Source organism: Juglans microcarpa x Juglans regia, chromosome 4D (genome assembly GCF_004785595.1).
Source record: "Juglans microcarpa x Juglans regia isolate MS1-56 chromosome 4D, Jm3101_v1.0, whole genome shotgun sequence".
NCBI lineage: Eukaryota > Viridiplantae > Streptophyta > Magnoliopsida > Fagales > Juglandaceae > Juglans > Juglans microcarpa x Juglans regia.
Window position 1 is genome coordinate 4,923,863 of NC_054600.1, and position 144,179 is coordinate 5,068,041.

The window sequence follows — 144,179 nt, forward strand, 5'->3', positions numbered from 1 at the left end:
TATATTGAGAAAGTTCTTGAGAGATTTGGAAGGTCTAATGCCAAACCCAAAAGTACACCACTTGCTACACATTTTAAATTTTCAGTATCTCTATCTCCTCAGATAGATGAGGAGGAACAATTTATGGCTAGTGTTCCATATTCAAATGCAGTAGGTAGTATTATGTATGTAATGGTTTGTACTAGTCCAGACATTTCACAGGCAGTGAGCGTTGTTAGCAGGTACATGGCTAATCCGGATAAGATTCATTGGCAAGTTGTGAAATGGATACTCAGGAATTTAAGAGGAACTTCGAATTTTGGCTTAGTCTTTGATAGAAAAACATATTTCAATTCCAGGTTTGTTGCTTTTGTTGATTTTGATTATGCTGGAACTTAGACAAGAGAAGATCATTGAGAGGATATGTTTTCACTTTGTGTGGTTCTGCTATTAGTTGGAAAGCAACCCTACAATCCACTACATGAGAGAACAAGCACGTTGAGGTCAGGTATCATTTCCTTAGGTTGTTATAGAGGGTGTGATAAAAATTCAGAAGATTGCTACTACTGAGAATCTAGTAGATATGATGACAAAGCTAGTTTTAGTATACAAGTTCAAACTCTCTTTGGACTTGATTAATGTTCGGGGTCAGTGATTCCCTTAGGGGATTTGGTGGAGGGGGTTGGCTATTTGGTTAATGGATTTTGTTTAGGCTCGACGGAATTAAAGCCATGCTGGAGATTTGTTGAGAGGTGGCTTAATTCCTATTGAAAAAGCGCCTCCATAGGTTGTTCACTTGAGTGGTGTCTCTACCGTTAGAGCAAACCTTCAGAAAGGGAGTTCGCTCATCAGTTGCTTGATAGTCAGCTCAAGTTGGACGCAACCTGTGAGTTTGCTCAACACTCACTTGATAGTCAGCTAAAGCAGGATGCCAACCTGAGAGATCGCTCAACACCTGCTTGATAGTCAGCTCAAGCAGGATGCCAACTCGAGAATTCGCTCGACACTAGCTTGACAGTCAGCTCAAGCGAGAGCCAGCCCAAATGTTCGCTCGAGCGAATGTTTGTATTCCAGGGTTCCGCGCCGTTTCAATATAAATACAAAATGTTTTCATCATATTTCACACTTTTGCACTCTTGAGCAGCCGAATAGATAGATAGATAGAGAGAGAGAGTGCGTGTGTGGTCCTCTTGTTACTATTCCAAGATTCTATTTGGTGTATTGCGGTCTTGGAATTGAAGATTTTGTAATTGATCTCTTGTACTCCACCTTTGTTGATAGTGAATTCATTGAGACTGACCCCGCTAGTGGACGTAGGAAATTATGGATGCAGTTGAAGGCAAGTATGAATTGAGGTCTCATACTTATATATAATTATTGTTAGATAAGTATAATAGAATTTGCACGAAAGAGAATGAAAGCGTGAATGATCATGTACTTCAAATAAAATTAATTGCGAAAAAATTATTTGATGCTGGTCATCTTCTTATTGGTAAAATGCAAGTTACAAACATATTCAATAGTCTTGCTTCATCATGGGATCACATAATTACTTAACACATAGTGAAAATGAAATAACAATGATTTCACTTCCAATACTTTTGGTACTTGAAGAAGAAAAGATGAAGAAGAGGAACAGAGAGAACGGATCATCTAATTTAATGATGGCTCAAGACTCGTTTTCCATACAACAAGATGAATTGAAAAAGAGTCGAAGTAAACCATTAAATGAAAACTATTTCAAATGTGGGAAGAGCGAGTTTTAGTTAAGATGTTTTATGGGGTTTTGGGAAAGAAAAGAAAAAAAAAGTTGAATAAAATATTATATAGTTAAAATATTGCTATAATATAATTTTTTAATATAATTTTTATTTGAGATTTGAAAAAATTGAATTGTTTTTTTTATTTGGTAGTTTGAGAAAGTTGTAATGATTAGATCAAAAAGTTAAAAATTTGAAAGGTATTTTAATATTGAGATGAAATGATTGAAACTATCTGTCAAACCAAATCGGCCTTAGAGCACTCCTAATGATTTATGCATCTTATCCTTTAAAATACATCATTAAAATCTACTTTTTCTATTTTACATACTGATTTTTACAATATATCATACATCAGTTTATCTATTTTTCTTTATATTATATTATTTAATAGTTTGTTGGAAAAAAAGTACAAGGAGAGAGAAATTATTATGAGAGTAAAGTACATGAAAAGAGAATAAATAAATAAAATATTTTTACATTTGTGTACAGTTCACGCTATATTTAACTAAACATTATAGTAAAATAGAAAATAGATTTGAAAATATCTGATCCATTGGAGGCAGTTTTGAGCTACTTTTCATCAAATTTTACATAAAAATAAGTTTTACAAAATTAATTGGGAGTACTTTTAGATGGCAATAACCGGCATTGCATATGTATGGTTAAGTCAGAAAACAAGTTGAGCAGAATTTCAGAATTCAAATGGCAAACGGCACATCTTCTAGGGCTAGCACTACTGGTCACCAGCAGTAACCAAGTAACCATATATCAGTGCCTTTATGTACTCACTTCGCATCATATTCCCCCACGTACTGCTCCATTCTTCTATATATGTTCAGAAAGGCCTCCATTGGTGTGAATAAAAGAACTCGAGACAACATTTACAAAACAGCATCTGTTGCAGTCTAGCGAGAAAAAATGCAAGCTTTTAAGGTGACAGCTACTGGGTATTTGTCAATATCAAAATTCAAATTCATGCATTGCATTCACATGATTTACACAGTTTTCTGCCTTCAATTTGGTTTTCCATCTTCTCACTTGTTTAATTAGTTGTTTATTCCCTCCACCCAAACAAAAAACAAATGCTTTTTAGCAGCACCAAAGAACGTAGGCCCCATATCTTTCCGTACCATGGCCCGGACGTACCTTCAGCGCAAACCCACCACCCCCCTCTTCCCCTTTCTTTTTGTTTATAAATTCCTACTCTCCTCACCCTTCTGCAAACCCCTCTCTATAGCATTCTCTTCCCCGTCCTCTCCCTCCTCCAAACGCATGAGAGAAGGAACAAGTCCAAGTTCTTCAAGTGATGGACAGCCAGGATCTTTCTTCGCCACCCCACATGGACGCATCTCGTCCATCCCTTGGTTTCCCTCTCGGTACTGCCCTCCTCCTCATCATCATCTTCAGCTTGAGTGGAATCTTCTCCTGCTGCTATCACTGGGACAGGTTCAGATCTCTGCACTACTCTTTCTCCCAGGACGACCCAGATCACGATACAGATATCGAAGCTTCACCCTCCAAATCTAAACCCGTATGCACGGTAAATATATAAACCAATAGTTTAATCTAAGTCGGTGAAAATTTATTCTCTGTTTCATTGTTTGTTTCAGAATTTTTACAGTGACTGACGTATATTTTCTGGGTTGTTCTTTTTTTATAGAATCTAAAGCAAAATCAAAGCCAAAGCTTGCCTGTGTTGATGCCTGGGGATCGGATTCCAAAGTTCATAGCATTGCCATGCCCATGTGAACCTCCACGTCCAGAAAAAGTAGTGGTAAAAGTGCAGAAGCCACTGAAGCCACCACCTCGCCTGCCAGTGCCTTTGTATTAGCCCCCCCCCCAAAAAAAAAAAAAAAAAAAAGGACTCATCAATTGATGTATGTATATGTGACAACGATGGAAGTATATTTTAATTTTTAATAATTGCAATATTTCCCCTTGTGATTGTTCGATTTTTACTAATATTGTTAGGCCCATGAGAAAGGTCGATTTGTAATTTTTTTTTTTTACCATTCCTTCATGATTTCCCCAAGTTTTGTATAAATCTTGTACATATCCAAATAGAGGGAAGATTATTCAGTGGCAGCTTGATTAAATTCCATTTTTTGGTTGCTCAAGTTTCAATGCTTGATTTTATTAATTTGGTCATGTAATTGACAGAGACTATGCTTCTTTATTATTGTTTTATTGGCCTATAACTTGCTCGATCTATTAGAAGCCTCCTCATGAGTTTGATCTGAAGAACTTAAACCTTTTGTTTAATTAGCTACCAAGCTTTACCCAAATTTAGCCAAACTGTAATGAGAAGATGGCTAATAAAATAGGGAAATCTGAGTATGATTGAGGATTTTTTTTAATTTTTATTTTATAAAATATTTTTTAAAGTATGATGAAGTTTGGTTTGTGTATTTTCTTCTTTTCTAGAGAATATAATGGAGTTGTTCGTATCGTACTCTGTTGTTTAAAGTATGATGAAGTTTGGTTTGTGTATTTTCTTCTTTTCTAGAGAATATAATGGAGTTGTTCATATCGTACTCTGTTGTCGATTTGTTGGTTTATTATATATTACAGTGTGTAGAATTGGTCATGGGTCCGTCCTGCAGGTGAATGGATATTTAAAAAAGAGTAATTTTAGGTATAATCGTGAAGTGTATAAATGTCGCATAATTATTTTAAAAAAAAGTGAGATTTATTACTAAAAAATTAATTTTTTTTATGTGGGTCTCGTGTTGTATTCACTTTTTTCAAAACGATTATGTGACGGTTGCACAATTTACAGTTATAAATATCTTTTTTCTTAAAAAATAATTAGAACAAAAGGCGATGATACTACTTTATATATATATATATATACACACACACTAGTAAGGGCAACCACGGGCAATGCACGTGTGCCTAGTTGCAAAAACATGAAAAATATTTTTAAAAATAGAATTTTCTTCTAAAAACATGTAATAAGAAATTGAGAGAAAATAACCTAATAATAAACTAATATACATGCCAAAATAAAGTAACATATACATCAATCATAGTAATATACATGCCAAAATAAAATTAGCTAATCATATATCTTAACCGTACATCTCAAAATAAAGTAATATATGCATTAACTATAGTAATATATATATATATATACATCCAAAAAAAAGTTTGATACAAATTTACAAAATGAAGCAAATTTTAGCAAATATCTTTAGACAATGATTGGTTAGTAAATCTCTCTAGTCATTCCATCTGGAATCTGAATGATTTTGCGCATAATTATTTCAAGTTTATCAATATACACCCAATACGAAATACTTGTGTTCACCATATAGTAAACACACTATGATTCTCTACGTGTGATACATAATTCTATTTGAGGAGGAAAATCAATCTCAAAGAGTAACCAATAAGAAAGTCTAACCAGCAATTTAAATTCAATAAAAAAATTATGTACTTCAAATTAAAACAATCATCTTATGACAGGAAGGTCATTATGATCCAGCAATACATGCAGTACCTCTTCAACTAATTTTATACTCATAATTCAAAACATATCTATTCAATCAAATTGGGATCACAAAATTATAATGCTCCTCCAGGCCAAACACATCCATTTGGTATGATAGCATGATACTTGAATCTGATGAATCATTTGATATGTACTCGTTCCCATCTCTACATGAAAGAATTAACTGAGTATATCATGATGTGTTTTATAAGATGTGAACATGCACATATGTATGTAAATTGCATATTGTTAGGTATTCAGTTAGTAGGATGGAACGTAGCAGTCAAATACCTCACAGGCACTAACTTCAAAACACAAAGACACACCACACTTTCATTACTGATATTACCTTTTTTCCATTTCCTTCTATTTTTCTTAGCGACCAAACATTGGAGCAAACAAAGTAGAAAGCTAAAAAAGTAAAATAAAACTCTGAATTATGAACTATGAATAAACCTCAATGCAGCATAAAACTCAAATCAAAAAGTCCAAATTCCTTGCAAGAAACAAACCAACAAATCAGATTAAGTAAAGGAAAAAAAAATGACCAGAACATAACATGCAAAAAAAACTGAAAGTCATCTATTTTTTTTTTTAGAGACCAAACCTAAAAAAGAGGATCACAGTCCAAATTCCCTAAAAAAACAAACAAACAAATCAAACAACGGATAGTTTAGAATACAGAAAAAACAGATGTATAAGTACACATTGGAAGTTGCCTATTTTAAAAAATAAAGGTTAAAAAAATAAAACCCTATTTAGTTGACCATGCCCCCACCAAATAGCAAAGGACAGGCATCACCAACACAACAGGTCCATTTTATTAGAGAGGATTGAAAAGGGAAAAATTAGACATGAAAATATAATATTTTACGTGACAGTACAACTCAAACACAAAAAAATAAAATAAAATTGAAGATTCATGTCCACAAGCACAAATCACATAACAACAGAAGGACAACAGAGCGAGATAGTTCTAAAACCCAGAATGACATGGAAATGATCTTCACAATAAAGAACAGATGTAGAAGTACCATTTTCTTGTGCTCCAGCTGCCGTGAAACAATATGCAGCCTAACATTTCCAATTTCATGAATTAGAAAATACATTCAAGCTATAAAGAGTGCACAAGAAACTTTTTTTTTTCTTTTTGTTAAGTCATCAGAGTGCCCAAAAAATCAGGTACAAGAAAGTATATTACTTGTATGGCTTGAACATGCGCTTTGTAAGTCCTTATACTTTGCTTCCTCTCTGCTTCCCTTTTCAAGTCCAAGGTGTAACGAAATCAATGAGAGACATTTAACACATTTTGTTCTTAAACATCACTTGGATAGTTGAAAGAAATAGAAACACAGAACAAAAAGATCAAGAACTCACCAAAGCAGAAAATATAGTCAAAACATCTTGACGAATAGACAATTCAGGGAGAACTAAATGAAAAGTAAAAATAGAGAGAAAGAGAGGATTGAAAAGGGAAAACGTACCCTCTAGCGGCGGAGTCGCTCTATTGAGGCATTCTTGGTGCTGGTAATATCGAAAGGATCCAAAGACGATTCATCGCCATCGTTCATGCTGACATCGGAGCGGCTTGCTTCGGCCTCCATATCGTTGTCGTGCCGATGGCGCGGCGAATTCTAGAAGAAACTCATTTCTGTCGCAGGAGAGATGACACCGTCACACTCTAATTCCCTTTCTTCTCAACACGCATAGAAAAAAAAAATCAACAAACGATCCCTCTCACAGAATCTCAAATTGTCGTTTAATACAATCCAATTAAAATTCTTATTTTCAAACATTCGCTTTGAAAAAACTCTTCTCTCAGATTTATTTTTTCTGTCTTACTACACTCAGTCGAACAGAGGCAAAAATTGGCAACCCTGAAAACCAAAATATTAGTAAATCCTAGATTTAGATGTTGGAAAAATAAAGTAAATAAAGCTTTAAATGATTAAAAAAAATCAAAGAAATTAAACCCAAAAACCCTAAAATGCAAAACCATCTAGATGAACCCAAATGCACGAAACACAGGTCCAACAGAAGCTGCGAAAATCCAAACCCAAAAGACAATCAAATTCGAAACACGAGATGCCAAAAAAGGCCAACACGAAATCCAGCAAGCAGAGTTTCTATTGAGCTAGCTGCGGTCGACCGTGGAGAGGTAGTTTTCATCAAACCCAAGGAATACAGCTGGAAGCCTTGCACTCTCTCTCTCTCTCTCTCTCTCTCTCTCTCTCTCTCTATGGGCTTTGGTTTTTGTTGGAGAAAGGAGTATTGAGATGCAGTAGGTCCAAATCCGCAGCATCTAAGGCTCGGTGGAGGAGATTGGGAGACGATGGCCTTCGTTCGGTGACATCTACCATGACATGCAAAGTACAAAAAAACCAACGCCGTAGAAAACAAATTTGAAGTCGCAAACACGAAGACGAAGAGAATAGAGAAGACGAAGAGACAGAGAAGGAAATGAGTTTGATTTTGGAGAGAGAAACGAATGAGAATATGCAGATAAATAGAGAAGACAGAAAGGTGAAAAAAACTAAAGAGAAGCCCTACATCTTTTCCTTTTAGCCGACCTCACATATGATCCATTTACAATACAAACAGACTTAACGGAGAAAGTAAGAAAAGTTAACAGAAAACAACAAAAGCCGTTAAAACAAGATTTGCCGTTTGATAGGCGCTTTATATATATAAAGAGATATATATATATATATATATCTATATATATGTTGAAAGAATGCGTACTGAGTTAGACGGGCTTAATTTGCAAAATCAAGGTTGGTCTTTAATTGGCATAAATTTAGGCAATCCAAAAATATTTTTACTTTTTATTTTTATTTTGAAAAGAAATAAGAATTTCATTAAAATAATTAGGTAATACATGACTTATCAAACTGAATCACAGACATAACATCCAAGGGACAATCCTCAATCCATACAGACTGATTTTTTAAATTTATACCAATTTTTGCAGCATTGTGAGCAGCCTGATTGCTGCATCTTCTGGTAAAGCATAATTTCCATCCAACTTGAGTAGAAAATAAAACCTGTATATCCTCCATCAGTTGGCCCTCCGAAGATAAATCATCAGTGTTCCCATTAACCCCATCAACCACATGTTTAACATCACCCTCATATAGCAACTGGTTAAGATTCATCTCCTGACAAAGTTTAATACCTCTTAGAAGAAACTAACACTATGCTGAGAAGGCAGAACCAACATGCATCTTTGAAGCAGCAACCACGATCTCAACCTCCCCCCTGCTGTTTCTCACCACAATACCAATGCCCATAAGTCTCTTCTCAGAGTCATAAGCAACATCAAAATTTAGTTTGCACAAGGGATCAACTGGTGGTCTCCACCTCATATCTGATACCTGTCGAGGGATACAGTCAACATTAGGCATTGAGCGCTGATGGATGTCTTGATAAACCTCCATATCAGTTAAAGCAAATCTAAGTAGTTCCTCCTAGTCCATAACTTGTAAAATATGGCAGCCATTTGCACTAAAGTCACATCATGCAATCTTCTAAATAAACCATCCCAAAGCTGTCTAAAGTTATGGAAATTGGAGTTCCATTTCCTTAGAGGATTGTCCTTATCACCCCAAACATTCATTGATGCAGGGCAATTCCAAAAAACATGAATGATAGACTCCTCATCCCTCAAATATACTGGACACAGCTCATCCTCCACTACCAATTTTTTTCTCAGCACCTGCTTTGTTGGTAAAATTTCATTAAGAGCCTTCCAGAGAAATTATTTAATTTTCCTTGGGATCTTCAATTGCCACAACTGCCTCCAAATTTTCTCACTAGCCTCTCCAGTTGATGACTCTCCCTGAGATTGCTTTGACAATACACAATCCAAGACATAAGCACTTTTCACTTAAAAAATCCCCTTTGTATGTCTTGCCCATATTAGCCTAAGTATGTATTGAAAGCATTAAGTATATATGGCTTAGAAGTCAAGCATATAGGCGGTTCTCACTTCTCATAATTATGTTGATAAGTATGTCAAATCTTTAATCTTTCAAACGAGTTTGGTTGTGGTTGGTATATATGGCTCCTTTTGCTCTAATTTTTGTCGTAGATAGAGGAAAGTAATTAACCATTACTTAGTAATTCTAACACTTGTCTGCCACGTCCTAATAACGACATTAATTTATCAAAATAATAATAATAATAACGTTAATTGAGCATCCAAGATACTTGATTGGGCCAAGATGTGCATCCTTTACAAATGTTTTAATCATAATACATTTAGGTCTTGCTTGGGAACCATCTAATCTCATATTCTTCTTAAATATTACAAATAGAAACACTTTTTAGTATCAAATTTTTTATTTTTTCATCTAATCAAAATAATTCAACATTTTTAAATTTCAAAACAAAATTAATATTAAAAAAAAATTATATTATAACAATATTTTAACTTTATAATATTTTTATTCAATTTTATTTTTTTCTCGTTTCCCAAAACTCAATAAAATATCTTAACTCAAATTATTTCATTACTATTAATAGATTTCTCATCTCATCTTATTCTTCAAATAAGCTCTTAGTCAAAGATCACAATTTATAAAAGAGTAAAGTATAGGGCTTTCAAGCTCTTTAAAAAAAAAAAAAAAAATAGAACTCTTAATAAAAATATAGGTTCTTTTTTAAAGACGTCTTATTTTTTCCAAAAGGGTTGCAGGAGGTTCACACACTCTAAGCATGCACAAATAATTCTCCTTGGTGAAATAGAAAGTAGAGATTTAGGACTAGTTTGGGTAGTATCATTCATTATTTTATTATTACGCAGTACTATTTAATATTTTATTATTACTTTTCATTACTATTTATAGAATATTTAAGATCACCTCACTATCTAAACGCATTCTTAAATACATAATTTTGAAGGGTAGACTTCCACATTCTTAGAAAATTATGTGGGTGTATGCTTTTATCTTATTATTATCTCTATCTCTCTGACTCTCCCCTATAAAAGAGTTATTTCAAGTTGGATCTATGATTTTATTTCATTGTCTTCAAATTAAATGTGAAATAACACTCTTGTGCTGTAAAATTCATGATGAGCAGTAAAGAGAGACAAAACATGGAGTCCAATTACTCCACATGAATATCATGACATTTCTTATATCCTAATTTAAAAGTTGGTTAAATTAGACCACTTTCTATTCGATCTTTTGCCAATACTCGAAGATTGTACTGATCCTTGGACCTTCCGTGCTTGTTGAGGTACCTTTCCCTTTCTTTCTGGTTTACATTCCTTTCCACCCGTACTGTACTTTGACATTGACCCTCCTTTTTCTCTCCTTGCTTTCTTTAATTTAGACTCAAATAAATAAATAAATAAATAAAGAACGAACCGTCCCCACTGCCCACCCACACTTTTTCTTACGCCACTCAAATTAACGTCATCAATCTTACTCAACATGTCAAGAAAATCACACTCTTTCTCTTTAGCTTTCGTGGCTTCTTTGATTTGGTCATTTTAAACATCACAAACATAGAATATCTACCCGTCTTCATAGAAAAGATGGAAACGTAATTTGTCCCAAATGGTTTGTTTGTTTTTCCTTTTTTCTTTATGATAATGATATTTGTTTACCACCAACCCTTTTCGTGGATGTCTTTTTGCAAGTTGATTTGAATGCTTGATTGGTAAGGCCAATCAATTTGAGAAACCATTTAATCAAAATGGGACTCAATAATCTTATCAATTTTTAAATTTGTTAGAATTTAATCACTCATGTGTATTCGTTCGGATTCAGAGATGAATTGAGATGATTTTAAATGAATTGAATAAAATATTGTTAGAATATTATTTTTTAATATTATTATTATTTCGATATTTGAAAAAAATTGAATTGTTTATTATATTTTGTATGAGAATTTAAGAAAGCTGTAATAATGATATGAGATGAAATAAGTTGAGGTGAGTTTTCAATCCAAACCAATCTTGCTCAATACCCTATTCTACAAAGGTTGTTTCGACTTATATTACAAATAAATTTTGTTTTTGACTGTCTAGTCGTTGCAATCAATTCTCAAGATAAAGAGAATTCAATTAACTTGACTCCTTCTATTTATAATTTTTTGTTTTATTGAGGAGGTCATTCTAATTATAAAAAATCTATTTGTTTAATGATATTTTATCTAGTTAGATAAAAAATTTTCTAAATAAATTTTTATTTTAATTTCAATTTGCTCTATTTAGTATTTATGCTAATGCAACCACCTACTTCATACTTGAAAACATAGAAAGGGCCTCAAAGAAAACTGAGCTTGCCCATTTTGTTTGCTTTTGAATTCAAAGAAAGTTCAGTGAAAAAACAGGGATTGTTTAAACGTACGGATGACAAGCACGTTATCCAATGGGACCCTTGCACACCAAATTCACATGGAAACAGGAGCCCTTCGATAGACAATTCCTAGTGGTTTCTGAGTGGCCTTATCCCAACAGAGCCTGATGTAACATTGCATTTTTCTTTAATTTACATGTTTTTTTTAATAGTGACAAAGATGATTGTCTTAATCCAATGGGAGGAGGACCAACGTATATAATTTTTAGCAAAAAAGTAGGGAAAAAGAAAAGAAAAGTTGATGATAAAGCTGGATTCTCATTTCTAATTGTTTAAAAATAAGAGGAATTCTATATATCAGTCACTATTTATTTTTATATACTATATTTATAGTTTTTTTTAATAGAATGTAAGATATTTTTTATAAGATGTAAAGTGTGGAATAGTAAATAGTAACTGATAAGAAGATTTTTTTTTTTAAAAAATAATCAAGAATCTTTTAAAAAAGGGCAGATTCTCATGTCTAGTTGTATAAAAACAATAATCAAGAATCTTTCGATTCTTCTAGGGTTTAAATTAATTGGGTTTGATGCAATGACCGTTAAATGTGGAATTAAGTTATATATATATAAATGAGATTGTGAAATATACTTATAATAAACAACTCAATCCTCAATACGATCACATCAAACTAAAGTGATACAAATTCTACTAGGAAAAAAAGGAAAAATTTCGAATAATTCTTTAGATTTTCTCTCTCTCCTTCCAAACATCAATATAAAAAAAAAACATGAATCTTTAATTGTCAAAACATCTTTATCTTAATTTCCATAATAAACAAAAAGAGAAAGCAACTTTTACAAAACTTAAAAGAAAATCTTGTAAAAAGCTTATTATTCCGTTCATATTTTCAATGGATCTTGCCGATTTTCAAATTTCAATTAAAACACCACCAAGAAACTTTCTCAATTTAATTAAACACATATTTAAAGGGTCCAATCACTTTTATAAAAGCTTATATATATATATAATCTTATCTCTAAAAGTTGTCAAAAATTTCAAGAAAATCTTAAGCATAAACATCCCAACACGAGACTAAAGATCATGTTGATTGGAGTGGGGTACTACTAAACACAAGAAAGCATTCAAGTACTTGTATAATGAGTTATAGTGGAAATCCTCGTAATAAAGTTAGGTATAAATCATAGAAAGCATGCATTATTTACAATGATTCATTTTCCTTTCCTTTCCTTTCCTCTAGCGAGTATACTCGTACCTCTCGGATTAGTTGAAGAGTTGTTCATGTAAATCATGTAATCGACCAGCTGCTTGGAACCATCCAATATGGTGATCGATCTAGCACTACAAGATCATAGATCATAGATATCTTAATTATTTATTAGATTTTTTGTGAAGGATCGATATTAATTGCTTTATATGATTAGTGGTGGAGAATTAATTAAACCAAACACAAAATTAGGTAGATAAGTGTCTTCTTTTCAAAGAATACTATAATGTGATTTGGGTCATGCAGCTAAAAAGAACATTACTCATCAAGTAGCGTGAGTAGTGGCCGAGGTGCTAGCTTATTCTCCAACATATATGCATGCTTAATTTTCTGTTTCCATGCAATCTGGTTTTTGTTTTCTTTTCCTCTTTCATCACCTTATGAAAAGAAGATTCTGTTTAGATCATTATGGTCTAGCATGCCTATTTTTAGCTCTGATTTTGTTTTAATTGTCATGTATATCTAATTCTCTCTGATCTCTTGCATTTCATTATTTCTTTATAATCATGAAGAACCAATACCCATGAGATGGAATGGTTTAGAAAGTGAAAGAAAATACATATCATGCTATATATACCTATTTCTCACAAACGTTACAAAGCTAAGCTGACGAATCTGTTGATCTTGAAACCATTTTCTTATTTATGTTTTGAGAGTGCTTGATGATCTCCTCAACCAAAATCTTGCACACACAAGCCTCATGAAAGTGTGAATATTAAGACCTAATTTTTGTGTTGAGCCGTGATATATTATATATAGAGACATGGATTACTCAAAGTTAAAAATATAATCACATGAAATTCTTAAACAAATTAAAGTGCGAAAACAAGAGGTTCGAAAATTGAAAATCATTATTCGAGAACAAGTATATATTTAGCATAAAGATGCCATTGATCTATATCTTGATCTCTCACCTTGAGAAGTAAATTAGATATTTGGTAGAGTACTATGTATGTTCTTCGTGTTCAAGATAACTTCTACTTATAATATATAACTCGTGTTTTAGGAATGAAAATAGTAGAATTTTTAGGGTATTCTATCATATAAATGATTGAGATCTTCTTATACGATTAATATTTATTAGAAAATTCAATATTTGTCATCGGAGTATTTACCATATTAAATAAATTTTGAAGATAATAAATGATCGATGGAAAATTTCCAGCCAATTAATTTGAAATCATAACTAAGAGTTAAATAAACACATGAAATAACATTAGTGAAATGTGTTCCTCATTCTTATTATTAATAGGAAATAAAGGAATAAAAGGAACAGAGGTTTTATTGAAACCATAAAGGAGCCCACTGCAGTTGGGTTCCGGCCCAAGGGAAGCTCTTGTTTTCGTAGCCTTGTGTCACGAGAAAGCTCGCTTCTGTCCAGTTTGAATAGCGGATCTTCCGAATCTTTCCCTCCCAAACCTCTCTCTATACGGGTCTTGACTCTTGAGTCTTGACCACCAAGTGTTCGTGAAAATGCCTTCTCGAAATCTCATCGGTAGCAGTAGCACCGAGCAACGCAAGAAACTCCGCAGATCTCCGAGATTTCTCTACCAAAACAACACCCCAGAATCAAAGCAACCCACGAATCTTCGAAGATCCCCGAGACTCCACCAGAAGGGTGCAACTTCAGAACTCGAAGATCCGAAAACCCCCAAGTCCAAATCCAGAAACAACAGGGCACGTCCTTTGGAACCTTCTCTCAGCTCAGCGAAAGAGAACAAGGATAACCCGGAAAAGGACTCACAGAGAACAAGAAAATCTGATCGTGGGGCGAGAAATTGCTGGAATTTAAGGTCTGGGTCGAGGAGATCTCCAAGGTTGAACAATGGGGTCGAGTCGTTTCGGGGTCTCAGACGCTCTCCGAGGTTTTCTAGTCATGAAAATGTCGTTGATGAAAGGATAGATTATGTGGAGAAAACTTTTGAGAAAAGGAGGAAATCTGATATTGGGTTCAATAGTTGTCAGAGTTCTGCGTCGTGCAAGTCTCTCAGATTGGATAGTGGTATTGATGTTGGAGGTCTAAGAAAATCACAGAGGATTTATAATCAGCAAAATGTTGTTCATGAACATGTCGAGAAGAGTGGCAGCGCGAACTCCTTGGATAAAGAGGAAACGGATTATGGAAAAGCTGGAAAGGGGGCGATTCCTTGCGAACAGGTTTCAGGGAAACGTGATGGGCTGACTTGGGTGACAAGGGGGAGTTCTATTGGCCCTGAAGTTATCGTGGAAGGCGACGAGAGGAAGGCTGATATTGTGATTAACAGGAAGAGAAAACCAGATGACGAATATGATGATATTACTGAACGGTGGACAAAGGAGCAAGAATTAGCATTGCAGAGAGCATATTTTGCTGCCAAGCCGACCCCCCATTTCTGGAAGAAGGTTTCCAGACTGGTATTTTCCTGTCCTAATTTGGAATTTCTTGTTCATTGTTCTGTTTGGAATGCATTTTGGGGAAATATAAATAGCAAGAGCAACGATCATGTTCTTTTCAAGGAGTTACATAGACGCTTGGCTATTGGGTAATGCTTGTTTGTAAGATATTGATAAAGTTGTAATTCTTGCAGTTTAGATTGTGTAAATTAGCTGAACTTTCATGAACTGCTGTTTTCCAGAGAAATCATTGTAGCATGCATCCTAAACTACCAAAATATTAAACTAACACATTAAACTGCAAAACTTGGCTAATTTGCACCTTAGATAAACATCAGACTATTAAGATCGTTCCACATGTCCTACTAATATCAATCTTAGCAGTCAGATCTTAACCTACTTTAGGGTACAAACTGAAAAAAGGTGGTAGTTTGGAGTGCAAGGAGTAATTTCCCCATAAACAATATTTATAGCTAGATCTCATTTTGAGTATTTTTCTAAAACTTGTTTCAACATATACTTGCTCTTTAATATTTGAATTAGTATTTAGTAATCTCTTTCAACTATCTGATACAAAATCTCTCTTCCCTGGAGTTAGCTTCCTTGTACATTGCTTTATTGGAATTGTATCAATGGTTGACTTATGGGATACCAAAATTTCTCACAGGTGCCTGGAAAGTCTGCACAGGAGTGCTTTGATAAAGTGCACTCTGACAATTTAACCCCACTCCAACCTCGTCCTCGATCAAGGACTAAGAAAGCACAATCTTCACCCCTTCAACATTTTTCGCTTTCCGCAAGTAGATTACTTAAACCGAGGGCTAAAAGGTTGAATTGCAATAAACAGAAGACTCATCTACTCTCACAAAAAACTGTAAGACACTTGTTACAAAAGCATTATCATGTGGACCAGGATTATGAAGCTGATCTATTTTCAGTGCTTGAATCCAATATGGATACATCTAATCAAGCTGTTCAGCCGGGTGTTATACTTTCCACCCCAAAGCAATTAGTGGAAAAACATGATCTTTTTCAGAAGTTCCGTGAGAGATCTTCATCTGTCTGTATAAAGCCCATTCCAAGATTTAGTAGCTCATCTTTGAAGACTCTTGTCAGTCCTCCAGTACTGAAGCAAGTAAAAAACAAGGTCTTACATGAGAAGTACATTGACCAATTACATTGTAGGGAAGCCAAAAGAAAAGCAGCATCAGCACGGGCAGAAAAATCCTCTGTAGTTAAAGAGGACACAAAAGATATCCATAATCAGAATATTGATGTGGTTAGAGCTGCAAAGAATGCCTTGGTTTATGATGCTAGAAATGTTATTGATCAGTATCAACATTCCCAAGCCATTGCCATGAGCAACTCAGATTTCAACGATGGTGATGATGTTGACAGCAATGATGATGAAGGTGAAGATGAAATTTAGCCACATAATTCATTAAAAGCTTCAAGATCATCAATTGAGATGTAGATTTCCTTGCATTGCTAATTGAAGCTTCCAGGTGTAGCTGCTGACTTTGAATCCTGTATAATATTATAACCCATTTCGAAAATCCTATATTGGGCAAATTTTGTTGAACATAATGGTGAAATTAACATGATGGTTCCCTTTCTAGTAAATATTTATTATCTTTTATCTTATATTGAGGAATGATAGCTGTCAGGTGCAATACATGTGGCTTGGTTTTTTCTATATGGATCATTGTATCTTCCCATCTCTAAGTTACCTAAATGCAGCATACGAAAGATTTTATGGGTGGGATATTTCGTCTTGTTTTTGACAAACTCACCTCTAGGAGCGTGAATTGTGGGCTTGAAGACAAGAAAAACAATAATAATATATTATTATATAAGCTTTCTTAAGCCGATATGTTTGTAGTTTGAAAAGAAAAATAGCTTGTCCTTCATAGCTGTGTTCCTGTTCTTCCTTAAATTAATCTATCTTATTCCAAGTTCAAGAATGGAGTCCTTATCTTATGCTAGAATTTAAAATGGTGAAGCTCCAATCTCATATAACTCTTGATCAGTTGCAAGATAGCAGCTGCAACAGTTCTGAAAAAAATTACTGACATCGTACGTGTTTACTTGTACAACATCATATAGAATCTTCCTTTGATTATCCTAAGGATAAAATAGAAGCGTGTTACTGAACCTTAACATCGACCTAGTGCTTTGAGGTTGCCAGTTTGTGGTTAGTAATCATTGAAAATACAGTACTGCTTTTTGTGGGATCAGAACATTGGCGAAAAAAATTCTAAATGCATTTATTATGCTAACTAATATATATGAATAGGCTTTGACATCAGTGACGTATTTGATGTGTCAATATTATAGCCTCTAACTATATTAGGGTTGGGATTCATACGTTATAGGCTGTAGAGCGAGGAAATTATGAGAGCTTTAATTGTGAATTAAGTTGCTTACTTATCTCAAGGAACTAATTCTAGTTATAATCTGCTACGTGGCCGAATATCAACCGTGTCCAGCTTGCTACCAGGATCATGGTGATCCACTTTATTTTCCACATACATAAACATTTATGGAAGTACGTGCGGCCTGATCTCAGAAATGAAGTTGCGAACATGTGACTTCTGTTTTTTGTTTTTTGGAACATGTTAATCTTACCTGGCCTGCCTCCCGGCGCAACCATTTATAAAATCCGATAAATTATCATCATCATGTTTTACATCTTGAAATTCTAAACTCATCAAGTAATACGTTCATATCATATCATATGAATCAAATAAATTATCGACATTTTACTAATGATCAGGCGTGACCCAAATCTTCTAGTGTGCATTACACTTGAGCTCCTCTCTCTCTCTCTCTCTCTCTCATGCACACATATATGTATATAAACAGGCACTCTTATATAATCAGGTTCTGAGATTAAATATATGGTCTATATAGTACTACTAGGGTTTTCTTCTCTTAGTTGTTATCCCCTTCTAGCTGTGGCATCTTATGATTGAATGATAAGTAATGAATTATGAGAAATAGTTTTTAAATCATTTAATGTTACATTAATTAGAGGATGATGGCAAAAATATTAATGATCCATGTAAAAATATTAGAGGACGAGGATCGTCATGTATACGGCCAGTACTTCTCGTAAGGCTAGTTATGTATGGCTTTCTCCTTTTAACAGATCTATGAAATTTCTGATGACATACAATTGATCAGAAGAAACTGATCTGCAAATGAAGTTAATCGATTGACTAGAGTTGGAGATCGCTTTGAACTCAAGAATTGCATGGATAGAATGGAAGGGTGTGATGACAATATTCCACTAGCCATCTGATGTGCCAAATTACTGATCAGTATTTTGGCCTTTACAATGGAGGATCAGTTGTTCTATTAATGCCACTATAATTATATATATGTATAGCTGATCATATTCTTTCTTATAATATAATTTCAGAAACAGGCCGAGTCACCATCGATCGCACTTTAATTATATCCTAAATGCCCATTATTGGTGAATATTCTTATCTACTTAGCAACAAGCTGCTTGCTGATATCAATAAGCTAGTAATTGTTCTTGATGATGATGATCAGCTTCTAGCTAGAAAGAAGTACTACTTTGATCGAACACCGAATTGATATCATGTGCATTTATTTCATATACATTCTCATGATTCCAATACAAACATGCAATTTCAAACTTAGAACAAAATCTACTTTTATTATTTAGAGTGCATGGGAAACAAAGGATCCTTGAAAATAAAATAAAATAAATAAAAAAACAAAGAGAAGAAAAACAATTGCTGTAGACAATAATATATAATTCACAATAGGCCAGGCTAGTGCGAGATCGATGAACCTGATGTGAAATTCACAATATCATTACAACTATTCTCTCTAGTCTCATGTGAAATTCCAGGAAGAAGAACATGAACTTTATAATTAGTCTAATCTTCCACCAGCTTTGTCAAGTACCCAACATTGTTTTGTTTTTCCCCATCTGTTTCTTCTACAAACATCTTCCTCCATAACCCGCATTTCTAAATAATGCTTGCTTTATTTCTTCTGAACTTATTAATTCTCCCTGCTGAGTTCCCTATCATCATTATATATAAGAGATCAATACACACATATGAATTGATCTGGTCATCTGAGGCATGGGCATATATAGTAATTAATTTCAAGCAATATTTAAGGCAACATATATATATATGTATGTACATGATACCTCTGAACAAGAAGCATGCATTGAAAAATCATTGAAGCAGCTTATAACACACTGTTGAATCTCAAGGCCCAGTGCTTCTAGCGTATTCACTGTTGATAGCAACAATCCTGGCTTAGCTGCGCACAAAATATCGATCTGAGTATCTATGTCCCTCCTCTCCACATTAAACTGCAAAGCCAGACCGGGACATAAAAATCAATCCAAGCATTCACTATAATATTATAACAAATAATTAATTTGGAGATCTTGATAAGTTAAGAAATGGTGAAAATTAAAAAAAGCTTTTACCTTTGGGGAATTTCTCACCACTACTTCGTTCGGCTTTAGCTCCATGGAGTTGGAGCCCATTAAGCTAGCCTGATTTTCATCTTCTTCCACGTTTTCTTCTTTCAACTTATTGATTCTTTCCAGAAGCTCTTTCATATAATCTATGGTGTCTCCAAGTATAGATGTTCTATCCATCTGCTAGCAATATATTCATATTCTTCTGTTAATCTTTTAGAAGTCATAAGAAGCAACTTATGTTTAAGATATGTTTTTTCTATGCAAAACGAATAAGCACACTTAAAGAAAGCGAATCAGAGATTTTTTTTTTTTTATTAGTGAAACGACCACTGTAGATTTAGTATAAAACAAGCTTCGGCATATGAAAATCTGAGATCACCTTGCTTATCTTAGGGACGATTGATCTGAGCATGGATAGGCGGTCATTTAAGCGCTTCCTTCGTCTTCTTTCTGCCATTAGATTCTTCGAGGGCTGCCCTTCCAATCTCTTGGCCTTACCCTTTCTCTCTCCAAATAAACCCATGTTGAAAGCTTGAATATCAGCAGCCTGTTCCATCTCAACTTTGCAGCCATTATTGTGCTCTTCCATACAGTGATTTTCACTGCCCAGAAAACCAAGTTCCTCATCCTCAACCATCGATGGGTAATCAGCTTCCTGGGATGGAAATGGTGGTTTCTCATTCTTGGGGTATGATGTTTCAATCTCTGTAAATCCATCAAGAAAAGGGTAGGCTTGGTCACTGAAAGGGCAATCAAAGCTGGGTCCTGTCGGTGCGGAGAATCCTAAAAAGGGAGGATTTAGAGTAGCCAAGACAGGGTTCTCTTCCAAAGGATCAAAATTCCACCCACTAGGGAAGAACTCGTTCACTCCATTAGGATAAGCGTTCCAAGAAGTATCTCTTCTTGTTGCCAGCAACTCCTCCAAGAAACCATGTTGAGTCAGCTCCATCTCCCTCCCTCCTTTCCTCTCTCTCTCGCTCTCTCTCTACCGAAGGAAAGGATGGGGGATGTTTAGATGAAATGAAGTTGCACCAAGTTGAAGAATATATACAAAAAGGGCCCAATTTTTCACTAAAAACGCATTATAGTATATGTTACTGTGATTTTGTACGAAGTAGCGCCTAGAGCTACCCTAAGACGGAAATGGAATCTGCTTTTGCCATTCTCTCTCTCTCTCTCTCAAGGCTGATTAATGTCTCTTTCACCGAAATTATCAAAACAATAATTTCAATATTTAATTCCCATACCCTGAAAGCATTGACCGTACATCTGCCTAAAGAGAAAACGGATGGATTTAATTTTTTAATAAATTGAGTTAAAAATAAAATGGGATTTTTTTTTTTTTTGGTTGTTGTTGAATAAAATGAAATTGGAGTTACCAAGGAGCAAGGTGGAAGGGATGCCTTGTTTGAAATGATAAAAAAAAAAAAAAGAAAATCAAACGTTCGTACGTATCTTTAAAATTATAAGTGTACGTAGTATGTTATATTTACTTTATAATAAAAATAACTTTAAATTTGACGTACAATATCAAATTACGTTAATTTATAAATTTATTATTATGTAATTTTTTTGTGATTAAAATATTTTATTGTATATGTCTATATATGGCAGCTACATAACCCTAGAGAATTGTCGGCCTCTTTACTGAACAATATTGGCAGTAGTAGTACTACATTAACATCTGTGCATACCTAGCTAATTAGTATTACTGGTTTTTGTTAGTTTTCTATTATTTTAGGAGTCAATTCCTTTTAATAATTTAGCACATAGAATTGCATTGAGTTGTCTCCGATTTTCCCGAGAAAAAAGAGAGAGAGAGAGAGAGAGATTAGAGAAGGAAACAGAAACTCAGTTTGCTGCTTCTCGGCTATTCACAATTCACATACTTCACTAATTGTACTCATGTGTAGTACTAGTACTTGTGTCGGATGAAATAGTGATTCCATTGGAGAAAGCTGTGCGCTAGCTACATGAAGTACTGTTGGTTTCGTAATATCATGAGATGATTTCAAAGTCTTTGATCGAATAATATATAGTATAGTACAAATGATAAAGTGAGGAATATTTCGAGTTGCGAAATTGCTGCACGCAAATGACGTTTAAGTCCAACTTCATTCTCCACATTAATTTTTTGTTTAAAAAAATACTCAAATGAATATTATTGTAGTTATTACTTCTTAGTACTATTAATCAAATGGTATTAAAATGTTTCCGGTTTTCTTTTTTTTTTTGTTTCAAGCATACAAAATTCTTAGCTTGACCATGTCATGCATACAATATTCCAGATTGAGATCCTGCATTTTTATTTCTAAACAAGTGGTTCATTAATAGAGCGAGACTAGTAAGGGCTAGTTTGGGTAGTAGAGTATTTTATAATACTTGCTTGAGAATATTCTATAACTATTTATTATTTTATTATTATTTTTCATTACTATTCAATATTCTATCATTATTTTTTCATTATTATTCATAGAATATTTGAGATCATCTCACTATCCAAACGCAACCTAAGATACATAAGTGGTGAGGTTTCTTGACAAACACTCCAACATTATAATTAGTGCAGTTTATTGTTCTAATTTGTTTGAATGAGGGATCACTTGCAGCTTCCAAGTTCTCAAGAATCCAAGATCTTGAATTAGGGAAAGCAATAATATAATTGGATATTATACGTACGATATCGACTATTAACCCAAGTCGGCAATGGCCGGAGATTGTCCCGTAACTATATATATATATATATGTTGGTGTTTGGATATTGGAGTCGGTTAGATCTAACAGATATGGGGACTCTAGAGTCACTAGTACACCACGTGTAATCTTCAGCGAAAAAATTGAACGGAAGATGAGTCTTTTTTCTAGATTTAGAGAGTGGACTCTCTCTCTAGAAAAATGGAACCGTGACTCCCCATTTAGGATTTAGATTAATTATGTATTATTTGAGAGAAAAAAAAAAATCTTGCCATTTATAATTATTTAAATAAAAAGGCATCAATATGTATTATTATATGCACACAATACTAACTCAAGATGCAATTGCACGCATTAGTTTCATAATTACTTACATTCGTTCCCCTTTGTTTTACCTTTAATGGCTTGAATTTCTTCAAGCTACATTAAGGAGTAGCATAATTAATTTGCTGCTTGTAGATCAGAACAATTAGCTCTCTCATCTGGTGAAAGTTACTGATTAAGTAATTACTAGCTAGGTACATAAAATATGACAGGTTTAGAAGGAATGCTATGCATCAGCTACTATTCATTTTTACACCCTATACCTATAACTTTTTTATAAGATGTAGGGGTGTTTTTTATAGAGCGTGCATGTGTTTTTCAAAGGGTGTGAGGTGTGCAATGGTAAATAGTAGCTGATGAGAATAATTTTTTAATTAGTAATTGTCGTACTTTATCTCAGTTTATTAGTATATAAGCCCTAATGTGTGTGTGTATATATATATATTTGGAATTTGGGAAAATTGTTTTATTTGGAATTTTAGAGGTTAAGAAATCAATGTGTATCCTTTTTTGTTTATCTATAATTTATATTTTAATGTCGAGTATTGATCTTGTTAAAGCCTGTTAATTTCAGTACTTTTTGTATTATTTAGTTTGGATTATGATCAATCACTTTAGTTATTTCTTGATTTAAAAAGAAATATGATCAGAACATTACTGTGGATGATTAAACTATTCAACCACAGGTTATCTAAAATGAGTGATAATTGCAAAATGATTTGCCCCACACTACATCAAAATGTGAACTTGAATTAGCTTTTGGTCTTTTCCTTTAGATTTGTAAAACATAAAGAAGAAAAATTATTACTCTGATCTATCTGTTCTTTCTTTTTTCCTTTTTACTTCTTTTAGTTAGCACCAAATTAAATAATCAGGACTTCACGCACAGTACCAAATCAAGCCAAACACACATCTCAAGGAGAGTGTGAGGACAAAGGCTTTGACCCACAACCACGTGAACATAATCACCTGGTGATTGGTGTCAGACAAGTCATCTGCCAATGTGTTTGAGCAAACCAATATATACCTTTAAAATGAAATATATATATCTCTCTTCATTCTTTTTCTGACCAAAGATAATTTTTCATTCAGTCTCTAGATCTCTATGATATATAGATCATGCTGTTCATGCATATAATATGGATGTCTTCATCATCATGCATTATCGAAAACTACTTTGGTGATAAGTTTAATTATACCTTTTTTTTCCCTAAAACTAATGATCATATATACATGGTACGTATTTAATGATAGTTTATATATTTTGTTACCAGAATAAAAAAAAAGGAGCAATAATGTTTTTATTTACGCGAATTTAATATCCAAATTAGAGAACAATATCTTTCCTGCCATCATAAATATATTTGAATTTAATCCGGTCCTTGACTCTAGAGAAATAACTAAAGTTGCATGGGAATGATCATGATCATGATCATCATGTGATACCCATAAAAAGTTCAAAAATGTAAAACGTTTTGTTGAAATTAAACATGTGCATGTATATGTGATCGAAAATAGTGGTATATATAAGCTTATTATAAGAAAAATGATTATTTGTGATAAGTTATAATTTGTCATGTGATCGATGAACTCATTTTGATAGGAAATGATCATTTTCGTATCAAATAACTCACTATATATAATAAACGTTTTTCTTGTGGTAAAAGAACTTAGCTCCAAAATAAAATGACCAGAAAGTAAGTTCAGATTATTCATGCAATTTGATCATCAGACTAAATTATATATATGGAAAATAGAAAGTTTTCATTTATATATATTGACAAAATTCCAAAACATCAGTACTTAAACAAGAAGTTGTGATATATTTCAAAAGCTTAACATCATATATGAAGGTCTAAGGTCTATAAAGTTTGGTTAGATTTGTTTGAGTGTGCTAGCTGCTGCATGCGCCTCAAATTACTTTGTCGTCTAAGCAAATTAGCATCTAATTCATACAAAAAGTTGGTGTACCAAAATTAATTAAACCATTACTATCCATTAATAACTCATAATGGGAAAAATTAAAAACCATATATAGTTTATAGCTAGCCACTGATTCTAGACATACATATCCAAAAAAGTTGAATTAATGAAGATAATAGGAGTCCTAGCACATTGTCTTAATTACTACAAGAGAAATGCTTTAGAGATAAAAAGATCTCATAAAAGTAAAACCACAAATTAATGTAGTTTGATGTAGTATGTTAGATTGTAAGACTATTTTTATTGTAAAGTAGATCAAATGTATTATATGAAGTCATGCTATTACAATTGCATTGTGTAATTTTTTCCCCTACCAAGAATATTCTTTGGATCGATGGAGATTTTCTTGGAAATTCCTAGTCAAAATAAGTTGTGTATTTGCGTGCATGGTGTGTGACATATTAATTAGTAGCCTGAAAATATATTAGACTAATAATTTTGTTAGGGCTGTGCATTCGAATCCGGCTTTTTAAAAGCAGGCGGATATTCGCCTTGGTAAAATCGGATTGAAACCCGGGAGGATATCCCGATCTGGGCCCGGATATCTGGTTTCAAACTGGATATCTGGATTTTATACCCTTTTTTTTTTTGTTAAACCAAACTAAAAAGGAAAGGAAAAAAACAAGCAAATCCAGATCTGCTTTTCCTTGCACGATAATCTCATATACCTTTTGAGGACTTTATTTTTCATCGATGTTCCTTCCTCAATGTTTCTTCAAATCTCATCAACTTCAATATCAGCCGTACAAAGCATTGATTTCCACTCCTTCTCGATGTGGACGAAAACTAGGATGTATCCGTCGTCTTCTTTCTTTGAATCGGGGCTTCTAGAAAGGAACAGAGGCTCACCTCCGAACTTCTTGTCTCCATACATGTACTTCTTTAGTTCTCCTGAATAGATAAACTTTGGCAAAACCAGACACTTTCGGCCATGGCTCTGCAAGGGCTAAATACGTGAACTGGGTTTTCCTCTCGAGCATGTTCCGGTTCACCATTTCAGCCTCTAAGTTTACTTGTTCAGAATTGGATAAAATGGGACGGCGCTTGGACTTTCCAGTCTTCAAGTCAAGGTGAATTTCAAAGATATGAAAGAGAGTTGTCTGTCGAACACCTTCAGAGTCTTCCTCTTCAGCCCCAACGGCAGTTTCCCACCTACATGTGCCCGAGTCCGTAGTACTCATGGTGCTGGTGGCCAGTCTCGTAAGATAGGTTTTTTGGAGGAGAGTTGAGGGAAGAGGGCTCTATAAGAGTAAAGTTTAGGTTTTAAAAGAAACCGGTTACGGATATCCAGTTTAAAAATCGGATCGGGCGGGTATAAGATTTTTCTATCTGTCCGGATTGACCCGAATTTCTGAATTTCGGACCGGATCGGAAAAAAATCTGGCCTAGTTCTACACCCCCAAATTGTGTGAGAGAGTGGAGTGCATATTGTAAATATTGCAGGCATCGTTTTCGAAAAAAAAAGGGTTAATTTTTTACATGATTTCCTCAATTGATTTTTTATTTTTTATAGAGATTTGATTTTCTCAAACTATTTTACAGATATTAAAAGGACCTTTAATTTCTCCATATTTTCTTCTTTCTTCCTTTCCTAATCAATTCAGAGAACATTGTCCCGAATTAGAAAGTAGGCCCGAATGATATTATAATTGTATCGAGAAACCCTACAATTGTTGGTGTGCGTAGCTAGAAAGGAGGGGAATTATTTTTATGGTTTATTTCCTTAACGATATATAAAGGCTCAAATATATGAAAATATTGGGTGACAGCTTTAATTTTTTTCTCCAGGAAATATAATTTTTACTTACATAACAATACGTGTTGACGTGCCAGTTATTAATATATATGCGGAAAATTAGAAAATTTGAAATTCAAAATTTGAATTTAAAAAGAAAAATAATAAAATGGGTCTTTGAATTTTAAAAAATAAAAAATAAAAAATAAAATAGATCTTTGTACATAAAATTATAAATATATATAACACTACTCTTCTTGATCTCTATTACCATCCAACGACATGTATACAGTAATTAGAAAATAATTGATGTTTCATCGAGCGACACGTGGATGCTCACACAAGTTTGCTAATTAATTACGTACCCTCTCATGGTAACAAAAATATAGATTTTTCTTACTGGTTATGATCATTACTTTTATTATGGAATGAGAAACAATCTTAGAAATTAATTGGTTCTTTCTTTTGTGTTTATAGGTTTTTATATTATATGGATAACCTTAAAAACTTAAAATCGAAGTACCTATGGTCGAAGAAAATCAAATATACATAATTGTACGTTAGAATACGAAATTCGTATAAGCAATATTAATATATATTTGATCAGGAGGAGTACTCTCATGGTGTGCACGCATGGATACGGTAGCCTAGCATTGCTCACCTAAGGAAACCTAGTTTGCAGCAAGCTATAGATCACCACGTAAGTACGAGACGAATTAAGAAAAAGCTAGATAATAGACGTACAATTAAGATGATGTCTGAAAAATCATGGCGTGTAATAATAAGATGAGATGAGATGAAATATTTTTACTATTCAAACGAGATCAAGATGATGTCTGAAAAACCGCGGCGATCGATATATATGTGTGTCATGTGTGTGAGAAGTAGATCATCTTACATAAATAAAACCAAACAAGCTAATTAGGAATGTGTGGTATTCGTACACTCTTGCATGTGTTGTTTATTTGTCTGTTTCTCGCAATAATTAAGTACTATTCTATATATCTAGATACATTTGCATTGCATATATATATGAATCCAATAGGCAGTAAGCGCCCACAATATTATGATCATCGATCCTAGCTAGCTGATCATCTTCTAATTCTCTCCAGAAAACCAAAGCCAAAACCGCTTTTGTTTAATTGCTTTTTGTATGCTTTTTTTTTTTTTTTTTAAATTTACTAGGACCTACTTGGATTATTGTTTTTGTTCAGTACTGTTGAGAGTTGCCTTTTGCATGAGGGGAGTTGAGTCGATCGTCATCGTGGGACACCACTCCTCATAAGTACTACTGTTTATTTACGTGCATTCATCAGTACTACGTACATGATTCCTCAGATATTCAATTTGATCTGCTGATCTGCATCATTTTGCTCAGCTTCTTGTATATATATCTACTGTTAAGGATGAACAAATATCTACTGTTAAGGATTAAGGTCCCCTGGCTTAATATAAGGTTTTTCCATTTATAGATTTCATTGATCTATGATTAGTGTAGTCTAATTCTTTCCATTTATTTACTTGATTCATTTCATTCATTTGTAATCAATCTCTATATGTAATTTCCATACATAGATGTGTAAATACAATTATATAATGCAATAGACTCACCAATACAAAGTGTGGTGGTTTTTCAAATATTCTCATAGTATCAGAAGACCTTACGGATTAACCTCCATCGATCCTCCTTTTCAATGGCTGCCGAGTCCACTCTTTTCCCCTTCAACACCCTCATTCACATGGTCACAATAAAACTTTCCTGTTCCAACTATCATCTGTGGAAGAGCCAGTTGCTTCCTCTCTTAGAAAGCCAAGAATTAATCGGTTATGTGGACGGCACACTTGAGCCTCCATCTCATTTTGCCCCTGTAGATTCTTAGATGCCAAATGTCAAACATGTGGTGTGGAAGAACACAAACCAACGACTTCTAAGCCTTCTCCTGTCCTTTCTCACCGATGAGGCTATGGCTGAAGTGGTAGGCCTCTCCACCTCTCTTGACGTCTGGGTTGCCTTGGAGAACACTTTCAACCACCGTTCCAAAGCCCGTGAACTCAGACTCAATGATGATTTACAGTTGATGAAATGCGGCACTAGGTCTGTCTTTGAGTATGCCCGCGCCTTCAAAGCCCTTTGTGATCAACTTCACGCAATCGGTCGACTCATCGACAAGGTGCACTAGTTCCTTCGAGGACTTGGCTCAGAATTTTCGAGCTTCTCTACGGCACAAATGGCACTTACTCCCTTCCCCTGTTTTGCCGACTTAGTGCCCATGGCAGAGAGTTTTGAACTCTTCCAAAACTCACTAGAACTTGTTGCCCACTCCAGCGACATTTATTGCCACTAATCACACCTCTGCGAAACCGAATCGCAAGCACTCTTCTTCTCGCAATCAACACAGCTGCGGTGATGGCCATGACAAAGGCCACGGGTGTTCCTTCTCTAGCAGGAGACCACCATGTTGCCAAATCTGTCGCAAGGAAGGGCATTTTGCAGACTGCTGTCGGCAACATTACGACTGCCATGGTCAAAACTCGGAAGCTTAGTTAACCAAAGCCTTCACTTCATCATGCTCGATCTCAGGGAATGATGCCTCGGACTGGTACTTAGACATAAAGGCTTTGGCCCACATGACTCCAGCCCATTCCACATTGGACCAGTTCACTTCATATATGGGTAAGGATTGTGTTTTGTTTCTGTCCTAAAAAATAAATCTCTTTCTACTTCGTATGATCTATGGCATGCCCGCCTAGGACATGTGAATCATTCTGCTATTTCTTTTTTGAATAAAAAAGGATAGCTCTATCTTACCTCTTTATTGCCCTTACCTGAGTTATGTGGAGCATGTCAACTTGCAAAAAATTATCATTTGCCTTATTCTCGCAATGAACATCGTACATCCAAAATATTAGACCTAATTCATTGCGATATATGGGGCCCTACACCTGTCAAGTCAAATTTGGGTTTTACCTATTATGTTTTATTCATTGATGATTTATCTCGCTTCACTTGGCTCTATCTATTGAAATTGAAATCTGACTTCTATAATACTTTCATTCAATTTTAAAAATTTGTGGAAAATCAACACTCTGCACGTATCAAAATTTTTCAAAGTGATGGTGGTGCAGAATTCACTAGCAATTGCTTTCAAGTGCACCTTCGTAACTCTGGCATTCATCATTAACTCTCATGCCCATACACACCTGCACAAAATGGTCACGCTGAAAGGAAACACCGCCACATGACTGAAACGGGCCTTGCTATTCTTTTCTATTCTCACATGCCTACTTATTTCTGGGTTGACGCTTTTAGCACTGCGGCTTACATCATTAGCCGTTTGCCCACACCGCTTCTCGGAGGTATGTCCCCATTTGAGCTCTTTTATGGTTCCTGTCCTAATTATGAAAATTTTCATCCATTTGGTTGTCGTGTTTATCCATGTTTGCGTGATTATATGTCTAACAAATTTTCTCCGTGCAGTATTCTTTGCATCTTCATGGGTTACAGTTCCTCTTACAAAGGATTTCGTTGTCTTGACCCCACCACCTCTAGACTTTATATTACCTGCCATGCCCAATTTGATAAAAACCACTTTCCCACTCATCATACCTCTTAGGCTCAACCCATCTCATCCTTTCAAATCTCCAATTTCCTGGAACCTATTCTTCCCCATACAGAGCTGTGTCTTCCCCTGCACCACTTTCATGGCAAAATTTTCAATCCGGATGCACCTCGTGTATTATTTGTATTGATCCTATGGATGAATCTTTGCAGGTTGCTCATTCGCATGCAGGTCCATCTTTGCCGCTTTCTGCAGAGGACCCTTCACCGGCTCCTCATGAGCCCACTACTGAGTCACCTATCATTGCTAGGACTCCATTGCCGTTACTCCATTGGGCTCTCATCCTATGCTTACACGAGCCAAAGCTGGTATTTTCAAGACTCGCCACCCAGCACATCTTCATTTTGTGGGTTCATCTGGACTTTTTACCGCTCTCCTTACATCCACTGAACCCAAAGGATTTAAATTCGCTGCTAAGAATCCTGCTTGGGTTGCTGCTATGGATGAATAACTTCATGCCTTGCAAAAAAATGGCACTTGGATTTTGGTTCCTCGACCTTCAAATACCAACATTGTGGGCTCTAAATGGGTGTTTCAGGCCAAATATCTACTTGATGGTTCCATCGAGTGTCTCAAAACCTGTCTTGTTGTCAATGGCTACACACAAGTACCTGGTTTTGACTACATTGACACTTTTAGCCTTGTCATCAAGGCTACTACTGTTCGTGTTGTACTTTCTGTTGTTGTGACCAACAAATGGTCTATCCGTCAACTTGATGTCAAAAACGCATTTCTCAATGGCCATCTCACTAAAGGTGTTTATATGGAGCAGCCCCCAGGGTACATTGATCATCTCTTTCCTAAACATGTTTGTCAGCTGAAGAAAGCTCTCTATGGTCTCAAGCAAGCTCCTCACGCCTAGTTTAAACTCTTCAGTTCCTTTCTCATTCAACTTGATTTTTATTGAAGTTGCACAGACACATCACTTTTTGTCTTCCACAAGCAGAACGACATGAGCTATTTGCTTCTCTATGTTGGTGACATCATTTTCACAGGCAACAACTCCTCTATTCTTGATAGCTTTACTCTCAAGCTCAATTCTGAGTTCCCTACTAAGGATTTGGGCTCTTCTCATTTACTTCCTTGGTCTTGAAGCTACATCCACTACTGATGGTCTCTTTATCAGTCAGCTCAAATATGCACCGGATATTCTCACATGAGTTTAGTTACTTGACAGCAAACTGGTCCACACTCCCATGATTTTTTCTCAACACCTGTCTACTGATGGTCCTCTATTCTCGGACCCTACACTTTACAGATCTCCTGTGGGTGTTCTCCAATCTCCAATATCTGACAATTACACGTCCTGATATTGCTCATGCTGTAAATTCAGTCAGTCAATTTTTATACTCTTCGACTGAAGATTACTTTCAAGCTGTCAAATGCATTCTTCGCTATGTTAAGGGCACACTACCTTTGGACTTACTTTTCATCCATCTGCTACTCCTGGTGCTTTAGTTGCCTACTCATATGTAGATTGGGCCAGATGCCTTGATACTCGTCACTCTACGTCGGGTTATTCCATTTATTTTGGTAACAATTTGGTCTCTTGGAGTGCCAAGAAACAACCCACTGTCTCTCGCTCCAGTTGTGAATCTGAGTACCGTGCCTTGGCCCTCATTGCCCCTGAAATTCTCTGGCTCACACACCTCATTCGTGATCTCAAAATATCCCTTCCACAGGCCTCTTTTACTATGCGACAATAAAAGTGCAATCTTCTTGAACTCCAATCCAGTTTCTCACAAGCGAGCAAAGCATGCTGAGTTAGACTATCACTTTCTTCGTGAACTTATTGTCGCCGGCAAACTTTGCACTCAGTACGTGCCCTCTCATCTGCAAGTTGCGGACATCTTCACCAAAAGTGTGTCCAGGCCTTTCTTTGAATTTTTTCGATCCAAGTTTCACGTTCGATCCAATCCGATACTCAGCTTGCGCAGGGGGGTGTTAAGGATGAAGATCCCCTACCTTAATATAAGGCTTTTCCATTTATAGATTTCATTGACCCCTGATTAGTGTAGTCTAATTCTTTCCATTTTTTTACTTGATTCCTTTCATTCATTTGTAATTAATCTCTATATGTAATTTCCATACATAGACTCACCAATGCAAAGTATGGTGGCTTTTCAAATATTCTCATCTATGCTAGCTCTTTCACATGATTATTCTTGCCTCTTTCTCTAAACAAGAAAAAGACACTTGCATGCAATTGGAAATTACCAATTTATTAGAATTAATTGGGGTGGCGATCGAGGGATCACTCAATTAGCAGATCAAACGCCTCCAATTAATATAGCGGATAGTTAAATTAAAAATAGTATTAAATAGTTCGTCTGATCCCATATATATAAGGCTCAATCGTTAGATTAATAATTCATTGATTTGAAACATGTGTTGCAAATTAAATTAATCCACACAACGAAAGTGTGCGTACTGAGCTAGCTAGGTATGTGATGAGGACGTTACTGACGTACGATGGCCGAAGATAGAGAAATGATTTTTGTACAAGTCTTAAATATACAAATCACATGTAAGCCTTTGTAAGAAAGTGGACTCCACTTAAAAACGTGTAAAAAACCTATTTTTTTAGTTGGACCTACTTTTTTACAAATAGCTTATTATATGAGATTTGTTTATTTGAGATTTGTACCTAGTATTACTCTATTATGAGATTGATAGATACAATATGGTTGGGTGGGAATGATATATATATATATATATATATAGAGCATAGACTTACATTTTTCTTATTAGAAAAAATATATGTGCAAGTTTGTTTTTTGACATACCAAATATATTATTGATGTGAAAATTTACTATGTCAACTAGAATAAAAGTATTGATCTTTAATTTTTTTTAATAATGGTAATAGATCATAAAGTAAGTTGTATTGGGAGAAATTAAGGAGTTAAATCATCACTTATTCTTAAAATTTAAACTTATGAAAAGATGTAAATTTAATCCTTTGATTTATATTCTAATATAAGGAGCTTAGAAAATAACAGCAAAGTTGATGAGTTAACATAGGTAAAAGAAGATGGCTTTTTCCCTCCACCATGAGAATGGCCACTAGTTGACTAGTGGTTCAAGTCACAGGCATTCGCCTTAGGATTATTGATTTAGGTGCAGTTTGGATAGTGAGATGAGATGAGATGGTTTTAGATAAAAGATGAAAGTTGAATAAAATTATATTGTTAGAATATTATTTTTTAATATTATTATTATTTTGCGATTTGAAAAATTAAGTTGAATTATTTATTATATTTTGTGTGAGAATTTAATAAAATTGTAATGATAAGATGAGATAAGTTGAAATACTTTCACTATCCAAACGGGGCCAGAACAAGCTTGCTAGGTTTTACATTTTCTTTTTTTGCTTAATAAAAATGGTAGGAGGGAGCAAATGAGGGACTTTCCTACCTAAACATGACTTCAATAGCATTCTACAAATTGAAAATCAAACAAAAGGAACATAAATAGCGGGAAGTTGCAAACGCTCCATTAAATCGAGTTTGAGTTATAACTTAGATTTCAACCCATTAGGAGATTCAATAAATTCTTAAATGACTAATACTAATAATATAAAGTAACTAATATCTAAATTGAAACCAAAAACTTGCTACATGTCGAAAACTCGAGTAATATTACAAAACTATTGAACAACCGCTTTGGTCCCTAATAGGTTTTGCACTTAGATCAATATTCCAATCCCCTCCCCCCCCCCCCCCCCCCCCCCCCCCCCCCCCCCTCCCCGAAGATGAAAGAAAAGAGAAGAGAGGAGAAAAGAGCAAGCTATCATTAAGTCGTGTAATTAGACTAACAATAACGTGTTCTCCATCACTGCATCATAACTACTTCTGGGCCAAACCACAAACGTTTCATCCCCTCAAACATTTCCTTGGAAATTAATTTTAGTTACAACTGCTCATGAATTCAATAACTCCACTGATATAGATACAATGTTTTCCAAGTACTCTTGACCTACAAATAAAGAGCGCAATATATATTCATGTGATATTGTGTAAGTGTCGCATACTCGTTTTAAAAGATAGAGATATATCATTAAAAAATTAATTTTTTCATGTAAATCTCATATAAATAAAAAGAGTGTGACGTTTGCACATTTTATAATTAAAAAAAAAATAAGAATGCTTAAGGGGAAGAACCGATCATAGAGATCAATCATGTACTCGTGCAATCAAAATTGTCTTGATTGTAGGGTTTTAAGTAGGATTCTGAAAAATTGATGTTAGTTGGCTCCGAGTAGATAAGTTGTTAGATAAAGACATTTTGGTGCAATCAAGTCATTGAATTCAATCAAAGGTTTCGTGGTCGATATGCAGTTCAGATGGGACAAGAAGACAATTATAATATATGTAGGGTTTTAAACTTTAGGAAATGTCAGGTTCATCATCATAACTAATGATCCTCAGAGAACATGATCATGATCTATATATTGTAATATGTAATATATAATGATACAACCGGCAGATGGGTCGTTACGCTGCAGGGTACCTAAATCAACGTACTGACAACGCATTTGATTTTGATCATTTGTACGTACGTACCTACATATAGTAGGTGGTAAGCCCATGTAACATCATGTGATCTGAAAGTCCATGACCTAATTAATTATTTACGTTGCTCTTTTTGTTTTGATTGGCACTTTCTGATCGAGGTAAAAAATCCGATGGTGTTTTTTTCTTTTAAAGATTTTATTGAAATCTGTCTGAATATAAATAAATTGAGATGTATATTTAAATGAATGAAGTAAGTTACGATGTATTTAATTTTTTCTTATGAAAAGTTAAAAAAATAGTGATTTGCGTTAATGAGCACTACTTGCTTGACAGACATTAAGGGTGTGTGTGGATGTTGAAGTGAGTTGAGTTGAGTTGAGTTGTGATGATAAAATATTGTTAGAATATTATTTTTTAATATTATTATTATTTTAAAATTTGAAAAAGTTGAATTATTTATTATATTTTGTATTGAGATTTAAAAAAATTGTAATGATGAGTTGAGATGAGTTGAGGTGAGTTTAGTAACCAACCGCACCCTAAAAAGTAGTTTGACAGACATTCAGTTTATACAACTTGCTCCAAAATACAACTGATCTACACACTTGCTTTATAACTTGCCACGTACATGTAGTTTGGACACAATATGATTTTCTATTCCAAGAATTTTATTTTATTTGTTTATTTTAGATTATAAACTTCGCCAATTTACACAATCGATCAAGATCTAATTCTTAAAATTAACAAATGGTCCAATCATAATGACTATTCATATTAATTACCATGTATACAAAAGTTGCCAAATTTAGGTGCATTTGAAAGAATGATAGTAGGTCAAAAATGCAAAATATAATTTTTCTTTAAATTGCAGTCCATTTTTTTTAATATAAATTGCAGTTCATTTGACTGCACTGGGAAGGGTGAGCCAAATTTCCCTAATTCTTCCTTTTCTAATTCTTGGGATATTGAAACGTATTTCATTCCGAGAAGGGCTCAGTTTACAAAAATATTTATAAAACAAGTTAGGGTTAATTACACTTTGTCCTATTTAATTTTTACTCAATTCACGATTACTCCTGAAACTAATAATTGCATCAAAGTGGACCCGCTTACTTTTAAAACTTATCAATCTCCCCTTCCGTTTACTAGCAACGTCAAATGTAACGGAAAGTGCATTCACGTGCTGCTCATATGCATAACATTTTATTGTAAAGATGTAATTTTTATCTAATTTATTATCATTAATCATATAAAATATAAAATAATATATGTTATCAATTAATTATAAATCATACATGAATAACCATATATAAAATTATTTGATACCTAAGTTGCAAGAAGTATGAATAATTTATGTACACATTGAAATTATTTCATATTCATTAACCATATATAAAATGTATGATATTATTAATAATTATGCATACTAAAGAGTAAAGTCTAAGTTAGTAAGTAGTAACTATCTATCATTTTCTCCGGACCGATGTTAGTCCAGTCTAGCCTAATTATTTTATTATTATTTTCATATTTTATTTTTCAAATAAATTAATAAATAAATTATTTAAATTACTACATTAAAATTAAGTGAATAATTAATGTGGATTATGTAACTAACTCATTAAAAAAATATTCTACTATAATTATATTTATGATGTTGATAGTTACTACTTACTAATTTAATGCTACACTTAGTTGCAAGACTTAGTTAAATTCAGTCTAATTTTAATCTGAGTCTAACATCTAAACACCCAACTTTTAAATTACTAAAGTCATCTCAGCTCAAAAGCTCATTCTACGTGAGACCCACAACCTTTTTCAACTTAATTCATCTTTATATGTGAGATCCACAACCTTTTTTAACTTCCCATAAAAAGTACTAAATTCATCTTAACATCCAAACACATTTTAAACTTAGTTTAGATGAGCCCCACATAACTTCCTCCACTACTCAGCTCACTATTATTCATAAAGAACTAAACTTCAGCTCAATATCGGAACGTTGCCTTAGACTTTACTCTTTAGTGTGCATAATGATTAATAATATCATACATTTTATATATGGTTAATGAATATCAAATAATTTCATTGTGTACATAGATTATTCATACTTGCTTACAACTTAGGTATCAAATAATTTTATATATTGTTATTCATGTATGATGTATTAACTATTTACATATAATGACATAAATTATCACATGATTTATGATTTATTATTAATTGATAGCATATATTATTTTATATTTTATATGATCAATGATAATAAATTAGATGAAAATTATATATTTGCAGTGAATGTTATGCATATGAGTAGCACGTGGAGGCACTTTCCGTTACATTTGACGCTGTTGGTAGATGGAAGGGGGATTGATAAGTTTTGAAAGTAAGCGAGTCCACTTTGATGCAATTATTAGTTTCGGAACACATTGTGAATTGAGTGAAAGTTTGAGAGGGTAAAGTGTAATATTAAATACAAATTATTAGCACAACTGATTGTGATTTGTCAAATCTGTTTTATAATAAAAAGAGCATCACAAATATTTAATGTATCATATCAAAATATATTAATTTTTAAGTCTTTTTTAATATGACTTGTTTGTAGAACAAGCAGTACTACGTACGTATCAACTCAAAACGGTTCATTTTATAACTAATTAATTACTAGATGCAGCAACATCAACATGACCAAATGCCTGATGAACGAGAATTATCTGAACTTCTATGAACTCTAGTTATTTTTACTCATGCATAGTCGATTACTTTTACATATATTAAAGGTGTATATATTAATTAATGGATGAATTAAGGTCTCCGCTAGCAAAGTAATACTTATTATCAAAAGCTATATATACATGAACCATAAAAACAGGTCTATATTCTTTTCCTAATTACCCAGCATTGGCTGCATGCATGCATGCAGCTGATGATGACCAAATTAAGCAAAAAATTAGCCAATCACACACAAACACACGTATACATGAAGTTGTATATATATCTGGCGTGGTACGTATATAGCTGCAGCAAGCTGCTAGCGTTTGATGAAATTTTTCTAGAAGCACCGGAGTCTGAAATGCATATGCTGAGTAATGATGAGAAGAATATTGAGTCTGAAACATCCATAGGATATAATCATTAAGGTGATTGATAAAGCAGTACGTAATAATTAAATGACTTTCAATCGAAGTCAAGATGCAGGATGCAGCATGGCAGCATGGGCTAGGTTTCGTTAGGAGATTGCTGCTGGGGCTCATGAGTACCACTATAGTACTAGTCATGACCATGGATATTTCTTTTTATAAAAAAAGTCAATTCCCCTCAACATTTTCATTCTTTCATGATATTAGTCACAAGACAAGCTCATTGCAATGCTAGTGATCATCCATTTCCTGATCATCATCTCTTTCCAAATGGAAGTACTGTCTTGAAGATGCTCCCAAACCTTTTGTAATCATCATGTCTGCATGCAGGCTGATGAATTTATTGTATTTATTTGGGAAACGAACACCCAACTTTTTACACTCTCAAAGTAGACACGTGAAGTGACTCGGCTCTCTTCTAAAATTCCAGCAAGAATTTTTGTATTTACTTCCGAAAGTACTGCATGCTTTTAATTAATTAACTTGCTTGGGGTAAGACTTTTCATCAATGCCATTAATAACAACGTATATAATATGGCACACCTAAACCGCATTTGGCGGTGGAAACTTTCCTAGGGTTCTAGCATACTTAAAACCCTAAGTTCATGGTTATCAAAAAAAAAAAAAAAAAAAAAAAAAACCCCAAGTTCATGATCATGCACCACCACAACTGGAGCTAATCCACGTATTGATAATTCATGCAACTTTATCCAAAAATCTTGTTGAAAGTTCAATGTCTTTTTGTGCCCAATATATATATGTATATATATAAATCATGTTCACGTGTGAATGTTACCACATATACCATAATTATCATTCAATTGAAATTCAAATTCCTGACTCTTAACTCGGTGGTAATGATTATGTTACAATCCTAACCTACATTTTGCATATAGAATACAAACATTATGACAATATTTAATTTACCAGATCCATTTACAGCTGGAAACATTAATAAAATACATTTGCGGATTTATATATTAGTATTATTATTATTTGTAAGTACTGGAGAATTTCAATTAATAATTGATCATTATGACGTAGGCTGTACGTGCATGAATTCAAATAATAATTTGGAGTAGTCAAGGAATTAGCACTAGTTGTGATCAATTAGCTCCTTAGTTTTATGATCATATCATGACGTCATTATATATCTGATCTAAAGCCATGATGAGGGGCCTAGCACTTTTGTGCCCGTGTATATAACGACTTCATTTTTTGTTTTTATTTATGTTTTCTTATTTGATAGTCATCTTGTTTTTATAAATATATTAGTTTAAGAGTAATGTTATACGTCACACTCTCATCTCATTTTTATCTGATCACTATGTAGGATATGACACACTTATCACCATTAAATGATAAAAAATATCAAGTAAAAGATTATCCAATGATGAGAAATGTGTCGTATCTTACATAGTGGGATGAAAGTAGAATGATAGTATGGTATATAGAATTTTCTTAAATTTAATTGATAACACTTAAATATGGCTTATCTTCTGACGACTAGAAAAATGGTTGGGGGGGGGGGGGGCGGAGAGGAAGGATCAAGCGTTGACACGTTTCGAATCGTGGCTCGAACAGTGATGCATGAATGAGAAGTCATGATCAACCAATTCCACAAATTCAAATGGGAGCAAAAGAATGTTCGAGACGTGTTCGAGACAAGAGGGTGGATGAGCATTTGCACATTAAGGGGTGACATAAACCCCTCAATGGTTCGGGAGTTTTATATGCAGATGTGCTCCATGCCTAAAGATGCATCCTCTCACACAGTAACAGTATGCGGCGTTTAGTTCGAAGTCTTGGCGGATGTCAACGTAGAGCTTCTGGGGACCTGTCGCGTAGCTAAGATATTGACTGTAGGAGATACTCAGCCTATGGATGGATCCCGAGTAGTTGCAGATATAGGCACTTCTGCATCATCTACTAGCCCAGTTGACCGGTCAGAGGCTAGGGATACTGATGAGGAGGATAACGACTGAGATGGGGGTTTCTACATTCTCACTGGGAGTGATCTAGATCGGATCAATAGGAAGAACTCATTCAGCCTGGTACAACTCCTCCATTGTTTTTCGCATATTGCATCTTATAGTTGCAACAAATGTGGATCATGTGGGACATAAGGCCACATTTAGACGGAAACACGCACAGTTCCTTATATGAGTGGCATGTGGAAACCCCATTGACTTGCCAGTTCGTATTTTTGAAAGGATCCGTTATGAGGTGACCATCGTCTCCATGGACAACCTCCCATATGGAGTCCTCATTATCAAGCTATTACTGACCCGAAGTGTGCAACCTAAGGTGAACGAGTGGAATACAGACCAGATGAGCCCCATCGACATTACTACACACTGTTGAAGCATTGTACAAGAAAATGGGCATGCTCAACGCCAGCCTGACCCTGTACCTGATCTTGTTCCTCCGACCCAATCTAAGCCCGGTGTTGCTTACCATATTGGGAGTACTAGTCAGCTGTCGACGAGTACATCTAAAGGGATGCACGACCTCTTTAAGTTGATACAGTGATCTCATCTTTTACTGCACATATCGACCGACAGATATTCATATGTCGCGCATCATGATTTGATGATCTAGCTAGCCAGCCATGATGATGAGGGGCCTAGCACTTTTTTGCCTGTGTATATAATGTCCTTCATTTTATGTTTTTGTTTTTGTTTTCCTATTTGATAGTCAGCTTGTTTTTGTGAATATATTAGTTTAAGATTAATGTTATACGCCACACTCCCATCTCACTTTCATCTGATCACTATGTAAGATATGACATATTTATCACCATTAAATGATAAAAAATGTCAAATAAAAGATCATCCAATAATGATAAATATACCCAATTTTACATAGTGAGATGAAAGTAAAATGATAGTATGTTATATAGAATTTTCCTTAATTTAATTGATAACACGTAAATATTCTATTGGTGCCCACGTGATGCACCATTAGATCAGTCATATAATAAATATATATATATATATACACACACATATATATAGTAACAGATTAATGAACGATACTTTTTCCCAATCAAAAATAAAAACCTAGGTATCTAGACACGATCTAATTGATCATAAAATGAAGGAACCCTAGGCTTTTAAGAACAAAAAAAAAATGCAAAACCCAATTAAGGACCATAATGTCGTTCTAGCATCCCGGCCTACATCGTGCCGATCGATCAGGGACCGAGCAGATTAGCATAGCATAGCATAAAGTGATATTTATGTAATAAAATTAATGAAAAAGGATAAAGTGCATCTCTCTCTCAAATTATAGCAGATCACCTTTGATCATCTCTCATTAAAAATCATTAGATAAAACACATTTATACGCGAAAAATACACCTAGCTAGTAGCTAGCTAGCTAGCTAGATGCATGAGGCGAATATTTCTGATTTCATTTATAAATTGAATATTTATTAAAAAAACTACTCTTGAGTATTTGGGCATCAGCAAACAACGTCCCATGCAGTACTGTAGAAATATAAAAAGATTGCAATCAATTATGAACGTCAAAATTAATTGTTGTTCACTCTAAACGTGACAGCTTGTAATCTTCAGTAGTACCAATAAATCGTGGGCATTTTAGTGTTTTTTCTACCCTTCTAGAAATTCCCATAGCCCACACGAATTAAAATCTAGTACTTTATATACATTAATGTGATAGTCTGCATGATCATGACTAGGTATATATAATTTTTCAAATTACTTATTGTCTTAAATAATTCCAAAGACTTTGCATATATATATGTCACTAGCTAAGGAATGGACGCGTATGGGGTAAGTTATAACTCTTTAAAAATTATAGCTAGCTTTATCACTAGGGAATCAAGGGGAACAGCTAGCTAGCTGCTCTACCCAAATAAATGCATGTTTGGATAATGAGTTCAAATGAGATTAAAGTTGAATAAAATATTGTTAGAATATTATTTTCGTTTTGGGATTTAAAAAAGTTGAATTATTTTTTATATTTTATCTGAAAATTTAAGAAAATTGTAATGATTAGATGAGTTGAGATGTTTCTCGAATTCATATAAGGCAAGTAACTTCAAATAATGCTATACAATTTGTTGCTTAGGATTTAAGTGATCCAGCTAGTTAATTATTTATTTATTTTTTGGGGTAGGGGGGACCCAAAATTAGCTCCTTTACAATTACGATGGATAAAATAATTGGAGCTTGTTTCCTTAATAAGATATTATTCCATATTCTGGTCATTGTTTTCAGGCAAGTTAGTTTTTCCTTAGAATGGTGAGCAGCAGCTAGCTAGCTAGTTGTATTGCTGTTCTCCATCTCTATCATCATGAGTTGGGCCGACATCATCTTATCCTCTCGAAGAATCATCTCTGTGTTCCCATGCAACCATTTCTTTTTCATATCTATACGGTTGCGATCAAGATCATAGATGGCGGAAAGTGATGTGCATGTCATATATATGCAAAAACCTCCATGAGAATGCAGATTTTCTTGATTCTGAAGGATTGTTCATTTTGTCATTTGGGTAATTTACATCAATTGTTCCATGGTGGGCCAAGATTCTTTGCTGCTTAATAAAGTATATAGTTATGAAATTATAATCGTTAAGGATAGATTACATTAACCCTCCCTCCCAAACAAGCAGTACCCTAAAACATATGAGTAGTACGGTCCCTACTTAAACCATATATAAGAGTCCTATTCATTATATGATTAAATGCCCATATCTTATAAGCCTAATCTCAAAACTTATCCGAACATGGTGAATTCAGTATAAAAAAATCCTGTATGAGTTAGAATTTGAACTCAGGACCATTGTTACCACGATACTTTTATGCATGTTAAATCATAACCATTTATTCTAAAACTTGAAGTCAATAGAAACTAATGCGTTCAATTATTTATATTATATTTTCTAACACAAGTTTATGCTTGAAAACTACAACAAGCTACTGTTTCGTAAACAGGGTTTTGATCTTTTGGATATATATATATATATTTTCTAACACAAGTTTATGCTTGAAAACTACAACAAGCTACTGTTTTGTAAACAGGGTTTTGATCTTTTCGATATATATATATATATATATATCATGCAAATTGGGTTTGAGAAATTAAAGTAGTTCGGATCGACCTAGCTAGCTAGCTAACTTCAGTTTGTCTAACTTGGTGTACTCACTCCAATATTGTGATGGCTTTGTTTGTTCTGTAAAAAAGAATGTGACAAGAATATATTCCCAGGCTGATTACAATCTTTTTAATAAAATGGACAATGATTAGACTGACACATGTCAACAGTACTGATCGAACTCTTATACTTTACTTACCATAGCACCCAGTTTCTTCTGATAAATCTTTAAAATGAACAGTTCAATGGACCCATCCGCAGAACTAGGTGGTATTATTCCTAATGTCGGCATGGCCACCTCGGGTCTAATTCTAAATGTCTATTCCAAAGTGAAGTCTGCTCCTATTTTCCAGATCTGTAATTGACAAGCTATCTGTTTTGCTGCTGTTTTTGCTTTGTTTTGGGTACAACATTTGCTAAATTGCAGTATAATGTGTTTCCATAGCTTGAACGCTTATTCATGAAATAGGGTTGTGCTATTATCTCAGCAAATCCGCTTGCCCTAGCTAGTTACATAATGCTAGATACAAGTCTACGACATGCACGTTTTGTGTAGATAATTTGAAGTAAGATTTCAGGGACCCTACCGAAAAGCTTAATCTAAATATCTCTGCAATCCAACCCGACTCCGACTCCGATATTATATATATTTTAGAAAAATATATGTATTTTTTTATATTAATCATATATATTTTATATAACTATAACTTATATAGTTAATTAAATACAATAATATACTAGTATGAGCAAATTATTATAAAATAATATGCTTATACTATAATATAAATAGATTAAATTCAATAATAATAATTTAGTATATGTAAACACCATACTATTAACTATTACTACCATGTAACACTAATGTATAATAACATGTAATACTAATTATATCATAACTAATGTATAATAACATTTAATACTAATGTATTGTATATAAATACAAATATATAAATTTATAATAACATGTGATACTAATATATAATAACTAAAGTATAATAACATGTACTAGTGATGTATAATAATCAATGTATAATAACATGTAATACTAATGTATAAATATTAACATATAATAACATGTATAATAACAATAATTTGTACAATGATTTATTTTTTCAATTTTGGTTATGTTTTAATAAAATTGAAATTGAAAAAATATTTTTTTAAAAAAACTGAAATCTGGAAGCCCAAATCCGATTAATGAGAGCCCAAGATTATTAAATTTAAATTTCAAATGGGCTAAGAAAAAAAGCTCAAATCTAACTCCGTTCAGACAAGTTGGATTCGGAGTCGCATCGGAGGCTATACAAATCGGAGTCGGAGATAGGGCACTTCGACTCTAACATTGTCGGTGCTCAGCCCTAGGCTTCCAAGTTCATATTCTAGTGAATTCCACTAAGTTGGACTTTTTGAAGCCCAAATTCTGGGCTTAATTTAGACATACACAGCCAGCCCGATGCCAATCCTAGCCCAAATTCTTAGGAGCATATATTAGGTTGAGATCATATTTGTTGCAACAAAGCAGACTCCCTACCAACCCAAAATTATTAAGGCTTGGAAAAATTATCAAGAAAGATATGGCCAAGTTATATTAATAAATAAACAAATAAATAATAAATAGTCGCCGAGGAATAGGTAATGTTCTTCAATAAAAAGTATTGGGTATGTGGGCTTCGGAAGCCCAAAAAGTTTAAGGCCCAACTACACGATAAACGGCCCAAAAAACCGTCCTCGCTTGCACAGGCGGCAAGATAGAAAGGTGAACCAAGGAACCTCGCGCCGTGAGTATTGATGTTGGGAGGCGAGATTACGTTTTCTACAAAATGAGATAAATCAAAAGTTTTATGACGATGGAAACTATATGGTGAAGCATTTAACATAGAGAGGATAAAGTTGTGCTTGGTTGGTAAGCCTAATTCAGTTCATCTCAAATTAATTATCTATTAATTTTTCAAACTTTTTATAAAAATGTTAAACTCATATCAAATACTTCACAAATTCAAAAACAAATCTTGACATATTTACATTTAACTGATCATTTACAAAATATTACTATGTATAGATCAACTCAGACAATTTGATATCACTTCAACATTTAAATATAGCCTAAATACACATTATTCAATGTAATACCATCGAGAGATGGTACTAGACACTTAAAAAGACTTAAAGGGAAATGGAGAATTCTCCAAGATATACCATGAACCATTACACAATAAATATAAGAGAAATGATAGTTGCAATCGTGAGTGTGCAAGTGCCGCGTAATTACTTTAAAAAAGTGAATAAATATGGGACTCACATAAAAAAATTAAATTTTTAATAGTATACCTCACTCTTTTTCAAAAAGGCTGCACGACGTTTGCGCATTCCACTACTTTATGTAGCATTACTCTAAATATAAGCTTTAAGAAAACTCTTTTTTTTTTTCGTAAATGAGATGAATTGAGATAAAAGTTGATAGTTGAATAAAATATTGTTAGAATATATGTTTTTAATATTATTTTTGTTTTGAGATTTGAAATAATTGAATTGTTTATTTTGTTTTGTGTGAAAATTTGAAAAAAATTGTAATAATTAGATGAGATGAGATGAAATGAGAATGGTTGTAAAAATAAACTAGGACTTAGGTTAACACCTTGATCTCCAAAATAGGGCTGAGCATCTTGATCTTTTAAGTTCTATTCACTTGTTCTTCTTATATTTGTACATCAGTCATGAAAAATCTAAATAACTTTACTTGGATATTGAAAGCAACCAAGAGCCCTTTTTATATAGTATGTTAAAATAACTATATTCATCAAGAGTAATAATTTATAATTTCTTTTAGCTTTCTGCCTTTCTCTTAAATTTAACAATAATTATGACGCCTTTGGTTACAACACTAGAAAGGCGTGAATCAACAAAATGGAAAGAGATTAGTTAGGAAAACAAAGGGAAAATGCTAGGAATCTCTATAACGGGTCCGACAATTTTTTTTATTTTTTTTTATTGTTTAAGAAAGTATTTTTCGATGATGTTGTAATTTTTTTTAAATATTTAAGAAGATTAAAAAAATATATATAAAAAAAAAAGAAAAGAGAATGCACTTATCGGAAGCCTCAGTGGCGGTAGTGCCACCCAACTAAAAGACTATTGATGCTGGAGAAGTTAAACGATTGTCTAATGTCATTGGGAGAAAGACATGAATAAAGAATTATTAGCATCTTCGCAAATAGGTTATTCTGTCTAATTTTCTGTTTGATGCTTAAAACATAAGATCTGTCATGTTTTTAGTTTTCACGCGACATAAAGAACAACTTTTAAAGTGCTAGGAAAAAAAAAAAAAAAAAAACATTAAGAAAAGGAGAAGAATTCCAAAAATACGAAAAAAAAATGGACTCCCACGGCACAAGGGTGTAAAGGAGGATAACCTTTGCTATTTGGGCCGTGGGAATTGGGATGAGGTGAAGGGAGAGAGATTCCCACTCTCATACCTCAAGGCCCCACCACGCCGAGCAAAGGGGAGGGATCTCATGTCACCTCTTGGAGGTTTGATCGACAAATCTCTACCCTGCAGCCTTGCGTGGATTTTTGTTTTTTTAGACATCGAAATACTTCTCATTTCATTCATCATATAAAAATAAGTTACAAGCCATTTCTTTTTGAGCGCCTAAATAGTACCGCTCCAATTGATGGCTAGGCCAAGTTGATCTTTTTATTTTTGTTGAATTTTTTTATTCATATTTTTTTATCATTTTAAAATATTTTTAAAAATAAAAAAAATATCAATACACTAATAATTACTTCCTGAACTATTAAGTAAAGAAAACAATATAAAAAAAATTAAAATATATGATAGGTCAAAATAAAAAGGTAAATTGAGTGGACAAAGTAGTATTTTTCTTTCTTTCTCTACAATAGAACTGATCTCAATTGGACCCTTTTCAATCTAGCAAGTCTCTCCATCCACATGTAGTGCCCTCTTAACTAGCCCATGAGCTACATTATTCCCTTATCTATAGATAAAATTCACTTTCTATTCTAGTCTTTGGTCCAAACTGTGTTTTATATCTTCCTTCAATTGTCTCATCCATGTATATGTAACCTCCCTGCTCTTTATTTACTTTATTAGTTTCTGTGCATCACCTTCTGATGCCAAACAGAATAGAGATTAATTTTGATAGCTAGTTTCACTAGATGATTAACACAGAGAAAACAAAAGATTCACCCAAAACATAGAGAAAATTCTGAATAATATTGATTAATAGTAAAATTAGAAATTATTTTATAAAATCCACAAGCCAGACTTAAATAGCCGCAAAATTCGAAATTATGAAGATTTTTTCAAAAATAGAAAGATCTAAATTATTGTATGAGAAATAAATACATAAATAAACAAAAATTCTATAAAAAATTTGGTCAAAATCGAAATCAGAATCACTTCCAAACTTGAAACTAAATATTTATTAACAAGGCAAGAATGACTATGAATATATAACTTGGGAGAAAATAACTTATATCGTAAATATATATGATTTGAGAGAAAATAATTGATATCCCATATTAGTTTGGATTTACACCGTTATAGGTATCGTAGATTGGTATAAAGTTACACCCTATGGATGAATGTCTATCCTCAAAGTAGTAAATCCACTCAACTTCATGCAATAAATCAATGAAACCTTTAGCTTGAAGAGTATTAGAAAATTTCGATAAATCAAGTCTAAAATTGAGATCCCCATGATGCTCCTCCCGACCACGGTGCTCTCAAAATAGAGTACGATTATGATACGAGTTCTCAAAACTAGAATCGGAATCGTGATCTTTCATCTCACGATCATCGATATCGTGCGCCGTTAGATGACAGGTTAACTTTGCAACTTGTCTCTACAAATCCTCGATCATCACATCTTGAACGCTACGATTACGGTGCAGTACTTCCTCGTTCAAAATCTACCCACGACGACCACGACAACCACTAGCCATGGAAATTGATGAGATATAACTACAGGAAAGATGCTTAAGCTCTGATACTAACTGACGCCGAACAGAATATAGATTATTTTGCAAGCTAGTTTCAACAGTTTCAACAAATATTCAAAACAGAGAAGAGAAGAGATTTGCTTAAAACACAGAGAAAACTCTAAAAATTATTGATTAATAGTAAAATTTGAAATTAAATTATAAAGCTCACAAGCTGGACTTAAATAGCTACAAAATTCAAAATTATGAATATTTTTTCAAAAATGAAAATATCTAAATTATTGTATGAGAAATAAATACATAAATAAACAAGAATCTTACAAAAAATTTGGTCAAAATCGAAATCAGAATAATTTCTAAACTTGAAACTAAATATTTACTAACAAGGTAAGAATTAACATAAATATATGATTAATATCACAAATATATATGATTTGGGAAAATAATTGATATTATTATGAAGTGATTTGGGAAGAGAAAACTAATACCCTATATCAATTTGGATTTACACCATTCGGCTTGTGGGCTTCATAAAATAATTTTGAATTTTACTATTAATCAATATTATTCAGAGTTTTCTCTGTGTTTTGAGCGAATATCTTGTCTTCTCTGTGGTGATCATCTGTTGGAACTAACCGTCAAAATTAATCTAAATTCTATCCAGCATTACTTTCAAAAATGACTTTCTTTTAGCTCGCTGCATAACTTGATGGCCCTCTGTAGTGCATAAGCTTATGCTAAGTCAGGTTCTTCTATGAAATCCTTTGCAGCACACAAAGCAATTAGAATCTCTCCTCTATCGTCTCTTGCTATTATTCCTATGCCCATTTTTTGATTCTTCTAATTGATAGCTAGGGGTGCTACCCGCGTCATACGGTGCGGGCTAGCCCCCTCCCAAAAATTATTCACAAATTCTAAGTCTAAAATTATTCATTGGTCTAAAATTGATCAAAAACACATTTTTAGACCCAAATTGTAAATATGACTAAAATTTAAAAACTATGTAATTTTTAAATTTATTAGTGCATATTTTGTGTAAGTTGTAGTGTAATAATCCTGCCAAGGCAATACAAACATTGCTAAAGTGTGAGACTTGTATTGTGAAGACAATCTAAATAAGTGCAACCCTACTATACTACAACTTACACAAAGTATTAAGTAAAAGTTCTGCTTAATACATGTTACTATATTTGTATATAGTAAAAATAATTAATATTTATAAATATGTATAGTATAAATATATATATATAAATATATTTATATGAGAAAAAATTGGGTGCGGGGCAGGGCCTCGGTGGGGCCATACCGCCCCCAGCCCCAGCATGGGCAGGGAGGGGTGGGGCGAACAGGGGCGGGGTCCCGCTGCCTAGTCATATTCATAGCAACATCAAAGTTGATCTTTGTATAGCCTCAGTTGATGGTAACCATTTGACTTCATCCTTACTCTAACCAGTTCTAACTTGCTACTCCTCGTTCCACCTTCAGATTATTGAAACATTTAAGGTTAGATAAGACACTTTGTATAACTTTACTCAGGCTATCAAATCTTTCCTCAAATAGATATCTGTTTCTTCTAAACCAAATGTCTTTAAAAACCACATCACCTTTGACAGTGAACTTCCCATCTTTTGTATGTCCCCGTATTGCCTTATCTTCCTCCCCTCTTTTGCTCAGTGGGATGCTACAAATTTCGATGGCTTTCTCTCTATCAAAGATGTCATGTATCATCTATTCATTCCAACACGTAAGCTCCTCATTAACCAAAGCACTCATTTTCTTGTCTTCATTTAATATTTTAACAGGTGACCTCACTTTTGAAGAAAATGTCTGAGGTATCCACTTCTGCTTCCTTATAGATATACTCTTACCATTACTAACCCTCCATACAATACATTCTTTTTATCAAAACATGTGCTGACATCAAGCTCCTCCACATAAAAGAGAGATTACCTCTCAACTTAGCTTCCACAAATTGAGACTGCATGTAATACTTTTCCTTAAACACTTTAGCTACCAGTGTGTTTATATTCTGTTCCAGCCTCCAACATTACTTAGCCAACATAGCCCTATTAAAAACCTCAATGTCATGAAATCCCATTCCACCAATTCCCCCCCCCCCCCCCTACCCTCTTCCAAGGTATACCCTTCCCAAAATTTGGATAGTAGAACATTTATCTCCGGAACATTCTTTTTGGAAGCAGGAATACATTCAGTGTGTAAGTGGGAATAGATTGTAACATAGCTTTGATCAACTCCTCATTCCCAACCGTGGATAGAAATATGTTTTTCCAGCAATTGATCTTCTTCCATATCCTCTCCTTTATACCTCTGAAAGATCGGTACTTTGATCTGACAATCATGGTTGGTAGACCTAAGTACTTGCCATAATCCCCACAAATAACTGATCCAGCTTCTTGCAGCACTTCTTGTTTGACAAGATCTCTAGTGTTAGAGCTAAACAAATTAGAAGTTTTATGTATATTGAGTACCTACCCAGATGCCCTTCTCATAAACCTGCAAAATCTCTTGGATTGTCATCCAATCTTTTACACTAGCTTTACTAAAGATCACACAGTCATATGCAAACAACAAATGTGTGACCTTTGTACCATCTCTAGCAGCAACCACACCACCCTTCTTTCCATTTTGTTCAGCTTTATATCATAGAGAACTTAGTCCTTCAGCACACGAAATGAAAAGGTAAGGTAACAATGGGTCCCCTTGATCCTCTTGTTGGTTTGAAGGTGTCTCCTGACTTTCCATTTACCACTATTGAGTATGAGACTGATTCTACACAAGTCATCACCAGTTGAATCTACTTTTTTGTAAACCCCATCCTTTTTATCATATCTTGTAGAAACTGCCATTCTATTCTATCTTACGCCTCTTTGACATATCCAACTTTAATGTCATATTTGCAGTGTTGCCTTTTTTCCTTGACTTCATTGAATGCAGAAGTTCATAAGCCATCATTACATTATCTGTTATAGATCTTCCTAGTACAAACGCACTTTGACTACTAGAAATAATGTGAGGTAACACTTTCTTGAGCCTATTTACTAAAGCTTTTGCAATTAGTTTATACATTACATTACACAATGAGATAGGCCTATAGTCATTTATAGACACAGGGGCATTGATTTTTTTTTTTTTTTTTTTTTTTTGCACTAGAGTAATATTGGTGTGATTTAACATACAATGCATACTTCCCCCATTTAGAAAATCAAGAATAGCCTTACATACCTTAGACCCCATAGTAGTCTAGTGCTCTTGATAGAACCTATCACCAAAACCATCTAGTCTTGGTGATTTGAATGGGCTCATTTGTTGTAGTGCTTCAGATATCTCCATAGCAGTGAAAGGAGCCTAAAAAACTAAGTTCATCTCATCTATCATCCTTTGATCAATGCACTGAAGGCAACCATTTATTTCTGTTGAACTTGGTGTTAATGTAGTGTATATTACCTCGAAATGATTCTTAAAAGCACAATCTCACCCTCCTCACACCTTAAGATTCCCTCAGCATCTTTTATTCTTTTAATTAAATTCTACTTCCTTTGTTGGGTGGCACGTGCATGAAAGAAACTTGCATTTCTAATCCCATGCTAATACTAATGCCTCTTAGCCCTTTGGCTCCATTTCATATTCTCCTTTGTAGAAGAATGCCCAACTCCTTTTGCAATATAATGATGGCCTTAACATTGTGTTGACCTTCCTCATCTTGTAACTGTCTTAATAGCCCAAACTTTTCTTTTATGGTCTTTTCTGTATCAGTACACTCATTCTTACTCCATGATATTAATGGTGATCTACATTGCTGTAAGTACACCTGTACATCCTTTAAAGTTACTTTAGGCACCTAATCTTCATTCACTCCTCATATATAATTTTCTTGCAGCCTTCATCTAAGCCCCAAGCCATCCCATATTTGAATGAACAACTATATCCTTTCCTCATGTAGCTCTCATGCCAGTGGGACAAAAGTAAGGGCCTGTGATCTAAACTTCTTGCCACTAGAACTTCCACCTTCACATTCCTTGAACATATTGAGCCAGACCCTATTTGCAACTCCTCTATTCAATCTTTCCTTGGTAAAAGTATCATTTGTATGCTTGTTCCTCCATGTACTTTGAGCTTCTCCCTGCTAAATCAAATAATTCACCCTTCTCCACTGAACCTCTCCATTTGTGCCTCACTTCAAGGTCAGCCCCTACTTTTTCATCATGTGTTAAAACTTCATAAAATCACCACAAATCATCCAAATCATTTTAGCAGAAGGTTTCAAGGTCGCTAATAAGTCCAACTTTTCTTGTCTTCTACTAACATCAGGCTGACCATAGAATCCTGTGAATTGCCACTCTTCACTTCCCTCAGCCTCCTTTATTCTAGCACTGATATGGTTTCTAGAGTAGGATTCTATTGTCACCCCTACCTCTAGTCTCCACAATGGTGCAAGTCCACCACTTCTTCCCACTGGATCCACCACCAAGCATCCATCAAACTTCAATTTCCTCTTTAAACAGTTCCACTTCCTTGAGCTGGACTTAGTTTCAAAACTAAGTCGGGTGGCTTATCCTTCACAATCCAGTGAAGGTCTTGAACTCTTTGGGGGTTTCCAAGCCTCCAACAGTTCCAATTAAGTGTTTTCATAGCTCTTGGCAGAGCTGTCGAGCAGCCTTCAGCAATTGATCATTTGCATCCTACCCCTCCATGTTAGCATCACTCCTGAGTTTCTTTCTATTCTCCACATACTCAATCTCATCATCCTCATCTATCATACTCATTTTCTTGGATGACATCAAAATTCTTGGTAATGAACACATGCCTTTGTCCTTGGCCCCTATCTTCCACTTACCTTTATTTTTTTTATTATGCTTCTATCTCTCGTAGCATAACTGGTATCAATAGCTGCCTCCACTATTTTGAAATAGGCTGGGCTTGTTTGTGCTTCTAACCCATTTTGTTTTACTACTTCTAATTGCACCACAATGGCCTATTCTATATCCTGGCCGTAGTCCAAAACATTTCCCTCTTCCTCCTTGTTTTCAAACTCAACCCTCCCATCCTTTCGTACCTCAAATCTCTCTTCCTTCTCATGCAACGGCTTTCCATTTTCTATAGATTCAAAATTTATCTAAACTCAAATCCCCTGGATTATTGCCTAACAACCATCTTTCCCACTTTCCGTTGTCCCTCTGGTCCCGCTCACCTTCTTCGACCCCTTTCTACCTCTATTGTTGCCCCTCTAGCTACTAACTTCATCATTGTACATCTTGTGCCCCTCTTCGAACCCCTTTTTCACAAATGGTTCAGCTAATCCCTGGCTTCATCTCGTAATATTTCTTTCCGCTCTTAGCCATGTTCCAAGTTATTGGGCTTATTTTGACTTCTCAACCAGACATCCACCAGTTTCATGTACCAAACAACCACAATCAAACACAAAACTTCTGGAGTTTTTCATATTTTATCGGAATCCAAACCTTCTCACCATTCACACGAAGAGTGCATCCTCTAGTTAAAGCCCTGTTCAATATCAGTTCCACTTTTATTCTAAAAAACTTACCCCATCCAATCCCGTCCTCTGGTACAACCACTTCACTTACTTTACCTATAGAACTCCCATTATGTTCACCACACTCTTTATTCATGTATGCCAACGGTAGATTGTGGAACTGAATCCAAAACTCTTCTTGTTCCAAAACGTTAATCAAACAGACTGCCATGCACTCTACCTCTGTTTTCTATCAAAAAAAAGAAAAGAGACTTCTTGTGTGGATTTAAATCGTTGAGAATTTTAAGATTCAAAGTAAAAGAGATGGATAGATAGATAAATAGGCGGCTTTGTTTGGATTATCTTATCTAATTATTACAACTTTTTCAAATTTTTAAATAAAATATAATAACTAATTCAACTTTTTCAAATCTCAAAACAAAATAATATTAAAAATAATATTATATTTAATTTTCAACTATCATCTCATCTCAATTTACTATCCAAACCTCCGTATTTATAGTTATTTGAGTGAATTTTTTATACAATATAAATATTCCATAAATGCTGTAAAATCCATTTATGTTTCTATATATCTTTTGCTCTAAATCCTAAAATTCATATAGAAATTTTAAAGCACCGAAATTCTTGTATAAGTGCGAAGACTAAACGTACAATGTGTAATTGCACACGGGATATAAAAGTATGCCATAGAAAGCTTGGATTTACGTACAATCTAGTGAGGGTGCAACTATCTTGCTCATTAGAAAAATTTTATTTGCATGCTGACGTGGAAGATACATATTCCATAATTTGATTTATAAAAAAAATTAAAAATTTTGAATCTTAAAAATCAAATATTATCATATAATATGTGTGTATGGAATGTTCTCCCTATCATATTGCGACATTGTTTATTATAATTAGTTTGACTTGTTAGACGGATGGAAGTATATCCTTTTATATAGCAAGGGACGACCTAAGCATGCATGAGGTGGAATTGGAAATAACATAGGAGGCGCCAATGGATGGATATTGTTTATGCATAAGAGGTGCAGATGTTATCCGCACTGGCTAGGTAGTTGAAACATCATGAAGTAAATCAATGGATGTTAGATGCATTTTTCGATATGGTCGGAGCCTAACAATGCGATTGAACAACTCACATTAGTGGCTTGGGCATTGATACAATGCTTTACATTTATCAATGAAAGTAAATAATAAATAAATTATAAGAAATATAAATGAGAGAGACATGCATATTTATGCGGTTTTGCATAAAGCTTACGTTCATAGGGTGGTTGGGGGTAAATCCGTTATGTTTGAATATTTTTACGATCCTTTATGACCTCACGTATTCAGAAGACCGTTTTTTAGAAAAATGGTCTTCTTAGTCGAAGAAGATGATCCCCCTTTTATGTAGAGAAATCCCTTTTTTTCCTATGCCTATTTGGAGCTGTTGATTTCCTACCAAGGGTTTTCACCCAAAACTTAACTTCTTGCTTTGTCACTTCAACTTTTCCTTTTCTTTCTCTTCCTTCCTTTTATCTTTGGTGATCCTTTTCTAATGTGCTGGGGTTTCTTGATTTCATTCGTAACAAGAGGTGCAGATATTACTAGCTCGGCAGTTTGAAACATCATGAAGTAAGGCAATAATCCCAAAATTCTCTTACCTCAAAATTCTCTTACTTCTGTCAAAACCTCAAAAAGCGTTCCTCAAAATATCCCAACTAACCCCCACCTAGCATGCTTGGTCACCCTTGCATTAAAAACTACTGACTTTGTCCCCCCATATGGAATATTTGGTTCAGAAGTAAAACCATCTGGAGGAAAAAATCTGACTATCTTCAAAAGCATAGTCTCACAATTTAAGTCTCTCTCTGGGCCTATCTACACTCAAAGCCCAACCATTGTTCGGCCTACTCTTTTGAACCCGCAGAACAAAGACATGTGTTCTAGCCAAGGGCCCATAAATCTCTCTTTAGAAACAAAAGCCCAGGGTTCCTTTGTTCCTAACCTCATAACAGAAGCCTCCCACTCTATCCTACCCATCGAATTCCTAACTTCTCCAACTCAGAAAATCAACCTCTCTGTTACAAAGCCGCACCCTCTGCTCACTGTAACCAACCATGAAACCACTCACATCCACAAAAAATCATATCTGCCTAGGAAGAAGGAGTCAGTTCACATCGAAGGTGAGTATCCCCCAAAGAAGAGAACATCCTCGTATCAGATATTAGATAAAAATCAGACTATGTCCGCTATTATTTGGAAGGGAAACAAAAAGGGAAAGGGAGAGGGACAGCATGCAAGGAAGGATCACTGTTTCGCACCTTATCTGCTCAAGAATCAAGCGGCTTCAGTAGGTAACACTTCTCAGCTCTCATCTCCAGTTGAAGAAATCAAAACTGAAATGGTTGTTGTGGCAGGGCCTTACCTGCCACCAAATGTGTAATGCATCTTTTGTATTGGAATTGCAGAGGGATAGCCTGTCCCTCTGGGCTATCCCTCTGCAATGAGTTGTCTTTGGAGCTCAAATCAGGACTCATCACCTTGATTTGATTTTCCTTTCTGAAACCCTTTTGGTTGATGCTAAGACCTTAGGTATTGTAAATAGGCTTGGTTTTTCACTTTATCTGCATGTTCTCCCCTTCATAAATGGGGTGGGCTTTTGTGTATGTGGCGCCCTGGCATGGACGTAGAACCAGTGTTTATATCTCCTAATATTATGTCCTTGTTGATGTATTCGGATCCTTCTCATTTACCTTGGTTGCTAAATCTTGTGTATTGTCCTGCCTAGTACAACCAAAAAACCAATTTTTGGAAGAAATTGATTTATGTTTCAACTGCGTTCTCTGGTCCCATTTTATGCCTAGGAGACTTTAACACTATCCTCTCACAAACAGAAAAACAAGGAGGCAAACCTTATGCCTCATCTTCATCCCCTTGTGATATGTGAGCTTTCTTGAACCATTTTGGTCTGGCGGATTTAGGATTCATGGGCCCGAGATTCACCTGGACTAACAATCGTCATGGCCTTAGCAATATAAAAGAAAGACTTGACAGGGGTATTGCCAACTCCCCTTGGACTCTCCTCTTCCCGATGCTAAGATTCATCATCTCCCAATTGTATCATCAGACCACTCCCCTATTCTTTTAGACACCTTAGGATCTGGGAGAAATAAGAGTTCTTTCAAATTTGAAGAATTCTAGGTTAGAGACCGTTCAAGCTTGGGGGTCATCCAAACTGCTTGGAATACTGTCATTATTGGATCCCCGGGTTACATCTTCTCTCAAAAACTAAAACTTGTCAAGAAAGCCCTTATTACTTGGAACAAATCCACTCTCAAATCAAACTTCTGAACTCTCAGCTTATCCATCTACGATCCCAAAGTCCCTTTGAAAACTCTACTTATATAGAGGAAAATGTGAAAATCTGCCTTAAAGAGCAATTGATGAGAGAAGAGATTTTATGGAAACAAAAGACTAGACTTCAATGGTTGACCACAACAGACCTCAATACCAAATTTTTTCATATGTCTTCAACCATGAGAAGGAGGAGAAATGAAATTGCCTGCATAAAAGATAAATCAAATAATTGGATCAAAGAGCCCACTGAAATCCAGAATTTGTTCATTCAGCACTTTCAAAAAATTTTCAAATCTTCAACTCCCTCCATACCCCCTAACCTTGAAAACCTCTTCCCTTCTAAAATTTCTTATTAGGACAATGCTGCTCTTTGCAGCATCCCCTGGGCCAGATGGTTTTACTGGATTCTTCTATAAGCACTATTGGGAGGTCATTAAAGGGGACATGATTGAGGCCATCAAAAATTTCTTTATTAATGGTAAGCTTTTGAGGGAGGTCAATCATACTCACATTGTCTTAGTTCCAAAGACCAAATCTCCAAACACTGTCAACCAATATAGACCTATTTGCCTCTCAAATGTGTGCTATAAGACCATAGACAAAATCCTTGCAAATAGGCTAAAGAAGATTCTTCCTACATTCCTTTCTCCCCATCAAACTGCTTTTGTGCCTAGTAAGGTCATCCAGGAAAACACTATCCTAGCTCAAGAGATATTCCATCTCCTCAAAAAGAAAAGAGGGAGTAAAGGTCTTATGGCTGTTAAAATTGATATGGAGAAGGCTTTTGACTTTATGGAATGGGAATTTATCTTAACTGTCTTTTCTTGCCTTGGGTTTCATGACCGATGGATAGATTGGATCAAAGTTTATGTTAGTTCAGTCTCTTTCTCAGTGGTCATCAATGGGAGCCCACATGGACTTATCTTAAGGGAGGAAATACTTGGAAATATCAATGGCATAAAACTTAGCAGAAATGGGCCCTCATTTTCCCATCTGCTATTTGCTGATGATATCATTCTTCTAGGCTCAGCAAATGCAAAAATGCTCTTTCTTTCTCAAAATGCCTAGATATTTACTCATCCTAGTCAGGTCAGAAGATAAACCAAGGAAAATCTTTGATCCAATTCAGTAAAAATTGCCAAAATTTGTCCATCTGTTCTGTGAAGGACTTTCTAAAAGGATTCATTCTCTTCATAAAAAATAGGAGGTAGAACCAATAAATATTTCTTTTTCGATTCATCCCTGGAGTTGAATACCTCATTCAAGAATTGTTTTTGAATCAGAAGAGAGATTTCAAGAAATGGCGGATATATTCACTCTATCAATAACCGAGCCGGATCTGGCGTATCATAAGGGATTTACCCTTTCTAATAAATCTTTCTTTAAAGAAATTTTGGAAAAAAATCAAAGATAAACTAGCTGGGTGGAAATCTAAACTCCTCTCCCAAGCTGGAAGAACTACCCTGATAAGAGCAGTGGCCAGCACAATTCCTTCCTATACCATGTCAAGTCTTTGGATCCCAAAATCAATTACTAAGGAGATAGATAGATCCTTTATGAGGTTCTGGTGGGGGTTTGATCCAAAAAAAACCCACAACTTCACTCCCAAATCTTGGAAATCTATCTGTACCCCCAAATCCATGGGAGGTCTGGGACTAAGACTAACTGCTCAATTCAATAAGGCATTGATTAGTAAGCTAGGGTGGCATCTCATTAATGGTGAAAGTAGCAATTGGAAATCTGTCCTCTCAGCAAAGTACCTCAAAATCTCATCTTGACTTAATGTTCTCCCTAAAAATTCTGACTCTAACTTTTGGAAAGGCCGTTTTAAACAGAGAGACTTCATTGCCTCTAGTTGCTGCCTCCAAATCAACAATGGCTTTAACACTAAAGCTTGGAGTGACCCTTGGATCCCTACCCTTTCTCCTCCTGTCCCCTCTCCTAGATCCTCAAGAATAATTCAAAATCCTCTGCTTAGAGTCTCTGAACTCATCTTAGAGGAACCTAGAATATGGAATACTATCTTGATCCAAGCTTTATTCTCTAAGGAGACTTGTACTGAAATAGAAAGAATCCCTCTTTCTCAATATCAATACCATAATCAAAGGGATATTCTTAAGTGGAAACACCATTCCAGTGGTGTTTTCTCAGTAAAATCAGCCTATGCTGCCATTTCCTGCTCCATCCAGCCCAACCATCCTGTCACTTTTAACTGGAAAAAATTGTGGTCTTTAAAGATCCAAGATAGGCTAAAACTGTTCTTGTGGAAAGTTAAAAGTAGCATTTTGCCAACTAGATCACTCCTCAAAACTTGTCTCTCTCTCACTGAAGATTAGACTCTCTGTCCATTGTGTTCAGGGGAGGAGGAATCTGCTTCTCATATTTTCTTAAGGTGCCCCTTTAGCCGCATTTTGTGGCGCCATTCCCCTTGGCCAATGGACATCACATCTGTCACTGAAAATGATCTGAGTAAATGGATATAAATTGTTCTTAAACCTGCCATCTCCTTAAATCTCAGATCTAAAGTTGTCCATGACTTCCAATTGTTTGTTGTTTTAGCCAAGGATAATCTTTGGTTTCTAAGAAATCAAATTATTCATGAAAATGCTTCCTCTTTTATTGAGTCATTTATCCAAAGAACCATTCAGTCCCACAAAGATCACTGCAAATCTTGGGTCTAGAAAATATCCAATGTATTCTCAAATTGGTCTGCTCCTCCAATCGACCATCTCTTGATTTCTTTTGATGTAGCAACTAGGCATACTGGGAGTACTATAATTGCAATTTGCATAAATCATGAGGGAGCCACAATCTTTGTTATTTCAAAACACATACAGAGCAACAACTCCAACCAAGGGGAAGCACAAGCAGCTTTACTTGGAATTCAAGAAGCCCACACAAGAAATATCAAAAAAATCATTGTAGAAGGTGACTCCCAAGTGGCTATTTCAGCAATAAATGGAAACAACAACTCAGATTGGACTATAGAAGGAATTGCAAGAGACACACGGTTTCTACTCCAAAGCTTTGAAAATTGGAAAGTAAGGAAAATACATCGATCACAGAATCGATGCGCATATTCTATTGCGCAATGGGCCGCTACCAACAATCAGTATGGTAGCATCCCGCTGATCAAGATCCCTTAATGCTTATTAGATTTCTATAGTGGAAAGGATTTATCCTGTTTGTAAAGTTTTTGTTTAAGACTTTGGACTGCATCCAGTTGTATTATTTTTATTATAACGAAGTTAGTTTGCCGAGGAAAAAAAAAATACTAAAAAAGAACGATGGTCTGACCCTATGCATTGCAAATCTCTTTAATCTCACTTTTGTAGATTGTTGTACTCATAACATCCACAAAAAGGTTCAAAACTATCCTAAATACAGCTGGGCGAGATGTTAGACTTGGTAGAAGGTCTCCTATAGCAGATGGCCTGCTTTCCTCACCATTCGACTAGGCTAACATGATCCTTCTCTCCCATTTTTTTCCCGTCACTTCCGCCATTTCCTTTATTTATGTTTAAGGCTATGTTTTTGGAACACAAACTCATGTCATACTAATTATTGATAGGTTTTATTACTTTTTTAACTTCTCATATAAAAATTAAATCCATCTCAATTAGGTTGTGTTTAAATATTGAGGTGATCTTAGAGGGTCTGAGTTGATTTATGATTAGTAATATTTTGTGAGTCTCATTAAGATGTGTTTGAATATAAATAGGTTGAGATATATATTTAAATGTATGAAATATGTTGAGATGAGTTTAAATTTTTTATTAGAAGTTGAAAAAGTAATGAGTCCCATTAATGATTAGTTTGAGATGAATTGAATTGATTTCAATAACCAAGCACACCTAACCACATATCTCGACCTATTTATATTCAAATACATCTCAATGAGACCTACAAAATATTATTATTTACATATCAACTTAGATCATTTGAGAACATATCAACATTCAAATGCAACCCAAGACAAAAAAAGTATAAAAAATGTTTCAAAAACTATCTTAGCCAAGAACAAATAAAACTGAAACCTATCACCATGTTTTATTTGCTTAATTATTTTGAGCAAATTAAAAGATTTTCTTTATATATTGTTTATTAAACATGTTGTATAAAAGTTTATGTATCAATCCATCTCGATCAAGAAATGTGTGTTGTGAGTTGAAAAGTTAAGTGTCAGCACGAATATAACCGAAAGCGTGTAAATTTTGATCATGTTTGTAAAAAGGTGCCTTCCAAAAATAAAAAAAATTTACTTTTGTTTTCGTTTAAAGTATTGCTACTCTAAGACGTCTATACAATGTACTGTTTATATGATATAATTTAATTTAAAAAATAAATTTTAAAATTTAAATTTTACAAATTAAATCTTATTATTTAAATTATATAAATAATATATTTTATACACCGACTTGATAATTGAATAATTTTTTCAATCTATTTTTTTTTTACAAAAAACCTTACAAGAAGCTTGCATGGTTCTCTATTTTTTTTTTCCTTTTTTAAGGAAAAAGTTTATATAGTTGGAACTTATACAAAATATTATTCCATTTTATGTCCATGATAAACATGTTGTCAAAAAAAAAAAAAGTCCATGATAAATACTAACTCGCAACATCTATATTTATTTGAAATAATAATTATAATTAAAAGACTATGGAGCTTCCTATGATTTTAGGTAAAACTAATGAAAGTCTCTGCATTACATAAATAAATTACATAAAAATAGAAGGAAAATATCTTAACTATAAATAAATTACATAAAAATAATATCACAGACTGATGTGATTTGGTGTGGTTTGTCAGATTATAAAATTATTTTTATTATATAATAAATCTAATGAATTAGATGAAATCAAATCAATTTGTAAGATTATTATTATATAATTTCTTTGTAGACGTAATAATACCTGAAGGGTTTTTTGTTAATGTTTTTCTATTTTTTTGGACTTTTTTATTTTTATTTAGTTCTGATGTTTATGTTATTTTGTTTTTTAGGAGTTTTTTTAGTTTTATTTCTTTAGTTATTAAAAATTTAATTTAATTTTTTTTTTTTTGTAAATCTTATATTTGTTCGAGTTTTTTAAAAGTAATGCATGGTACTTGTAGCATGCCATGACAGAAAATATTATTATTCTGTAATTAATTATTTTCAATTTTTATATCATAAAATATTATGGATAAAAATACTCTGTTAATATATGACTACCCGGAATTAATCGGTTTTTGTTTTTTTATCCACTCATAAGACATAAAGACGGCCACATTGTGCTTCGCTGTGCCGTCCGCCGCGTCCGGGACCCACTAAAAAGAAGCGGAATCAATTTCACGATGAGGGCACTCCACCCTCTTTACAGTTCAGAGCAAGTAATACGCCAGCTGTCCTCGTAAAAAGGAAAATGCTTTGGGTCCGAAATCCCACTCGACTGTTTTTTAATTTAATAATTATGATAGTATTTTTTAAATAATATTATAAATATTATTTAAAAAAATTAAATATTTAAAAAAGTAAAAAAATATTTATAATATAATAAAAAAATATTTTCTTAATTAGAGAGTAAAATAAATAAATAAAATAAAAAATTCCCAGTGGAAGGAGGAAGGAGGCACTTTCCCCTTTTTCACAATAAAGTGAGAGAAAAGAATAATAAATAGAGAGAGAAGAATAACTTCTACTGTGGAATACAGATATAAATTCCGACAAAGGATGTGAGGCAGCTTTGAACGGAGGGTGGGTGTGCATGTTGCGTCTGTTACCAAGTCCTTTCTGATATAAGCCTCAGTTTCATCGTCTCTTCCTTCCTCTTTGTTCTTCTGAGCTGTAAAAGGTTTGAAGGTCTGTGTGTTTTGTTAATTAGTCAGAGATGAGTGACCCTAAGTATGCGTACCCCTACCCTGCTCAAGGTATGCATGCTCTTTTCCTCCTAATTTACCAGCTTCTTTCACTATTTTCATCCATTTTCTACCTGTTTAATTCTTCTGTTTATCTACTTATTTTCTGTCATTTTTGCTTATATTTGGGGATTAAAGTCTTTAATTCTTCTTGATTTATTGAACTACTGGTTGGAAAAATAGTGGGTAAACTTTACCTTTGTTTGGCTTTTTGAGTTTGTTCTTTTTTCTTGGCTGTATTTGTATAAGGTAGGAAAGCTCTGAAATTTTAATTTTTTGGGACTTGGAATAGGAGTTTTCTTTAATCTCTTCTCTGCCTTTATAGTCTTGAAAAACTGTTTTTTCCCCCCCTTTGTGGGGTTGATACATATTGCCATGCCTGCCACTGCCAGGTTATTATCAAGGACCCCCAGTGATGGCACCTCCACAGTATGCTGCACCACCACCCAGGAGGGAACCAGGTTTCCTTGAGGGATGGTAAATGTCTCTCTCTCTCTCTCTCTCTCGTCTTTCCCTGCATATTTTTCTGAAACATGTTTCTTTGCTCTCTCCCCCTGATCTCTTTCTCCTAAATCTTGAAGAATTCATTACCCATCTAAACAGATAAAAGTACCAAAAAGTTCAGTTCTAGTGTTTTTTTTTCTCTTTTTCTGATTTATGGATATTGTTTTGGAACAGTCTAGCAGCTCTGTGTTGCTGTTGCCTCCTTGACGAGTGTTGCTGCGACCCATCCATCATCTTTATCAGCTGATGATCATCATGCATCCTGTAATTTCATGTACTAATATCAATTCCCCACTTATAAATAGTAATAGGTAGTGTCACCTCTTGCAGCTTAATGGTGTTCTTCTGTGATCATGTAATGTTTGAAACAAACTTATAAATAGTTGGTGTGTCCGGATCATCTCTATCTTTTGTGGTGTAGTTCTCAGTACATTATTCATCAATTTTCTCTCTTCTTTTGGATTGGTTTGCAGAATTTTTTCGCCTTTAAAATGCTTGTTTCTTGACATTTTCTTTTATTTTAATGCGTTTGAATTTAAAAAAAAAAAGTTATTATAATTTTCTTTATATAATAGTAAAAAAAAAAAAAAAAAAAAACTTTATCGTTACTCTTTGTTACTCTTTTCATAAATTGGACGGTGCTATATCCACCTTTCCCAATTCTTGGAAGCTATTGTTACGTATAATTTATTTTTTTTAAAATTTTTTTAAAATTTTTTTAATAATTTTAGATATTGAAAAAAAAAAACAAAAAAATATAATATTATTAAAAAATATTTTTTAATCATTAAATAAAAAAAATAAAAAATTACAACAATAAAAACCAACGATAAGATTGTGAGGTTAGAGTATCATTTTCCTTACAAATTTTATGGATGAGCGAACGACTCCAATGTCAATTCTGTCTGGGAGAAGAGAAATCCAGAGTCTTCAGACAACTGTCACAATTGTCAATTAATATTTTAATTAGTCTTTTGATAAATTAAAAATGATTTGTGGGTGTGGCCCTATGTCATGAAGGCTACCCGCTGTTTTTTCAAACCCCCGGGGTCCAGTTCATTTAATTATGGCGCAATTCCACCCACTTAACTTTTTTGACAATAGTTTTTTTTTTTTTTTAGAAACAGTAGCCGAGTTTTCAATTTTTATTTTTTTAATTCAAGCAGCTCAGTTTTTTATTTTTATAAAACAATTCTTCTATATACAGTCGATAGATACAACTGACGTGCAGTCGTCCATACTACATCAAATTTATAATAAATTCTTCCTCTCATCAGTTCGGTCTTTCTCTTTTATCAGCTCCATCATCTCGGTCTCTCTCTTATCAAGTGTCTTCACATCAGTCACGTTTGTACGCCGTTTGCACCAAACGGTTGCAACAAGCGTTTTTCTTTATAAAATTGATACTGATCTTTAAAAAACTCTCAAATGGGTATGTTCATCAATTTTCTGTTAAAATATTAACGACGGGTCACGTGACAATCTCTAATTAGAGAAGAGTATTACTACATCTATAAAAAAAATTATATATGCATATTTGAGATTGTTGAGAGAAATATAACTTATAACTTTAGGGCTTATAATTTATAATTTAAATAATAAGCTATATAATTCAAAACCTGTTTACTGTTTGATAAACATATAACTAAAACACTTTTAAAATTAGTTACATTAATTTTTTAAAAATATATAATTACTTGCAGGAGCATTTCTATAAAAGTTTCAATTTAGTGCTTTTTTAAAAAAAGTAGACTTTCAACTTTTTTAGGTAATTAAAGCATTTTTATAAATTTACCAAACATATCATTTTTTTTAAAAGATCTTTTAATTAGTTAAAAATACTTTTTAAACTTTCAAACTCAATCTCAAACAATCTCTTAATCTGATTCGTTAGATCTATTTTATAATAAAAATAATTTTATAATTTGACAAATTATATCAAGTTACATTAGTTTAAGGGATTACTTTTGTGTAAGTTTTATTTTTTTGTGAATGCAGAGTATTTCCCATTCTCACATATTAACACGTGACATACGGGCCATATGTCAATAATGTCGTATTTTCTGGGGGTAAGATTTACGGTGATATTGAATTATATGTTTAATTGACGTTCGGGTTGAAAAAGGGTTTGAATTGTAAAAATGTGAAAGCTCGAGTACTTATTTAAAAATTAATTATTTTTTATTATGTGTTAAATGAGAGATGTATTTTATTGAGTTATTACATATATGACAAGATTTGATTTACAATATATTTGATTTACAATATATTTTTATTTCAAATTGAATCATATCAAATTAATGGTGTCCAGATCGTTGGTTTATTTGACACTGGTTTGTAAATAAGATTTTTTATTTTTATTAAATGGTTTTTTGCTTTGGGTATTTGGCTGAATGTTAGTTTGGTTTTGAATTTTTTGCATGATTTATTTTTAGAGTAGAAAAATTATTTCGAGGTTAAGATGTCGGGAGCCAAAGGAATTTTAAAATTAAAATTAAAATGAGTTATATATATATATATATATAGTTATATAGTTATTCTATTCAACAGCTCTACATCATAAAAAGAAAAAAAAAAAAAACAAATGTATAATGTAAAAGCGCAAAATTGAATTTTTCATACATATATATATATATATATGTATGAGATGCCATTCCTCTTGAATGAATTCACGATGCCTTTATCATAGAGTATGTTTAGCTTAAGGCTTCGTTTGGTTATCAAACTCATCTCAACTCATCTTAACTCATTATTACAACTTTTTTAAATCTCAATATAAAATATAATAAACAATTCAACTTTTTCAAATTTTATAATAATAATAATATTAAAAAATAATATTCTAATAATATTTTATCATTACAACTCAACTCAACTCAACTCATTTCAACATCCACACACGCCCTTAGGAAATGGTGGAGTTGGTGCCACCTAAATTTCGATGACGTTTTTGCATAGAAAAAAACATTTGAGGTGGATAATATTGCGCTAATAAATATTTAATTGAATTAGGAGTGTAGGACGACTTTGGAGCATTCCCATCCGACTAGTTTTGCTACGTCATTCCATGCACGCACTCTGTTTTCTCTTTGTGCTGATCATTTTGTTCTGAATTATTCTCAAGAGAAAACCTGTCTCCGGCCATAACCAGCCCTCCAATCCCATTCTGCCACGCCAATATGTTATGTGACTAACTATACATTTGACTACATCAGATCTCATCCCTTACTCTAAGTTCCACTCATCCGTGCATCTGGTTTTATAGACTTTAGTTTTAAATTTAAAAAGATTAACATGTCAAAAAGAGCTCTACTCACTTTTTAAAATTTTCAAATAAAACTTTATCCTTTTTTATAATTATCAAAGATAAAATCATTCACTTTTTAAAATTTTTAAATCTAATCTTTTACTTTTTGCATATGACAAAAGAAGCATTATTTACTTTTTAATTTTTTCAAATAAAATCATCTATATTTTACATATGTCAAAAATAGCATGAATTACTTTTCAAATTTTTCAAACAAAATATGCATATGTGAAAGATGATAAAAATTTAAAATTCAAACTTTTAGTCATATCATGGAAATGAAAAAATGACAATCAATCATCTTTTAAAAATTTAAATTTCCAACTTTTAGTTTTCAAATATGTCATGCACGTGTAAAAAATGCAATTTGATATTTTATGGGAAAAGATTAAGAATGGTTTGAATTCAAAAGTCACTTCAACTCATCTCATCATTCACACACAAAAGATAATGAACAATATAATTTTTTTAAAATTTAAAATAATAATAATATTAAAAAATAATATTCTAATAATATTTTATTTTACTATTAGATAAAGTAATCAGCTTCTTTTCATTCTATTGTGCTATAGAATCTTTATCTAACATGTAGTCAGCCCGTTGATGGACTATTTTTCACCCAATAGCAACAAGGTTGTTGCAAAGTGTTTCTCTATTCTTATTTGTGTTAAGCTTAAAGCGATATTCTCGAGCTGTTTAATATATGAAAAATTATTAGGTATTTTCGAAATACGCACTTCTATTTTATCAAATTATGTTGTATGATTTAAATTCTTTTATGCAAGGATATTTTTAAATGACATGATATTTTATTGTAAGAAGGGAGTGCATAGGACTCTAAAAATAAAAAAATGGTAAACCGGTTAAACCAATCTGAGCCCCTTTTTAAAAATCGAAACTGGTACTACCGGTTTGGTCCCAATCGGTATATAAATACATATTTAATTTTTTTGTATTGTATATTAAATATTATTTATATTATATTATATATATTATTGCTAAATTAATAATTAATATAACATGAAATTTTAATCTAATTATTCATATCTATTAATCTTATAACATAAAATTAAGGGAAATATTCTAACTACAAATGGATTATACAAAAACAATCTCACAAATTGATATAGTTCGTCAGATTATAAAATTACTTTTATTGTAAAATAGATCTAATGGATCAGATAAAGTCACATTAGTTAGTGGGACAACTTATACTATACTAAATTAACATCATTAATAACTCATAAGTTAGACACTAGTTATACACTACTAATATAATTAGACACTAATAAATTCGAAATTTTTAATATTAAATACTAAATTTTCATAAATTTGTCTAAAATCAGACTAAAGTACCACATGTCCTGTACTTCGTAAGCACGTAATCGTTACTACTATTATATTATATATGTTTGCGGATCTAATTCCACATGGTAATATTTGTAAATCTAAGAAAGTAATGAAAAAGTTAAAACTTTTAAAAAATTTGATTGTTGAGGAAAACAAATTTTAAAAGTATGATCTGGAAAAAATAGTAAGTTTTAAAATATAATTGTAGGAGAAAGACACTACAAGAAAACTACTCATATGTGACAAGTTATTTTCAGTAAAAATGATAATTATTTTTTATTAAAATGAATCTATTTTAATTATAAATAATCATTCTTATAAGAGAGAACATTTTAATTGTAATGAGAATATTTAAATAGTAAAAATAAGAGTGATCAATGCTTAAAAGTATATAGTGGGTTGAATGTAAATTGTCTTATGGACGGAAGCTAGCTTCGTAGTGGATCAGCCAATCGAGTTGAAAAGAAAAGAGAGAAGAAGACAGAAAAGGAAAAGAAAAGGAAGGGTTGTCGAAGTACGTACTGAGAAGTCTGAGATATACATGGCAAAGGTAAAGAATTCTGGACTCTTCTTTATTTTGGTTTTAATTATTTATTAAAGAGAGAGTGTTTTTGAACTTTGCTTTCCATAATTATTCTGGGAGCTTCAGGAAGATTTTATAGATGAATTCAAAAACGTAAACTATCTCTAATTTACATTTATCTTTATCCTATCTTATCTTTAGCCGTTACATTTGAAGATGAAGATGAATCAGTTTGACTTGAGCTATCGGCATCGAGTTTTGTGGAAGAGCAGCTGTTGGAGTTTGTTTCGGAGGAGCTTGTGTTGTGCTGATCTTGTTTTGAATTTGAAGATGTTTTGGATGAAGTGGGCTTTGTCTCAATACGCCCCTGCAAGGTCAATGGGAGCTCTTGGACGTTGAGGTTGTGTCGAATAGAGGCAAAATGAGCTGGTGGTAATGGCTTTGTTAAAGCATCTGCAAGTTGATCCTTTGACGAAAGAAAACGTACATTGAGAGATCTAGAGGCAACTTGGTCATGAACAAAATGGTAGTCTATAAAAATATGTTTTGTTCGGGAATGGAAGAGAGGATTAGCAGTCATTTATGTTGCACCAATATTATTGCACCACAGTATAGGTGGATGTGGCAACTTAATTTCAAGCTTGCTGAGAAGAGATTGGACCCAGATTAACTCAGCAGACTTGTTGGCAATAGCTCTATATTCGGTTTCGGTGCTAGAACGTGAGACTGTCTTTTGCTTCCGTGAATTCTAATAAATTAAGTTTGGACAAAGAAAAATGTAGTAAAATGTAGTGGATTGTCGATCATTAGGGCAACCTGCCCAGTCAGAATTAGAGAAGGCCCGAAGAGAAAGTGAGCTTGACCGTTGAAGAAGTAGACCATAATATAGTGAGTCTAAGATAGTGCAATATCCTTTTAACATCGCGCCGATGGTCTGTTATCAATCGATGTATGAATTGGCATACCTTATTGATAGCGAAGGCAATATTTGGACTGGTGAAGCTTAAGTATTGTAAGCTCTCAACAGTGCTATGGTAGAGTGTGGAGTCCGTAAAGGGATCTCCATGGTGTTGAGAGAGTGCTGCAGCAGAGACCATGGGAGAGGAAATTGGTTTTGCCGCTGTCATATTCGTACGTTGAAGAAGATAATTTATATAGCACTGTTGTGATAGTAGTAGACTAGCTTTTGTGAAATGGGCTTCAACTCAAAGAAAGTAGTGTAGGGGTCCAAATGGGTTTCTGTAATATAAACACCCCACTTCATACTTTTCATGGTGGAGACTCAGATTTTTGGATTTATTATAGTTGATCTCGAAACATAAGCGACAACTCTTGCAACATCTCCCATAAAAATGATTCATTTTTCTTACTCGTGTCTTTGTCAATCTCTCTGTCTCTGGATCTGATCCTCCCTGGCTCAGCTGAAACCTTTTTAACTCATGAAACACCAAAATGACAGAGACCCGCTTGACAAAATTTTGACGAATGATGCAGAGCACTGTGTCATGCACAATATATATGATTTGAGCATAACAACATATCCCTAAAAAGTGATGAGTTACTGTTTCCTCATTCCATCCACATAAAGGGCCATTTGGAAAAATTTTCTCCTGTATTTTTACACCATTCTTGCTAGGTTGTTTATTATGAACAAGATACCAAAAAAAAAAAAAAAAAAAACGGTGCCATTGGACGTGCCCGTTAGTGCACATTATTGCTTTTTTTAAATATTTTTTAAACATTTAAAAAACACACACAATTCATTCTGTAAGTTTTTTAATCATTCTAAAGAAAATTTAAAATACACAAGTGGTCAAACCCATAGGCAAATCCAGAGGCAAACTATCATTTTCCAAAAGAAATCTTTAAAGGCTCGTTTGGATACAGAAATCTTCATATCTCATCATTACAATTTTTTTAAATTTTTACACAAAATATAATAAACAATTCAACTGTTTCAAATAGCAAAACAATAATAATATTAAAAATTAATATTATAACAATATTTTATTCATCTCATCTTCACTATCCAAACGAGTTCTAAGAATGAATTCAAGTAGTAAAGGTTTTGGTTGTGGTGACCTATCGTATGCTCCCTCCATATTCAAAATTCGAATTCTCGTACAAACAAATTTTTTTTTATAAGAAGAAATTTCATTCAATTAGCAAATATTATGCTTACAAATTAGAATGATCAAGCCAAATATATTGAGATAGAAAAGACGGGACAGATCCCCATCCACATCTCCAAATCATAGACTGGCCATGGATGCTTTGCTAGAAAGTGAGCAACTTGGTTTCCACCTTGAAGCACATGTTGAATTTGATGGTCTTCGAAGTGGCTAAGCAGATTTCTAACATCCTTTAATAGGTTTCCTTGACTTGATAAGGAATCTTTATTAGTAGATAAGGCTTCCACCATGACTAAACAATCACTCTCAAGCACAACTTTGGAAATTCCCAAATGCAAACTGAATTGTAGGCCTTGTAACATGGCTAGTAATTCAACTGACTTTGGTTCATGAAGCTCATGCTTAGATTTACTCATAGCCATAAGTACATTTCCTCTCTCATCCCTAAGCACAACACCTATCCAACCTTTCTAAGATCAAAAAATAAAGTAGCATCAACATTTAGCTTGCAAAAACTAGGTGGAGGAGCATGCCAACAACCCAGTTTCTGCATCGAATAGTTTGGTTCAATAGTTGCTAGGAGTACAAGCTTTTGCAAACTAATAGCATAGTTTGCAGTCTGCAGAGGGTTCAGTAGGGTGTGCTCAATGGTCCACTTGTTGCGCTTATACTAGAATGACCATGCAATTAAGAAGAATCTGCTAAGTAGACCTTGATCCCCTTTGTGTAATAGAAACATAACTGCATTAGTAACTGTGCTCAAGTTAAGCAAGAATGTTAGATCAGGTAAAAGTTGCAGCCATGCAGCTTTAAAATCATGACATTACAACACAGCATGAGATACATCTTCAACAAGATAATTGCAAAAGTCACATGCAGTACTCTCTATAATTTTCCTCTTGAACATGTTATGTTTCGAAGGTAGGCTTTCCTTACAAATTCTCCAAGCAAATACTCTAACTTTATTGGGACCCTTATTTTCCAATTGGCTTTCCACATTTTCTGCTCTTCTTTAGCATTAGAACTCTCAGTAGTATCATGATGTATAAGATTTTTGAAGAATCTGTATCCACTTCGAACACTAATACCCCATTTTTCTCATGCCACCACATCCATACATCTTCATGTTGACTTGGATTGAGAAGGATTTCTGAAGCTATTTTTGGATTAAAGAGAGCTCTAACCCTTGAGACATCCCACCAACTTGTCTCAACATCTATCGAAGAAGCTACCCTTGCTGACAAGTCCCTCTCTGCATTACCAGACTCCTCCAACAATAGAGATTGGTGGCTAGGAACCCAATTATCTTGCCAAATTCGAGCATTAGCCCCATTCCCAATCCTCCATTGACACCCTTTCATCAACACATTTCTAGTTTCCCAAATTCCTTTTCAAGTGTAAGAAGAGTTATGGCCCATTTGAGACTCGAAAAAAGAGGAGTTAGGGAAATACTTAGCCTTGTACAGTTTATGGACTAGGAAGTCTTCACACTTAAGCACCCTCCAAGCCTGTTTGGCTAAAAGAGCCATATTAAAAGATTTTGAGGTCTCTAAGACCCATTCCAGCCCTGGATTTGTGAACACACAGTTTGTTCTAGGATACCCAATGAATTCTCCTCCCATCATCTCTTTGTCCCCATCAAAACTGAGCCATCATCTTTTCTAATTCTCTGCACAAAGTAGTGGGTAAATTGAAGCAAACATAGCAAAAGATGGGATAAAACATGCAACAACCATTAGTAAGATCTCACGATCCCCTTAAGATAAGAATTTTTCCTTCCAACTTTGTAGTCTCCTCCATACTCTACTTTTAATTGCTAAAAGCAACATATTTTGCTATCCCAACTATGGGAGGTAATGCCAAGTATTTCTCATATTGTTGTATTGTGCTCCCACCCCACATAGCCATAATGGTTTCTTTCAAACTAACATGCACATTAGAGCTGAAGATCATAGCAGTTTTCTATTTGTCAATCATCTAACCAGAGGCTAATTCATACTTCCTTAACAGCACTTGAATATTAACTGAAGTGGCTACATCCACATCACAGAACACAATGGAATCATCAGCAAAAAGCATATGATTAATAATAGGTGCCCCTACAGATTTTTATCCACTTAACAGATTTGTCCAGTTCAACATTTCTAAGCAAACCAACTAGAATTTCAATGCATAAGAGAAATAGATAAGGGGACAAAGGCTCCCCTTGTCTAATACCTCGTGAAGGCAATATTGGTTCAAAAGGAGTATCATTCACCATGACAGAAAATGAAACTGAGGTCACACATTTCATGATGAGATCAACCAATCCATGAGTGAACCCAATTTTACTAAAACACTTTCAAGGAAATCTCATTCTACTCGGTCATAAGCTTTGGACATGTCCAATTTCAGTGACATAAAGCCTTTTTTCCCCCTTTCTCTTCTGTTTAAGATAGTGAACCAATTCATAAGCTACTAACACATTGTCTGTGATAAGTATTCCAGGCACAAATGCGGATTGTGCATCAGAAATAATGGAGGGCAACACACCTTTCAATCTATTAGTAATAACTTTAGCTATTAGCTTGTAAATTATATTACACAAACTAATAGGTCTAAAATAAAAAACCAAAGTAAGTGAGCATGTCTTTGGTATTAACACTAACAAAGTGTGATTTAAATCAGTTGGGATTTGACCTGTATTGAGGACTTCTAGCACAATAGCAGTAACTTTGTCTCCAATGATGTGCCAATATTTTTGAAAAAATATTGGTGGCATCCCATCTGGGCCAGGAGCTTTGCCAAGATGCATTTGCCTTAAAGCAACAAAACCCTCTTTAGCATTATAAACCTTCTCTAACTCACTGTTCATATCTGCAGTCACCCTTGGTTCCACCCCATTCAGAATATCCATAGAACCTCTTTCTGATGAGGCAGTAAACAAAGAACTAAAGTACTCTCTAATCAGCTTATCTCTATGGACTCCCTCTCTCCAAATACCATTTCCATCCTTCAATCTCTGGATAAAAGTTTTCTTTTTTTCTCTGGGAAGCTTTTTGATGGAAGTACTTGGTGTTCTGGTCACCACAACACAGCTATTGAACCTTCGATCTATGCTTCCACACAAGTTCCTCCCCCTCTAGCCACACCTGAACCTCCTCTCTTCCTATTTTATGTTCCTCTATTTTCTCATAAGTAGGATCCATAGATTGTAAATTCTTCAGCTTTACTTGGGATTGTTTGATTTGCTTCTGAACAATACCAAACTTCTTTTGGTTCAACCCAGCTAGCCTGCCACCACATGTTGAGATCATATTCATGGCAGCAACCATATAATTTCCACTCTGCTCCTCCTACCATGTATCATGGATAATTTTCTCACAGTCATGATGACCCACCCACATAGCCTCGAATCTAAACATCCTTTTAGTCCTTTGATTAGTAGCAAATCCATTGGTATTAAGGCACACAGGAATATGGTCAGAATAGGATACAGTCTCATGTTGAACTCTAGAATCAGGGAATAAATCAACCCAGCTAGAAGTTGCTAAACACCAATCTAGTCTTTCACAAATTCGATCTCCTACCTCTCTCCTATTACACCATGTGTAGGCAGGGCCAGAAAAATCCAAATCCATCAATTGACAGTCAGTTAGAATAGATTGAAAGTCATCTAATTGGCATTGAGGTCTCATTCTGCCACCCCACTTCTCATTATGATCCAAAATTTCATTGAAATCCCCATACACAAGTCAGGGTTTATCAACTGAATCAGCAATCAAATGGATCAAATCCCAGATCTCGTTTCTCTTAGAAGTTTCAGAGTGACCATAAAATCCTATTAGAAACCAATCCCTATTGCTATCTACACCGTTTGTGATCATAGCATGTATGTGATTATTCGAATAATTAAGCACCTACAAACTAACATATTCATTCCATAAAAGCACCAAGCCTCCACTTCGACCACATCAATCAACAGTAAGGCAGTTAAGAAAACCTAACTTGACTTTGTAACTTTCCATCACGCGAGATGTAACTTTTGTCTCCTGCAAGAAGACAACGTCGGGAGCTTCCTTCCTAATTAGATCAAGAAGAGTTTGAAATCCTCGTGGGTTTCCAAGCCTGCGAGGATTCCAACTTAGCAGCCTCATTGGTCTCGACAAGGCTGCCCCACAGCCTCTGCCGATCCAATATGGTCACCTTCCTCCAACAAGGCTGCCCCGCAGGTAAGCAAGTGGAAGCCTTCTTCACTGCCCTTTCATCATCATGTTCCGTAGGTGGAGCAGTTCTCTTGCGCAGAACCTTGGTAGAGGTTGCTGGGATTTCACTTCTATCATGGGGGAGGTTATACGCCTCCTACTTTTGGCTTTTTGTTTGGGCATAGCAACTCTAGCAGCAAGAGGCTTTGTTGGACTCACCAATTGATCCAATAGGGGCCCATGAGAGGATAAGACGGAAGCCTTAGCCATTGAGGTGTGTTCCTGACCGTTGGGTGTGATGTCATCCGTAACATTCAAAACTCCTTCTTCCTCAGATTGTATCTGTTTGCTCAGGTCACCCTTCTTCGAAGTTTCATCTACAATCCTTTTATCACACGACTACTCTTCAAAGATAGGAACATTAAATAACTGACTAGGTGCGACTATCTCATCCCCGTATCTTGGATATTTGAAACTCCAGTTTGCTTCTCTTGCAAACTCGTAACATGTCCCTTGATATTTGCCACAGAAATAGGAGTTTGTTGCTTCCCTGTGTCACTATCCTTTTGACCATTCTGGCAGTTGTTGGCCCCCCCATCTAGCAGGTGGCGCCGCCCTCAGCCATTGCCCATAAGGAAGGCTATCTCCCCCATGATCTTCAGTTTGAGACTTCCATACTCTACATTCACGATGAGAGTGCCCCATACACCCACACTGGTAACAGAAATTCGGCTGCCTCTCGTAGGTAAATCGTACCCAACAATCCCTGTGTGAACCCAGGGTGATCTTCTTTCGTCGCAACAGGGGCTTCGTAATGTCCAAGCCTATTCAGACTCTCATGTACTGCCCCCATGCTAAATCTTTATAATCAACATCCACTTCAATAACCTTACCCAGATCCTCCCCAATCAACTTTCCAATGTATTCATTACGTGCAATCAATGGTAGATCATGAATTCTAACCCATAAGTTAGCTTCTGTCATGGAGACTTCGTGCACTTGCAGATGGCCCTCAAACTCCTCCGTTAATACCAACTGTTTGTCAAAAGTCTAGGACCATCATGGAGGACTCATGTCTTATCCCTTTGATCATCAAACTCCACCAGAGTTAGACCCGCTGTTAGATCCCGGAATTGTATGCTCTTAGTCGATCTCCAGATTTGTCGCATTGTCTATTTAAAAGCTTCACGATTAAAGTGTCATTCCGTAAATAGCCTGACCATCAAGGATTTCTCACCTCGAGCTTTTACATCATCAGGTCTCTCCGTTTCTACAACTACCTCCGCAGTAAGGGAAAGTTGCTCGTACAACAACCGCAGTTCCTTGTCCATCGCAAAATATCTCTTTCTTACACTTAAAGAAGAGAAGAAAAGATTAGCCCTTGACTGCCTACACATGGGTAGGAAAGGAGCCTCTACTCTGTTTCAGAGAGAGGAAAAAAAATTTAGTTGACTAATCAACTAATTTACATGAACATATTAAAAATTAAAGATTTGTACAAACAATTTTTAAAAAGTCATTGAACTGGATATTTTTTTCTTCAATTACCCGTGAGTTGTACTTAAAAAGACACAAAATGAAGGGCATCCAATAGTTTTGAGTTTTCACTCCGAAAAATTTGTGGATGGTACCATGCATGATCATGTTGTTGCACAAGATATTACAAATGTTTTTCAATACTTTCTCCGAATTGGATTAAATTAGAAAAAATAGAAATAACATATACGCTATATGAGAATTATAGATAATATAAATTTCATGGAATATTTAATTTTAAAAATAGAATTTAGACTTTTAGAGGGTGTAAATATAAAATTAGAAGTCTTATACTAGGATGTCAGTTAAATTTTGTAAGTGTGTGTGTGTGTGTGTGTATATATATATATATATATATATATATATTATTTTGTATATTGATGGAGAATGTCGACTCTTTAAAGTATACAAAGAAGGAAATGATAGTCTAACATTGATCAAATAAAGTGTAGACAAGTAGTTTATATTAAATCATTCTCACTATAGTATTGTCTTAAAGTGAAGGATAAGAGAGAGCTACATAAGCCACCTTGAACCGGCAAAGCCGCCCGCATCACACGGGATGCACGTGCGGGGCAATGACAATAGGCCCTATGAGGCACATTTTGCTCATTGCGAGGAGCTCTATATTTATTTTGAGAATATTAAATAATGTCTACATTTGTTACCTAACAAAAAACTAGCCGTGTTGTAACTATTGGAAATGCATCATAATTAACAAACATTTAATAATTTGAAATTTAAAATCAGACATTATGATGCAAATTATGATTAGTAATAAATGGCTTATTTGATGACTACTATGAAGGATTGCAGGTCATTACCTTATAATGGTTACTATTAACTAAGGGGATGTTTGGAGAATGAGATGCTATGAAAATTTGTGAATAATAGTAAGATGATTTATGAATAATAGTAAAATAGTTTGAGTTAAGCATTTATTGGGTTTTGGAAAAGGAGAGAAGAAATTGAATAAAACATATTATAAAGTTTAAATGTTGTTAGTATATAATTTTTTAATATTACTTTTGTTTTGAGATTTGATAAAATTGAATTATTTTTTATTTTTTGTTTGAAATTTTTGAAAAGTAGTAATGATTAGTTTGAAAGTGTTTGTTTTTTAATGATGTTTGGCAAGAAAATGAGATGGGATGAAATATAAATTGTTTCGAAACATCCCCTAAGAGTTGCGATTTGTTCAGATTTTCAATGAGTAAGAAAGACTAACTTTTCATTCTAAAAAAAAAATCTCTCTATCTCATAATTATAACAATGAATTGAGAGCGTCTCCAGGCCAATCGGGTATTTTTTTTCTCATTTTACACCTGCGAAGCACAAGTTGCGATGTAGGAGTTGCAACAAAATAGAATTTACACTCACACGCAGGTGAATATTTTTATTTGCAGGTGAATATTTTTATTCACAGCTCTTCCCCCTCCGTCTTTCTCTGCCTCCCTCCCCTCACCCCCTATCGGTTGTCACTCTCTTTCTCTCCCTCTAGAATACGATCTGTCGATGGTTTGAATAATGCCATCAGTAACTATACTAAATACAAATTTGAGCCAAAAGGCCTATGGCCTGGTTGGCATAACCCCTAGCCTCCAAAATGAAGGTTTGGAGTTCGAAACCCCCCTCTCCCAGATAAAACAAAAAAAAATACAAATTTGAAGTCCTTTCCTAACTTGATCTTGAAATTCAATAGTAGCTACAGGAGACAAACTAAAAGGATTCTGCATTATATTAAGGATAATAAAAACCAAAGGTCGCATAAGCAGAATGATTAATGAATTTTCCCAACTGCATTGCCAGTTTTTTGCTAGATTCAGCACTTCTTTGATAAACTGCTAATGTGAAATATAGTCTTTGTATGTCAGTTTTTGGCTAGATTATTACCAAATAAATCGATCCGAAGCACTTCATTCGCATCAAACATATCAAAATTGTAGAATAAGTAATTTAGAGATAAGTGAGAAAGATGTGAGAAACCCATTAGTATCAAATTGCTCGGTTTATCCAAGTGAGAAACTGTGCATCAGGGGAGAGGGGAGAGTTGTGCGACAGGGGAGAGGGAAGAGTGCTCTGTGCGTCGAAAGGAAATGGGAGAGGGGAAAGGAGAAGGGAGAGTGCACTGTGCATGGGGAGAGGGGATATAAATGAGAGGGTTGATTCTATGCATTAGAACATACAATAAATCACATAAATCTTCTATTTGTTGTAGTATTATTGGCTGGTGTAATGTCAAGTTTTTCACCAATCGGAGCTTTTTCCCAATGAATAAAAGAGCGTCATTGTATCATGAGAATAATTTTATTAATACTTTATAATAGAGAAAAGCTAAGGATCAGCCACTGTTCACGGCTGATCCGTAGCACACCTGACGTGGCGTTTTTTTTCTCTTACCTTCTGTCTGCTGAAACATGCCTTTTACGCCCCAATTCCGAAATTTCCCACCTCCCCACTTCTCCCCTTTGCCTAGCTTCAGCCCCACATTCTCCCTTTTTGCTCAATTTCATCTTCGCCTCTCCTTACTCTTACTTCTTCTTCCTCTTCCTCTTCGTGAAATTTGTTTGGGCACCCTACTATTTCCTTCGCCCCATATTCTTATTCGTATTTGGATCTCACTTGTGAAACCCAATGAATTCTCACAACATCCAAGTGGGAGAAGCAAATCCAAATAAACAATGGTCTTTGCAAGATTTCGAGCACATTGAGGTTTACGTAACCGAGCACTTTGGAGTCAAACATTTGCTTCAAGCAGACGAGCATTCGGAGTTCCTCGTCCTTGGTGGCATGCAAATCCTGCTGAAAGCGGAGAGCTTTCTGCTCCAAATGACACGCGTTGCAGTCTCCTTTGTGTGTTTAGAATTATCTCCGCGTACGCCTTCTTCAGCGAGAGCATTTTTTGCAGACAAATAAAAAAAAAAAAAAAAAAAAGAAAAAGAAAAATCAACTTCTTTGAAATGAGAAATAAAAAATACATAATTAGGAAAATAATAGGCCAACAGTAGTAGTTGTTGAGGTGGAAGCTTTTGGTAGTTAGGTAGACAATGGTTACCTGGGCATCGTCTTCCATGAATCTTGAGAGCCGGCGTTATTTTGAAGACACAAAAGCACCAAATTTTTTAACTTGAATTTCCCTCTTTTATTCATTGCTACTTGTATATCTATGTTTTAGTTGAAAGTGATTCATTTTCCTTATCTCGTTCCGATTGTGAATTACACGAATTTTTGTTGGCTTTGTTCGGTTAGAGGTTTTGACTTTTTCATCGAGATTTTGTGTTGAGAGTTTACTCAGTTTAGTTGGGATTTCTCTGGAGCAGTGCCGTTAGGCGTTTTGCTGATGAGAAATTAGGTTGTAAAAGGCGTGTTTCAACTAACAGAAGGTAGGAGAAAAAAAAAACGCCACGTCAAATATGTTGAGGATCAGTCGTGAACTATGGCTGATTCGTAGCTTTTCTCTTTATAACATGTTGAAAAGACATAAAATATGTTCTTAAAAAATTGTCTTGAAACTTTAGAATCCAAAAATTTATTTTTTGACTTCATGACTCTTTTTTTATATTTTCTAACAATGTCAACAGGAGAGGATCGATGTCGAAATTCAAATAGAAATGGTACTTAAAATATAAGCTATTTTCAATCACATCAATAGATAGATATGATATTTTTTACATTTTAATCAATTCAAATGTTTTGTATAAAATAGTATGGCCAACGCCACCTGTCACCCACGTCGAACTACCCATGTGGCGGAAAATTAAAAGCAACCGTTTGGCGCTGACCTGGCAAAACCCAGCACGGTTTTTTGGCGGGAGAAGATTCCGCCATAAACAAAATAGTTTAATAAATAAGAAATTAAAAAGTTACAAAATATTTCTATTTTTTTCATTATTTAAGAAGAGGAGGTGCCCCCCCTCTTTTCCTACGTGGAGGGTCTTCGAAACCCTCGTCTCTGCGTCTCCTCAGTCCTCTGTCTCCCTCTCTTCGTCCCTTTCTCTGCCTTCCTCTTTCCTTCCGATTGCTCCAATGCCGGCTGTAGCTATACTCTCAGACGAATGATTTCCGGCACCCTTTTGGCCATTTCTTCCCGCCCTATAATGTGGAGACTTATCGCCGGTTATTAGCCGGGAACCCGACGGATCTGGCTCACACGAATGGCTTCTGCCCTCATTGCCACCCGAGATGAGCCGTCGTGGGGGTGAAGGCAAGGTTTATACGAGGAAATACTTCAATAAAAACACCGCTACTAACTCCATTAATCCTCTTCTCGAGCCCAACCTGAACCAATATCATAATCCGCGCTTTAACGGGCAGATCCATGGGCTCTCCCGGCAGAGTAAAGAGTCAGTGGCTGTCCCGGCTGTGCCGGACGTTACGATGTCACCGACCTTGAAATCCATGAGCTTCAATGAGGCGAAGAAATCGTCGTTACATGGAAGTCACGTGACCTTCAATCTGGCTACTTACTCGAGGCGAGGGCTGTCGGAGCTGAAGAAACGCTTGATCTCGGAGCTCCGGCAGGTCCGCAGCCTAATTACTCGGATTGAGTCTGGAGACTTCGGGTTCGGACCTGGATTCCCGTCAACTCAGCCTTCTCTGACCCACCGGCCTCCGCCGCTGCCTCGTCAGGTCAACTGCGAAGTAGATTTACCGAAGCCGAAAGAGAAATGTACGCCTAATGCGAACCACCGCCGCCAATCTTCGGAGCTCCTGACCGTGAAGAACAAGAGGCCGGGTCCGAAGATCTCTGGCACCAAGCGGAGCAGCCCTTTCGGTTTGGGGAAGGATGCGAAGCGTTCCGCGCTGGAGCACCCCGTGACGGAGAAGCTCACCAACAGCATGATGAAAAGGTGCGGACATATTTTGAGAAAGTTGATGAAGCACAAGTTCGGTTGGGTTTTCAACGTTCCAGTTGACGTTGCCAAATTGGGGCTCCACGATTATAATCGCATCGTCAAGACCCCAATGGATCTTGGCACCGTCAAATCCCACTTGCAGAAGAACCTGTACATTTCGCCGCTCCATTTCGCGGACGATGTGAGACTGACTTTTAACAATGCCCTGCTTTACAATCCCAAGGGAACTGACGTCAATTTCATGGCGGAACAGCTCTTGTCCATGTTCGATGCGATGTTCAACCCGGCATACAACAAATTCGAGGCCGAGCAACACCGAGTGTCAAAAACAATAAAAGAATCACGGTCTATGGTTTTGACTCAACAAACGCAGAGAGCCACCTCTGGTCCCATGCCCGATGCCGTTGCGAAGAAATTGGACTCTGCCATGGCGCGATCGCGACCCACATTCTCAAACCCATCACAGCTCTCAGCTCCAGTGCGGTCAATGCCAATTCCAATGCTGGCTCCGGTTCCAGTTGCGAAGCCAATCGTGGCACAGAGACCGTTGAAGCTGCCGAAGCCAAAAGCAAAGGATCCGAACAAGAGGGAAATGAGCTATGAAGAGAGGGCAAAGTTGGGGCAGAGTTTACAGAATTTACCGCCAGAGAAGACGGAGCAGTTTGTGCAGATTTTAAAGAAGAGAAATGGGCATTTAGTGCAGCACGGGGACGAGATCGAGCTTGACATTGAGGCCATTGACACGGAAACGCTATGGGAGCTTGATAGGTTTGTGACTTACCACAAGAAGATGGTGAGCAAGATGAAACGGCAAGGGCTCCTCATCCAAAACAACAATCAGAGATCAACTGAAATCCAAATCGGCAACAAGGTAATAATGACGGCTTTGCAATGTTGTGCTTGACTGCTTTACATTTCCTTTATTGCTTGGTTTGGAGTGATAATAGTATTCTTGGTGTTGAAATGAAGTCTCCTTTGAGCGAGATGGTGGCCGAGGCTGCGCTGGTGCAGAAGAGCAAGAAAGGGGAATTTTGGGAGGAGGATGTGGACATTGGAGAGGAAATTCCTTTGGAAAACTTCCCGCCTGTGGTAATTGACAAGGACGCAACTGCTTGTGCCGGTAGTGGGTCTAGTGGTTCGAGTTGTTCAACCTCTAGCAGTGACTCCTCTTCCTCTAGTGGTAATTAACTTAGCTTCTGTATTTTGGAGGTAAAGATGTGGCTATGATTTTATTTAGATGCTAAATTTAAGTTTATGTTGCAGATTCGGATTCCGAAAGTTCTTCGGCAAGTGATTCCGATGCAGAAAGTGTGCAATCACCGTTTGTAGAATTGAAAGAAGCTCAGCGTACCTAAAGCTATTTTAGCGCTTAGTAGGGCTTTGGGTTTAGATGTAGAAGCTCGAGCTTATTGAAGACAAAGTGATGGTAGAGTGGTAGTGCGTTAGTAGAAGGGCTTTAAGATTGCCTGTGGCTTGTTTTTTTGGTTGCTTTCTCGCATCGATGGTGCAGAGATTAAGCGAATGGCACCAGTCCTGGGCTGGCTTGGGTGTGGTTTCACTTTCATCAGTACCTTGCGTAAGTGTAATGACCAGTTAGGCATCTGATGCATTAGTGTTTGTATGAATGATTGCACCAGTTAGGGGACCCATTGACAGAGTAATGAGATAGAGATAGGTAAGGGAGGATTCGTAGGAGCTGGGACTAGGTTTTTCATTTTCAAGGGCAGTGGAATATATGAGATGGGAAAGCGACGAAAGAAATGGGATAATTTTTTGTAGCATACATCACCACATGATTTTCACAGTGGTCAAGAAGCAATAGCAGAAAATATGTACAGTGAGGAAATCATCTGAACAGAAGGCAAATGGAAGCTTGTACAGTACTGGTTCTTGGTTCTGTTGGTTGAATGAAATGTGAATGATAAAAAAAAAGTATTTTCTATACCATTTATGTTCCAGACAAATCTCAAGTATTTACTCAATCCCTTGCCTCACATTATGCAACCAATATTAAAGATGTTTTCTATTCCTGTCACATTTTATGAGGTTCCTCATTTATCATCAGTCTGCTTGCAATCTTTTTATGAAGCTGTGCCTGGTAATTTCCGATCTTGAAACGATAGTGTTAACACGTACAAACAGACTAGCATCCATCTCGGAGATGCCTGATATAATATCTGTCACCTTGCACAGGTTCTATTCTCTCTCTCTCTTAGGCACTGTTTGGATAGTGAGTTGAGATGATATGAAAATTAAAAAATTAATAAAATGTTGTTAGAATATTATTTTTTAATATTATTATTATTTTAATAATTGTTTATTATTAAATTAATAATTGAATTGTTTATTATATTTTGTATGAGAATTTAGAAAAATTATAATGATGAGACGAGACTTTGATGATCCTATCATGTAACGAAGACAGTTTGCCAGGTAGCCAACATTACCATCTAGTTATCACGAGATGACTTCTTAGCGGGAGTGAAGTCAAGATATCAAGAGGATCATCTTGGTGTGTTTTACTCTTTAATTAGAAATTAGCATACAGTTGGAACTTGTGAAGAGTTGCTTGCCGAATGGAGGTCAAATTTAAAGGAAGCAGATACTGCAGATGAATTTCATTGCAGAAGTAAAAATCCGTCTATTTATCAAATCTGAAATGTTGAAAAGAAATTCAGATGAAAAATGCATCGTCTAAGGTTGTGTTTGGACAATAAGGAGATCTCAGATATTCTGTGAATAGTAGTGAAAAAATAATGAAAGAAGATTGAATAGTAGTGAAAAATAAGTAAAAAGTAATAATAAAATAATAAATAGTAGTGACTCCACTACTCAAACTAACTCTAAATTTCATGTCAAGAAGTGCACGTGGACCTCACTTGAAGTAAGGGGAAAAAAGAGCAATTTCTCAATTTGTCAAAAAATTTCCTTATTACAACGACAATAGTTTCAGATCTCCAATATTTATCAGCAATCACACACCAATATAGGTTGTTTCATTGGATTTCCTTGCTCTTATACTCTGCATGAATTGATGTCTGCATTGTTTATTACTGATACCTGTTGAAATTTCCTTCAAACCAGGAAGTGGTAAATGATTAAATACACCTTACCTCATGTTTAACTGTCTCAACTTTTAATACCTTTGCTATCTTCATTAGACACTGGAAGAATAGGTCCAATAGGAGGGGAAGGAAGAAAATAGGAAAGTAGAGGGAAGCCAAAAAGGAAGAAAAAAGTTGACACGGTATAGTAATGAATTTTGTAGTGTTAAAGTTTCTTTAGTGCCCTGTGATCCATGGACCTCAAGCAAATTGAATGGTAGAATCAGAATACACTGTATCTGGATACTAACTCTTTGGTGAGTAACCAATTGTATGTAATTCAGATCAAGATTAATATGGTCATGATGAACTATTTAAGACTAGGCTTACTTGACCACATGAAGATCCACTTTTATTGAAAGAACATCACATGTTACTTATTTTGTGTTTTGATGAGTAGAAGATGGATGGATGGATGCATGGGCAAGCCTTAATAAAGCTTGGGTATTTGTGGTGTTTTAATGACTGTCTAGACTCTCCTTGAGAAGAACTCATCTAAAAATGATTTGGTTTGAAAGAAGTACGAACTTTGGGCAGTGTCTCGACCTCTGCAAATTTTGTTTGGGTTCAAACAGAGATTAAAGAAGGCAGGCAGTTCCTCATTAAGCTCCCTTGTCTCATGTTGTCATTGTACAATAATCTTAGCCAAAAGGCCAAACATCTTATTAAATGGAGGATTATTAACGTTTGGTTGTTGATCTGACTGACCAAGTTGGGGTTCCTATATTTCTTTGTTTAATTAGATCCTTTACGAGACTTTAGATTCTGGTTTCAGATGGGAAGATCTAGTAGTGTCCCCACCTGTGGGTGGGTTCAGATCTTGTTGGAACTAGTTCATTAGTTGCGAGACGAGTTTCACAATAGGACTTGTGATGATGCTAATCCTTTACCCAATGTAATCAATCACCCACATTTCTCATGATCTTTCTTCGTAATTCCTCAATGATTAGTAATTGATGAAGAAAAAAACCATCTTTTCAACTTTTAGCTTTTATGTTTATTAAATCACTTAATTTATATTCTAACAATCTTAATAGTACCCTTTCCCTTGGTGTTTACAACAAGTCCAATTTGATCCGAAACATGCCTGCTTCTAAAGCATAGACGTAATTTTTAGACATTAAACATGAACTCAAATGAAGAGATGGAGTAGCAATTTCCTCGCTTATCTTTTTGGATATCGGAAGAGACAAATTCCGACTTAATATCTCTATATTCCAATGGTGCACTTGCACAATAACAATAAAGACATAATTACCCTTTAGTTATGTTTCCAGGCCCAGCTGCCTCCAATCTGACTAAGATGAATACAAAAGATAATTGATTTGTTAAATAATTAGTTTGGTTAATCAAGAAGGATAACTAAGTTAATAAAAAGGGTGAAGGCCTAAATTGGGAATAGGCAAAAAAAGAGTATACATTAAACGGATAGCAGATCAGATGAGTCACATCAATATCATGAGAGTTAATACTCCACGAAGTACAAGAGAGATATCTGCAAAGGATCAAACCGAGGCTTTGACAACTTTGAATGTCAAAAAGTATTTTACACGATATATTATTAAGAACACATCCACATAAGATAGCTGTACTTGTTGCAATAGATACTGTACATAAATTGTGATACCTGGACGGGAACTTTTATTTAGTTTGGACTCTTGCTGATCTTCCATGATGCACACAAACTTCAGACGGCCAAAGCCTCACTGATAAAGACCTTTGTTTCCTCTGAATGTTCATCGGCACAGGAGTTACCGGGTTTATTTTCATATGCAGATTTGGCACCACACCCCCCGCAGCCGCCACCACAACCACCGCAACCACTGCTGCCACAGCCACCACACCCACTGCTCTTCACCATGTTTCCACAGCCACTGCCACAACCAGCACTGCCACACCCACCACACCCTCCGCTCTTAACCATGTTTCCACATCCACCACCACCACAGCCGGTGCCACATCCGCCACAGCCACCGCTCTTTAGGGCATTTCCACAGCCACTACCACACGCTCCACCACAACCTCCACTAGACAAACTGCCATTTTCTGCTATTGCACCATTTCCTTTAGCAATGTCCTCATTCAACTCTACTTCACTTGCTACGGAAGTGGTCAGGTTGGCGCTCTTGCCTTCCTCACCAAATCCCTTGATAATTTCAGTTGGACTATCGGTTCCCATGTCTTCGCAATTCACTCCAAATCCATCGTATCCTCCCTTCTTAAAAATATCAGTAAGTATAAATGTGGCTGTAATTCCAGGCACTACCATCCATTCTTCCACCACCTATTCAATTTAGTAAAGAAACAAAATAAATAAATAAAAGCCCCTGTATCAGTCACTTTTTATCAACAAACTTGACTGTCGTCACCATCTTACCTTGAAAATCCCAGATTTCAAGTTGAACAATGCTACCGCTTTGCCATAGGGGTCTTCCGTAGAGAATTCAACTGCTGTCACAAAGTTATGTTCACTTCTATGCTTCTCACAATATTTGGGTTCATACGCCAGCTTTCTTCCAAGGAAAAATTTAATCTGTAGCAGGAAAATAAATACGGAAGATAAAATAAACCAGTCCCTTCAACTAATCACCTTAAACCCAGAGGAAGCACTTCAAGTCCTACCCTTCGGGGCCACAGGCAATAATATCTATCACATGAGAAATGCTATGCATAATGCTACTGAAACTAGAAGTGTTATAATACAGCATAAGCATGTTTTTTAGATGACTGGGTTTTGGTCCTTTGTGATTTATCTGTAAACCCCAGGTGTTTGCCTGTAACCAAGGTTTTCCTCCACCACAAGTGAGGGCTATCAATAAACTTGGGGTACCGTCCTCTTTAAAAAAAAAAAAAAAAAATACAGCATAAGCATATATATCTAACTAAAAAAATGCATTGCCATTAAGTTTTTGAGCCATTAGTTTAGAAAATGCAATGGATAAGGACATTTTCTTACTAGAAGTGCTACATTCACAAAGAAATCCCATAAAAGTAAACCCACAAACTGATATGGCTTCATATCATACGTTAGATCTACTTTATAATAAAATAAGCTTTACAATCTAATGTACCACATTAAGCTACGTCAATTTGTGTTTACTTTTGTAAGATCTCTTCGTGGCTAAAACATTTCTCTTTTCTTACACTATAAAGAACAAGACAGATATGCATGCATGCAAACCTTGTGCAAGTTCAAGAAAACAAATTCCCCATTTAATATCACTCTAATTTACACAATAAATTTACAAATGTTGAGTTTCTGGCACCGTCCTGCTAGTCCTCTACAGGGTGTACCTGCTAGCAGGTTAAGCAATCACTAGTCCATTACCAAATCTGCTCTGTTTGGCAGTTTGACATATAAAAACTAAGAAAGAATTGATAATCCTGTACACATTATCTGAATGTTAAGGCAATATCATTCAAGATGTTCTAGCAATTTGAAAAGCCATTTTACTAAAACTTAGTACATTCGTGCAAAAACCTAAAAGATCTATCTAGATGATGAGGTTTTAGGGAATCAGAACTGATGCATACCGTCCTACTGCCAGTGAGCTCAAATATATGGCCATCATCACTGGATTTCTTTTGAAACTGAAGGGACCAGTGAGAATCCATCAAAGACCACCCAGTGCCGACAAACTCAGCAAGAGTGCGTGTTTCACCAGAAGCCATAACACCAATTACCTCTTTCCTGGGAATGCAATTTTCACCTGCCTTGTCCTGGCTTGAGTCCCTGAAGAACAATACAAACCAGCAAGATCACAATTCACAGCTTTGGAATAATTTATAGCATCTAAAACCACGAGTGAATCATCATCTAAACCCATTTTCTATTTAAAAATATTTTAGCAATAATTAGGAATTGTACAGCCAACGTGGTTTCAAGTTATGAATCCCCTCAACTTGGAAGGATAAGTAAATTATTATAGCAAATAAAATGATGTACGCACAATAAATTAGTTAGACTAGAATATGTACAACTTTGTTTTGAGTAAATTGACTTAGATTACTTGTTTCCTTTGAAAAAAAGAAAAGATTTGATACACTCTAACCTCAACCTCCATCCACATGAACTTAAAATTTAATATATAATGTCTCCATCAATATGTGTTTCAAAGTATCTGCATGTGTGCTTGCTTAATATTTATTCTCAAGAAGCCAAAGAGCAATCGAATCACCCATTCAAGCTTTCCTTTGCAATTATAAGTGAGAGGCATAGATTCAACCTACCTAACAACACTAATATCCCTATATTAACAATGTAGCTCATAAATTATCATCTACACAGTCATGCAAACGTTTGCTGTCCTTCTACACGCTAATGCAAATACAAGCATATATTATCAGACCACAAATGAAGAATCGGAAGGTAGTTTTAACCAATTATCTATAGGTAATTGTGTACATAAATGTACCTCATTTGGAGGCTGAGGACCTCTACACCAGTTTCATCAATGACATGCGCCAAGCTCTTGGTATGACGAAACATTCCAGGGAAGGGGAACAAACAAGAACTTTTTAAAAATGGTCGAGAGCAAATTATGTGAAGCAAACATGGCGCTGGAGATGGAATAGTGAAAGAAACAGCAACTCGAAGGCTTATTGGTTTTGAGATTACAGTGCTAGAACTTGGCAACAACTCCAACCATTTTTCAACTGAAAGTTCGGAGACGGGGCCCAGAAAGTCTTGCAGAGAGAGTGAAGTAGAACCCAATACTTTTGGAGCCCTTTTTATTGGTAAGTTGGAAGTTGAATGGGATATGAGTTCAAACAGCAGCTCTCCTGTTGGTTCACATTCAAAAGCAGCAACCTGCTTCTTTCCAGACTCGGACAAAATACTCAGGTTCCGTGAAGCATTAAAGATTGCATCAGGTTGTCTCTTGCAAAATGAGACACAGAGACTTCCTTTGTGCCCTTCTGGTAAGTTCCTGACTCCAACAATCTCCAAAAGGACCTGAAAAAGGATTTAGGAATAAAAATTGAATAACTCAGGAAAATGAGAGCTGCTTCAATACTAGTGTGGCTTATGCTTGCATATGCAACTTCTTAATTCATGAAGATTCATCACGTAGAAAGAGAGGCTACAGCAGTACATTATGCGCACTGGATCATAGTATTGAAAAAGGGACAGCAACAAAGTGGTGCAAACAGAGCTGTTTTGAAAAACAAAATCATAATGTTATTTACAGTGCTAGTAACAATTTTTGTTGGGTAATTTATTGAGTTGTTGAACATAATTATCTTAAAAATAATAATCCTCTCCGTAGCAACAAAAGCTTAAAACAGAAAACAAATCATATAAAAAAAACAGATTCGCATTATGCAATCACAGGGTCAGGCTGCTGCGAACAGCCAAAGTTCTTTCTTTTAGTATTTTATTTTCATAATCCTAAAAAGCTCTACTTTAGACACTTCATGGCGCTAATATGGCTGGAGTTAGAAGTTCTGTTCTGTAACATGTTAAACCTCCAATAAAGAAGGAGACAGAGAGATTCAATGACATGCAACTTATTGATAATAAAAGAATACTGCATCTGGGAGATGGCATGAAAGAGGTGATTGGAGACTACCTCCACAACCTTCCGCTGTGGAAGCTGAATTATTTTCTGAAACTCATTAGATGCATCTACCTCCTTGCCAATCATGTAAGATAAGCAAGGAGTGGTTGTGACTGGAGATGGGGCACTGCCCCTATACATTGCTCCTGCTCTCCAATACCTTCTACCAAATGTCTCTTCCCACTGTTTGGTAGTTCCAAAAAATCCAGTATCCAGCTTCTTCCCTTTAGTTCTGTCCGAGTCCATATCGTCATGCTCCAATACCTTTCCAAGCACTTCATTGAGATCTTTACTATATGGAACAGGGTGCAGCTGGTGAGTATGCCAGATAAGGTCAATGTCGTATGTAGGAACACAAAAACGTCTTATGGACTTCTCCTTGTTTCTCTTAATTAGATGCAAAAATCCTTTATATCTAGCAACAGCTCCTTCAAGAAAGAGATCATTGTTCATATGAGGTCTGGATACCTGTCAAGAAAGAAACAACTGAGAATTTTGAAAAACCACTGTTACATTGTGTGATGTATGTGTGACTTCGCCCATGCATCTTTGAAGCAATGGTTAAAATTTGACTTTTAATCACAAGCAAAGTTGATGGCCCAAAAAATACAAGTGCTGCTGAACATTTAACTTAGATCAGTACCAGCAATTTCATTATCTATAAATAACTAATCACTAAACAAAATTCATGAGCTTGACTTTCATCACCAATAGTATCTACTCTTCACAAGCCTCAGAAACCAATTATTTGAGAGAATGTCCGGATTTGAGGTCTTAAAAATGAATGTTCCTTCTAACACCCACATTATGGAACTATTTAACCACTTACTTCAATACTACTTCAATGTCAAGGCATCATATCATCCTGTCATAAACTGATGATGCCAATACAATTGTAGTAGCATGGTAAATTTATCATTTTTATCTTTTGATCAGAAATTGAAAGCATTTATAAGTTGGATTTCATTTTAAGAAATTTGCCCCAATTTATAGGCTATGCTTCCAAAAGTAGGGTTGAGCAAAAATCCGAAAATCCGACTCCACATGGACTCCGCTTCAGCTCTGCTCAGCTCGAAGACGAAGTTTTTTTAACCAAAAAAGTCAGAGTCAGAGGTGGAGATGTACCGACTTCGACTTCGATATTGTACATATTTTATAAAATATATGTATTATATATTAATCATATATATTTTATATAACTATAACTTATATAGTTAATTAAATTCAATAATATACTAGTATGAGCAAATTATTATAAAATAATATGCTTATACTATAATATAAATAGACTAAATTCACTAATAATAGTTTAGTATATGTAAACACCATCCTATTAACTATTACTACCATGTAACACTAATGTATAATAACATTTAATACTAATGTATTATGTATAAACACAAATATATAAATTTATAATAACATGTGATACTAATGTATAAACATTAACATATATAACATATAATACTAATGATTTGTACAATGATTTATTTTTTCAATTTTGGTTATGTTTTAATAAAATTGAAATTGAAAAAATATTTTTTTAAAAAAACTGAAATCTGGAAGTCCAAATCTGATTAGTGAGAGCCTAAGATTGTCAAATTGAAATTTCAAATAGGCTAAGAAAAAAAGCCCAATAAAAAAGCTCAAATCTGACTCTGCTTCGACAAGTCGGAGTTGGAGTCAGAGGTCGGATTCGACCTCTAACAAAGTCGGAGTTGGAGTTGGAGGTAGGGCACTCCGACTCCGACATTGTCGGTGCTAAGCCCTATCCAAAAGTAGTTGTTCATCATCTCAATTACCTGGTAAAAGAAAGGACTCTGTCTTTTAACTGCTGAAACCAGATCATATTTAGTGTACTTTTCACTGCCGGAAAGCTTCTCAGAGACATTTTCCGAGAATGCTCTGGTTAGGATGAAGTTATAGGGCTCTTCAGGAAACAGTCTATTCCAGATCTCTTCAGTGTGCCTTTGACAAGTGCCTTGAACAGAAGACAAGACATTAGAGTTGTCAAGGACTCTTCCATAAAGTGCCTCACAGTCAGATTTGTATTGTACCTGAATAACAAAACCAAAAAAACAAAAGCAAACAAGAGCTTAGCAATCCAACTTAGATTGAGCAAGGAGAATTGGAATGTAAAGAGGAAATTATTGTTATATTTATATGTTTTTAGTCCAGAAGCGTACTGGATTAAGCCTGTGACAATGCCAAACCCATTCACATTCAAGAGGAACAACCAAAGGCCCTTCAGGAATCTGGGATGCAGAATGTTTGGCAAGCAAGGGAAGCCAACAAGCATTATACCTGAAATTAGCATATTCATAATTCAAAACTTCAATTTGGGTTATATAGAGAAAATCTAAATGCATGAATTAGAGGGAGTCATTACTGAGCATAAATGCATAGTATCACAGTTCCCAAGAAATATTATGGTTCATGGATTAAAACCAACTTCTCCTTTAATTAGATAGGCGTATTAAATAATCTTGGAATAGGAGAAATTCACAATCCTTTATATGCTAAAACTCATAAAATAGACCTCCTTTCATGTCGAAAAATTATGTAAAAACAAGTCAAATCTTAAAAATGTTCAGATATAGTAATAACAGTAGAAAGCCCAAAATCGAAAGATTTAAGCCATTACAGGTCCAATAGAGAAAACCGCAGAAACTGAATTTTTGCGTAAGTTGAAACCAAGCAACAAAAGGCATAAATTGTCTGTCAGGTGCTTTACCTATAGATGGCCCTCTCAAGGGCAGGGCCATCATAGAGGTAACGATTCCTATCAACAGCGGCAAGGAACTGAAGGTGCCGTTTGGCTGCAGCCACGAGGTCCACATTTATCTCAATCTTTTGCGCTTCATTCCACTCAAACTCTTGTTCCACTTCCATCCTATCAATTCAAACCTAAGAAATACCACCTATCAGCAACCACATGATATTATAAAAGCTTACAATTCACAAGAATCAATACCACTAGCAGTCTAGCAATAGTTAGTCCATATGGGAATAAGAATCAAGTATCCCATTCAAAACTACCTCCCATATCTATAACTGCGTAAAATAGATCAATCCAATTATTAGCCGTAGTTTAGTTCCAATATGGGTATCAATGTTCATATTCAATGATAGTAATATATATATATATATTTATATATATATATATATCTAAAATTTGGGCAATCTTTAACAACTAGAAGAACAAGTACTAATCACAGAAATGAAAACAAAGAGAGGTCCATAATTGATACTTAGACATAGCATAAAAACAATAGAATTCAATTGGACTTGTACTGATCTAGAAGTTAAGTCTAATCTAGATGTCAAAATACCGCACCAGATATGAAAGTATCATAATTTACTTCTAAGGAGTTATACGATCTACCAACTGTTTGGTCGCCAAGAAAATGGAAGAAAATGAAAGAAAAACACAAATTCCAAGTGGAAACGAAATTACAACTCAACAAAGCCAAGTAGATCTATAATCTCATCCTAGTATAGTTTTTTTCTTCCTTCATGAGGATTGAAAACAACGAAAATCCCAACATGTAAGGCTTATACTCGTTTCTTTGGTCAAATCTTCTAAGCAAACAAATAGAGCTACATCTCCAACCCCTTCGACACGAGCTAACACCAAACGAATTCATAAAAGAAAGAACCCAAATATTCAGAGTAATTATCAAAGAACATATTCGAAATTAAACCAACAAATTAAGAAATGTCAACACCTCTGCTTTGCTTCGCGCACTCTGTTTTTCGTTATGTTGAATCAAAATTCAATCTTCGGCTCGGATACTTGTAGTTGTCCTCCGGTTCATTACAAATGTTTAAATTGACCAGATTATCCTCACAAGAACCAATAAATTACCAGCCAGGACACTAAGCGCTATTATTTTGGCATTAGGTGTTAAATGACCATGCCTATACAAAAACACAGTGATTAATTAAATGGTATCCTTAGTCTTACGCCCAATACATGTCATCCATCTTTTCAAAAAAAAAAAAGAAAAAAAATACATGTCATCCATAAAACTGAGAAGGTGATTTTTACAGCTAATAAACCCGAGCTTGAGGTCATTGATCCTATGGAAGTGGAATTGCTGGCAGTTCTCAGGAGTCTACAGTTATATTTGCCTTTGGGAATTTAGGACCTTCAAGTGAAAAGTGATGCTCTTTTGGTTGTGTAAGAGCTTACAAAAGGGGAAGAGTCTATGTCTATTTGGGAAAGTCTAGTTCTTGAGATTAGAAATCTGTTACTAAGGTTTCCTAAAGTTGTAATACAGCATAGAGGTCGTATGGCCAATGCTGCAGTTGATTGTCTGGCTAAATATTTTTGGCATCTTTATGACTTAATGGTGTGGTGGAACTCATTTCCTGAAGTGGTTTCACATATCATGGAGCATGATGCCTTGTAATTTCTCTTTCAGATGAATAAAGTTAGTCTTGTTAAAAAAAAAAAATACATCAATATTATTATCTAACATTATTTTTTTTAATCGCTTCGATCCAGTTCAAAATAATGTCACGTATAACACATAAAATACATCGAGAGTATTATCTAGACCATATTTTTTAATAATATCATTAATCATTAATTAGTGTTTTTGAGGATTTTTTTAAGAAAGAGATAATGTTTGTTTTTTCACTTATGAGAGTCAATGTTTTCTTTTTTTTTCCATCCATAAATATTAATATTATATTATGTAATATTTTTCATCGATCTTAATTTCCATAATAATTCAAGAGTATCATTCATTAGTTTCTAATACTTGGAGAGTACGATATGATAATAATTTATAATTAGAGGGTGCCCTTATAATATTTTGATGCTAAATCCCATTTACTTTTCCAATCATTTTAGATTAGAGAGGTAAAACTCAATTTTGAAATAAATTTATTATATTTTTCTAGATTTGTTTGAATAATATATATAAAGATGAAATAACCGTGTTGAATGTTCTATTTCCTAGAAATTTCCCCATTCATACAATTTGATTATTTCCTTGTCCTCTCTGTTTTCAAAGAAGCAATTCCGAAACATCACCGATGAAGATAGAAAAGTACACATTCGAATGGTAACGTTAGATATAAGTTTTAAATAGTCTCACACAAGTTTTTTTTGTAAAAAAATAATCTCACTAATAAAGAATAATTTTTTTTATATTTTTTTAAAAGAGATTTATTTATTTTTTTTTATAAAGATTTATATAAAACTTATCTATTTAATATTTATATAAATATTTTGTGGAGGAAAAAAAACTAGCAAAGATGGATGGACCCAAAAGCCCCTTACACATACACGTTACTTTGTTCTTGTCGTTGTCCTATGCACCAAACAGATGGTTGGTGGTAGTACAAATGATATGTATCGTACTCATGGCCGCAGCAGTACAACCCCTCATGCCAAATCAACGATTTTTTTTTTAATGATTATTAATTTAATTTTTAATCAGATACTTCAAATCTAACCATTTCAATTTCAGAAATTAGGTTCAAATACTAAAGCATTCATGAGTCCTACTTTATTCAAGACATATATATTATATAAATGTTTTGGAAAATGAAAAATTGAGTGAAAAGAAATATCTATATCAGCAAAAATTGAAATATTATACAAATATTATAAAAAACTTCTCATTATCAAATAGATCACATACACCGCATATTATTATCATTTATCATAATATGGTACCACGATTTTGTAACAACCCAATAAAAAGAGCAAGTAACATCTAAACATAAACAAGGAGTGGATGAAATCAAAATAAGTCCCTTACAAATGAATTATTCAATGAGCATCAACAAGTTGACAGCCAATGTGAGGTATGGATAGTGAGTTGAGATAAGATGAATTGAGTTAAGATTTGAAAAAGTTGAATTATTTATTATATTTTGTGTGATAATTTGAAAAAATTATAATGATGAGATGAGATGAGATGAGATCAATTCTGAATTCAAACGGGACCTAAAAGCCAATTCTGAATTCGTTTGGTTCCTAAACCCATATCAACTCATCATTACAATTTTTTCAAATTCTAATATAAAATATAATAAACAATTCAACTTTTTTAAATTTTAAAATAATAATAATATTAAAAAATAATATTCTAATAATATTTTATCATCTCAACTCAACTCAATTCAATGTCCCAACACAGCTAGAATACATGCAAATGCAATTCAGGATCTTACCGTATGGCACATCAAAGCTTCTCACCCTTAAATGAAACATCCTGTCACTAGTATCAGAAGCAGGATCCCGCCGAAGAGCTCAAGATTAAAAACAGGTATGGCTATCATGCTTGTATTATTGAATTTTGTGAATCTACCTAAAAGTAGTTCGGATTTTGTGAAGGCCGGCCAAATAAAAACTGAAAATATTTTGGATGGTCTTCGCATGCCAAAATGAGCTGTCCAAGCATTCAAATCAAAGGTTTTCTCCCCCTCATTCTGTTATAATTTCTTTACCTAAAAACATAAAGTCATGAACTTTGATTTATGTTGTTTAAGCTTTTCACAATACAGAGTACAAATCCTCATGGTCAAGAATAGAAGAATGACAACCTTTTGACCTCTCCACCACCTCCATCCTTACTCGCCAATAAAAATATAACTAGAACGGAAGCTTGGCTACCCCAGTCCCACAAAATTGGCATTAAACTTCATCTTCTAGCTCTTCCAAGGGAAAAGAGAGTCGATAATGAAGACAAAGATGTGCGATGCCATTTACTCCTGCAATTCACCGTTGAGAACTTAAGCTTTATCATAAAACTGCAGTTTAGTCCATAGTATGAACTTGGCAGCTGATGGTAGTGCTTTTCTAGAGATGAAATGAGTAGCACCTCACAACTCATCCGATTTAGTGTCCCCTTCTGTTTTAGAATCTTGAAACATGCTGTGCTCCAAATATTCCTCTTCAATGGTTTCCTTAAGGATGGACAGCCTTTGTATAACCACAGGCTGAGCCATTTGTTTGGCTTCCCTAATGTCAGAATCTTCTGTGTTGAGATTGAACGCATCAAGCATGATTTTAATCCATTTGTGCAGCTCCATGGGAGTCCTGCTCAACAATCATATAAAATCCAAACATGTTAGACTGAAACCCAAAATAAAGGAGCCGATTCTCAGAAACTAGCTTAAGGCTGCTACTGCAATTTAAATAAGCAGGAGCTTTATTACGTGTATAAAGCATTAGGGTCCTTGGCTTCCTGTCCATCACCAGGAGAGAAAGCTGTTGCCAGTGCCGAGAACCGCTCTTCAGGATCTGTGATGTTCAGCAAATGCTTAAGCAGCTTTATTTCTTTTGGCGCAATGCTCCTAAGACTGCTCTTTGTGGCCTTATATAAGCGATGCATTATATCTTTGACCTGAGGTTACATGTCTAAGCTTAAGAATGCATACAAAAAAGAAAAATCTAGAGCAAACAATGGCACACAAAAAACAATGAAATGAAACAATTACAAATCAAAACTTGACTTTAAAGTGTCAGGTTCCATGGGATATACATATTTTCGTGTGAGACTAAACCCTAGTGATCAAAGTCAAGGCATGTGGCATGCTTGATAATTATGCATAACTTATCTGTCACCCAACTGCAAAAGTTTATTTGTTTTCAAGTGCTACGAAGTTGAAACGTTTCCATTGTGTCTGCATATAAATGGTGAGGTAAAACAGATAAATTTGTTCATCCTGAAACCTATAAAAACTTTAAAATGATTCCACTCATCGTTTTCAATCGTTTAGATCCATGCTGCATGACCATTTTCAAATGAGAAACCTGATTTTGTTGGAAAACGAAACTAAGAAGATTGGACTACTTCAATAACAAGCTAAGAATAAAGTTCAGCATGTTGTTGCTCACATGCATCAAGTGCAATCCCATACAATCTATTACAGGAGGTGAATTTTTTTGTTTTTTTTTGTTTTAGAGTATTGATCCATTTGACCAACCGTGCTCATAACAACAGAACCTACTTTATATACTGGGCTATGCCTTCTGTTTTATCAATAAAATTCTCAATTACTCATAAGAAGCAGTGAAACCTACTTTAGAATAATCAGAAATGTACCACAAAACGCGCCACAAATGTCTCACATTAGACTTCAAAAATTCGAGAGTATATTTTTGAGATACCGAGCAATCAGAATGATATGCTTTAGTTAACCATGCATACAAAAGTCTCATCCACCTTGCTTTGCTTGTGCTTTTGTGATGCATTATTTTTTTGGGGGCACATTTTATGAAGCGTTAATTAGCTGGAAAGGGAGCAGGGGTCATGTCCTCAATAAAAGGTTGCCATCCATACCTCATTTGTCATAGTTGTGGATTCCTTTGCCGAAGCCCAAGCACTATTTATCAACAGAATCAATGAGGAATCAAGTTCCTTTGCTTTGGCAAGGCTTTTAATCTTCTCACATGCCACATCCACTGAAGGAGAGTCAAGGATATCATCAAATTTGGCCTGAGCAACATCTAATGTATCCACATATTCCAGGGTATTATCATAAGCACTGACAGCGGACAAGCACCTAGCCCCCAGTCGTGCCATTGCTGCTCAAGAAAATGCAATAATATGAGCTAAAAAAATAACGTCAGGCAAAACTTTCATAAAGACTCTGCAGATTTATTTTAAACCATAATAAATAAGATTTCTGTAAATTATAGCTCATTTTATCCTAATCACTTAAGTTGTCATTTAGGCTGGACTCTCTATCAGCTTCTATAAAACATTAAAAAAATCCTACTCTGATTGACCTCAGTTATTAAATAGCAGTCGAGACATTCTCACTAGTCATGCAATATACAATCAAGTTGATTAACCACTTATTTCAATAAATTCATCCAAACTTTAAAAGTTACCATCACGATCCTCCAAACTGTCGTAAGTCTCTGACACTAGAGTGAGGTAGCTGAAAAATTCTCCTGTGAAGTCTTTACGCCGCTGTGAAACAATTGCATTGGTGTCCGTTGGACTGTCTTGGATCTCCTTAAGAAGTTCGCTATGTCCTTCCATTTCATCATCAATCTGCAATACTCACTCCTGATGAAACAGAACGGGAATAATACCTCAACCCAAAAAAGTATCTATATATTTAATTGTTAACCCACAGTCTGGTTGTTGAGAAAGGAAGCAAAATTAACATAAGCAGAGTCTGTAATCTTAGTATTGCAGTGCCTGAGACCCAAGAAAACAAAAAATGTACTCCAATAAGCATGATATAACTATTTGGCTAACTTTGAGTAAGTAGCCTTTTTCAGCAACCAAACACAGCACAAGTAAACAAAGCATAAGTATAAATACAAGAATTGCTCGACCTTCTTAACCTTTCGTCCCAGTGAAATCAATTTCTGCTTCATAGTAGGATCAGTTTCTGCATCTGCACGAGAACGACACCGATTATAGAAGGTTTCCCTATACTTTTTCCACTCCTCTCTGAACACCATATACTTCCTCCATTCCTTTGCCTTCGGCTTTTCATTTAAAAAGACTTCAATAATCTTATCACAAAATTGAGTTGTGGTGTAACCCTCTGCAACCTCAACCTCCACTGGCTCTTCCACTCGAGCTGCTGCTATGTCACTGAGTTGAACATCTGAAACATAAAATTTTCCGGTCTTAGAGACCCACAAAACGAAGTACAGATAGAACTAAGAAAAACCCATTCCCCTCCGCCCCCAAAAGAAGAGACGCATACTTAAACCTTACTTTAATTGCTAGAAAACCTTGGGAATCAATCATAAATTTGTATTCATCACTTTTTATGATCAGGAAAGTAACAGGTTTTAGGAGGCAACATTGACAAATAAAGTACAAAATTCATTAGGAAAAAGAAAGATTCTCAGAAATCAAACAATGGTAAGAAAGTGAGGGAAAAAAAAGAATACCAAAATAAAGAAAGTGATACTTACTGGCCACGGGGTTGAAATGGGCAGTCCGGGATATGAAGGTATGACTTTTTATTCTTCTCCTTTTATTCCCGGAAATAAGGCTATGTTTGGAGCGTAGGAAAAGAGACGCAGAGGATACTGGGGGAATTTTAAGAGTTGCAGGTGAGAGGAACTCGTTGAAAGGGAAGGAACTGATGCTGCTGTGGTTGAAGAAGAAAGAGGGATTGGCTGTGGAGGTTGAGAGCTCCATACCCAAGAAGTTGCTCGTGGTTTGGCGCACAGCAGCTCTGCCTGCAGCGGAAGAAAGCGTATTAGGACAGCAAATACTCTATAGATTAGAGGCCATGTTTGTAACTTTGAAGAGTGTGGAAATGATTCAAACCGGCGTCGTTTCATCTTAAATTCTGTTTGTAAAAAGCTATTTCAACCGAGAATGCCGACAAAAATGACAGATTGCGTTTTTTTTTTAGATTTTAATAGCATATTTTTTTATTTTTTTAAAAATGTTTAAATATATATTAAAAAGATTAAAATCAAATAAAATTAAATTAAAAAGCGCATTTGTACTTATCAATTTATCGGTGTAAATTATCGATACCGGTAGACGGACTCATTCTGTTTTATTTGGCTAAAGGAAAATCTGCCTCGTAGTGTATTAAAATAGGGGTTACACTATAGCATCTCTCTAAAAAGAGAAAATAATATTTATAATTATAGAATGCGTAAGTATTATATATTATTTAAAAAAAATGATTAAATATGAGATTTATATCAAAATTTTTAATAATAAATTTTATTATTTTTTAAAAGTAATAGATGATACTTACATAACTAATGACTTTATTTAACATTACTCTTCTAAAATTAATGTATACCATTATTATTTGAGTCTACCTATTAAAAATTTATGGTTTGTTTGTTTTTAAAAATGAGATAAGATGAGTTGAGATTAAAGTTAAAAAGTTAAATAAAATATTATAAGAATATATTTTTTAATATTATTTTTATTTTAAAATTTAAAAAAAATAAATTATTTATTTTATTTTTTATAAGAATTTAAAAAAATTATAAAAATAAAATATGATAAAATGAAATGAGATTTTTCATGCCTTAGTTTTTGACACGACCAGCAAAATCGACGCCAATCTGACAAGTACTAATGCAGTAATGATTGGACATTATTTTAAATTTGGATTGACCCGTTTGATAATCAATCGCATTGGGTCAATCCACAAGTTCGCGTGTTGAATGATATATATGACCCAATTAGTCAAAAAAAGAAAAAAAAAAAACATAAATCATTGAAGTTATTTTTTGGGTCACGAGTCACTCGGTTCAATCCGTGACTTAAGTCCTGATTAAATTAGCAGATGAATTGAGATGATATATTAATAGTAATAAAATTTGTGAATTAAGATAGTTTTTAAAAATTTTATGTTTAAATTAAAAGTGAGATGAGATAATTTTAAGTTGTTTGAAAAGAGATAGACGTGGATCTCACAAATGATTGCATAGTATTTATAGTAATTTTGTTTTATTTATAAATAAGTAATAATAATCTTTTAAATTACATACTCAATTTTTTTATAATATAATTCATAATAATATTATAAGATGAAAATATTTTTATAAAATCAAATTATATAAAAAATATTATTAACTCAAAATATTTATATCAATTTTTTATAAAATCTTGAGTTAATAATAAAAAATATTAATATTTTTATTTAACTTTAATTTGATTTTATATCAAATTTTTATTTAATGAAATCGGCACTGTGATCACGTAGGGAGCCTTTCTCTTTCATCTGGAGATGGATTTTCTCTTTCATCTGCAAAAGAAAAATCAGATTGAAAAGTGAAAAGCATAACACCCATTTTGTCGTTAGTGAACCCATATGAAAACATCTCTGAAAAGGAAGTAATTGATGTTTGGATTGAATATGACTTTACCGTATGAGCATTCAATCCAAACTAGGGCTTAGTGGACCTATCACATATTTTTCCTTAGAGATTAAATTTTAAATTGAAAAATATATACTTATTTTAAAATCTTTTCTTAAAACCTTATTGCTTAATGTCATAAAATCTTCCTTTTTTTTTTTTTTTTTTTCTAACAACAAAGCAAATTGTTTTATTCATGTGTAAAAGAATTACAACATAGCATCGGTTCAAATTAATTTGGAAACACTTTCAGGGCAAGAAGCCCACCAAATTACTAGATTATCAATATGTCACGATTGTCTTGCCAAACTATGAGCAACAACATTGGCCATTCGACCTTCATGCTGGACTGTAACCATAAGAAACCATGTGCAACATGCTTCTAATCTCATAGATAAAATTTTCCTAGATAGACGAAGACTCTTGTTCTCTATTAAACTCTTAAACCACCAAAGTGAGTCACTTTTCACTTGAAGCTCAAGAATCTCCAAAGTATAACAAATCTATAGACCTCTCAAAACTGCCAAAAAGTTCAATTTTCATAGGGCCCCTCACTTTTCACTTCATGTTCTGGTTTGCTAGTTGTGAAGATCACATTGCCACCTTCATCTCCAAGCACCATACCCACCCCTGATCTGCACTAATCATGGAAAATAGCACCATATGTTTAACTTGAGAGCTCCTGTAGGAGGAGGCAGCCAACAACATTTAGGCTTCAAACTTTTTCTCTGCTCATCTACAACATACTTGTGATCGTGGTAGATTGAAAAAGCATGATCCACTACCTGTTCTGGAGATAGCTTCTTGCTCTCATAAACTAGTTGGTTTCTTCTATACCATATTCTCCACGCACACAGAAATAGTTTCTCCATTTCTCCTGAGATGTTCCTTCTCACCATAGTAGCCACAACCAGTGCAATATCCATTTGAACCTCACTCTTCTGCAGGAAACATAACTGATGATACCTGAGGTCTTTGAGGTAGAGGAGAGCATGATTAATATCTTCCTCGTCCTCTTTACACCATCTGCACTGTGCCTCTTCCAATACCTTCTTTACTTTTAAATTTTTACCTTTTAGCCTATTAGCTTAAACCTTTGACACCATTTATATATGACATTGCAAAAACTTATTGGCCTGAAATCAGAAACAAACTTAACCTTTTTCCTTTTTAGAATCAAGGTAACAAAAGTATAGTTTAACTTAGCAGGGAAGCTGCCACTGTTAAGAGCATGTAAGATAGCATCAGTGACATCCTCGACAACTATAGACCAATACTTTTGGTAGAATAAATGGGCCATACCATCAGGCGCAGGGGCCTTAGTAGGTTTAACTCCTTGAGTGCCACTTCCACTTCTACTGCAACAAAATCCATATAGAGTCTTTGCTTCATCTCATCAGTAACTCTACCAACCATGTTATCTAAAAACTGCATGTTTCCCTTCTCATTGGAAGTCGTAAAAAGAGTATTAAATTAATCAAGAATCACAGCATCTCTTGCCTCATCCACTTGCCAACTCCCATCAAAATCCCTAATACCCTTGATCATATTCTTAGCCTTTCTCTGTGAAGCCTTATGATGGAAGAAACTCGTATTTCTATCCCCTTCAGCCAACCATAAGGTCCTTGATCTTTGTCTCCACATAATCTCTCATCTTTCCAGCCATTTATGCACCTCAGATCTTGCATTTTGGAGATCTTCTCTATTATGGCCCCTAGGATCAGAATCTTGGATCAATTTAAGCTGCAACTTAGCCCTATGCAGATTTTTCTGTACATGTCCAAAACTATTTTTGTTCCATATCTCTAACTTCTCTCCACAACTTGTAATCTGTTTCATCACAGTGTCCATTGTTCTGTCACCCGTGCACTCCTTCCAAGCCTCTTCTATAATTGTTTTGCAGTCTTGAGCTTCTACCCACATTGCCTCAAAACGAAATAACATTTTTCCTTTCCTCTGGTATCTGTCAACCTGTAACTGCAATAAGATAGGCACTTGATCGGAGTATGCCGCATTTCCATGACTAACACTAGCCGTAGGATACAAAGCCTTCCACTTCAGATTAGCCAAAACCGATCCAATCTCTCACTAATACAATGAGCCAGTTCCTTTCTATTGCACCAAGTAAAGGGATTGCCATGCAACCCCAAGTCCATCAACTCACAATCATCTAACAATTCTTGAAAATCCTGCAATTGTCTTACTGTCCTATCTCTCCCACCACTTTTTATTATTATTACTTAACACCTCATTGAAGTCGCCCATCAATAGCTATCCTTGACCACTTGGTACCTTTAAAGATCTAATAAGGTTCCAAGTTTCATGGCGCCTGCTAGCATCAGGTTGGCCATACACTCCAATAAGATACCATGGTTCACAATCATCACTATCTTCATGGATGGTAGCATGTATATGACTCTTAGAATAATTTTGAATATCCACCTTTACACCATTCTTCCAAAGGAGGGCAATGCCTCCACTCCTCCCCTCCCTGCTCACTGCCAAGCAGTGTTCAAACCCCAATCGAACTAACTTCTCCATAGCCTTCACATGTAACCTGGTCTATTCTAAAAACAAGACATGGGAGACTTCCTTAAGTCAGAAAGAGCACGAACTCCCCGTGGGTTCCTAAGCCCATGAGAGTTCCAACTTAGTAGAATCATTAGTTCCGGCAGAGTTGTTCAACAGCCTCTGCCGATAACAAAGTAACATGATCATTTTCCTGACTTAGCTCCACTTCATTACACCCTCTATCCCCACTGATCTCCCCCATAAGTTTGCTCTTCTTACTCCCTCCTTGTGAAAAGGAACCACTACAAACTCTTTTTATCAGGTGCTTCTTAAACAAACTCACAAACTGAGTAGTAGAGCACATACCTAGGGCACGAGCTCATTTTTTCCATGTGCTTTGAGTGGATCTCCACAATTGAGATGTAGAAAGTTGATGGGCCTTACTATTAGAATGGACTTGAACATGAGAGGGCCCTCATTCCCCAAGCCCACCATAATAGCATCATCATCTAAATTAGTCAACCTTTCCTTGTAACCCCCTTCCTCCAAAATGGAAATAACCGAATTTACGTGATCAAATCTCTCTTTCTGTAACGTACTCTTTCCATTCATGCAAGATTCCACATTTGTAACTGCCACCTTATCCCCTTTTGACGTAGGCAGAATCTCCTCCTGATTTCCTCCTACGATATTGCCTAAACTTCCACTACTCATAACTGAATTACTAGGAGACTTACTGCTGTTACTTAACGAATTAATTGCAGCCTTATCTCTGCCTTTCACCGTCACATTCTTTTCCCTCTTCGAGTGATTACCCTTCATCGTCGAGCTGTTACCTGTCTGAGAAAAAGCACGAAACTTTCGACAACCTGAATCCGCTCTGAGCCAACTCCCAAACTATCTGTTATCGGCCGCCAGAGAATCAGATGGTTGACACATTGCACCATCATGGATTATTCTTCCACAATGCAAACAGAAACACGGCAACTTCTCGTACTCAACTGGAACCCATGTTTTCACCCCATGCAACGTGATAGTACATCCTCGTGCCAAAGCTTTTTTTAAGTCCAGTAAAATTTTCATCCGTAGAGACACTCCCCACCCCACATCATCTGCATCCACCTCCACATCCTCCACCACACCTAAAGTTCTACCCAGTTTCTCCCCACACTCCCTCGTCATCCCTACTAGAGGCAAGTTGTGAAACTGCACACACAGTGCTGCAACATCAAAAGTCATCTTATTGAGAGGAGTGCAACCATCAAAAGGATTCATTATAAACATATGGCCATAAAAAAACCATGGACTTCCATTCTCCACACGGTTTTTGTCAGCATGATTTGCAAAGGTGATGATGAAAACGTTCCTCCCCACTTCTGTGAACGTGGTTGGTTTGCTCAGCCTCCATACCTTAGCCATAGTTGTTTCAACTATGTTCTTCCCAATCAGACGATTCGACCATATCTTACTAATCAAACTACAATCTCTCTTTCATTGGACCTCTGGGATCCCCTCCCCCTCAATCTCAATAGCCACCCCTTCCTCATCATTTAACTGAAGATTCTCCCACATTTCCTGAAGTTTTTCCATAGATAGACCAGTACTATCTCTGATACAAAGCACACCTAAACTCCAACGACCACCTCTATTCTCTTGAGAGAGAACTAGAGAGGAGACTTTGGTCCAAAATACCTTTAGGCCTTGGTTATCATGATTTTTAATTAGGCTAATGGCATGTTTTTTCAAGGATAAAATACTTTTATAAATTTTCTTTTTTTCTATTTTTTCAAGTTTGTAAGTGTGTCAAGTGATCAGATAAATAAACGGAACATGTCCGGTCAATCTGTGTTAGACGTGTTGGATTCAGATTAAGTTGATTGAAATTTTTAATACATTTACTATTAAACATTTGGTTCTAATGCGGGGAATGACGATCATGTGCGTAGATCACAATATTAATTGCTTTCGGGTATATGTCCTTAAACATGCACAAAGAAGGAATCATTTACATTAGGCAAATTATAAAGCAGAATTGCTATTAATCAATTTCATGTGTGTGTATTTAATTTTCATTAATATATATATATATATATATTTATATGGAGTTTTTTATATATCTATATATCCATATATATGCATAAGAAATGACGAGCGAAACTAAAATATACTTTGGGATTGTATTGATCATTATACATTAATTGTTAGCCGTAAATTGATATTTTTTTATATTATTATTATTTCAAATTTCACTACAATAGGAATGGGTTTTTGCAACTATTATTTGCAACGGTTTTTTTTTTCTTGCTAAAGTATATCCTTTTTGCAACGAAACTCTAATTCTCTTTGCAAATGGATGCAATTGCAACGAGAAAATTTCCTCGTAAAATAACTGTTGCAAAAAATCTCGGATCTAGAATGCCATTTCATTTAGCAACGATTTTGAGACAATAGCGACGGCATTGATTTGTTGCAAAAAGTTTCTACCCATTACCAACAATTTAGTTTCGTTGCAAAAAGTAAAACACACATTAGCAACGATCTCGTTTTGTTGCAACTCGTTAATTTTTCGTTGCTAACTCATTTCCAACGAAATAAATTCATTGCAAAACTATTACTTTTTTACCAACGAAGGAAATTAGTTGCAAATTAGAAGACATTGGTTGCAAAGTGGTAATCCAGGTAAAACATTTATCAACGAAATTCAATCATTGCAAATGTCTCAATACCAACGAAACAATTTCATTGGTATTATCATTTGCAACTGTATGATTTCATTGCTAAAATATAATTACCTATGATTTTCAATCTTCTTGCAAAAAAAGAATGGATTTAAAATTAAATTACCAACAATATGATTTTGTTACAAACACTATCGTAGCAACGAGGTAATTTCCTTACTAAAATATTTTAGACTATTTCATTTCCTTGCAAATGATAGTAGGAGAATAATAAAAATTCATTACCAATGATTTTTTTCCTTGCAAAAACATATTTTTAACGATATCATTTCCTTACAAAACCATGTTAGCAACGAAATTATTTCTTTGCAAGAACTTTTTAACAATAGTATTCTATCCTTGGAAAAATTAATTACCAACGTTTATCATTTCCCTGCAAAGACACTTTACCAACCATATACTTTCGTTGCAAACATAAGCTAAGCAACGATTGCAATAATTTTGTTTCTAATGTGTAAATCTATATTACCAACAAGACTAATTTTGTTGCTAATGAATTAATTGCAACAAGACTAATTTAATTGCAACTTTTTTCCTTCAAGACTTTATTTTCTTTCTTACCTACTTCATTCTGCCCTCAATTAAGGTATTAACAGTGTGAAATCTCAATTGGAAGGCCAAGTTGTTACTTGCTAATTTTTCATTTTCTTTGGGTTATTTCCCATTCGTGGATCTAACTCATTACCAAAATCTGTTATTTATATAAAATACTCTCTTGCATCCAAGCCAGGCCTGCATCATATAGCTTCAAGGTAAGCCTCCTCTAGTGGACCCCTAAGACTTCTTCAATTCTTATGGAGAAATTTCTATTGTACTGCAACTATTTTTACTTGTGAAATAATGAATACAATAGCTGAGATTTGCCTATTGCTCCTGTTTTACAATGCATTTATATTCATGATCAATAGCGCCTGACTTGACTCAATCCATTCCTAGTCATCTAGATGTCCATGCATGTTCTTGTATTGAAAGTGGAGATTTTCACATCTCAAGCTGTCAACCCAATTGGAAGATTAATAGTTTTGGTCATTAACTACATACAACCATGGATGCCTTCCAAGTGTTTGATAGAAAATATTTTGAGTAACCATGTTACTTTTCAACTGTCATACACAAAATTCAGCCCTCAAAGTGTTTGATATTTTGTCTAATTTAACCCAATGTTTCAAGCTTCATAAAATTATATATCTACATATGGATTTTTATGATAACAAATGAATTTAAGCATAAAAGAGTCTCAAGCTTAAGTTTTCTACACAATGGAGCTAAGCATATCAACGAATCAAGCATGGGCAAGAAATGAAACAAGCTTACAAATAAAACTCTTAGAGTAATTTTGTACATCTCTTGAAAAATTCGAAATTAGATTAAGGTTCAAAATTAATATTTTCTCATAGAGCATCATATTGCATTTTCCACATATGCATGATATATTTGATGGGTGAAAATAATCATTTTCAAAAGGAAACCCAGAACTTTCAAATCTTTGCGAAATTCTGTTTGTCAACAACATCAAGCGGGTTTAAATCTCCTTCCGCACTAAGTTGATAGAGCTAGGTCTCAAGGCCTTGCAGCACTTGTCGGGACCCGGGCGGCTCTAATTATTCAGTTCTCCATAGTTTCTACTAACGCACAATTTTATCAGTCCATTGGCTACTACGGTTTCTTTTTAATGATGCCAAAAGGGGGAGAAGTTTTAAAATAAGAACATTAACGTGTTCTTAACATCCCTAGAATTATTTAGCTTGTTATGTATGTTTGGAATTATGTTTATCTATTGCTTGTAAAACTAACGCACATTTTCAAGGAGAGCTTACGTATTACTATAGGTCTCAGAGTTCTACTAAGTATTTGTCATCATAAAAAAATGGGAGATTGTTGAATCCAAGGTTTCAAGTTTCATATAATTATATATCTACATATGGATTTTGATGATAACAAATGAATTCAAGCATAAAGAAGTCTCAAGCTCAAGTTATCTACAAAATGGAGCCAAGCATATCAACGAATCAAGCATAAGCAAGAAAGAGTATAAGCTTACAAATAAAGTTCTTAGAGTAATTTTATACATCTCTTGAAAAATTCAAAATTAAATTAAGTCTCAAAATTAATATTTTCTCATAAAATATCAAATTGCATTTTCCATATGTGCATGATATATTTGAAAATTAAAATTCTGAATTTTGAATTTTTAAAATATAATTGATTGTCATCTTTCACATATGCATGACATGATTAAAAGTTTGCATTTTAAAAATTTGAAAGATGATAGATTGTCATTTTTCACATGTGCATATTTTGTTTGAAATTTTTGAAAAGTGATATATTTGAAAAATAAAAGTTTGAAATTTGAATTTTTGAAAGATGATTGATTGTCATCTTTCACATATGCATGACATGATCAAAATTTTGAATTTTGAAATTTGAAAGATGATTGATTGTCATATTTCACATGTGTATGTTTTGTTTGAAGATTTTGAAAAGCGATTGATGTTCTTTTTGACATATGCAAAATGTAGATGATTTTGTTTGAAAAATTTAAAAAGTAAATCATGGTCATTTTGTCATATGCGAAAAATAAAAGATTAGGTTTGAAAATTTTAAAAAGTGAATAATGTTGTCTTTAACAATTACAAAAGGAGAAACTTTTATTTGAAATTTTTGAAAAATGAGTAGTGCTCTTTTTTTACATGTGAATCTTTTTACGTTTAAAAATGAAGTCTCATATTCCTATAAATAGCTCAATTGAGATCTTCAAATTCACAAGCAAGAGCATACACACATCAATTGCAAGTTTTACAACATTCATTCAAAGCTTTCAATCTATTTTCTCTAAGCATTAAGCCTTAACCTTTGTTTATTTTGAAAGAGATATAGTTTGCGTTGTATTGTTCTTATTTCACTCATTGAGGAGTGTTTTCTAATAACATACCTACTATCAGCTCTTGTATCAGTAAAGGGGTGTGTATAACTCTGTGTATAACTCATGTGCATATAGAATGTGTTCTACACAGGGAATAGTTCAATCACCACGTGCAAGATGATTACAAGTGTAGACGGTGTTCTACACCGATTCTTTGTAGCGGTATTGTTCAAAAGTGTAATAAGTTTCTATCTCTACCTGAAAGAGATTGAATAGTGAATTTGGGAATCATTTGGGAATCCTCTAGGGGTAGCTTGAGGAAATGACATAGGCAGTGGGGTTGAACCTCGTTAAAGTAATGAGTTTGCTTCTCTTTTATCCATACTTTTTATATTTCCTGCTGCTTTGTATTTTGTTCATATTTTATATTGTGTATTTGGTTTATAATTGTTAATTTTTAAATACAATTCAATTCACCCATCTTGTGTTAGTCATCTCAGCAACAATTTTTATCAGAGCAAGGGCTTTTTTATAAGATTAACTATTATTTTAGTTAAGATCTTATGGCTAACATTGTAGCTACCTTTGGTAAAGGTCAATCCAGTAGTCGACCTCCACTATTTTGGGAAGATAATTACACTTTTTTGAAAAGTTAGAATGAAAATTTTCTTTTAGACTCGAGATCGAGAAATTTGGAAATGCATTGTAAATGAACCTTATATCCCAACAAAAGTTGTTGATGGAGTAAAGGTCAAAAAGGAAGAAGAAGAGTTTGATTGTGAAGACGAGAGAATTCAAACATTGAATTCAATGATTATAAATCTCCTATATAATGCTCTCAATGGGAATGAGTTCATTAGAATAATGACTTACAAGACGGCAAAAGAAATTTGGGATAACTTGCAAGTAAAGGAATAAAAAATTTATATTCTTACTCATGAACATGAAATGTTTAAAATGAATGGTGATGAATCTATTTTTAGTTTGTACACTCATTTTACTAACATTATAAACAGCTTGACAGCTCTCGACAAAGTCTATTCCAACGTGGAGATAGTAAGAAAATTTTTTAGCTTTTTGCCAAAATGTTAGGAATCAAAAGTGACGGCGATTCTTGAAGCTAGAGACTTCAAGAAACTCGAATTAAATGAACTCATCTGATCACTTACCACCCATGAGTACACATTCAAAAGAGGAGAAGAAGAAGGAAAGCCAAAGAAGTGTTTGGCACGTAAAGCTGTTCCTCACTTCAAGAATCGCCATCACTTTTGGTTCCCAGCGATTTTTCAGAGAGTTGAGAATTTTTCTTACTATCTCCACGTTGAAATAGATTTTGCCAAGAGCTGTCAAGTTATTTATGATGTTAGTAAAACGAGTGTACATATTAGAAATAGATTCATCATCATTCATTTTAAACATTTCATATTCATGAGTAAGAATATAAATTTTTGATTCCTTGACTTGTGAAGTTCCTTCATAAGTAACTTCCAAGTTATCCAAATTTCCTTTGCCTTCTTGCAAGTCATTATTCTACTGAACCCATTCCCGTTGAGAGCATTATATAGGAGATTTATAGCCGTTGAATTCAATGTTAGAATTCATTTGTCTTCACGATCAAACTCCTATTCTTCCTTTTTGACATTTACTCCATCAACAACTTTTGTTGGGATATAAGGTCCATTTACAATGCATTTCCAAATTTCTCATCCTTAAGTCTAAAGGAAAATTTTCATTCTAGCTTTTTAGAAAGTGTAATTGTCTTCGCAAAATAGTGGAGGCCGACTACCGGATTGACCTTCACCAATAGTAGCTGCAATGTTAGTCATAAGATTTAAACTCAAACGATAGTTAATCTTATAAAAGAGCAATTGCTCTAATACTAATTGTTGCCCTAGTTTTGTTATGTACAAACAAGTTTGCGTACCAATTTTCGTACTAATGTTGTTGCCTTCATATTCTAAATTCAAATTAGCACTGTTTTCAATAAAATCTACTTTCTGACCAATCATATTGAATGGGTGCGCATATTAGTGCGCAGAATCGCTTACAATTAGATTTTTTCTTGTTGCCCAGATGACAAACACAAGAGGGGGTGAATTGGGTTGTATTTAAAAATTAACAATTATAAACCAAATATACAATATAAAATATGAACAAAATATGAAGCAGCAGGAAATATAAAGGGTAAGGGTAAAAGAGAAGCAAACTCAGTATTTTAATGAGGTTCAGCTCTACTGCCTACGTCCTCACCTCAAGCTACCCCTTTAGGATTCACAAATTCACTATTCAACCTCCTTCATGTGGAGATAGAAGCCTATTACACATTTGAGCAATACCGATACAAAGAATCTATGTAGAACACCCTCTACACTTGCAATCACCTTGCACGTGGTGATTCAACTATTCCCTGTGTAGAACACCCTCTACACGCAGAAGGGTTATACACAGCATTTTACTGATACAAGAGCTGATAGTGGGTCGGTTATCAGAAAGTACTCATCAATGAGTGAAATAAGAATAATACAGTGCAAACTATATCTCTCTCAAAATGAACAAAAGTTAAGGCTCAATGCTTAGAGAAGAGATATTGAAAGTTTTGAATGATGCTTAGAGAAGAGATATTGAAAGTTTTGAATGAATATTATAAAACTTGCAATTAATGTGTGTATGCTCTTGCTTGTGATATTGAAAATCTTAATTGATCTATTTATAGGCATATGAGATTTCATTTTTAAATTTAAAAATATTCACATGTCAAAAAGGAGCAACACTCACTTTTCAAAAACTTCAAATCAAAGTTTCTCCTTTTTGTAATTGTCAAAGACAACATTATTCACTTTTCAAGATTTTCAAATCTAATCTTTTATTTTTTGCATATGACAAAATGACCATGATTTTTACTTTTCAAAATCTTCAAACAAAATCATATACCTTTTGCATATGTCAAGAAGTGCATCAATCACTTTTCAAAATTTTCAAACAAAACATGCACATGTGAAAGATAACAATCAATCATCTTTCCAAAATTCAAATTTTAAATTTTCAAATATATCTGCACATGTGAAAAATGCAATTTGATACTTTATGAGAAAACATTAATTTTCAACCTTAATCTAATTTTGTATTTTTCAAGAGATATTCAAAATTACTCTTAGAGCTTTATTTGTAAGCTTGTTCTCTTTCTTACCCATGCTTGATTCGTTGATATGCTAGGGTCCATTGTGTAGACAACTTGAGATCGAGACTCTTTTGTGCTTAAATTCATTTGTTATTATCAAAATCTATATGTAGATATATAATTATATGAAACTTGAAATCTTACTTTCTCTATGCATACACCCCTTGTAGAAGTCAATGTTATCATCCCCATGGCTTCCTTCGACAACGATTCCATAATTTTGAATTTTCCTATGTCATTCTCTGTCAGCTGTGTGAAATCTATATCCACGCACCAAACATCCTGAGTATTGGATGGCCCGCCTGGACAGACCACATGCCAAAACATACAGTTCTGGTGAGATTTCTTTTGAATTGTCATCATATTTCGATACAACCTACATCAATAAATATGATAATATTTATATCAATGTTAAATAGAAATCTGTGGAGTTTAGTAGTATGTAGTTCGTATTATAAGATGAGACTTTACAGTAATACTGTATGTTCAAGCCACGAGGCAAATTCCTCTTCGTGTGTCTTTTTTATGTCAGTTATACCATTCGTGCGAAGTAGTTGCATATGCTCGCTGCGCATGTTCACGTGAACTATTAATTTTTATCAACTTTTAGTACTATAGTGTTATACGTGTATTTAAAGATAGTATTGATTTAGTGGATTATCATTAATCTCAAGTAGTGGTCAATCTCTGTGCAGTTATTGAAGACATATCATCAAGCTCTTTCAAACTCTCGTCCAAGTAAGTCATAGCCCCTTTATAGCTTTTAACTTCATTATCTTTTAAGTATTAATTGTAATTTATGTATTAAATAAATCTTAGGTTTATTATTTTTAAAGTATTAATTATAATTTAAATTTACTTATTTTTTAATTATACCTTATAGCTTTTAACCTCATTATCTTTTAAGTATTAATTGTAATTTATGTATTAAATAAATCTTAGGTTTATTATTTTTAAAGTATTAATTATAATTTAAATTTACTTATTTTTTAATTATACCTTATAGCTTTTAACCTCATTATCTTTTAAGTATTAATTGTAATTTATCTATTAAATAAATCTTATGTTTCTTATTCTTAAAGTATTAATTATAATTTAAATTTACTTATAATCTTATTTTTAAAATCTTATATCTTATGTTATTTATTTTTTAATTATACCTTATAGTTTTTAATAATTTATCATCTAAGTATTAAATTTGAGTTTAAGTATTACAACATATATATGAGTACACCCGTTCGAACAAGTTAATATCTGTTCGAACAGGATAATTAGTTCGAACGTGAAATCACTGTATTCGAACGGTTGCAACCCAGATTCCAGAAACGAAACAAATACAAACACAATCTCAGAGAACACATTCATGGGAAAAATACAAACTCATAAGATGCATATTTCACAAAAATTGTACAAACACAAATACATTTTCATATTCCCACATTTATAAACTGAGATATTTTCATATTTGTTCAAAAATACAAATATATTCTCACATCCAAACACAAATATATTTACATTTTTCTCAAATCCAAACATAAATATATTCTTTAAACCTTAATCTTTGGTGCATAAACAGAATATATATGCCCTAATTTCAGTTTAAGAGAACATAAATTTAAGTTTTTTAATAAAAAAATGACATTGAAATAGAATATCAAAATAAAAATACTTACCAAAATGAGGAGAAAACTTCAATAGATGTCCAGCACAAGCATCGTCTTTCTATCTCTCAAAGCTCACGGTCTCTCTCTTTCTCACAGTCTCTGTCTCTCAACTCTCAAATTTCCCAAATGTCCAGCACGTTTGTGCTTCTGGACGTCTTATTTCTTCGTTTACCGTTCGAACCGAATTCACTAACCGTTCGAACCCGAAACCAGGGAAGCGGGAAAATTTCCCGCATGGTCAATTCAGTGCGCATTCGTTCAAATGGATAATTGAAAGTTTAATATGGCACAAAGGGATCCCGCCACACCATATAAATGGCGCCAAGATATTATATGCGTTCGAACTCTCTAAATTTTCATTCGAATAGGTACTTAAACCGTTCGAACTGTAATAATATGTTGTTCAAATGTAAAATATATATATATATCTAATTGTTTTATATATCTAATTTTATTACTATATATATAAAAATATAGGTATATAGAATACTTAATATTTATGTGTTCAATATATATAGGTATAAGTTAATAAGTATAATATAAGTTAAGAATATATATAAATCTAAATATATAGTACAAGATATCTTAGATATGTATATAGTAGTGTACAAGACTATATACTTATATATATATATATATATATATATATATATATATATATATTTTGAATCAAAACATCGAAATTGTATTCATTCTTCTTCAATTGTTACAACTTTATCCTTCTGAACATAGTATTGTATACCTAGAGGACCTTCTTCTATCCATATTCTTTCCTCATTTACAAGTAAAGAATCTTTTGCTAGAAAATGAGCTACACAATTACTTTCCCTATATGTATGTTTGACTGTCCAGTTAGATCTATTCTTCAATACCCCTTTGATATCTTCAACCAGTTGACCATGCCATTCCCAGTTAGCTTCAGTCCCATTCACTGCTTTAATCACACTCAACGCATCTCCTTCAAAAACCACTTCTGATAAATTCAGATCTGCACACAGTTGCATAGCACGCCAGAGAGCCTGTAACTCAGCTACTAACAGAGAGGTAACAACTTCCTTCTGAGCACACAAGGAAACCAGCACATCTCCCTGCCCATCCCTTATTACTACACCAATCCCCATCCTACCTTCATTAGCCTTTAGTGCAGCACCCCAATTAACCTTTACTTGGCCTTCTACAGGAGCTTTCCATCTACACAATCTTCTCTCCTGAGTTCTATCAACCTGGTTCCTGGATTCTTTTTGTTGAGCTTGCTGGAATTGAAACAAACAGTCAGTGGCTAGCCTAAAAATCACATCAGGCCCTTCAAATTTGTTTTCAAACACAAAACTATTTCGCCTCAACCAAATCCTTCTCAATACTACTGCCATTAGCTCCAATTCTTCCCTTTTCAGTTTATTACACCAGTCTGCCCATAGCTCATGCATATCCCTCTTAGTAGATGTCCATTTCTACACAGGACTGAGATTATCTGCCCAAACATCCATAGCACCACCACAGCTCCAAAGAGCATGAGACACTGTTTCCTTCTGCATCTTACAAATTGGGCAGTAGTAGTCTTTAACAATCTTCCTGCAAGACAAGTTAAACTTTGTAGGAAGACAATTGTTCATTGCTTTCCATAGAAACATTTTAACTATACCAGGGACATTTAAACTCTACAACACCTTCAAATTCTCTATGCCACCTTTCGAAACCTCCCCCTTTTCTCTATTCTTTCTACTCATCTCCAGGTGATATGCACTTTTAACATCAAACTATCCATTCTTAGTATGCGCCCAGATTAATTTATCTGGTAGACTTGATGAGCTAATAGGTAAACTGCAGACAAGTGTTGCCTCTTCTTCATTTAACATGTCTTTTATCAACTATGTCTTCCAAGTTTTAGTATCCACATCAATGAGTTCTTTGACCTTTGCTTCAGCTGTTAACAAGGTTCTTGGAGTTTGAATCCTGAAGGTAGATAGTTTGGGTATCCACTTATCCCTCCATATATTAATGCTCTCCCCATCACCTACTTTCCACACCAATCCTTCCTTTAACAAACCCAGACTCCCATAAACTTCTCCAAATAATTGATGGCCTTTGACCCAGCTTTGCAAACAAGATTTCAGAGTTCCTAAAGTATTTATCCTTCAAGACCTTTGCAGCCAGAGAATGAGGATTTGTTAACACTCTCCAACATTGCTTTGCTAGTAAAGCCTTGCTGAAGCTTACAAGTTCTCTAAAACCCAATCCTCCACCAGCTTTTGCCACCCCCATTTTTTCCCAGCTCCTTCACTGAATTTTATTCTCTTCCTTCTTGAAGCCTCACCAGAATTTAGCCATTTGAGCAGCTATTTCCATGCATAATTTTTTTGGAAGTTTGAAAACATTCATGTGATATGTTGGAATGGCTTGAATTACAGCCCTTAACAGCACCTCCTTCCCCGAGGGTGATAGAAATTGATTCTTCCAATTACTAATCTTTTTCCACACTCGGTCCTTTATGACTCTAAGAGAGTTGTATTTGGATCTACCAACCATAATTGGCAAACCCAAGTATTTTTCACAATTATTCTACTGTCTTGCTCCCATCTCCTTCATCATTCTTTCCCTCATAGAAATATGGACTTTGGGGCTGAAGAAAATTGTAGACTTATTCTTGTTTAAACTCTGGCCCGAGGCAGCTTCATAAAGTTCAAGGATCCCATGAGTCTTCTCCCATTCCAACCAACTTGCCTTCCCAAAAATTATGCAATCGTCTACAAAGAGTAAATGAGTGACCCTTATACCTCATCTAGTTATTGACACCCCTTTTAATTCTGAAATTCTTTCAGCATTATTGAGCATTGCACATAAACCTTCAGCGCACAAAAGGAAAAGATAGGGAGATAATGGATCTCCCTGTCTTAACCCCCTTGTAGGGAGGATAGTCTCTCCTGGTCTACCATTTGTTAAAACAGCATAAGACACTGAGGATATGCACTCCATTATCAAACCAATCCACCTATCCCCAAATCCCAGCTTTTTCATCACTGCTTCCAGGTAAGACCATTCTACTCTATCATAAGCCTTTGAGATATCTAACTTTAAAGCCATACTACCAAGCTTACTTCTTTGCCTTGTTTGCATAGAATGCAATACTTCATAGGCTGCAATAATGTTGTCAGAAATCAACCTTCCAGGAATGAAGGCACTTTAATTTTTTGAAATGATAACATTCATAACTCTCTTCAATCTATTGGCTAGAGTTTTAGCAACAAGCTTATACACAACATTGCATAAGCTTATTGGTCTAAACTCATTGACATTTTTAGGATTACTCACTTTTGGGATTAAAGCTATATAGGTGTGGTTCAAAATAGAATCCATCCTTCCACCATTAAGGAACTGCAGCACTGCCCCACACACATCATCACCCACAATATGCCAAAAAGATTGAAAGAAACATGCCCCAAAACCATCTGGTCCTGGGGACTTTAATGGTCCCATCATCTTCAGAGCCTCCTCTACTTCCTCCCTCATAAAATTCTTCTCCAAAGATTCATTCATTTCATTAGTTACCCTTCTTTCTACATCTACAAGGCACTTGTCAATCATTTCAACTCTCGGGCTGTCAGTTTTATACACTTCATCAAAATGTTCTTTAAAGGCTTCTGCAACTCCATCTTGCTCTAACCTCAAAGTCCCTTTCCTGTCTACAATTGAAACTATTTTACTCTTTTTCTTCCTTTGATTTGCACACTCATGAAAGAACCTTGTGTTTCTGTCACCAAGGCTGTACCAGTTTCTCTTGGCCCTTTGTTTCCACATAGTATTCTCCTGTTCCATCAGTTCTCTCACCTGCTTCTGTAAACTTTTCAGCTCCTCTACATTGTGAGAACCCAACTCTTCCTGCACTTCTTTAATCTTACTCGAAATCTGTTCAATCTCTTTAACCCTCCTTTTATCTCTGCTTTTAAAACATGACAACAGGTTCCTACTACAAAGATTCAATCGGGATTGCATCCTTTGCACATGGTCATTTATCTGCTGTCCTCTATCCCATTCTGTCTTTATTATGTCCTCACAGTCCTCCTCTTTAATCCAACTGGCCTCAAACCTGAACAAAGCCTTCCATCTTCCTTGCATATTGGCAGCCCCTTCTATCGACATCCATATAGGCAAATGGTCTGAGCTTCTTACTGGCAAGCCTTCCACTCTTACATCTCTGAACAGTTCCTTCCATTTGTTGTTAGCCAAGCATCTATCTAACCTCTCTTTTGTAAATGAGAGGTCAGCATGCCTATTGCTCCACGTGAAGAAACCACTGCAGCAGCCTAAGTCATAGAGTTGGTTGTCTTCTAACACTTCTCTAAATTGACTTAATTGTGTCTCAGCTCTTACCCTACCTCCCACCTTTTCATTTTGGAAGAGAATCTCATTGAAATCCCCTACCACACACCAAGGTTCCTGCTCTCTTGGCCTCAAACTTCGTAATAAATCCCAAGACCACTTCCTCTTACTTGTCTCGGCATGCCCATAGAAACCAGTAAATAGCCATTTCTTGCCCTTTCCTTCTATACTGACCTCAGCATTAATATGCCAAGTAGAATAGTATTTTATTTCTACTTCCTCATTACTCCTCCAAAACAAAGCAAATCCACCTTTCCTTCCAACAGCATCTACTACAAAACATCCCTCCATCCCAAGTCTTCTCTTCAGAATTTCTACTTTCCCAACTGTGAGCATGGTTTCAATCAAGAAAACCCTGTTGGCCTTCTTTTCCTTTGCCTTTAGGCAAAGGTCCTGAACTGTCGGAGGGTTGCCAAGCCCTTGGCAGTTCCAACTTATAATATTCATAATAATAGGCGGTGGCTGCTGCTTGAGTTTTCTTCCTCGACATCTACCTCATCCAACCTTGCTTTCTTCATTACACCCTCCCCCTTATCCCCTTCCATATCATCAACAACTCTTTTATTCAAAGGAGTAGAAATAGAGAGTTTACCAATATTTGATTTACCTCTGGCTCTTCTCTTCCAACTGCCCTTTCTTCCACCATGAAAGCTTTCCTTATTCTGTACTTCCTCAATAGCCGTCACCAAGGTTATATTACCTTCAGATGAGAAGATCTCCAGATCATCATTGTACATTTGAGGATTCTTTTCAACTTCCTGATTAAAAGCTCCTTCATCTGTCCCTTCTATTTTGCACACCACATTAGTCTCCCCTCTTATCCCAACTACCACTCCTCCCATCTCCCCTTCAACCTCAACTTCCACTCCTTTCTTCATCCTTTCCCCATCTCCAAAAGGATCCTCCCTCTCCTTTGACCCTGTAAAAGAGCCCTGCGAAGTTTCATTCCCAGCTTCATTATTTTTGTGTTCTTCCCTTTTCTCAAACCACCTTCGATTCCTTGATGGAGCTCTCAGCCAAGCACCAAATTGTAATTCCCCACCCTTTATCCCCTGTTTACTCATCTTCCCATCCCCACAACCTTCCTTGCCATGTACAATTCTACCACAATAGTAGCAAAATTTTGGCAGCTTTTCATACTGAAATGGAACCCACATTCTCTTCCCCTCCACTTCTATTGTTTGTCCCCTTGCCAAAGGTTTCTTTAAGTCACAAGCAATTCGAACCCTTAAAACTCTACCCCACGCCAACCCATCCTCATGTACATCAACACCTTTCACAGTCCCAACAGAACCACCAATCTGTTCTCCCATCCCTTGCGTCATACAACTTAGAGGCAAGTTTAGCATTTGTATCCAGAAGCACTCTTGATCAAAATCCATCAGATGTGGTTGTGTCTCACCATCATAATTCTTGATCACGAACAAGAACTTATCAAAAAGCCATGGACAGCCACTCATAACTTTCTCCTTATCATTTACCAATGCAAAGGTAATTATAAAACAATTGGCCCCAAACTCCTGAAATTCCATAGGTCTCTCTACCCTTCATATTTTCTCCACTATTGATCTCACGATTTCCTTCCCTATCTTTCTCTCTGAACAGATTTTGCCAACTACACTTCTCTTCCCTTTATTTTTTATTTTTTCCGAATTCCTGCAGTTAACCCCGATGGGCATATTTTCTTCCTCGCTCAGCTTCAATCGTTCCTAGATCCTTGTCACTTCCTCCATACCGTCACCTCTACCCGCCATGGCGCGCAGATACGACCCTCGCCTCCTTCAGCAGTAGCACAGAGCCGCACCAGATGTAGAAACGGACTAACAAACTCCCTTCAGTCGTTTTCAGAGAAAACGGTTAGAGAGAGAGACTCCGATTTGAAGATTATATTTCGTATGACTATATACTAGTAGACCCATATAAGTATTATAAGTATATTATATAAGAGTATATTATATAAGTATATTATATTTAAGTATTAGCATAAGTATATGCTATATAAGTAGATATAGTTGTATATCTTACTATAATATAAGTGAACAAATATATATAACTATATAAGTATATTATATATAGAATAGTTGTGATAACCGGGCTTTAGGCCCAGCCCCTTTGAATTCAGGACGAAGCCCAGCCCACGAGTAGCATGTGATGGACGGACGGCGTCGTTTTGGGGAGGGATTAAATTCCCTTTCTGCCGTGCACTGTTTTTCTTCTTCTTCCGCCGATTCCTTCATTCTGCATTTCGGTCTGCTTTTCTGTGATTCTCTCCCTTCCCGTGCAACTGCTTCCCACGCCCCACGATTTCTATTTTCGGTTCCGCGCATGAAGAGCCTTCCTCACCACATTTACAAACCGCTCAGACTCTCTCTCTTGCGTGGACTGGTGTTTCATCCTTAGCCGACATATCTGTTTCCGTGGGTCTCGAATTTTTTGGTTCTTCGAAGGTGAGCCATCATTCTCTCTTCCGTTCTATGTTTTCTTCTCGGGCTTCACCATCTGTTTGTGATTTTGCTTCGTGGGATTTTGGCACTTTGCAGTAGACTGTGGGCACCAAGTCTGGGCACCGGGGTTGCCTCTGTTTTTGAAGTTATTTTCGGTAACTTCCGCCACCCATTAAATCCTTAGTTTCTCTTAATTCTTGCTTGCCGTTACACATTCCATAAATCATTTTATCTCTTTCCTTCGGTTTGTCTATCGCACACACACACGCTGCTTGGTTTGGCCGTGCATCACACTTAGTCATAATTTCCCCTCTGCGCAGACCATTAGCATTTTCAGTAAAAGAATTTTTGACATTTATTTTTGAGTTGATGTTTTATTTGTTGGATTGCGGTAGAGTGTGTTGGAATTTTGAGTGTGAGGAGTATAATTTTGGATGAATTGTGAAACTGTTTTGGATTATTATTTGAGACTATTTGGTGTAAAAGGATGGGTGTTTTGAGCTAGTTGTATTGAACTTTTATGCAAGTTTTGAATTATTGAATGACTAGAGTATTGATGCTTACACTGAAATTACTTTATTCGGAGGTTGGAAGTGAAATTTGGTTTGGGTTATGTTTTAATTATTGGAGTTGCAGTTGTTGGTTTTGGAAATAATTATAATTGGTTTGGTGTTAATAGAAGGTGGTGGCTGTTTTGGGTTTTAAATGCGAATGGTTTGAAGAGAGAGTTGTTCAGGTTTAAATTGTTAGATAGTTATGGAGCTGTGAAGGGACTGTTTTGATTTATTACTCAATAAATAGCAGCCTACTAGATTGGTTATTAAATGATGGATATATGTTTCTTTTGTTTAGGTGGTGTTACTATTAGAGTTCCGGCTCAAGGTGTTGATAATACGAAGAAGTCAGGTAAGCGGGGTTCATATACTAGTTTTGCATAAAATAAATAAAAGGAGGTTGACTTTGAGAATAAATGTGTTTATTTTCTTTTGAAAGAGATGATCTGAAAACAACCTCAGATGTTTATTCTGCATATGCATAAATTCTATATAAGAGAAAGTGTTTTTCTGTCATGACTGGTGTAGACATGAGCTAGTTTTGTGTACTGTACTTCTGAACTATGTAAAAGAGCGAATAAGGAATTCTAAAAGTTTTGTTATGAACAAATGAGAATACTTTGTTTATGTTTATCTCGAATATCTGAAATGATCTGAAGCTTTTAGTGATTTGTTTTGATATGATGTGTCATCTGAAAATCTTGGCATGGAGTTCTGATTCTGTATATGTGTGTAACTGGATTTTCGATGAAATCCGTTCTGTTTCTGTTAAGGCCCAGCCACGGGTATAATGGTGGTTTATAACCCTACCACGGGGGTGAAACATGGAATATGGCCCAGCCACGGGTAAAATAGTGGTTTATAACCCTACCACGGGGGTTAAACATGGTATTGTCCCGATGTGATGCTAAGAGATGATTTAATTATAATATTTCAGTTTGGAAATGCCAACGGATGTTCTTTTTGGAATAAGTTTATTTTTTCTGAAAATTTCGCTCTAAAGTTTTTGTACAAGTTTTGTTTTTGCATTCTGAAAGTAAATGTTTTGTTCGGCTTATCAAATGTTATAAATGCTCATGTTTACATGCTAGTATATGCTCTCTGCTTGCTGAGTTGTTAATAACTCACCCCGTTAATCTTCATAATATTTCAGATGACATCGATGGCTCAACTGAAGATCAGTATTAGAGTCTATGGAGAAGATTAACATTGTATTGTTGTCGGGTATCTCATGATATTAGTGTTGGTGTTGGAGATTAATTATCTTTCTGAAGTTTACTTCAATGGATTTAGACGGTTTATGGAGACTATGTTAATGTTATATAATTTCTAGTTGTTAATTGAGACATGAAGAAGAATTGATTTTATTTGGGTTGTTGGATTGAATATTGGATAAATGAGTTTATTGAATTTATTTAATTGAAGTATTTACGTTCGATTTGAGGTTTGGAAAAATGGATATATTCTTGAATTTGGAAGTACTCTAGTCTTGTTAGAGTTGATTAGTTAAGTCTCTGGACCCTCGGGGTCGGGGTGTTACAGTTGGTATCAGAGCCAGGTTTGAATTCTGCATACTGTAGACCTTGGAGGTTTAGATATCTGTGGGTTCATAAGATGTGGAAATTTCAAAATAGGAATTGGAGGATTATAAGGATAGTCATGGGGGTATTTAAGTTTGAGTTCCAAGAACATTAAGATTGATTTTGATGGGATTGGAGGTTTTAGATTTTGATTATATTAGGAATTGAATTTGGAACTTTGAGGTTATAGATTCTAGCGATATACGTGTGTATTAAGTGATGTCAGATTTACATAGTTATCTGATATATATATATATATATATATATATATGTATATGTGTTTATATGTATATTTTATTTATCTTTTTATTTTATTCTATTTATCCGGTATTTTCGTTTTCTATTATTTTAGAACGTTTCACTGAGTTTAAACTTTCAGGATGGCTGCTCGTCGTAGAGTTCGAACTCTTGAAGATTTGAACGAAGATGACAATGGTGGGGGTTGCACGTTCGAACAATTTAATCGAACGCATCCTCCCACCTTTGATAGAAGAAGCGATGCGAACGCTGCGGAAGATTGGATACAAGACATTGAAGAAATATTTGGTGTTTTGGAGTGTACCGATCAACAAAAAGTCAAGTTCGCAGCCTTTAAACTATCTGAAGAAGCAAAGAGATGGTGGAATTCTGAGAAAGTTATCAGGGAAGCTGAGGGGATTGGAGTAATTGTTTGGGCTCAATTCAAGCAAAGTTTCTTCGATCGATTTTTCCCTAAGGCAGATAGGGATGCTAGAGCCCGAGAGTTCACCAACTTGGTACAAGGGACCATGACTGTGCGCCAGTATGCTGCAAGGTTTGCGGAATTATCACGTTTCGCCACATACTTGATTCCCGATAAGGAGAAAAAGACTAGGAAGTTTGAAGAAGGTTTGAACTACAGGATCTATGAACGGGTGATGGTCTTACAGATTCAGAAATTTTCAGTATTAGTGCACAAGGCGATGCTAGTTGAACAGAATCTTAAGAGGGGTGCTGAATTGCAAGAACAGAGGAAGAGAGCTGCTCCACAAGGGTTTCCTAGTTCGGATCAAGGGCAATGGAAAAAGAGAAATGAAGGGAGCAGTTCAAGTCAGAGACAGATACAGGGAAATCATACACCTAACCCCTGTAAGTTCTGTAACCGCATTCACCATGGGGAGTGCAAGAAGGAAGTGGGATCATGTTTCAAATGCGGTAAAGATGGGCATTTCATTAGAGAATGTCCATTGCTTGCGGAGAACAACAGAAGGCCCAACCCACCCCAAAACTTTAGGCCGAATAGTCAAGGCAACAATCAGTGGAGGACGGTACCTGCTCGGGTGTTTGCTTTGACACCGGGAGAAGCTGAGGACAAGGAGGATGTCATCACAGGTATAATTCTCTAACCATCTCTTAAAATTTTCTTTGTTGAGAATTAAGGATTATTTATCTTATTATCTCTATGGGTTGTATGACGTAATCAGGAATTATTCCCTTATTTCTCAATAAGGCTACTGTTTTATTTGACTCGGGGGCTACCCACTCCTTTATTTCGATGGATTATGTTAAATTGTGCCCCATTGATGCTGATGAGATGGACTACAATTTGAGGGTCTCTACCCCAACTGGTGATATAGTGACTTGTAACAAGATTTTACTCAAGTGTCCAATAACTATTAGCGGGAAGGAAATGCCAGCTAACCTGATAGTCTTTCCTATAACTGGGTTTGATGTGATTTTGGGGATGGATTGGTTAGCTTCCAGTTATGCTAGTATTGATTGTTTTAAAAGGGAAGTGGTGTTCAAGTTCCCGGAAGAAGAGGAACTTTGATTTATGGGTTCCAAGGTGCGAATCCCTCCATTAGTTATTTCTGCTTTTCAGGTTGATAAATTAATACGTGACGGGTGTCAAGGGTATTTGGCTTTTGTGGTGGAGGAACCAAAGGAAGAATTGGAACTAGAAGAGATTCCTATTGTGAGGGAATATCCAGAAGTTTTTCCTGAAGATTTGTCTGGATTACCGCCTGAGCGGGAGGTAGAATTTGATATTGAATTAGCCCCAGGCACGGCGCCTCTTTCCAAAGCCCCTTATCGAATGGCGCCATCAGAGTTAGCCGAACTCAAAGAACAGTTGCAAGACTTGTTAGACAAAGGTTTCATTAGACCTAGTGTGTCACCTTGGGGAGCTCCAGTCTTGTTTGTGAAGAAGAAGGATGGGACAATGAGGATGTGTATAGACTACAGGGAACTGAATCGAGTGACCATAAAGGATAAATATCCGTTGCCCCGCATCGATGATTTATTTGATCAGTTGCAAGGTGCGCAGGTGTTCTCTAAAATTGATCTCAGATCGGGTTATCATCAATTAAAAATCAAGGCGGAGGATGTGCCTAAGACAGCTTTCAGGACCAGGTATGGCCACTATGAATTTTTAGTCATGCCTTTTGGTTTAACCAACGCCCCAGCAGTATTTATAGACTTGATGAATCGAGTATTTCATGAGTTTCTGGATAAATTTGTAGTGGTGTTTATTGATGATATATTAATCTACTCCAAGAGCAAAGCCGAACATGAAGACCATCTGAGACAAGTACTAGGGACACTCAGGGATAAGAATTTATTTGCCAAGCTGAAGAAATGTGAATTTTGGCTTGAGTCTATTGCATTTTTGGGACATGTAGTCTCAAGGGATGGCATTTCTGTAGACCCCGGGAAAATTGAAGCAATAGTTAACTGGACTCAACCAACCAATGTGCATGAAGTTAGGAGTTTCTTGGGTTTGGCTGGTTATTACCGTCGATTTATAGACAATTTCTCAAAAATAGCGGTTCCCCTTACCGCCCTTACTAGGAAGAACAATAAGTATGTTTGGACTGAAAAATGTGAAGAAAGCTTCCAGGAATTGAAGAAGAGATTGGTGATGGCTCCAATTCTGACAGTCCCTAGCGAAAGAGGAGGATTTGTGGTTTATAGTGACGCTTCACGATTGGGTTTGGGGTGTGTTTTGATGCATCATGGAAAGGTAATAGCTTATGCTTCTCGGCAATTGAAGACATATGAACAAAATTACCCCACACATGATTTGGAGTTGGCCGCCGTTGTTTTTGCACTTAAAATCTGGAGGCATTATTTATATGGTGAAAGGTGCGAAATCTACACGGATCACAAGAGTTTGAAGTATTTCTTCACTCAGAAAGAACTGAATACGAGACAAAGGAGATGGCTCGAACTAGTCAAGGACTATGACTGCAACATTAACTACCATCCAGGCAAAGCTAATGTTGTAGCTGATGCACTTAGCAGGAAGCCAACGGGACCAATAATTGCAACTCTTACCACTCAGCCACACTTATTAATGGACTTGGAAAGAGCCAATATTGAAGTAGTTGTGGGTGACCAGCAGGCATTAATAGCCAGTTTAATAGTTCAACCAGTTTTGATAGACAGAATCAAGCTCGCTCAAAAAGAAGATTCTAAGTTGGCGAGATTAATTGAAGAAGTAGAAAAAGGGGATAAACCTGAGTTTAATGTTTCTGAAGATGGAGTTTTAAGGTTTGGAAACAGATGTTGTGTGCCGGACAGTATTGTAATAAAAAGACTTATCCTTGAAGAAGCGCACCGCTCCCCTTACACAGTTCACCCGGGTAGTACAAAAATGTATCGAGATTTGAAAGAGTCTTTTTGGTGGGAGGGCATGAAGAGAGAGATTGCTCAATTTGTGGCTCAGTGCTTAACATGCCAACAGGTGAAAGTAGAACACCAACGACTAGCAGGGTTATTGCAACCACTTCAGATTCGAGAATGGAAATGGGAGCATATTTCTATGGACTTTGTTACAGGCCTTCCACGGGCACCGACCGGACAAGATGCAATTTGGGTGATAATAGACCGTTTGACGAAGACAGCTCATTTTGTACCTATCAAAGTTTCTTATAAGTTGGAGAAACTAGCCGAGCTCAGGAAATAGTGAGGTTGCATGGGGTACCTGTGTCCATTGTGTCGGATAGGGATCCGCGTTTCACTTCAAAATTTTGGCGAAGCTTACAAGAGGCCATGGGCACTAAGTTAAATTTCAGCACGACGTTTCACCCACAGTCAGATGGTCAGTCGGAAAGGACCATTCAAATTTTGGAAGACATGTTGAGAGCTTGTATGCTGGATTTTAAGGGGACTTGGATTCGACACTTGCCTTTGGTCGAGTTTGCTTATAATAACAGTTACTAGGCTAGTATTGAGATGGCACCTTATGAAGCACTTTATGGTAGGAAGTGTAGATCTCCTTTATATTGGGACGAAGTGGGTGAAAGACAAATTTTGGGTCCAGAAATCATACAGGAGACAACATAGAAGATTGAGACCATTCGAGCTAGAATGAGAGCAGCTCAGAGTCGACAGAAAAGCTATGCAGATAATCGTCGTCGCCAATTAGAGTTTGAGGTTGGGGATAAGGTATTCTTGAGGATTGCCCCCATGAGAGGGGTTATGAGGTTTGGAAAGAAGGGTAAGTTGAGCCCTAGGTACATCGGACCATTTGAGATTCTTGATCGGATTGGACCAGTGGCTTACAGAATAGCCCTACCACCCGCACTCTCAGGTGTACACAATGTATTTCACGTATCTATGCTGAGGAAGTATGTACCTAACCCCACCCACGTTATTGATTACGAGCCTCTTCAATTTCAGGAAGATCTAACTTATACAGAAGAGCCGGTGCGGATTGTAGAGAAAAAAGAACAAGTGTTACGTAATCGGACTATTCCATTGGTTAAGGTGGTATGGAACAATCATGCTATCAGTGAAGCCTCTTGGGAATTAGAAGAGGATATGCAAGTCAAGTACCCACAGTTATTCGACCATGATCCTAATAGCATGTGACAAATTCCGTGGACGGAATTTTTATAAGGAGGGAAGAATGTGATAACCGGGCTTTAGGCCTAGCCCCTTTGAAGTCAGGACGAAGCCCAGCCCACGAGCAGCATGTGATGGACGGACGGCGTCGTTTTGGGGAGGGATTAAATTCCCTTTCTGCCGTGCACTGTTTTTCTTCTTCTTCCGCCGATTCCTTCATTCTGCATTTCGGTCTGCTTTTCCGTGATTCTCTCCCTTCCCGTGCAACTGCTTCCCACGCCCCACGATTTCTATTTTCGGTTCCGCGCATGAAGAGCCGTCCTCACCACATTTACAAACCACTCAGACTCTCTCTCTTGCGTGGACTGGTGTTTCATCCTTAGCCGACATATCTGTTTCCATGGGTCTCGAATTTTCTGGTTCTTCGAAGGTGAGCCATCATTCTCTCTTCCGTTCTATGTTTTCTTCTCGGGCTTCACCATCTGTTTGTGATTTTGCTTCGTGGGATTTTGGCACTTTGCAGTAGACTGTGGGCACCAAGTCTGGGCGCCGGGGTTGCCTCTGTTTTTGAAGTAATTTTCAGTAACTTCCGCCACCCATTAAATCCTTAGTTTCTCTTAATTCTTGCTTGCCGTTACACATTCCATAAATCATTTTATCTCTTTCCTTAGGTTTGTCTATCGCACACACACACGCTGCTTGGTTTGGCCGTGCATCACACTTAGTCATAATTTCCCCTCTGCGCAGACCATTAGCATTTTCAGTAAAAGAATTTTTGACATTTATTTTTGAGTTGATGTTTTATTTGTTGGATTGCGGTAGAGTGTGTTGGAATTCTGAGTGTGAGGAGTATAATTTTGGATGAATTGTGAAACTGTTTTGGATTATTATTTGAGACGATTTGGTGTAAAAGGATGGGTGTTTTGAGCTAGTTGTATTGAACTTTTATGCAAGTTTTGAATTATTGAATGACTAGAGTATTGATGCTTACACTGAAATTACTTTATTCAGAGGTTGGAAGTGAAGTTTGGTTTGGGTTATGTTTTAATTATTGGAGTTGCAGTTGTTGGTTTTGGAAATAATTATAATTGGTTTGGTGTTAATAGAAGGTGGTGGCTGTTTTGGGTTTTAAATGCGAATGGTTTGAAGAGAGAGTTGTTCAGGTTTAAATTGTTAGATAGTTATGGAGCTGTGAAGGGACTGTTTTGATTTATTACTCAATAAATAGCAGCCCACTAGATTGGTTATTAAATGATGGATATATGTTTCTTTTGTTTAGGTGGTGTTACTATTAGAGTTCCGGCTCAAGGTGTTGATAATACGAAGAAGTCAGGTAAGCGGGGTTCATATATTAGTTTTGCATAAAATAAATAAAAGGAGGTTGACTTTGAGAATAAATGTGTTTATTTTCTTTTGAAAGAGATGATCTGAAAACAACCTCAGATGTTTATTCTGCATATGCATAAATTCTATATAAGAGAAAGTGTTTTTCTGTCATGACTGGTGTAGACATGAGCTAGTTTTGTGTACTGTACTTCTGAACTATGTAAAAGAGCGAATAAGGAATTCTAAAAGTTTTGTTATGAACAAATGAGAATACTTTGTTTATGTTTATCTCGAATATCTGAAATGATCTGAAGCTTTTAGTGATCTGTTTTGATATGATGTGTCATCTGAAAATCTTGGTATGGAGTTCTGATTCTGTATATGTGTGTAACTGGATTTTCGATGAAATCCATTCTGTTTCTGTTAAGGCCCAGCCACGGGTATAATGGTGGTTTATAACCCTACCACGGGGGTGAAACATGGAATATGGCCCAGCCACGGGTATAATGGTGGTTTATAACCCTACCACGGGGGTGAAACATGGAATATGGCCCAGCCACGGGTATAATGGTGGTTTATAACCCTACCATGCGGGTGAAACATGGAATATGGCCCAGCCACGGGTAAAATGGTGGTTTATAACCCTACCACGGGGGTTAAACATGGTATTGTCCCGATGTGATGCTAAGAGATGATTTAATTATAATATTTCAGTTTGGAAATGCCAACGGATGTTCTTTTTGGAATAAGTTTATTTTTTTTCTAAAAATTTCGCTCTAAAGTTTTTGTACAAGTTTTGTTTTTGCATTCTGAAAGTAAATGTTTTGTTCGGCTTATCAAATGTTGTAAATGCTCATGTTTACATGCTAGTATATGCTCTCTGCTTGCTGAGTTGTTGATAACTCACCCCGTTAATCTTCTTAATATTTCAGATGACATCGATGGCTCAACTGAAGATCAGTATTAGAGTCTATGGAGAAGATTAACATTGTATTGTTGTCGGGTATCTCATGAAATTAGTGTTGGTGTTGGAGGTTAATTATCTTTCTTAAGTTTACTTCAATGGATTTAGACGGTTTAAAGAGACTATGTTAATGTTATATAATTTCTAGTTGTTAATTGAGACATGAAGAAGAATTGATTTTATTTGGGTTGTTGGATTGAATATTGGATAAATGAGTTTATTGAATTTATTTAATTGAAGTATTTACGTTCGATTTGAGGTTTGGAAAAATGGATATATTCTTGAATTTGGAAGTACTCTAGCCTTGTTAGAGTTGATTAGTTAACTCTCTGGACCCTCGGGGTCGGGGTGTTACAATAGTATATAATTATATAGTAGTATATATATATCATGAGTATGTAAGTATAAGTATATATAAGTATATTATATGATATATCTTCTTTTTTAAAGTATATGTATTGATCTTATACTTATAAGTATGTATTATATGTAAGTATATTAGATGATAGTTATAAATATATAAGTATACAACACTTTATAGTTGTATATTTCACTATAATATAACTATATAAGTATATATACAACTATATAATTATATACTACTATATATATAATATATGCTTATAATATATTGTAGTATTATAAGTATATATAAGTAATAGTATAAATATTAGTATATAATAATTAAGTAGTTTGTATTATAAGTTGTATAAGTATTATATATAAGTAGTATAAGTATATATACTATATTATATAAAAAAATATAACAATAACCAACGCAATATAAGTTGTATAAGTATTATATATAAGTAGTATAAGTATATATACTATATTATATAAAAAATATAACAATAACCAACGCAATCTTTTTACCGTTGGAACGATATTAGTAAGCGTTTGAACCAATAAGATATTTTAGAAATTCGTTTGAACAACATTAATAACTATTCGAACGAAAAAAATAAATGAGGCATCGTGTCCAGACCCAGCGCCGTTAGAATGCACCAAACCCACAATCGTTCCCTCTGCCGCTCCAGTGCCACTTGTTGCCCAACGCCGCCGTCGAAGCCACCGTCCATCACCACTCTCCAACCCTCAACAGGTATGTTCTCCTCCAACCTTTTTTACCAATTATTTTTGGGTAAAACATGTAAATGAGTTGAAAATAGGGTTTTGAAAAAAACCCAATTTCAATCCCGTAGTTCGCTGGAAATGGAGGACAGGATGGTCATCCCGAACTCTCGTTGTTGTTGTGGGAGGAAAAAACAAGGGTTTTAAATGGTAAATTTACGGTTTTGCAATGGCTGAGTCGACTCAGCCATGGACAATTTTGAACCAGAAATTGACGTTCAAACGGAACACGAAACGACAACTAGACGGTTCGAACGACCATTTATGGGCGTTCGAACTCATTTTTATTAACGTTCGAATGCCCATAAATGGATGTTGGAACGTGTTGTTAAGCATTCGAACAGAAAATTTTTATTTTAATTTTTTTATAGATATAATTAGCACTCACTAATTATAATTATGATATTTTATAATCATTGTCCTTAATTTTATATCATAAATTTAGCATCATTCAATGTCTTCTTGGGGAAAGAAGCAGGTTGCGTCAGGGCAATCATCCAGCGAAAAAGTTCGAGAGAGGACTATTTTGTTGGAGAGGCAGGTGAAGATAAACGATTTTAGGGATCTTCTGTGGGAGGGACATTCTCTTGCATCTGTCTTTCTGGAACGTGGTTGGACACCGATCATCGATCAGAAGGACCAAGGGATGAACAAGATAGTTTTCTACATCAATATTGTATCTGAGTTCTATATAGAACTTAGTCGTGCAAGCCAGGAGGATGACACATACACTTTCTCCGTCAGAGGCGTCACAGTACGCTTTTCAGTTGATGCAGTTGCTGATTTTCTAGGTATCTTTCGACTGCCCACTGCATATCCTAACGTGGTGCCTAGAGAGTCTATACCTGCAGGCGATGGGGAGACTGTAGAGGAAGAGGATACTATGATGCCTGATGAGATCGATGGCCTCACTAATCATGAGGTTCATCAGTTGGTTACGGGTCTAGATGCTCCTTCCTATGATGGGAGCAAGAGCATCAAACATGTGGACTTATCTAGTTTTTTCAAGATCATGAACATTATAATAGCCAATAACATCGATCGTCGACTACACAAGATTGAGTTGAGCATGGACCGGGCACGATTTATGTTACGAGTCGCTCGCGGGGTGCCTATCGACCTAGTGAGATATATATTCGCTAAGATTTGATCAGAGGCCACCTATATTACGACAGGTAGAGTTTTATTTTATTTAGTGTACTTGGTTACCCATTTTAATATATATAATACTTGTACTTATCAAAAAAATTTATAACAGATATATTGTCACTTGGAGTCATGCTCACACGATTGCTTTTAGCAAAAAGAGTCAGGCCATATGAGTTTGAGCGTCTTTGGGAGCCGATTGGACCGATCAACTCGATGACCATGTCTCGTAGCACCAGACACTCCGAATTTCATATTCGTGCACCCACTACAGAGGCAGTCAACACTTAGGAAGGTGCACAGGGTGTATCTGGTGAGGCATCTACACATGGTGCATCACACAGTGCTACTCGTGAGGAGATTGCAGATATCGTGAGTGCAGAGATGTGCGCATAGACATAAGAAATCATTGATGCAGTCCGAGTCGCCCTCACAGAAACTGTGACTAAGCTCATGTCTCGAGTGACTGATATTAAGGCACGCATTGCTGGAGTCGAGGCGCTGCTACATGATATGACCCAATAGTGTATATATTTTATTAGCATTAAATATGTTTTTTTGTATTGACAATCATGACTATTTGTATTTTGTATAATTAATTTAAATATTCAAATAGTCATGCATTATATTCTCGTCATACATTATATTTTTAGAATGCAATTAATGTAAAAAATGATACTATAAGTAATATTTATTTAACATAAAAAAAAATCACTAAAATATTTTTTCATTAATTACATAAAATTAATTTATGAATTCGTAAATATTTTATGTTCAATTCGAACAAGGTTTAAACAAAACCCCAGAAATTTTAATTTAATTTCACACCAAATGTTCCGTTCGAATGCATGCATAAATGTTGTGTTCAAACGAGCTTGCAACCTTTCCGCCATGGTTTCCCACCAAATCTTTACTGTTCAAATAGATTTAAGCTTTTTCTGCCAAAATAAATTACTTCCCTGCCAATATTATCATTCGAACCAATTATATAGCATTCGAACGTACACTAATTCCATGTTTGAACATATTGTTAACCATTCGAACGATTTTGACAGTTTGAGACGACCTAATTCGTCATAGAAAATGTGATTCGAACGGATTTTAAGTCGTTCAAACGGTTTTACAAAGTCATCCCTTTTTTTAGATAAAATTTATATTTCATCTCTAATAATTATTTCGTCCCGAAAACTTAAATTTCTTGTAGTGTTAAATCAAGGCAACTGTACGTGCATGACACTAAAATGCAAACACTAATGTCAAAACCAGACGATGAACGAAAGGAGAAAAGCATTTTATCCTTTTCGATAGAAACGTCTCTAAACGGATTCTTCAATGAAGACAGCCTCCTGTAAACTTTGGAGTTTCCTCCAGCTCGGACGCCCTCAGCATCCCTATAGATCCTATTCTTTCCTCCTTTTAATTCCCCTTCACCCCTAAGCCCCAACTCGGGAGACCCAGGAGAGAAAAAACAAAAAAAAAAAAAATATATATATATATATATATATTTATATATATAAGAGTAATCTACCCCCTCTGATCGGCGTCTCTCTCTGCCCCCTCCCTCCCTCCCTCCCCCCCTCTCTCTCTCTCTATGCAGATTTAAACGTTTTTGTTAAAAGAAATATATATTTCCTGTCACTAGTTTAAGAATCTTCATATGTATCCTCCCAATGATGATCGTCGTGATATGACGGTGATCGACATAGGGAAGCCGGTGATGTTCACCGGCGGCCTTGGGTTTTCGAGTCTTAAATATACTGTGACAAAGAAAATGAAGGTTGAAGGGAGGCATTTGAATCAAGAAGTAGATTTGTTGAACATGATTACTGGGTATGCACCAAATGGGTGCGTCACTGCAGTCATGGGTCCGAGTGGCGCGGGGAAATCCACCTTACTGGATGGTCTGGCGGGGCGGATAGCGAGTGGGAGTCTCAAGGGTAGGGTGTCCTTGGATGGGGTGGAAATGAGCCCCAGGTTGATTAAAAGAACTTCAGCTTATATTATGCAGGATGATAGATTGTTCCCAATGCTTACTGTGTACGAGACTTTGATGTTTGCTGCTGATTTTCGGCTGGGGCCAATCTCAAGTACAGATGATAAAAAGCAGCGTGTCGAGAAGTTGATCGAGCAGCTTGGATTGTCTGTAAGTTATTCTCATCTCACTTTCGTGATTTAGTTCAACATATCTGTTCAACTTCTCTGATTATTTCTTCATCATGTTAAACAACAATTACGGTTATTCATACTAGGAGATAGTTAAGTTGAAAAACATTAATTAACATGAACGAAATCTTGATCTGATGATCTCCAACTTTTCTGTCTGCTTTTTGGTAGTCATGTCGAAACACCTATATAGGAGACGAGGGGACCAGAGGAGTATCCGGTGGAGAGCGTCGGAGAGTCTCCATCGGGGTGGACATCATTCATGGACCATCATTACTGTTCCTGGACGAGCCAACTTCAGGTCTAGACTCAACCAGTGCTCATAGCGTCATTGAAAAGGTGCACCACATTGCACGCTCAGGCAGCACCGTGATCCTCACAATCCACCAGCCCTCATCCAGGATTCAGTTGCTCCTTGACCATCTCATAATCCTTGCTCGCGGGCAGCTCATGTATCAAGGATCACCTAAAGATGTCATGCATCATTTAGCACGGATCGGGCGCAAAGTTCCCAAGGGAGAGAACTCAATAGAGTACTTAGTTGATGTGATACAAGAGTATGATAAGTCTGAACTCGGTGTTGAGGCGCTAGCTATATTTGCACGTACTGGTCTTAAGCCCCCGCCATTGCCAGGGGAGGAGGTGTCAGTACTTTCGACTCAAGCATCGTCACTTACTCCAGGCGCAGGTCGTAGCAGACATATTCAGGCTGCAGAAGGGAGTGATCAAAGGGGAAATGCAGGAAAGCGGCAAACAAATTCTCAAATTGACGATTCCTATGATCACAGCTTAAGAAGCCCATATAATAATTCAAGGTCATGGAGTGCAAGCGACTATCGAGTTTTGCAAGTACTGAGGCTTACTCCTTCTAGGACTAATCAGAAAGTGCCTATCTCAATGAGGTAATTAAGAACGAGTTTTATGATTTTTTTTTTTTTTTTTTTTTTGCATACTTTAGTGTTCAAATTTCTGCAATATATAGATATCTGAGTTCTTTCTATCTGTGTATATATTGCCAATTGCAGCTTATCCCCCGGACATTATGAATACTCAAGTGAAATTCTACCCAGGACTCCGACACCTCATAGCAGCGACTACACTGTGAATGAAAACGACTATCTCACCCCCACCGAGGCTGATCCAAACGCCATGGCGCAGCACAGCCATCTGGGTCCAAAGTTTGCTAATTCATTCTTCTCAGAGACAATGATACTCATGCGCCGCAATTTCAAGAACATCTATCGCACACCTGAGCTTTTCCTCTCAAGAATGATGGTCCTCACCATAATGGGATTCATGATGGCCACCATGTTCAAGAGCCCCAAGTCTGACTTGCAAGGAATCACAAACCGCATCAGCTTCTTCATCTTCACTGTCTGCCTCTTCTTCTTCTCTTCCAATGATGCTGTCCCAGCCTTCATTCAAGAGCGTTTCATCTTCATCCGAGAGACTTCCCACAATGCCTATAGAACCTCGTCTTATACCATTGCGGGTGTCGTCACTTACATTCCTTTCCTTGCAGTTCAGGCTGCAATCTATGCTTTCATTGTGTGGTTTGCTTTGGGGCTGCATGGGCCTTTCATATATTTCTTTATTGTTCTCTACGCTTCCCTTCTTTCAACAAACTCATTTGTGGTTTTTGTGAGCTCGGTGGTGCCAAACTATATCTTGGGTTATGCTGCAGTGATTGCTTTCACGGCGCTCTTCTTCTTGTTCTGTGGCTACTTCCTGAATAGCAATGACATTCCTCCGTACTGGAAATGGATGAACAAGATTTCCACCATGACATATCCTTATGAAGGGCTTTTGATGAACCAGTATCAGACATGGAAGCTTTTTGGAAACACCACCGACGGGGTACCATTGTACGGTTACACTATCTTGGACAACCTTAAGATTAAGGGCGGTGAAAAAGAGAAGTGGGAAAAAGTGCTCATAATGTTGGGTTGGGCTGTTCTATATAGGGTTTTGTTTTACTTGGTTCTGCGTTTTGGGTCAAAGAGCAAGAGAACGTAGAAAGTCAAGGACGATCGAGAAAGTGTCCGGCCGGCCGGCCGGTGTGAAATTGAAAGTGTTTTATTGCTTTTGCTCATGTTTGTAAATGACGTCTATATATAGAGTGTGTACATTGACTGTAGCACTAGTACGTACTGCATGATGCCCATGGAGGAAAATTCCAGGACTACTGCCTCATGTCTATATTAATGTTGTATTAATGCTTGATATGTTGCCCTTGTTTTTGGGATAATGACACGAATATTTTCTTCAAAATTTATCCTAGTACGTACAAGCTAGCTGTTTTCTCATTTTGAGGCTGATCTACACTTTTTCCCCTTTCCAATGCTCTAGGAGAAATCTTGTACACACGACCGACCGTATATATATATATATTCATTCAAGTGATGTTCATCAGAATTAATGCATGAATTTTTTTTTTTTTTTTGAAAATAATGCATGAATTAAGCCATATATATAATTGAAATATGTTCTCAAGCCGAGTTTATTAATACGTACCTTGGATACTATAGGTGGTCGTTGCTGTGCCTGTGTCAACTCAATTAGCTAGTAATTACAGGAACATGCAAGAATATATAGAGCAGATCGATCGAGAGAAATATTATTATTATTATTATTTTTATTTTGATACATAGCCGGAGGTGCCGAGGATTCGATCCTTAAGTTTTTTCAGTGAGAAATCAATGTGTTGTTAATTTATCCAAATGATTTTAGCGAGAGAGAAACATTATTACTTGTACATAGCATGATGTAACTGATCTTGGTGCATTATTAATCCCCGTCCGAGACGATTGGTTGCCTTAGATTAATTATTTAGTAGTCAATTAACTCTTATGAATAATTGAGTCGTTTGTTTAATAAATTAATGATATATATAGTATAAATTAAAGGAGATATTAATTTCTCCCACAATTAATAAAAAAAAAATTGTGCAAGTACTATTTTTCATTATAAGGTCGTGGCTGCCTTGTCATTGGAGTACTATTTTTCATTATTTTACTTCGATGCAAGAATTTATTTTAAATTAAAAATGGAGGATTTATCATTAAAGATTGATAAGAAGCTAGCTGCTAGATATGTATGAGGTTTTGGCCTACCTACAAATTTTTTATCATGATTCGAATATGCCAATCCTTTGTTGTAAGCATCGAGGTTAGCTATGATGGGGCAGGCCCAATTTTATAAATAACCTATAAATAAATATAATATTTTTATTTTTTTAAAAAAGAAGCATATTTCAAACATGAAAACGTTTGGAAATCATTAATAATATGAAAATATAAAAAGAAAACCCAAAGTCAAGTACTAAACTCAATATTATATCATGTGTACATTATCTTCGAAATTTATAATAAGAAAAAAAAATCCAAACTCGTTATGGGTGGTTAATTGTGAAAGGGGAGCTAGAACTCTTTGCTTTGTAATTAGTCTCCTTATATATATAATCCATAGGGGTTAGTTTAAGTGGTAAAGATTTTGGATTTGGGCGTATGCTCTTTTAGATCTAAAGTTCAAACTCTATTGGATGCAAATAATTTGTAGAGGTCATTGAATTGAGAGATTTTTCCATTAAATTACCAGAGGGCCTGTGTACCTTTGCAATTAGTTGGGATGTTGTTCCCGAACACTTGTGCCAATAAAAAAAATTAATCTCCTTAATTAATATATGCATTCTTTATATGGATATATACAATGAAAAAAAAAAAAACTGCACCCATTACCTTTTGGCTTTTAGCTTCTTCTAGTTGGATGTGCATTGGCAAAGGCATCGCATCGATCTTTATTAATTAGTTAATCTGCATGATTTAATTACTTGTTAGGCTATATTAATATTGGTTTTGACGTGATCATGACCAAAAGCTACGAAAATTACGAGGATGTTACGCATATTAATTATATTCATACATCAATTTTACAGTGTCTAGAATATTACCTCAAAAGAACATGTTACACACGGTGCCTCTACAACTTTCTGGAAGACAAGGATACGCTAGAAGAATACCTCAAAGAAAAATGATAGAATTATTACTGTATAACAACTTGTTTAGAACTATGTAATAAAGTAATATTATTTTAAATTTTATTTTTATTTTTACTTTTGATTTGATGGGTTTAAAATTTAATAAAAAATATTATTATATTTAAAGTTATATATAAATTGTGAATAAATTGTAAGCCTGTCAATAAAGCTCATTCATACCTCAAAACTAGTAGCATACGTATATGTTTGTTTGAACTTCAAATCTTATATAACCGCCCGGTCCGTCCACGTGATTTTAAATTGGATTGTAAAAATAGTTGTAAAAATGTTGTATGTATGTTATAATTCAATTGCGGTAATCTTGGGTGTCCTCAGCAATGTGTGACCATTGTCCAATATTCAATTCTAATTAATGGGTGTCCTTAGCAAGGTTTTTATCCTTCAAGGTGTTTGAGACAAGGGGATCCTCTATCCCCTTATCTTTTTCTCTTATGGATAGAGAAGTGCTGGGGAACATATTGGACAAAGCAGAAGGAAAGGGTCTCATCTCAGGTTTTCCTTTTGCAAGAGGATCCTTATTAATCAACCACCTCTTTTCTGCAGATGATAACTTACTTTTTTGTAAGGCTAATGTTCTTGAATGCAACAGACTCTTCAGGTTGCTTAATTTATATGAAACAACTTTAGCCCAAAGGTTGAACTTAGACAAGACTTCCATGTTTTTTAGCAGCAATACAGGAGTGGACATCAAAGAAGCTATTCTCCATTCTGTTGGGTTAAGGGAAGCAAGGTGTTATGAGAAGTACTTGGGTCTACCTACTTATGTAGACAAGAACAAACTAGCAACCTTCAAACCTATTCTATAAAGTATAAGATCTCGGATGCAAAACTGGACTGTGAAGTTTTTTATCACAAGCTGGTAAGGAGGTGCTCCTCAAATCCATAGTGCAAGCAATCCCAACATAATGTATGACCATCTTTAAATTACCAAAAGCTATTTTGAAAGCCATTAACAGATTGATGCAACAATTTTGGTGGGGCTCAAGGGGTGACAAGTCCAAAACACACTAGTTACCTTGGAAACAACTTGGGAAAACAAAAAAGGAAGGGGAACTAGCCTACAGAGATTTCGAGAATTTTAACTTAGCACTATTAGCTAAGCAAGGGTGGTGATTGGTGCAGTAGCCTCACAGTTTAGCAACTCAAGTACTCAAGGCAAAATACTACCACAGGTCCAACTTTTTACATAGCAAGATGGGTAGCAACCCTTCATATCTCTGGAGGGGCTTTATGGTAGCAAGGCCTGCTCTAGTGGAGGGTTTGTTTTGGAATATTGGGAGTAGAGAGACTGTCAAAATTTGGCATGATAAGTGGTTACCAAAACCAAACTCATTTAGAGTTCAGTCTGTAAGGAGAGGGTTGGATGAAAATGCATTGGTAAGCTACCTTATTGACAAACAAAGTTGTTCATCGAAGACTGCATTGATATTTGATAACTTTGAGCCTAAGGAAGCATGCTGATTTGTAGAATTCCTTTGAATATTCAAAATGCCCCTGACAAGCTGTAACACCCCGTATTTTAGTGTATTTTTAATTGAATGATTATTTTTATTAATTTAAATATTGGTTCTCTTGTTTTAAGTTTATCGAATTTTTAGTTGGTTTATTTTTATGATTTTTAATTTGTAAAAATTATTTTGATATACTTTCTTAATATTAATTATTGTTATGAATTTAAATTGCTCTTCATTTTAAAATAATTTATTGTTGGATTTAATTATTTTATTTTCATTTAATCATTACGTTTAAATTATTTTATTTGACTTGTTGTTTTGAAATCTTTTTCGTTGGATCATTTTTGTGACCTAAGATGTGAGGATTGGACCTCATTTCTTTCCCTCACTTTTTTTTTTTCCATTTTTTTCCTCTTTTTCTTTTATTTTTCTCCTCATTTCTTTTATCCTCTCTCTCTCTTCTCCCGCGCGTGAAGTCCCTCTCTCTCTCCCCGTTCGTGCGCCATCCACCACTACGCCGCCGTGTGCCGTCCGTGTGCGTCACCGCCCCTCCCATTTTCTTCCCATCTGGTCGGCAACCACCCCCTCCATTTCTAGCCCTTCTCGCGCCGCTATGAGCTCCCATGCACGGCTTCAAGCCGCGACACTCCTTGTGTTCGCGCGCCACCATCGCGCCGCCATTGGCCACCACCTCTTCGTCACATTACTGGTTATCCCCCTGCTACCTAAACCACCCATCCTCAGCTCCGATCTGCCACAGGTGAAGTCCATCAAACTCCATTTCCGTTTTGAACTTTTTGGAATTCTACGCCCTCTACGCCGCAACCCACGGCCAACCACCACCACCATTAGCTTCACCGACATCCCTAAGCCCTTCTCTAGTAATCTCCAGTCTTCGTTTGTTCTCGTTCAAAATCTAGCATTTTGAGACCCACGGCCATAGTGCATTTTGCACTGTTACTTTGTTGTGTCGCCACTTCTAGTACCTCCGTGATCCTTCGAAAATTATACTATAGCACTGTAAGTATTTTTCCAAAGAACTTTCGTGATTTAAATGTATTTTTGCACTAACTCATTTTTATTATGATCTGGTTGGTTGTGCCGGACTGAGTCCGAGGAGTAAGGGGGTCAGATGGATTGGAGGATTGAGTTATTTGTGTGACTAGATTATGTTGTGATTTGTTGGTTGTTGGATATTGTGTCGTTTCATGTACATTGCATACTTGCACGCATGTTCATGTTTGTAAATGAAAACTGAGTTTTCTCATGATTGCATACATGTTCATGTGTATTTTTGAAAACTGGATTTTCATGTGAGAAATGGTTTTGGGTGTGTGTGTATCACGACCCCAAGCCTAGATAGGGCATTATCTCGGTGGAGCTCCTCTGGTCACTTGGGAGCAGAATATACTGAGTGATGTCCCTAGGGTTGTTGTTGGGCAACAACGGGATCGGACGAGATTGAACGCTCTCATGCCGACTTCGTGGCCCCTCTGCTGGTGCGAGTGACTTCTTAACGAGCGATGCTCAGTTCCATGCCCAGCGCATTTGTCGCCAAGACTAATGCATATTTCATCATATGCATGCATAATTGTTGGTTGCATTAATGCATTTTTATTCTTGAAGGTTGTTTGGATTATTACTTATCTGTGGTACCGTTTTATGGTAACGCAGATTTTGATGCAGATGATGCTGAGGGTGAGCCTGACGATTTGGCTCCACTAGAGGAGTGATATGGGATCACTCGTTTATGTATTTAGACCTTATATCATATTTTTCGGGATAACTGTCTAACTCATTTTTAAACGTTTTACTTATGTAAATTTGTATTAAAAAATTATGGTACTTAGTCGACTTACTTAAATTATCCGCTGCGTTGTTCATTGTACACTATTGCTTGTACACATACTCGGCACTATCGTTAGGATGCGTGATCGTGTTGTCATCATCCGGGCGTCTCGATTCCTGAGTTTCTGTACATGGGGGTCGAGGGCGCCACACAAGCTTCTTTAGAGATGCACTAAGGATGTGAAATTTTCTATTAAGAGCGCTTACTCTCTTATTAATGAGGTCGAAGGCAGGGCAATGGGCAGACTTCAATTGGTTCTTTTAAGCAGGAACTATGGCCTAAAGTATGGAAATTGGGAGTACCTAATGCTACAAAGATGCTGCTTTAGAGAGCATGTCATGAGTCTTTGCCCATAAAACATAATCTGTTTAGAAAGAAAATTGTGAACTCTCATTTTTGTCCAGTGTGTTTTACTGAGGTTGAAACTGTCACACATGCTCTTTGATCCTGTATATCAGTGCAAGATGTCTGGGGGATTTGTTCCAAAAGACTACAGAAATTTAAGCTGACGGATTCTTCTTTCACAGATCTCTTATCAAATATGTTTACTGTCTTGGATGGAGAGACTATGGATGAGGTTGTTGCAATAGTTTATCAAGTTTGGAAAAGAAGGAATAAGTTAGTATTTGAGGAAGGGTTCTGGTCTCCAGAAGCAGTAGTCAAGTTGGCTAAGCAGTTAATAAGTGAATTCAAGGAAGCAAATTTGAAACCTGCTGTTGGCTCAGCACTGATCACAACATGAGAATGCCAATGGAAAGCCCCTCCTTTAAACTTCATCAAAGCAAACTGTGATGCAGCTGTGGATAAAGTTCATTGCAGGATTGGTATTGGAGTTGTTCTTAGAGACTCGAGTGGACATATTATTGCAAGCTTAAGGTCTCAGTGGGATTCTTTTCCAGATGCTCACCTAGCAGAGACAATTGCAGCCCTCAAAGCTATAATCCTATGTCAACAGCTTGGCCAAACACACATTATATTGGAAGGGGATGCCCAACAGGTGGTCAAGGATATCCAGAGCAGTCACGAGATTTGTACCTCAGGTGTCTAGTTGGTTTATCAATTTTATTCCTAGAACTTGTAATTTTTTTACTCATAATCTTGCAAGGGATGCATTGAAACTCTCTGAGGAGAACATTACTTTGGAGGGTCTTCCCCATTGTATTCATCCTATGTGATTATTTATGAATAAGAGATCTTATTCTTTTTTAAAAAAAATCTTGGAGTGCTTCCTCTTTAAGATTAGTTAATTCTAGGGGTGGTAATATATGTCACGACTTGTGAACCTAACACGAACACAATATGAAATTAGTGGGTTCGGATTTGATATAAATGAGTTTGGGTCAAAACAAGTTAACCACTTAAATCACGATTAATAAACAAGCCAATATTGGGTCAACCCACAATAACTCTATTGAGGACTTGTTTCACACCTCGCCAGTCTCCACGCCCGACTCTATATCAAGGAAACTTGGTGGCCTGGAGTGCTAGAAAACACCTCCGATACCTAAATTAGTTTTTCCTTTAGAGATCTAGAGAGTTTGGGATAAAAGCATGAGTTTGACTTGTCTACCCCATTTTCTGGTGGGGTCACTATTCTCTTTGTGCATGGGGTGTCCGCCCCCTGCCCTAGGCGGCATGTCATCGCATTTAATGCGGCAGCTACTGTCAAGGACAAGATCTTCTGCCATGATCTCTTGTCAATGGCCCACATCGGGGCATTTAATGCGACGTGGATGGAGACGTGCCCATGTGGATGCTGTCCCATCTTTTCTGTGCTGGTATGGGCCTTCTTCTCACCATTCGATGGACACTTATCATCTGGGCTTTTTGCCTTGGTGAAACGGACCAGGCCCAGCCCTTCGGAGGACGAATATGCCTTTCCAAACCCATTTAAATTTTATTTCAAAATTACAATTTTATTATTGTTGGGTTGTAATATTAATATTTCATAA

The 144,179-nt window shown here is 35.4% G+C and overlaps 7 protein-coding genes and 3 long non-coding RNA genes across 12 annotated transcripts; 7 read left to right on the forward strand and 3 right to left on the reverse strand.

Annotated features, from left to right (window-relative positions):
• Nucleotides 1–2,633: 2,633 nt before the first annotated feature.
• LOC121259018 (uncharacterized protein At5g65660-like) lies at nucleotides 2,634–3,821 on the forward strand. The gene is made up of 2 exons (XM_041160487.1): nucleotides 2,634–3,282; nucleotides 3,403–3,821. Exons 1-2 carry the CDS (start codon nucleotides 3,049–3,051, stop codon nucleotides 3,571–3,573), a joined length of 405 nt encoding a protein of 134 aa, XP_041016421.1. The 5' UTR covers nucleotides 2,634–3,048; the 3' UTR covers nucleotides 3,574–3,821.
• Nucleotides 3,822–7,899: 4,078 nt separating this feature from the next.
• Nucleotides 7,900–20,734, reverse strand: LOC121260660 (transcription factor bHLH93-like). 2 transcript variants are annotated; one of them, XM_041162605.1, is made up of 4 exons: nucleotides 20,064–20,734; nucleotides 19,688–19,861; nucleotides 19,373–19,567; nucleotides 7,900–7,950 (listed from the first exon to the last, which is right to left on the reverse strand). In XM_041162605.1, exons 1-4 carry the CDS (start codon nucleotides 20,631–20,633, stop codon nucleotides 7,915–7,917), a joined length of 975 nt encoding a protein of 324 aa, XP_041018539.1. In that variant the 5' UTR covers nucleotides 20,634–20,734; the 3' UTR covers nucleotides 7,900–7,914. The 2 variants fall into 2 exon arrangements, with proteins under 2 accessions (XP_041018539.1, XP_041018538.1); XM_041162604.1 differs by lacking the exon at nucleotides 7,900–7,950 and adding an exon at nucleotides 19,022–19,267 and having other exon boundaries at nucleotides 19,400–19,567.
• On the forward strand, nucleotides 14,160–16,848 carry LOC121260659. The gene is made up of 2 exons (XM_041162603.1): nucleotides 14,160–15,225; nucleotides 15,872–16,848. Exons 1-2 carry the CDS (start codon nucleotides 14,305–14,307, stop codon nucleotides 16,631–16,633), a joined length of 1,683 nt encoding a protein of 560 aa, XP_041018537.1. The 5' UTR covers nucleotides 14,160–14,304; the 3' UTR covers nucleotides 16,634–16,848.
• A 41,576-nt stretch (nucleotides 20,735–62,310) lies between the features above and the next one.
• On the forward strand, nucleotides 62,311–63,439 carry LOC121258973. Its single transcript, XR_005939491.1, has 3 exons — nucleotides 62,311–62,547; nucleotides 62,928–63,012; nucleotides 63,214–63,439. It is a non-coding gene; the product is annotated as an uncharacterized LOC121258973 (long non-coding RNA).
• A 16,494-nt stretch (nucleotides 63,440–79,933) lies between these two features.
• On the forward strand, nucleotides 79,934–82,960 carry LOC121260843 (transcription factor GTE7-like). The gene is made up of 3 exons (XM_041162888.1): nucleotides 79,934–81,798; nucleotides 81,897–82,107; nucleotides 82,191–82,960. Exons 1-3 carry the CDS (start codon nucleotides 80,254–80,256, stop codon nucleotides 82,280–82,282), a joined length of 1,848 nt encoding a protein of 615 aa, XP_041018822.1. The 5' UTR covers nucleotides 79,934–80,253; the 3' UTR covers nucleotides 82,283–82,960.
• A 2,632-nt stretch (nucleotides 82,961–85,592) lies between these two features.
• Nucleotides 85,593–93,466, reverse strand: LOC121259607 (glycine-rich domain-containing protein 1-like). Its single transcript, XM_041161244.1, has 9 exons — nucleotides 93,318–93,466; nucleotides 92,324–92,496; nucleotides 91,776–91,893; nucleotides 91,392–91,646; nucleotides 89,602–90,057; nucleotides 88,447–88,985; nucleotides 87,566–87,764; nucleotides 86,409–86,564; nucleotides 85,593–86,315 (listed from the first exon to the last, which is right to left on the reverse strand). The coding sequence occupies exons 2-9, from the start codon at nucleotides 92,479–92,481 to the stop codon at nucleotides 85,719–85,721; spliced, it is 2,478 nt and encodes an 825-aa protein (XP_041017178.1). The 5' UTR covers nucleotides 92,482–92,496; nucleotides 93,318–93,466; the 3' UTR covers nucleotides 85,593–85,718.
• On the forward strand, nucleotides 91,072–91,529 carry LOC121259608. The gene is made up of 2 exons (XR_005939603.1): nucleotides 91,072–91,319; nucleotides 91,356–91,529. It is a non-coding gene; the product is annotated as an uncharacterized LOC121259608 (long non-coding RNA).
• A 2,809-nt stretch (nucleotides 93,467–96,275) lies between the features above and the next one.
• On the reverse strand, nucleotides 96,276–99,805 carry LOC121260760 (uncharacterized protein At4g37920). 2 transcript variants are annotated; one of them, XM_041162770.1, is made up of 6 exons: nucleotides 99,500–99,805; nucleotides 98,915–99,183; nucleotides 98,450–98,615; nucleotides 97,896–98,140; nucleotides 96,769–96,956; nucleotides 96,276–96,649 (listed from the first exon to the last, which is right to left on the reverse strand). In XM_041162770.1, exons 1-6 carry the CDS (start codon nucleotides 99,726–99,728, stop codon nucleotides 96,433–96,435), a joined length of 1,314 nt encoding a protein of 437 aa, XP_041018704.1. In that variant the 5' UTR covers nucleotides 99,729–99,805; the 3' UTR covers nucleotides 96,276–96,432. The 2 variants fall into 2 exon arrangements, with proteins under 2 accessions (XP_041018704.1, XP_041018703.1); XM_041162769.1 differs by having other exon boundaries at nucleotides 98,906–99,183.
• Nucleotides 99,806–123,115: 23,310 nt separating this feature from the next.
• On the forward strand, nucleotides 123,116–130,785 carry LOC121260654. Its single transcript, XR_005939764.1, has 3 exons — nucleotides 123,116–123,256; nucleotides 127,385–127,391; nucleotides 130,741–130,785. It is a non-coding gene; the product is annotated as an uncharacterized LOC121260654 (long non-coding RNA).
• Nucleotides 130,786–134,391: 3,606 nt separating this feature from the next.
• On the forward strand, nucleotides 134,392–136,883 carry LOC121260064 (ABC transporter G family member STR2-like). The gene is made up of 3 exons (XM_041161921.1): nucleotides 134,392–134,847; nucleotides 135,039–135,769; nucleotides 135,893–136,883. Exons 1-3 carry the CDS (start codon nucleotides 134,392–134,394, stop codon nucleotides 136,881–136,883), a joined length of 2,178 nt encoding a protein of 725 aa, XP_041017855.1.
• The last annotated feature ends 7,296 nt before the right edge of the window (nucleotides 136,884–144,179 follow it).

What these genes read in the sequence shown, in the direction of transcription:
- LOC121259018 (XM_041160487.1), top strand. Translation starts at nt 3,049, where the DNA reads ATGGACAGCCAGGATCTTTCTTCGCCACCCCACATGGACGCATCTCGT. An exon ending in AATCTAAACCCGTATGCACG is followed by an intron (nt 3,283 to 3,402) that starts GTAAATATATAA and finishes CTTTTTTTATAG; the next exon opens with AATCTAAAGCAAAATCAAAG.
- LOC121260659 (XM_041162603.1), top strand. Translation starts at nt 14,305, where the DNA reads ATGCCTTCTCGAAATCTCATCGGTAGCAGTAGCACCGAGCAACGCAAG. An exon ending in GGAAGAAGGTTTCCAGACTG is followed by an intron (nt 15,226 to 15,871) that starts GTATTTTCCTGT and finishes AATTTCTCACAG; the next exon opens with GTGCCTGGAAAGTCTGCACA.
- LOC121260660 (XM_041162604.1), bottom strand. Translation starts at nt 20,633, where the DNA reads ATGGAGCTGACTCAACATGGTTTCTTGGAGGAGTTGCTGGCAACAAGA. An exon ending in TCGTCCCTAAGATAAGCAAG is followed by an intron (nt 19,862 to 20,063) that starts GTGATCTCAGAT and finishes TATTGCTAGCAG; the next exon opens with ATGGATAGAACATCTATACT. An exon ending in TGGTGAGAAATTCCCCAAAG is followed by an intron (nt 19,568 to 19,687) that starts GTAAAAGCTTTT and finishes CTGGCTTTGCAG; the next exon opens with TTTAATGTGGAGAGGAGGGA.
- LOC121260843 (XM_041162888.1), top strand. Translation starts at nt 80,254, where the DNA reads ATGAGCCGTCGTGGGGGTGAAGGCAAGGTTTATACGAGGAAATACTTC. An exon ending in AAATCCAAATCGGCAACAAG is followed by an intron (nt 81,799 to 81,896) that starts GTAATAATGACG and finishes GTTGAAATGAAG; the next exon opens with TCTCCTTTGAGCGAGATGGT. An exon ending in TGACTCCTCTTCCTCTAGTG is followed by an intron (nt 82,108 to 82,190) that starts GTAATTAACTTA and finishes TTTATGTTGCAG; the next exon opens with ATTCGGATTCCGAAAGTTCT.
- LOC121259607 (XM_041161244.1), bottom strand. Translation starts at nt 92,481, where the DNA reads ATGGAAGTGGAACAAGAGTTTGAGTGGAATGAAGCGCAAAAGATTGAG. An exon ending in CTTGAGAGGGCCATCTATAG is followed by an intron (nt 91,894 to 92,323) that starts GTAAAGCACCTG and finishes TGCTAATTTCAG; the next exon opens with GTATAATGCTTGTTGGCTTC. An exon ending in AGAGTCCTTTCTTTTACCAG is followed by an intron (nt 90,058 to 91,391) that starts GTAATTGAGATG and finishes CTTTCTTGACAG; the next exon opens with GTATCCAGACCTCATATGAA.
- LOC121260760 (XM_041162769.1), bottom strand. Translation starts at nt 99,728, where the DNA reads ATGGAGCTCTCAACCTCCACAGCCAATCCCTCTTTCTTCTTCAACCAC. An exon ending in CCATTTCAACCCCGTGGCCA is followed by an intron (nt 99,184 to 99,499) that starts GTAAGTATCACT and finishes TTTATGTTTCAG; the next exon opens with ATGTTCAACTCAGTGACATA. An exon ending in GACCCTAATGCTTTATACAC is followed by an intron (nt 96,650 to 96,768) that starts GTAATAAAGCTC and finishes ATTGTTGAGCAG; the next exon opens with GACTCCCATGGAGCTGCACA.
- LOC121260064 (XM_041161921.1), top strand. Translation starts at nt 134,392, where the DNA reads ATGACGGTGATCGACATAGGGAAGCCGGTGATGTTCACCGGCGGCCTT. An exon ending in TCGAGCAGCTTGGATTGTCT is followed by an intron (nt 134,848 to 135,038) that starts GTAAGTTATTCT and finishes GCTTTTTGGTAG; the next exon opens with TCATGTCGAAACACCTATAT. An exon ending in AAAGTGCCTATCTCAATGAG is followed by an intron (nt 135,770 to 135,892) that starts GTAATTAAGAAC and finishes TGCCAATTGCAG; the next exon opens with CTTATCCCCCGGACATTATG.